Raw genomic sequence first — 121,896 nt, 5'->3', positions numbered from 1 at the left:
CACGTAAATGAGCTCAATGAAAAACAGAATTCAAATAGAGAGCTGTCCTGTGTTAGGTAGGTCAGATGGACACCACCTTATTGATCCTGAAGAATCATAGAATTGCAAAGTTGGAACGGACCCTGAGGATAATCTGGTCCCAACTCCCTGCATTGCAGGAATATAAAGCTGTCCCATATGGGGATCAAATCTGTAACCTTTGTGATATCAGCAGCATGCTCTAACAAACTGAACTTTCCAGGCAGAGCCGCTTATGTGTTCCTATGAATTCCCAGGTTGCCACCAGAAGCTCTTCGAAATGTCCAAGCCCAAGACTCAGTTGCAACAACTTGCTGAACAATACATAGATCTCTACCACACGTACTCTGGGAATTCTGACAGCCTTGACAAGCAGGCATTTAAGAAGATGCTGGACGAGCAGTTTCCTGACACTGATGAGGTGAGGGGGAGATAAAAAGAGGCAGGGGCAAATTCTGGCCACTCAAGACCCTGGGACACCCATTGGCACCAATGTGCAAGATTCCTTTGGCCACGTTAAGATGGGGAGGGGCTGAAATCTCACCAGGTCTCTGCTTTGAAGGATGCTCAGCTACTCTGAAAACAAAGCATATCTAGGGATGGACAGCTATGTCTGTTTCAGTCTCTTCAGTCTTAAATTCCGTTCTCCCCATTTGCGCTGCGTTTTTTTTAAAAAATGTTTATTGTAATTCTTTCCTATTAAAGATATTTTTGTATGCATTTTTGCCCAATATACCCATTTTTGCAAAGCACCTTTCCCTAATATGCTGCATGTTTGTATGTTATTATAGTGTAGCTATATGGTGTGTGTGTGTGTGTAGCACACTTTACTGTAGCCTATGAATTTTTATACGTATTACTTGGCTGGGGAAATGCAACAAACAGATCTGAAGTCTTCTCTCCTCCATTTTCCCACCCCTAACACTGCAGTCTCCCTTGAAGCAACAAAAGAGAGAGCAGCTCTTCCAGGAGGCAGACATAAACAAGGACGGCAAACTGAGTTTTGCTGAAGTGGGACGCCTGGTTGCAAAATTCATTGCTGAAACTCATGAGAAACTCCGCAAGTAAGAAGGGCGTCCCCTTGGCCACTGGAAAAAATAGTTCCAGCAAATCGTTCAGGAGACGTCAGGGGAGTGTTGGATACTAACCTTCCAAATATTCACAAACTCCTATCTGCATACACCAGCTTGGAATGCAATGCTTTGGCAACAGAATAAGAAATAAACATTTAACTTGGAAATCATTTGGTGTCTTATTTCAACCTCAGTCTGCCAAATTGCAGTCTTACTGGCTTTTCTATATTCATTCTCTTTCCTGGGAGACGATGGAAGATTAGCTTCTACACACACCTCCTTCCATCTTAGAAGTTCATTCCCATCTAGGTCAAGTATTTGAATTTCCCAGACATAGCCGAAATTCTGATGTCAGAATCAGTGTCCGGGAGGAAACCACTGACATGTCAGAGTGTATGGCAACCAATGTCAATTTGGGCGAATTTAATTTAAAATAGCTCAAAAACTTCCTTTCCTTTTTGAGATCTTGCAAAACTAAATAAAGCTTAACAACCCCCCCAACCCCCCCAAACTTTTTTTGGAATATGTCAACCCTACTCTACCTAGAAGCAACCCTTGGTGTGATTGTTGCAGTGTTGGAACCAAGAGCAGTGGTGCAGTATTTGGGGGTGGGGAGCACAAGGCCAGTCGCTCCAGGAGCAAAATTGTTAAGGGGCATAAAATTTCAACACCCAGTGCTGCCTCAATACAGCTGTGTGCTCCCATTTCTGGGCTCCATTGAAAACAGCTTCTCCATGGAAACCAGGAAAAGAGCTTTCCAGACGATGGAATGACTCTTCTTTCCTTATTTCTATGGCTGCAATCTCTTGGTTGACGCAGATGCTGTTAGGCAGCTGAATGCATATGCGTATTCTGTCTGTCTCACTCCCTCCCTCCCTCCCTGCACCGCCCTGTGTGCTGGCAACCCACGTTATGCCACTGGCTGAGAGTCTGGGGTTCAAATCTCCACTCATCTATGATTCTTTGTGGGTGTGACCTTGGGGCACTCACTGTCTCTCACAACAACCCTGTGAGGTAGCTTAGGCTGGGAGTGGGAGACTGGCCCCAGCTCACCCAGTGAGGTCCATGGCTGCATGGGGACTTGAACCCTGGTCTTCCAGAGCCTAGTCTAACCCTCTAACCACTACTCCACACTGGCTCTGTCAGCTCAACTCACACGGGTTCAAATCTCCACTGCCTCCTGAGCTGACAGCTGCAAAGAGGGAATCAGCAAGAGCCTTGGGCCACCCTGGCCAAATCTTAATAATCTCCATTCTGAAATATGGCAGGCTGATGCACAGGTGTGAATGTGGTCAGAGGGTCTTCCCTTTCTGCTCTCTTCCCGGACTTCGCAGGAGCAGGAGCAGGAAGAGAAGGGAGTGGGTGGCCAGGGGTACCCTTATTTTTTGGAGAAGGAGGAGCGTGTGTGCATGTGTGTGCTAAAAATGGTCGCAGGAGCTGCTGTACTAATGGCTGTACCTTGGGCTTTTTTTGAGCTGGAACTTAATGGAAGACGCAGAGAAGAAGAGTTTGGATTTGATATCCTGCTTTATCACTACCCTAAAAGGTAAAGGGACCCCTGACCATTAGGTCCAATCGTGACCGACTCTGGGGTTGCGGCACTCATTTCACTTTACTGGCCGAGGGAGCCGGCATACAGCTTCCGGGTCATGTGGCCAGCATGACTAAGCCGCTTCTGGTGAACCAGAGCAGTGCACGGAAATGCCGTTTACCTTTCCGCCGAAGTGTACCTATTTATCTGCACTTTGACGTGCTTTCGAACTGCTAGGTTGGCAGGAGCTGGGACTGAGCAATGGGAGCTCACCCCGTCGCGGGGATTCGAACCACCGACCTTCTGATCGGCAAGTCCTAGGCTCTGTGGTTTAACCCACAGTGCCACCCACGTCCCTTTATCACTACCCTAAGGAGTCTCAAAGCGGCTAACATTCTCCTTTCCCTTCCTCCCCCACAACAAACACTCTGTGAGGCGAGTGGGGCTGAGACACTTCAAAGAAGTGTGACTGGCCCAAGGTCACCCAGTAGCTGCATGTGGAGGAGAGGAGATGCGAACCCGGTTCACCAGATTACGAGTCCACCGCTCTTAACCACTACACCACACTGGCTCTCTCAGTTCTGGAACTCAGTTCTGGCACCCCTCTGGTGCTTGCCATCGCCAATATAAGAGAACAAGGCAGGTGTCCATGGTGAGTTCCGGCACCTCTTTTTCTAACCACTTTGGGAATCGAGACATTCAGGACAAAGTCTCAAAGCCATGGTGGCTTAACATTTTTTTGTGACTGTTCCGTCAAAATCGGGTCACTTATCGGGTGTCTCTGAAGAGGTGTGTGAAGAAGGAATGAGGAACTGAAATTGATAGATCCATCAATCTCTACTTGTAGCCAGTGGGAGTCCTACTCAGAGTAAACCCATTGTAATAGACATGGCTAACTCTAGTTCAATGTGTTTTAGCGGGGGCTGCTCTGGGTATAAGCTGGCTTCATAGGACCCATCGAAATCATTCAAACCATTGCAGCAAAAAATGCACCCAGCACGCATATTGCACAAGAATGCATGCTGATTTGAGAAACTTCAGGCCCCACCTATATCCACAAAACAGTTCAACCGCAATATGATCCATGCATTCTAAGAAAGCAATGTTGCACAGATGGTATGAACTTGATGCTACTAAATGATGGACGGTGATTCGACACAAGTTGCAGGGAGGGAACCCCAGCCCCCAGAGGAAGATCTTAATCAGATATCTTGAACACATGGTGGTCAGGGTTAATGGGAGTAACTGGGGAGTGACAGTTGAGAAGGAGCAAAGATTTCATAAGTGGGGGGTGGGAGCAGAAATCTAGATGGGGTATAAGAGGTGGGAGCGATTTAGGGCTCTTCACCCAACTTTGGCACATTCAAACTCTCTTGTTCACCACCACCAAGGTAAGCTGAAGCTATGGGAAGCTTTCTTGGGTTCTTGTTGGGTAATACATTGGACATAGGGTGCTAAATCTTCTTGAGATTATCAGCTAGGGCAGGGATGAAAAACTTGTAGTTTTTCCAGATGCTTTGGATTCCAATTGCCACCAGCCCCAGCCAGCATGGTCAATGAACAAGGATGACAAAGTCCGGCAACCTTTGGAGGATTGTAAGTTATCCATTTTGCAGCTGCTCCAGCCCAATTCAAGGTGCTCATTATTGGTGTTTAAAGCCCTGGATGTCTCACTCCCTAACTATCTCAAGGGTTGTCTCCTTCCATACAGACCATCGTTCTGAAAGTTTCCCCAACCCTCTGGAGCAGATATTTTTTTGGGGGGAGGGGTGGAGAGCCTAGGGAAACAAGAAAGGTAAAGTTCAGTTATGCAAGTGGAGATTCTTCTGCTAACAGAACAACATGGCTGCGTCCAGTCCAAGATATTTAAGAGTATCCTTGGCAGCACTTCTGGATTTACATTTAATAGCTACCATTTCCTTGCACTCCGTTGCACCAACACATTATGAAAACTCTCCATTTCTGAAGAAAACAGTTCCAAGGCTGTCCACTCTCTTTGCCCCTGGCTATATTAGTCGATTTCGCCATGTTTACTAGGTCTCCAGGTTTTGCATATCTACTTGAGATATTTATCTTTATATTTTTGAGTTTTTTTGAGTTTTGACAGATAGTTAGGCAGAAAGCATGTATCACCCTTGCTATTTTTTCTAGGAAAAGTAGTGCCGGAACTCACCATGAATGCCTCACTTGTTCTCTTATACAGTCATACCTCGGGTTGAATACACTTCGAGTTGTGCGAGTTCGAGTTGCGCTCCTTGGCAACCTGGAAGTAACGGAGCTCGTTACTTCCGGGTTTCGCCGCTTAAAAGCTGCTTAAAAGATGTTTAAAAGCTTGGCCTAATTTTGCAGCTGCCCCTTACTTAACTAACATCACTAACGAAGCTTATAGATGGGCTTTTTCCAGAGCCCGCTTTGAGACAATGCCCTCAGCAGTGCTGTACGGCAAATTTACGCGGGCACCAATGCATGTGCGTCTCTGCCCCTGTATGTCTAATAAGGTAGAATCTGTCACTCACATCCTTCTATTTTGCAAATTTTATAGTGAAGAACGAGTTCAACTTATTTTGCCGCTTTTATCAAAATTTATACCCCTACAACATTATTTGGAATCCTCCCCCGAAATCCTACGAAAATACCTTCTGGAAGATTCCTCAAGCTCAATATCATATGAGGTGGCCAAATTTTGCACTCTAGCAATCAGGAAGCATAAATCTCTTTTGTTGAATGGCACACTGCGAAGTTCCCTTGTGTATTTTTTTTTTGATGTTGTTGTTGATTTCCTTTTGTTTGACCTTGTGGTGTTCTGTGTCGCTGGCTTTTGCCGTAATAAAACTAACTTTAACTCTTTAATGCCTCACTTGTTCTCTTATACAGTCATACCTTGGGTTGAATACACTTCGAGTTGTGCGAGTTCGAGTTGCGCTCCTCGGCAACCTGGAAGTAACGGAGCTCGTTACTTCCGGGTTTCGCCGCTTGCGCATGCGCAGACGCTCAAAATGACATCATGCACATGAGCAGAAGCAGCGAAAAGCGACTCGTGCGTGCGCAGATGCGCCGTCGCTAGTTCCATTTAATTCTAGATGCGAACAGGGCTCTGGAACAGATCCCGTTCATATCTAGAGGTACCACTGTACTGGCAATGGCGCCCACCTAACCTTTGCTGAGTTCCGGCTCAAAACCCCCCTGTGTATTGCAATTTATGGCCAGATCTTTAACCAACTAAAAAACAAAAATAACAGAGAGGTCTGTTGGGAGTGCCCATCCTGGGATTATTTCCAGTGCTTTTTTTCTGGGTGTACACAGGGGTACACATACCCCTAAACATTTTTGAATCTAGGTTTGGCCTCATTAAGGAGCAGTATTTAAATATGAGTAGGAAAATGAGAATACCCCTAAACAATTTTTTTAAAGAAAAAAAAAGCACTGGTTATTTCCATTTCCCTTATTGCATCATGGCAAAAATACATTCTTTTAAGATAGTTCGCAATACATGTTGCATGTTTGCAGTAGAAACTTGGGTAAGTAGATAATGCAATTGATCAATATGTAAGTAGGTGAACATGTAAGCCATCTGAACAACACTTAAACGAGCTAAATAAAAAATAGAATCCAAAAGGAGAGCTGTCCTGTGTTAGGTAGGTCACATGACACCTTATTTTTGATCCAGAAGAATCATAGAATTGCAGAGTTGGAAGGGAGCCTGAAGATCATCTGGTCCAAAGATGGGGATCAAACCTGCAACCTTGGTGTTTTCAGCAATACACTCTAACCAACTGAACTTCCCAGGCAGAGCCGCTCATGTGTTCCTATGAATTCCCAGGTTGCCACCAAGCCCTTCGGAATGTCCGAGCCCAAGACTCAGTTGCAACAACTTATTGAACAATACATAGAACTCTACTACAGGTATTCTGGGAATTCTGACAGCCTTGACAAGCAGGCATTTAAGAAGATGCTGGAGGAGCAGTTTCCTGACACTGATGAGGTGAGGGGGAGATAAAAAGAGGCAGGGGCAAATTCTGGCCACTCAAGACCCTGGGACACTTACTGGCACCAATGTTCAGGGTTCCTTCGGCCAAGTTAAGATGGGGAGGGGCTGAAATCTCACCAGGTCTCTGCTTTGAAGGATGCTCAACTACTCTGAAATCTAGGGACAGGCAGATATGTCTGTTTCAGTCACTTTTCAGTTTCAAATTCCGTTTTCCTCATTTGCGCTGCATTTTTTAAAAAAATGTTTATTGTAATTCTTTCCTATTAAACATATTTTTGTAAGTGTTTTCCCCCAATATACACAGTTTTGCAAAGTTCCTTTCCCTAATATTCTGCATTTTTGTATGTTATTATTGCATATATATATATATATGCACACTTTGCCGCAACATATGAAATTTTATACATGTTATTTGGCTGGGGAAATGCAACAAACAGATCTGAAGTCTTCTCTCTTCCATTTTCCCACCCCTAACACTGCAGTCTCCCTTGAAGCAACAAAAGAGAGAGCAGCTCTTCCAGGAGGCAGACATAAACAAGGACGGCAAACTGAGTTTTGCTGAAGTGGGACGCCTGGTTGCAAAATTCATTGCTGAAACTCATGAGAAACTCCGCAAGTAAGAAGGGCGTCCCCTTGGCCACTGGAAAAAATAGTTCCAGCAAATTGTTCAGGAGACGTCAGGGGAGTGTTGGATACTAACCTTCCAAATATTCACAAACTCCTATCTGCATACACCAGCTTGGAATGCAATGCTTTGGCAAAAGAATAAGAAATACACATTTTACTTGAAAATCATTGGGTGTCTTATTTCAACCTCAATCTGCCAAATTGCAGTCTTACTGGCTTTTCTATATTCAATCTCTTTCCTGGGAGACGATGGAAGATTAGCTTCTTCACACACCTCTTTCCATCTTAGAAGTTCATTCCCATCTAGGTCAAGTATTTGAATTTCCCCAGACATAGCTGGGATTTCGACATCAGAAACAGTGTCCGAGAGGAAACCACTGATGTCAGAGTGTATGGCAACCCATGTCGATTTGGGCGAATTTAATTTAAAATAGCTCAAAGACTTCAGGTTTTTTTTTTTTGAGATCTTGCACAACCAAATAAAGCTTAAAAACTCCCCCACCCCCCCTTTTGAAATATGGCAATCCTAATATACATATAAGCAACCCTTGGTGTGATTGTTCGAGTGTTGGAACCAAGAGCAGCAGTGCAGCATGGGGCAGTCGCCCCAGGAGCAAAATTGTTAGGGGGCACAAAATTTCAACACCCAGTGCTGCCTCAATACAGCTGTGCGCTTCCATTCCTGGGCTTCGTTGAAAACGGCTTCTCCATGGAAACCAGGAAGAGAGCTTTCCAGACAATGGAACGACTCTTCTTTCCTTATCTCTACGGCTGCAATCTCTTGGTTGACGCAGACGCTGTTAGGCAGCGGAATGCATATGCGTATTCCATCAGTCTCCCTTCCTCCCTCCCTCTCTCCCACTCTGCATGGCCCTGTGTTCTGGCAACCCATGTTATGCCACTGCCTGAGAGTCCGGGGTTCAAATCTCCACTCATCTATGAATCTTTGTGGGTGTGACCTTTGGGGCACTACGGTCTCTCAGCTTAACCTAGCATGCAGGGAGGGTTATGAGGATTTAACAGGGAGCAGGAGAAGCCACTATAGTCACCTTGAGCTACTTAGGAGGTAAAATCTGGGAGACCAGCAGCAGGTGGAACCAGATTCTCTTAAAATAAATTTTATTTGCAATCTTCACTTTTACAAGTTTTCACCTTTACATTCACCAACAGAAACCAATACACCATCAACTTCCTTTCCCCCCTTCCATAGTCCATTCTGGTTATCCTCTGCTGCTGCATATTATAATCCATGGGTACGCAAACTAAGGCCTAGGGGCCGGATTTGGCCCAATTGCCTTCTAAATCCGGCCTGCGGACAGTCCAGAAATCAGCATGTTTTTACATGAGTAGAATGTGCGCTTTTATTTAAAATGCATCTCTGGGTTATTTGTGGGGCATAGGAATTTGTTCATTCCCCACCCCCAAAAAATAGTCTGGCCCCCCACAAGGTCTGAGGGACAGTGGACTGGCCCCCTGCTGAAAAAGTTTGCTGACCTATGTTCTAGTCGTTCCGTATTAATTCTTTCTCATTATCTCACAACTTAATTATATACTGCTAGTCCTTCTAATGTTTTAACTTGTTTACAGTTATCCTTCAAATATTCTACAAATTTTCCCCACTCTTCCTTAAATGCTTTCCCCCCTTCCTGATCTCTCGTTCTGTTGGTTAAACTTCCCATTTCTGCATAATCCATCAATTTCCACCCCCATCGTTCAGCCCGGACACAGAGATCCAGTGCCGAGGGCCTTCTGGTGATTCCCTCATTGCGAGAAGTGAGGTTACAGGGAACCAGACAGAGGGCCTTCTTGGTAGTGGCACCCGCCCTGTGGAATGCCCTCCTATCAGATGTGAAAGAAATAAGCAGCTATCTTATCTTTAAAAGACATCTGAAGGCAGCCCTGTTTAGGGAAATTTTTAATATTTAATGCTGTACGGTTTTTAACACTCAATTGGGAGCCACCCAGAGTGGCTGGGGAAACACAGCCAGATGGGCGAGGTATAAATAATAAATTATTATTATATAATTTTGTCTGCCATTCTTCCTTTGTTGGTTAACTGCTCCCTCCCTCCATTTCTGAGCAGCTGGAACCAGATCCAAGAACTGGCAGAACCAACGAATTCTAGTTTTGTCTCCATCCTCGTTCTCCTTACTGACATCCCCAAGGGCAACACTGATACCTAGAGAAGAGGCAGTTGACAGGCAGGAGAAAGCCCAGGGCTGGTTGATAGGAAGAACACAAGTAGACGCCTGCTGAGAGCAGAATGGGACCTGGCAGACCAGGTTTCAAGCTCCCGGTCTGCTGTGAAGCTCTCTGCATGTGACCTTCAATATCTTGAGTCCCCCTTCCTAGCAGCGCACAGAAAACACATTGTTCAATGGTTCTTCAGGCACACAGCAAATACATTTCCTTTGCTCATAATAACCGAGTTAGACATAACAATATGCTTAAAATCAACGCCGCACACAGGAAGAAGAACTTGCGAATCACAAATTATTAAATGCGTCATCATGAATTGAAGTTAAAAATATTGTAGCTGTTGCATAAGGGATTACTATTAAGATTGGACTGTAATTGGATTGAATAATAATTTGAAAGCAGAATTAAAGGGAATTATTCAACCTTGAAATCTAGCACATGGGGGCCCATCTAAATTATGTAATTGGCTATTTGATTGATTGGTATTTGAATTCATATTGATAAGGCTAATATTGGATTTTTAAAATGGAAAACTAATAAAAATTACCCCCCCCCAAGAAAATAAGAACCATGAAGTTAATAGTGTACGATCCTATAAAATATTGACATTATAATAGCAAAATATTAGATTAGCTAAGAAACCCTAATTAAATCATAATTACCCAAATCAGCAAGGCTAGAACTGAGCAACAAGCAAAAGGTGCTGTGCTCAAAGGAAGCAATATTAACACTAATTTTTTCCCCTTTGAAGGATATAATTTTTTCTAACCTTTCTCAATTATCAAAGAAAAACAAGATCACATGCCACAAAAGATCCAGCTTAATGTGAGGATTTGATAAAACATATGCCCCAAATACGTACCTTGTAACTTCTGCAACAACTTTGATTAAACAAAGCCTACTATCATCAAAGTAAAATAATGTTAGAAACATCTTTAGAAAACTACATCAGATGCAAACATTTGCTACTTTTAATAAAGCGTATCAGTTGCTACTTTTAATAAAGCGTTTGTGCAGACATATTATCGAAACCGAAGTTGTACAAGAATGTGTTTGGCTCACATTTGAGTATGCTAAACGTATCCAGGTGAAAAATAACATTCGTTTCATCTATGAGCAGGGGATAGAGTAAGTCGGGCCAAGTCAAAACATTCTTTTTGTAACAAGAGATATAAGGGTATTGGTTCAAGACAGGGAACAGGGAGTAGTGATGTTCCAGTGTGACTTCCCTCCGAAGGCCAGGACAAAAATAGAAATACACCTTTTATTCCCATTTTAATAAATGTAATGCTGCCTAGGGGTAAGGAACCAGCCGAAATGGATGTAGAATTGGGGATATTTGCCACAGTTCTAGACAGTGCTTTTTTCCTGGGGGTACGCATACATCTAAACATTTTGTGAATCTAAGTTTGGCCTCATTGAGGGGCAGTATTTCGATATGGGTAGGAAAATTAGAGTACCCTTAAACTTTTTTTAAGGAAAAAAGTAGTAGTTCTGGACCTCACAGAAAGCAGACCTATAAGGAGTGCCTCACAGTGCCAACTTGAATTTGAAAAATGTTGGGCCCAGGTAAGCCCAGCCCTGCAAAATCAATCACATGACACAGCGCATGCAGACCATTTGAATGGAAATGCCCGTCGACTTGGGGTGCATGCTGGCCCCCTCACATATTGTATTGGGGAGGCAAAGGGACCTCAGCCCCTAGGAGTTGGCTCCTTCTTCCCAGGGCCTGATTTAGGTTTGATGAAGTCCTAGGCTACTGATGGTAATGGGGCCCTTTATATGTCCAGCTGCCCTTTGCCAACAACAAATTGTCACTCTTTTTTGTGTTGAATATATGCTATATGGTAATTTATGGATCCAATAGGTATCTAAAGCCATTTGCACATGTTGTCCATGCAGAATGTAGGCACCCTATATATAGAAATGAGCAAATCAGTGATATTTTAGGGGGCAGGCTAGCAGACGGGGCCCATCACTTACATTATAGGTGTCATGGTCCGGTTCACGGGTGATCGAAATCCCGGCTGGGGGACGTCAGGACCGGGGGCAAGATGGCAAGGTGGGAGCAGGAATGGGAGTCCAAAAGCCAGGAGTCAGGAAGCCAAGAGTCCGAGGGTCAGAGAGTCGGGAAGCCAATGGTCTGAGGGTCAGGAAGCCAGGAGTCAAGAAGTCAAGGGTCTGAGGGTCAAGAAGCAAGGAGTCACGAAGTCAGGGGTCCGAGGGTCAAGGAGCCAAACACAGCAGGGCTGGGAATACTGACCCTGGCTCTTGCCACCAGGTGCAGTGAGTTACCAATCGACCACCTCACCTGTGCAGCCGCGCCTTGCCTCTCCAGAACAAACTTAGGAAGGCCCCAGTCCTCCGAAGTCCTCCTGGTCCCAGGGTCTGGCTCCTGCACACACTCCTGACAATAGGAGCCTATACAACACAAAACACGGTTGCTGTATGCTGTTTTTATTTTAGTTGTTTTTTAGCTTATATTTTGGAAATGTACATTCAGTTTTTTCCCCTTTGATTTTTTTGGGGTCCCCCAAGAGAGTAGGCCCCAATGCTATAGCTTGTTTAGCTTATACGTAAACCTGACACTGCTCGCATTCCTCACAGGGCATGTTGATGTGGTGCTGGTAAATGCCACGCCATGTCTGGCCAGGACTTGCAGGCAGGAATGTCTACCCAACCCTGAGTCGTGCTGGTGCCTGAATCTCTCAAGTGAAAGCAACACCCCAAAATGCATCATCGTTGACGAGCTAAACTGTGTGCAGAGGAGGGTGACGAAGATTACAAAGAGCCTGGAAACCAAGTTTTATGAGGAACGGTTGAGGGAGCTTGGTATGTTTTAGCCTGGAGAAGAGAAGACTGAGAGGGGATATGATAGCCATCTTCACATATTTGATGTCCTATCTCATGGAAGATGGAGCAAGCAGAGGTTGGATGGTCACCTGTCAGGGATACTTCAGTTGTGATTCCTGCATTGCATGGCGTTGACCTCTGTGACCCTTGACATCCCTTCCAGCTTTACAATTCCTATTGGGAAAGATAAAAAGGTAAAAGGTAAAGGTACCCCTGCCCTTCGGGCCAGTCTTGCCAGACTCTAGGGTTGTGTGCTCATCTCACTCTATAGGCCGGGAGCCAGCGCTGTCCGCAGACACTTCCGGGTCACGTGGCCAGCGTGACAAGCTGCATCTGGCGAGCCAGCGCAGCACACGGAACGCCGTTTACCTTCCCGCTATAAAGCGGTCCCTATTTATCTACTTGCACCTGGGGGTGCTTTCGAACTGCTAGGTTGGCAGGCACTGGGACCGAACGACGGGAGCACACCCCGCCGCGGGGATTCGAACCGCCGACCATGCGATCGGCAAGTCCTAGGCGCTGAGGTTTTACCCACAGCACCACCCGCGTCCCAGAATTGGGAAAGATGCTCGGCCATAATATGTGCGTTAGGTCAAACTGCACTCAGCAATGGGTGTATTAGGAGAAATGGAGATGGGTTTTCATGGGGGCTTCAGCAAACCAATAAATCACCCGCTGATGTGGAAATACGGTATACAGGATAGAAGACTGGAGAAATGAGGAACTGGAATTGGTAGATAAGCCCATCCCTCGTTGGAGCCAATAGTTGTTCTTGCTTCAGAGAAAGCCTATTGGCATGAATAGACATGAATGACTCAGGTCTATTCACTTCAGTAGGTTTCCACAGAGTGTAAGTTGGTTGCACATAACCCACTGAACTCATTTCATCACAGCTGCAAAAATTTTTAGCCAGCATGAAAGGTTGCACAACGGTTAGTGTTGCTTCCAAGAAGCCCCAGGGCCACCCATGCTCTCAGCTGCAAACCGTTTTAATTAATTTAGCTTCATTACATTCTAGGAAGCATAGAAAGAAAAAATATTGCGGCTGTCGAAAGTATGTTATACACTTGAAAGAAACGGACTGACACAACATAAGATCGGCAGCTGATAAAAAACTGAAGAAAAGTACCATAGGAGATATATATATCAAAAGGACGCGGGTGGTGCTGTGGGTTAAACCACAGAGCCTAGAACTTGCCGATCAGAAGGTCGGCGGTTTGAATCCCCGTGACAGGGTGAGCTCCCGTTACTCAGTCCCTGCTCCTGCCAACCTAGCAGTTTAAAAGCACGTCAAAGTGCAAGTAGATAAATAGGTACTGCTCCGGCGGGAAGGTAAATGGTGTTTCTGTGCGCTGCTCTGGTTCGCCAGAAGCGGCTTAGTCATGCTGGCCACATGACCCGGAAGCTGTACATCGGCTCCCTCGACCAATAAAGCGAGATGAGCGCCGCAACCCCAGAGTCGGCCATGACTGGCCCTAATGGTCAGGGATCCCTTTACCTTTATATATATCAAGCACACACACACACACACACACACACACCCCTAACACTGTAGTGTATTGCATATCCAAAACATATCCACCAGGCAGGTAAGCATGTTATTCATTCTCTCAGGATGGATGAGTTAAAAACAAATTACAAAAATTATACATAAAAATTCAAATGTATTTTACTGTTTTAGATATATATCACATGAAAAGGAAAGGTGTGCCTACATCAAACAAAACTTATTGTATAGCTGTAACAGAGGATCATAGAATTGTAGAGTTGGAAGGGACCCTGAGAATCATCTAGCCCAGTGGTTCTCAATTTGTGGGTCCCCAGATGTTGTTGGACTACAACTCCCATCGTCCCTGACCACTGGTCATGCTGGCTAGGCATGACGGGAGTTGTAGTCTAACAACATCTGGGGATCCATTCTACCCCAACTCCCTGCAATGCAGGAATACAATGCAGCTGTCCCATACGGGGATTGAACCTGCAACCTTGGTGTTACCATCACCACGCTCTAACCAGCTGAGCTACGCTGATATTGCTCTTCAATATTAGTAAATGCTATAAACTCAGACCACACCACAGTAAACATATCTTTCTCAATCTGACTCTGTACCGTAGGAGCAGGGCTGTCTTTACCATATGCGCTGCTGGGGTGCAACGATCCGCCCAGCGCCCCCAAATTGACTTTTATTGAGATTTTTTTGGGAGGGGGAGGTTGTTGACCTTTTTGCAGGGGGGAAATTGCTCACCTGTAACGACGACGCAGTGGAAGACTCATCAGGAAATATTTGACGCTACGTAGTAACGGAGTGAGGGACGCGGGTGGCGCTGTGGGTTAAACCACAGAGCCTAGGGCTTGCCAATCAGAAGGTCAGCGGTTCGAATCCCCGCGACGGGGTGAGCTCCCGTTGCTCGGTCCCTGCTTCTGCCAACCTAGCAGTTCGAAAGCACGTCAAAGTGCAAGTAGATAAATAGGTACCGCTCCAGGTAAATGGCGTTTCCGTGCACTGCTCTGGTTCGCCAGAAGCGGCTTAGTCATGCTGGCCACATGACCCGGAAGCTGTACGCCGGCTCCCTCGGCCAATAAAGTGAGATGAGCGCTGCAACCCCAGAGTCTGTCACGACTGGACCTAATGGTCAGGGGTCATTTTCCCTTTACCTAGTAATGGAGTGATGGAGGTGGGGCGGGGACTTTCGCTCCATTTCTCTTCACTGCCGCCAATCGAGAGGGACCAGTATATAGTACGTATACATTTGGCACCCACCAGAATTCAGCGCCTGAGGGCCCTGCACCCCTTGCACCCCCGGGTGAAGACGGCCCTGTGTAAGAGCCAACTCCTAGGTTGAAGGGCATTACCATTCAAATGGTGTGCATGCGCCACATCATGCGATTGATAATGTGGGGCGGGGTTTACCTGGGGCCCACCCCAATATTTTATTTTGTTCAGTATTTTTATTCAACCCTGCTCTGTATACCCTCATCTTGTTTGTTAATTTTCCTAAAAGCACATTGCGCAGTCCCAGACAGCTTGGTACCAATTTGACAGTGTAGCGCCTGAGAAATATTTTCAATGCCTAACTATGGGCTTATCCACACTGTCCATTTGCCCAGATCTGTGCTTAGAAGCTCCACATCAGAGCGTTTTGTTTTTGCCCCTCAGCTTCTGCCGAAAAACTGCTCTTTAGTGTTCCATTGGAACAAACTTCAATTTGGGTTTTCTGTTTGCTCTGATTGAGCTTTAAAGAGTGTGTTTTCGTGGGGAAAGCCCTCATAGCAAAAAAATAAAGGGTGCTTGGACACAGAGCTTTTAAGTGTGGACCATGTCCAGGAAGAGTGGAGGCAAACTAAGTGTGGGTAATAATAATAATAATAATAATTTATTATTTGTACCCCGCCCATCTGGCTGGGTTTCCCCAGCCACTTTGGGCGGCTTCCAACAAAGATTAAAAATACATTAAGTCCTATAACACTTATTGCAGCTTGTAACAGGTGTCCAGCATGCTCCTTACTGCATAAGTCTATGTTGCCTTCTGAAGAAAAACACAGTGAAAACAACTGTGGTTCAATCTGTCGCTTTGTTGTTTTATTCATTTCGGTGAAAACGGATAACCCAAATGCTTTCACCTTTAGGCAATCCCACCATGCATGGAAATACCGTAAGTAACAGGAGTGGCATCCTCTCTAACAGTTTGGTGAGGATCCTGGGCGAATCACTGTGAACTTTCTAGGGGGCCAAACTCCACAGATTTATTAATTTCAAAACCCATTCCTGGTTCCTTACTAAAACCGAATTGAAAGGAGGCTTCACCCAGAGTTTGCTCCATTGATCTGACTCATTTCTTGTTCCCCTTTGATATTTTTAAAAGAATCTTAAGAACCTACAAAGGACCTTCACAAGATTCCACCCTCCTCTACTTCATTATCAGATACTGTTATTTCTTTTTCCAGAAAGGAAGAGTTGCCTATTGACTGCTTTTTGTGCGGAAAAAACCAGCCGGATTTGTCGGAGTTTTACAAAGCTTTCAAAAGGATTGCCTCACAGGCTGTGCAAACAGGGTACTGGAAAATGACAGAGCCTGACTGGCTGTAGCAGGGGGGAAAAACCCTACAGCGGTGTGCAGCTGAAGGAAGAACACAGATATCTTAAGCAAGAGGTGAGTGGTGCAAGAGGGAGATGGCTTGAGAAGGATCAAAGGTTTTAACTAGGGTGGGTGGGAGCAGGGATCTGGACAGGGACTATAAGAAGAGGGGCTGTCACAGGGCTCACTACCACACCTTGGCTCATCCTAGCTCTCTCGTTGATCACCGACCGAGGTAAGCTGGTTTCAGGTTTTAGCTTTTGCATTGGACGTTGGGTGCTAAATCTTTTTGAGGGTAGCAGCTTGGGCAGGGATGGAAAACACGTGTCTGTCTGTCTGTGGATACCAGATGCTGTTGGACACCAACACCCAGGCCTTCCCCTCTCTAGATAGTCCTCCCTGCAGGAATAGCAGAGAGCATGTTAGGAATATTTCTCCTAGATGGACTTGGTAACATTGATGGGCTCTATCTTCCACCATTCCTGACCATTGGCTATGCTGGCTGGCACTGATGGGAGATGAGCCCATCTGGAGGGCACCATACTAGCTACCCTGGCTTAAAGGTAAGTCTTCCCAACCTATTTCTCACCAGCTGTTTGGCATGACAACTCCCATCAGACCTAACACTGTGGCCAATGGCCAGGGATGATGGGAGCTGAAGTCCAAAATGACGGGAGGACACCTGGTTGGGTTAGGCTGTCTTAGAGCAGAGGCAGTCATTTTGGTGCTCTCCAGATGTTGCTGAACTCTGACACTCATCAACATTGACCATGGATCATTGGAATTGGGAGTCTTAACATCATCTGGAGGTTCACCAAATTGACTCTGCTTGCTCTATGACAGCCTTTCTTTAACCTGGTGCCTTCTAACTGTTTTGGACCACAACTCCCATCTGCCCTGACATCACGACCCTTGGCCAGAGCTGATGGGAGGGAGCTGGATTCCAAAACATCTGGAGGGCAGAAAGGCTGTGCTAAAAGGATTCAGATGGATACCTAGCAGCTGGTGTGAAGAGGTTATGCTCTCCTGATTACGTTTCCTTACTAAACTAGCATTCTCTGTATTCTCTTGTCTTGAGCAGATTCTTTGCAAGTCTAGGAGATAATAGAAGCTAATGCTGGTGGCAGCAAAGGGGGAAGAGAGGAGTGTGAGATGATTTGCCTCATGACCCCAAATATCTTAGCTCAGGTGTGGGCAACCTGCTGCTCTCCAAAGGTTGCTGAACTAGAACTCCCATTATCCCTGTTCATCAGCCATGCTTGATTTTGGATCTGGGACTCCAAAAACATCTGGAGGGAGAAGGATTCCTTACACCTGATTAGCTGATATTGGAAACTTGACACTTTCAATTTGAGAGGGTGTGTGTGGCAACAAAATGGCTGGACTTAGCTTTGGTGTGAATTCAGAAATAAGGGTGCGTCCACCAGGGGTGGCAAAACCAGGGTGTTCTCCAGATGTTGAGAGAGACAGCCCAACACCCGTGTTTTTATTTCCATTTCACTTACTACGACACCCCAAAATTTCATTATTTTAAGACAAGCCCAAAATATAAACTGCATGTCTGCATTAGAGAATTAAGCAGCTTTTAAGTAACTTAAACGAACAAGTTAAGTAATAAGAATCAAATTATGTAGCACTCTATTCCTGACCCAGCAGGGCTCCTCTTGCATTTTAAGAGTGAAGGAGGTCTCTCATCCTCATGGCCTGACTGTGGACATTCTGGTGGAATCTGATAAGGCTCTTCTTACGTTCATATGTCTATCTAGGTTGCCAACCGAAAACCTTCAAAATGTCCAAGTCCAAGACTCAGATGCAAGTCCTGGCTGATCAGATGATCGACGTCTTCCACAAGTATGCTGGGCAATCTGACACTCTCGACAAGCAGGAGTTCAAGAAGATGATCCTTGAGCAGTTCCCCGACTGCGTTGAGGTGAGGTGGAGAGAAGAAGGGCATGGGCAACTGCTGGGCACTTAAAGCCCTAGCTGGCACATTGGCATGAAGGTGCTGGGTATGTTAAGATGGCGAGGGACCAGCGTCTCCCTAAGACAGTGTTTTGAAGCATGTTCAGATGAAAGGAAAGTTTACTTAGGGATGAGTGGATATGTCCATTTCAGTCCCTCTCATGTCCTCCTTTCCCAATCTGAAATTCAGTTCTTCATCCAGCTTTTAAAAAGTATTCTCCTGCTATCTACCAATAAACACATTTTAAAATGCATTTTTGCAGAATACACACCTTTTTTTTTTTTGCAAAACAATCTTCCCTGTTAGAATGCATTTTTTTCTTCACGTTACTGTAGTTTAATGCATATACTTTTATATACTTGTACCTATTACTTGGCTGGAGAAACGCACTGCCAAATCCAGAGAACTGAGGATTTCAAGTGATGCCTGGGTTCTGAGTTGTGGACTGCTTGGGAAAGTGCTGGTTTAGTAGATTTGCCTTAAAATGTGAATTGGATCAAATTTCTCCCCCTCCCCTAAGTGTGTGTGTGTGTGTGTGTGTGTGTGTATACACACACACACACTTGTATACACACGGCTCCATCTCTGCTCACTCATCTTGCCAAACCCTCACAGCTCCTTCCACCCCCAACAGGGAAGGTGCAAAAAATAGGGGAGTTCAGGCTTACTAAACCTGCAAGGTAAGCCCCTCCCCACTCCATTAAGCAGCTCACCTGGGCTGGCTTGCCATTCCTCACCCTGCAGTTCGTGTGGCCCCCTATCAGTGGCTGCTCTAAAGGCGGAGCATGTCGACATTCTACATTTTGCTTTATATAGGAAGATACATATGGGGAAGTTGCAGGAGGTAGCGGGGTTCAGGACCTCTCATCCACCTCAAAACAATGCCTCTGAGAAGAGTCTGGTTTCCGGATCATGCCAAAAGCCTGTCTAGTCTAGAATCCTTTTCTCAAATATGCCTATGGGAAGGAAGCCTGAAAGCCGGATGTGAGTCTGGTTCTGAGTTAAACGCCCACCAGTGTTAAAGGTAAAGGTAAAGGTACCCCTGCCCGTACGGGCCAGTCTTGACAGACTCTGGGGTTGTGCGCCCATCTCACTTAAGAGGCCAGGGGCCAGCGCTGTCCGGAGACACTTCTGGGTCACGTGGCCAGCGTGACATCGCTGCTCTGGCGAGCCAGAGCCGCACGCGGAAACGCCGTTTACCTTCCCGCTGGTAAGCGGTCCCTATTTATCTACTTGCACCCGGAGGTGCTTTCGAACTGCTAGGTTGGCAGGCGCTGGGACCGAGCAGCGGGAGCGCACCCCGCCGCAGGGATTCGAACCGCCGACCTTTCGATCGGCAAGTCCTAGGCGCTGAGGCTTTAACCCACAACGCCACCTGCGTCCCTCCACCGGTGTTACTCTGTGTTAATTTCGTTCTGCTAATCCGAACATTCAACTTCCATCCATCTCAGTAAGGTTGGTTAAAGGCCAGGGAGGGTAGGATGTAGTTGGTTTTCTCCTGCCCTAGAGAGCAGGACGTGAACCAATGGCTTCAAGTTATAAGAAAGGAGATTCCGACTAAACAGAAGGAAGAACTTTTTGAGAGTGAGAGCTGTTTGACAGTGGAACGGTCGTCCTTAGGAGGTTGTGGACTCTCCTTCTTTGAAGGTTTGGAAGCAGATGTTGGAGGGCCACCTGGATGCTTTAGCTGAGATTCCTGCATTGCGGGGGGGTGGGGGTGGGGTTGGACTAGATGATCCTTAGGGTCCCTTGCAACTCTACAATTCTATGATTCTAGTCTAATAGTGCCAGGAGGGCCACAGTTTTGTTTTATGATGGTCTGATAGCAATAAACTTCTACTCTCAATCCTTGCAGTGTCCACGTAAGAAACAAGCGAAGGAGCAACTCTTTAATGAGCTGGATACAAACAAGGATAACGTAGTGAATTTTGAGGAATGGACCCGCCTGGTTGGAAGATTCCTCCATTGCTCCCATGAAAAGTTCCACCAACAACATGGCGGACAGCAGCAGCAGCAGCAGCAGCCACAACAACAGTGAGAAGGAAACCCAGGAAATCCTTCGGGAGATGGTGCTCAGGGGCGTGTGGGATGACAACCCTCCTAACACCCACCCCCTCCTTCCTACATTCTCTAGCTAGGAATGGAAACTTTTGACAATAAAATAAGAAATAAATATTTCACTTCGAAATCCTCAGACGTGTCATTTCTTCCCAGCTTCGGCAAGCTGTTGCCAAATGGGCTTTTCTGCACGGTATTCAAGCTCTTCTGTGGGAGAGGACAAGAGAGTCGCATTTTCACCTACCTTATAAGTTCATTCATAGAACCATAGAGTTTTCTGGGGAAGGGATTCTATGACTCATAGAATCATAGAGTTTGCTGGGGAAGGGTCCCTATACCCAGAAGCATCCCCTGCTGTGGTGGTTGCATCTTAGGACCTGGGAGACTAGAGTTCAAATGTCCACCTAGCCATATATCTTTCTGGGTGTGACACTGGACTGTTTCACTGTCTCTCAGCTGAACCCACCATGCATGGGTGGTTGTCAGGATGGTAGATAGATGGTAGATAATTTTATTACGGTTGGAGACCAGCTTATTGTCAGGATATAACTAGGAGGGGAAGAACCATGCATGGTCATCCTGAGCTTAAGAGCCAAAGGCAGGTGGGACCAACTAATTCTAAGACTTCCCCATACTTCTCCTCTCTGCTGAGTTCCGTGGGGCTGGTGCCCATTGCAACCAATAGGGCTAGCAGCAAGTGCAGGCTAAACCAAATAATTCTAGCTTAAATCCCCAAAGTTTAAAGCCCCCAGTCTTCCTGATGCCTTCTGGATGTGAACTCACATTCTCTCAGCCTAACCTGCAGTGTGTGTGTTTCTCAGGATATAACAGGGAGGGGGAGAACCACGTGTGGCCGCTTTGAGCTGCTTGGAAGGAAAAATGGGACACACATGTATTAATAGGGAGACCAACTAAGGGCTCATCCAAACATCTAGGCTCTGTGTCAGAGCATTTCTGTTTGCCTTTTGCTCCAGTGAATCCGAGCAAACAACAATACAAGGAAAACCTGAATTTCTGTTTGTTCCAATTGAGCGTTAAAGAGCGGGTTTTCCTGGCGAAAGCTTTGGGGTGGGGGTGAGAAGTGCCCAAACACAGAGATTTAAAGTGCAGGCCCAGAAAGAGAGTGGTAAAAGATAAGTTTGGATGAGCCCTGTCTAGTTTTGTCCCCACCCTCCTCTTCCCTACTTATTCAAGAGTTAACAGTAGTGGGGTAGGAAAGCTGGGGGGGGGGCAGTCACACCTGACAACCAATGTGTTTCAGATAGCACATGGGTAAAGGGACCCCTGACCATTAGGTCCAGTCATGACCGACTCTAGGGTTGTGGCACTCATGTCACTTTATTGGCCGAGGGAGCCGGCGTACAGCTTCCGGGTCATGTGGCCAGCATGACTAAGCCGCTTCTGGCGAACCAGAGCAGCGCACGGAAACACCATTTACCTTCCCACCAGAGTGGTACCTATTTATCTACTTGCACTTTGACGTGCTTTCAAACTGCTAGGTGGGCAGGAGCAGGGACCGAGCAACAGGAGCTCACCCCGTCGTGGGGATTCGAACCGCTGACCTTCTGATTGGCAAGTCCTAGGCTCTGTGGTTTAACCCACAGCACCACCCGCTACCCAAGCGCATGGGTGGATGAGTCTAAAAAGCAGAGGACACAAATTTTCACAGCCCCTTAGCGGCCACAGTGGCTCAGTTAACTCCAGAAGTGTATACTCGATTCAGACCAAACCAAGCCTCCTAGATATATCAGACGTATATACATTGTAAACTGTAATCTGGTACCCAGAGTGTCCAAAAGGCAACTCGACTGTTACAGCATACACCTGAGAGACTACCAGGGAAACGACATTCCCGTGGTAGGCGTTGGCCGGTTTCGGATAGCCTTCAAGGATTTTTCGGGTCTGCTCCGACTGGTGGCGGTCAAAGGTCAGCGGCCAAGCCTCCTAGGGCTAGACTGGTTTGATGCCCTCGGCTTGGAAGTCACCAGCATCAACTGCATCTCTAACGCAGAGACTGAGGGTCTGATCTTGGAAGGGTAATCTTACAGGGCAGGAACATGACTGGGGGGGGGGTCTGTGGTTGTTATTTTCCCAGAATGCCTCTGGGTCAGGGCCCAGAGGCATTATGGGGTAGTGAAAATGGCGGTAGCTGTGGCCATCTTCCCAAGCACTTCTCCATTCCCCCTGAGCTCTGAATAAAGGAGGGTCTGCTTTGGAGCCTGCTCAGTTTGGCTATGCTATGAAGTCCCCGCTTTGGGGCTTCCAAGCACCAAATCACCTAAGGTCATTTGCAACATCTGCTGATTGGCAAGTGTGGGGGGCCACCCGCCTGTCAAATTTGGCCCGTGAGGCAGGAACTGATAATTATTATTATTATTATTAAGCAACTACTCTATTCCAAACTTAAAAATGGAAAGCGTAATGCTGGTGGTCAACAAAAGAGGTTTAAAGACTGTCTCAAGGCAAATCTAGAAAAATGCAGTATAAACACTGACAAGTGGGGAACACTGGCCTGCGAGTGCTCCAGTTGGAGAACAGCCTTTACCAAAGGTGTCATGGGCTTTGAAGACACTCAAACTCAGGACGCAAGGGAGAAATGTGATAAGAGGAAGGCACGCTGGGCAAATCCACACCATGATCAGCTCCCTCCCGGAAACTAATGTCCCCACTGTGGAAGGACGTGTGGATCCAGAATTGGCCTCCACAGTCACTTACGGACTCATTGTTAAAACTGTGTTTATGGAAGACAATCTTACTTGGCTATGAGTGATCGCCAAATAACGATAACGATAACGGTAACGATATCGATAACGATGACGGTTACGATATCGATAACGATAACGATATAGGTAACGGTAACAATAACGATATCAAATACCGATATCGATGCCGACCATGGTAACGATCACGATCACAGTAACGGTAACAGTAACAGTAACGATATCGGTAACGATAACGATAACAGTAGATAACGATAACGATATCGGTAACGATAACGATAACGGTACGATATCAATATCGATATCGATATCGATAACGGTAACGGTAACGGTAACGGTAACGGTAATGATAATGAAACCCAATGTGACAACTGCACTTTGACACCAGGTGGCGCTGCTGTTTTTTCAGAGCATTTTCAGAGCGTATTTTATAGCTGTGTAAATGCAGCCTTCGAAGGAGGAGGTGGAAAGGCAAGCTCAGGTACTTGTTCTTTTGTTATATACTCCTTTTAGTGAGGAGGGACATGGGTGGCACGTTAAACCACAGAGCCTGGGACTCTTTACCTTTCCCCTTTAGTGGCCAGCTTGAACGGAAATAGCTAGAGGACAGGAGGGGTCAGAAATTGCTGGTCTCTTAGCTGAGCTGACAGTCACTGAAGTCTCTCATCTTAGTCTGATGGAATGTGTGTTTTCAGAAGGCACTTGAGGAAAAAGCCTGTTTTACTGCTGTCTCTCCCTTTGCATTTGCTTCCAGTTTGGGCTGATATTTGGGCCAAGGAAAGGGCTTCCAGCTGCCGACTGCTTAGTCTAAAAATTGCCACCTTGTGCAATAATGAAAATCAGTTCGACAAACAAACCTGCCCAGCTTCTCTTGCCGAACCCAAGAGGAGAAAGAAAAACAACCTGGGCAAAAACAAGAGGGGCAAAATCAGTTTGGGGGAATGGATGACTGCTTGCCTGGAAAACTCCTTGCTTTCACCTTCAAAGAAAGGTGAGAAAGAGGGTGGACACCATAAAGAACCGAGGGAACCGTAGTTTGCCAAGCATGCAGAAGGTTGTTGGGAGAACCTCTTTCCCCTTACAGAGCCACAATTCCCAGACTGGTTTAACAGTCAGTCCATCTTCCCATGGAACTCTGGGAGGGGCCCTCCTAACAACTCTCAGCACCCTTGACAAACTACAGTTCCCAGGATTCTTTTTTGGGGGGAGGCCATGAGTCCATAAAGGGGTATGATACTGCTTTTAATGTACAGTGCAAATGGAGACCCATTTAGCATTTGTCTAAGTGTCTTTCACTTTTAATTAATGTCATCCTTATTTTGTCTTACTGAACCATTTCTTGTCTTTTGCATAGAGAGGCCAACAAATGTTAATAATGATGGCTGGCCTCCGTCATCTCAGGAGGCAACGGAGGAGGGTGCCTTTGGGGGTGAGGTCAAGCTGTTGGAAGGTTGCAGTTCCTGCTGTGGCTGTAGAGACCTATGCGGGAGAGACATGTTTCACTGAAGCTGGGGCAAATGAAGGCATCTGGTTGTGCTATTGCAGATGAACGATGGCATTGTCACTCTGAGCTTCTCCCAGCAGGCATGTCTCCTCTGGTCACTGCTATCGATACATGACTTGACTGCCTGTCTCCAGGCACTGCGGTTATATGCAAGGGATTCCCAACCAGCCGGGTTGATTTTGCAAGCCTTCATGTCATGTTTGCAGACAGCATTGGCCTGCTAATAATAATAATAATAATAATAATAATAATAATAATAACAACACTTGGTTTTGAATGAATGAATCTTTATTTGCATCAGCCACCAGCCTTAGCAATAAAACAACAATACAATGTACAAATAAAAAGTCAGTTATGTAAAATACAGTTCAGGGTTTTGGATCAATAGTCAAATAGTGGGGAAAAACGACTCTTGGTTCTAGCTGTTGGTTTCTGCTCTCTTCACTGTGCAGCGAAGTGCTTGTCACGAGGCAATGTTTACATTCCAGTCAGAGTTGCTGTTGGAGTTTCTCACGGGAAAGGAGACTGGATGTGACGTACACTGGTTTCCTGTTTTTCACTGTTCTCAGTCAGTGTTTCTCTCCGTGCTTTAGAGGAGAGAGAATGCTTTTTCTGCTCTGGCAGAGGCAAGATGTTTTTCTGTAATCTACCAGCTTTGAAACGTAAATAAAGCAATATAGAGTATGTGCACGTATTCCTCATCATTCCGCTGTGCACGGGACACTGCAAACACAACATTTTTGGTTCCGGGCCCAGAAGAACGCAATCAATCTTGGGAATGGGCTCCGGTAATCGGAACAGCGGCAGAGAGACGGACCGGACGCTATCTCTGCGCGTCAAGATGATTGATGAGGTATGTGCTACTGCTCCGGGCAGCCTGCCAGCATCTAATTAATGGCTTTATGGCTGGACTTTGCAATTTTATGTCCGTTTGCCGGGCACAGGCAAAGGATCAAAGGCTGAAGTTCCTATGCTGGGGAAATCGAAAGTAACTTTTAAAAGTGCTTTTGGAATAAAGCAGCTGCAGCAGTGACGCAGCATGATTTAAGGCAGCAGAGAGAAAGCACTTTTGAACTTGCCTTTGGAATGAGGTTTGAGGCAGCCGCAGTTAAGCAGAGTGGCACAGGCTCACAGGCAGAGGCTGTTTTGAACTTACTTTTGGAATGAAGCAGCACAGAAGCAGCTTGTATAAAGCAGCATGATTTAAAGCAGCAGAGATGACGCAGAAGGCTAATGCCAGAGTCATGATGGCTAGCTGCAGAAGGCTGGCTGATGCTTGTGGCACTCAGATTGCTGTTCATGATACTGCTCAGCTCACAGTAGCCCATGATACTGCCATGATTCAGAATGAAGCAGACCGCCAGGGTGATAGCTGCATGGGAAATGGGGAGTCTTCACAGACGTCATCCCAGAGTGCAGTGGAACCACCAGATGGCGCCAAAGCTTTGAAGGCAGTGAAATGCTACTCGTGTGGACGTCTAGGCCATATGAAGAGGGAATGCAAATATCCCAGGGCCAAGACAGAGCAGCACAGCGAAAGCTCATCGCGTGGAAAAGGCCAGAGCAAAGGTAAAGGTCCAGTGTCCAGGACAACGCATCCAAAGCAATGGTCTCATGCTTCACTCCAAAAGTTGCAGAGGTCCAGAAGACGTCTAGATCTTTCTTCGTTGTTGATTCGGCTGCAACCCATCACATGTGCAACGTTAAGCGTTGGACAGCTGAATGAGCGGAAAATTGACGTTTCCTTTAAGAACAAAAGGTGCATCATCACAAAGAAAAATGATTATGTATTGCATGCTGAATATGTTGATCGTTTGTATGTTTTATATTATGATGATGTTGTGCAGGATGACACTTGTTGCATTGCAGGTTCTAACAAAAGTTTGCATGCAGGATGTATTCATGATTTTCATCGAAAATTTGGTCATTTGAATTTTGAGGCAGTATCTAAAATGCCTGCCTTGGTTGAAGGAATGACTATTAAACCCTGCAGGTACCACATGAAGTGCAAGGCATGTGCAGCAAACAAGGTGAAAATGGCTGCGAAAGGTAAGGTGTCTAGTAGGCAAGCTACAGAACCATACCAGGTTGTTCATGCTGATTTGGGTGGAAACAGGTACTTCATGGTTCTCATTGATGCATTTTCCAGGTATATTTATGTGTACAATCTCAAGCAGAAATCAGAGGCTTTTCCTAGGTTCAAGGAATTCTGTGCTTGGTTGGAAAATGTGCATGGTAAGAAGATAAAAATTCTTTTCACTGATCGCGGGGGGGGGGGGAATTCACTTCTCAGCAGTTTGAAGCTTTTCTGTCTGAGAAAGGAATTCAACACGATTTGTCTAGTCCTCGCTCGCCATGGCAGAATGGACTTTACGAGAGGGCAAATCAAACATTGCTTCAAGGGTTAAAAACCTTGCTGCATGATGCCAATCTTCCAGAGAGTTATTGGGCCGAATCTCTCTCGTGTTTTGTTTACAGTTATAATCGCAGGTTATCTTCAGTGATTGGTTGTACCCCCTATGAGAAGATGTTTGGCAAAAAGCCATACATCAAACACATGAAAATTTTTGGTTCTGACATGTGGGTTCACTCACCACAAAGCTCCAAGTTAGACAAGCGTGGTTTGCATGGTATCTTTCTAGGTTATCAGAAAGGGTCTTACAGAATAATGATGACTGACTCTAAGACCATTAAGCTCACAAGAAGTGTTGAGTACAATGCCAAGTGGGGGGAGAATGTGGGAATTTTCCAATGTTACCCTGATGACAGTGATGAGACTGAGGATAGTCAAAAGCAACCACAGCAACCCACACCCACTGATGAAAGTTCTGATTCTGAGTCTGAAACTGAATCAGGTGATTCAGAGGATTTCAAGAGTGCGAAAGCCTCTATGCGACCCTCTGAAAGCTCTGATCAAGAATTGGAGGAACCATTGTTCACAATAGGTCACTTTTCTCCTAAGAAGGAAGAGGAGAGTGTTGAAGACTTAAGGGTAATTCGCAGGTCACAGAGAGCCACAAAAGGCAGACCTCCAAAGAGATTTGCTGATGAGTTTGCCAAGATAGCAGTAACAGCTGTTAAAAGCTCCAAGAAGGTATTTGAACCTTCAAGTTTCCAAGAAATCCAGGATTTGGATTCAAAGGAAGCTGAGCCATGGTTAAATGCCATGAAGGCTGAGCTTGATTCCTTGGAAAGGAACAAAACATGGGAACTTGTTCCAATAGTTCCAGGAATGAAACTGCTTGGAAGCAAATGGGTCTTCAAAGCGAAGACTGATCAAAATGGCAAGATAGTCAGACACAAAGCCAGGTTGGTAGCCAGAGGTTTTGCACAGGTACCAGGTGAAGACTATCACGAGACCTACTCACCCACAGTGAGGTATGAGAGCATTAGGCTTATGCTCAAGCTAGCTGCAGAGGAGAATCTACACATTAGTCACCACGATGTAAATACAGCTTTTCTGTACGGATCTCTAGGTGAATCACTTTATATGCTTCCACCTGATGGCGTACAGGTAAAACAGGGATTTGTTTGTGCTCTGAAAAAGTCCCTTTATGGTCTCAAACAAAGTGCACGGTGTTGGCACACAAAACTCACTGAAGTATTGTTTTCTCTAGGTTTTCAGCAAGGGAAAGCTGATCCATGTGTATTTGTCAAAGAGGAGGGGCAAAAGAAAAGAATGTTGATGATTTATTATTCTTTTGGAAAGATGTCACAATGTGCAATAACACCCTAGCTCAACTAAAAGAACACTTTGACATGAAAGATCTTGGTGAGGTAAACAACTACCTATCTCTGGAAATAGAGAGAGATCAAGATGGTAACATTCTAGTACACCAGTCACGGAAAATTGCTGATGTGTTAAGCAAACTAAACCTGATGGATGCTAACCCTGTAGACACACCGATGACAACAGGTTATCAGGTAGACGACACTGAAGAAGCATTTTCTGACACTACACTGTACAGAAGTGTGCTAGGCAAGCTAAACTTCATTGCCAGATGTTCAAGACCAGACATTGCTGTTAGCTGTAATTTGCTAAGCAGACAAGTCAACAATCCTACTGTTAAGGATTGGAAAGCTCTGAAACGCATAGCGCGCTATTTGAAAGGCACTATGCATTACAGACTGAGATTTAACAATCAGAAGTCTGGTGGTCTTGAGATATTTGCAGATGCAAGTTTTGGAAGTGACACTACAGACAGGAAAAGCATGTCTGGAGTTTGCTACATGTACAATCAGGGTTTATTTGATTGGTCATGCAAGAAGCAAACAACAGTTAGCTTAAGTACTTGTGAAGCTGAACTGAATGCACTGTCTTATTCACTCAAAGATTGTGAATGGTTGTTACAATTGTGCAAAGACATGAAAATTCCTGTCAAATGTCCAATCCAGGTTTACCAGGACAACAAAGCATGTTTGGCTTTGCTGAATTCTGAAGGTTATAAGCAAAGCATGAAGCACTTGCAATTGAAATTGCAACATGCTAGGGAACGTATTCAGAAGGGACTCGTAACGGTGTCCTATATGCCAGGCAATGAAATTCCTGCTGATGTATTGTCCAAGATTGTATCAAGGGTTCAACACTGTACCTATGTGCAGAAGTTGGGTTTGTACTGATATTGTACGAACACGCTGCCCAGTGATGTTCATAGAAAGGGGGAGGATGTTGGTTTCTGCTCGCTTCACTGTGCAGCGAAGTGCTTGTCACGAGGCAATGTTTACATTCCAGTCAGAGTTGCTGTTGGAGTTTCTCACGGGAAAGGAGACTGGATGTGACGTACACTGGTTTCCTGTTTTTCACTGTTCTCAGTCAGTGTTTCTCTCCGTGCTTTAGAGGAGAGAGAATGCTTTTTCTGCTCTGGCAGAGGCAAGATGTTTTTCTGTAATCTACCAGCTTTGAAACGTAAATAAAGCAATATAGAGTATGTGCACGTATTCCTCATCATTCCGCTGTGCACGGGACACTGCAAACACAACACTAGCCTGGCCTTTTTCTCTCGACTCTGTGCTGGGCTGCTCTTTCTAAACTTTCCTGTTAAGAAACTGGTCGAAACTTGAGACACTTCCAGCAGCAAAATCCCTCCTGTCCCCGACTAATTGCCTCCTTGCCTCTTGCAAAACGGGTTACTCGAGATATCTTGCCTTTGGGTTTTGACACACAAGGGCTGGCACAGAACAGCCCGTCTCCCTGGGAAGAAAGAGGTGAGGCCAAACTTTGTCCGAATGGGACCGTGCAGAGTTTTGAGAAAAGCACCACTTTGTGCTTATCGTCCCAAGAAATGCTGTTAGGGGTTGGCTCCAGGAATAGGGGAAAGAGTCTAGGAAGCTGACTCATGCTGAGTCATGCCATTGATCGTTCCAGCTTGGTATTGTCTCAGCATTCACTGGCGCCTGCTCTCTAGGGATTCAGGTGGGGTGTGAGTGTTTTCCAGCCCTGCCTGCAGAGGCCAGGGATTGAAGCTGGGCTTTTTGCAGGTGCTCTACCGGTGAGCCACAGCCCTCCCTCCAAAAATACAGACCCCAGCCTTCGTAATTCTGAACGAAGAACTGATTTACATAGGCATCTGCTGCCATACCTTAAATCAGGGGTTAGCACTTTTTTGTTTTGCCCCCTGCAGGAGACAGGGACCCTTCTGCAGAAATAGCAACAGGTCTTCATCCTGCCGTGACCCCAGACCACTAACTGTCACGGTCCAGTTCACGGGCGATCCAAGTCCCAGCTGGGGACGTCAGGACTGGGGGCAAGATGGCAGGGTGGGAGCAGGAACGGGAGTCCAGAAGCCAGGAGTCAGGAAGCCAAGAGTCCGAGAGTCCAAGAGTTGGGAGTCAAGAAGCCAAGGGTCTGAGGGTCAGAGAGCCGGGAGTCAAGAAGCCAAGGGTCCGAGGGTCAGGAAGCAAGGAGTCAGGGGTCCGAGGATCAAGAAGCGAGGAGTCAAGGAGCCAAACGCAGCAAGGCAGGGAACGTGTTGCTGTGGCAAAGAGCCAAAGGGAAAGGCTGACTTTATATCCCTTCCCGGCTCTTGCCACCAGGTGCTGTGAGTTACCCATCGGCCTCACCTGTGCGGCCGCGCCTTGCCTCTCCAGAACAAACTTAGGAAGGCCCCAGTCCTGCAAAGTCCTATTGGTCCCAGGGCCTGGCTCCTGCACGCACACCTGACACTAACCTTCTGCTCCTGCCTTAAATGAAGTGGCCTCAGTGTGAGGGGGTGACTTCTTGGTTCTCCCCTCCCTTCTGTTGGTTTTCCAGATTCTTCCTTTACAGCACAATCCCGTCTGAATTTAATACAAATCAGGGTCTGTCATTGTGCATCTGCTCTTGATTCACAGTCGCGCTGCATGGTGGGCTTTGTAATACTACAGCTGTTGGTGTTGTTCTTTGGAAGCCATGGTCCACGTCTTCAACAAAGGGCTTTTTGTGGGTTCTGTCTGGTGGTGGTGGTACGAATATAAGTGAACACAATAGAACTCCCATGTTCAATTATTATATCGCTGAAAACTCAATTCTGGGAGGCAGACAATAGGGGGAAGGGAGCTCTTGCCTTCAGGCCCTGCATGAGAGTTCCTTGGGGGCATCTGGTCAACCATGACTGGATCCTCAGCCTTTGTAGAGTTGTGTGTGTGTTTGAGGTTGAATCCTGACGAGACAGAAGTACTGGGGGGACAGTACTTTGGGGGGACAGGAGGCGGGTGGGTGTGGAGGACTCCCTGGTCCTGAATGGGGTAACTGTGCCCCTGAAGGACCAGGTGCGCAGCATGGGAGTCATTTTGGACTCACAGCTGTCCATGGAGGCGCAGGTCAATTCTGTATCCAGGGCAGCTGTTTACTAGCTCCATCTGGTACGCACGATGAGACCCTCCCTGCCCGTGGACTGTCTCACCAGAGTGGTGCATGCTCTGGTTATCTCCTGCTTGGACTACTGCAATGCGCTCTACGTGGGGCTGCCTTTGAAGGCGACCCGGAAACTATAGCTAATTCAGAATGTGGCAGCTAGACTGGTGACTGGGAGCGGCTGCCGAGACCACATAACACCGGTCTTGAAAGACCTACATTGGCTCACAGTACGTTTCCGAGCACAATTCAAAGTGTTGGTGCTGACCTTGAAAGCCCTAAATGGCCTCGGTCCTGTATACCTGAAGGAGCGTCTCCACCCCCATCGTTCTGCCTGGACACTGAGGTCCAGCTCCAAGGGCCTTCTGGCGGTTCCCTCACTGTGAGAAGCTAAGTTACAGGGAACCAGGCAGAGGGCCTTCTCGGTAGTGGCACCCACCCTATGGAACACCCTCCCATCAGATGTCAAAGAGAAAAACAACTACCAGACTTTTAGAAGACATCTGAAGGCAGCCCTGTTTAGGGAAGCTTTTAATGTCTGATGCATTACTGTATTTTAATATTTTGTTGGAAGCTGCCCAGAGTGGCTCGGGAAGCCCAGTCAGATGGGCGGGGTATAAAAATTATTATTATTATTGTGATCCAGCAGAGATCTTCTTATGCCCACTGTCACGATTGTCCTCAGCGCTAGCTGATAATGTATGGAAGTTCTCCAGACTTGAACATCTAAATTAGCTGGAGAAAAGCTTGCTAGAGCCCACATCATGTTACTGTGTGACCTTTACAGAAGCTTACAATGACAATGTGGACCCAACGGCAACAAAACATTGCATCATCAACATGCTACATAACCAGTTGAATCCCATCCCCACCCCCACCAGAACAAACCAATCCAAACATGGGTAGACAATCAGTGCAGGTGACTTACAACAGCCAGTTATGTAGGGGGGAAATCAGACACACTCAGATACAAGCAAACATGGAGAATTTAAAAATGCCACGCTTTTTGACCCTTGCTCATTAGCACCGCACGATTCTATTTGGTGACCTTCAACAGGACTAGTGCATCGCACACCCATAATCATCCTTGAATCCCTTGCTTGATTTGATTCTGATTTAGATTCAGCCACCTGACTGATGGACCACCTTTTGGAGCAAGCTACCTCCTCGGTGAGTATTTTTCTTTCCTACAGCCAGGGGGCTGATTCTCTTGGGATCTCTGTTTGGTGGATATTGCAAATTTTATGACATTGCAGGTGCAAATGCGTGCTCTGTGTGATCTCTCACCCTTGGCTCTTCTTGATAAACATTAGAGCATAGCAAGTATTTCTGACATAGTTTGAAAAGGCCAAAATTGGTTTTCTCTCTCTCCAAATAATCTTTATTAGTTTTTCAATTAGGTACTCCACATACACATATTGTATTACATTTTACATTTATACTTGCTCTTCAGAGCTGATTTTCCTCCTTCCTTCTTCTGGTTTTTTATATCACATATAATTTTATCACATTATTTTCTTCCATTTTATATCTTGTTATTCATTTTCCATATGTGTCCATAGTGTATCCAAAAACAAATAAGTCCTCATGTTTATACCATTCTTGCTGTTTGTCTGTATTCATTTATTTGAATTCATTTTTGAAGAGGAGCTCAATGATCTTAAACACAAAACAATGTGGTCCCTTACAACTCTGCAATTATATGATTCTATGGTTGAGGATGATGGGATTTGGAGACCAGCGACATTATGGCCCTTCCCAAAACACAATAATAACCAAAACACAGACACCCTTTTGCATTTGCTGTTCTCTGGATTTTGCAAGGAAGTTCTCCATCCAAACCACGTTTAAACAAACACAATCTATTAAGGGAAAGTGTCCATAAGGATGAATATATTAGCAAAAACGACATGCAAAATACATTCCATCTGGGGGAATTGCTTGCAAAAAGATGCACCATATTAAGAACTGCACACAAAAATGTCCTTATTGGGATAAATTCACACTAAAATGCTGGTGAATTTTTACGAGGATTACAAAACCCCATAGAAGCACCTTTCTGCAGAACTGTAAAGAACTGATTTTAAAGTGGGGGAAAGATGAGAGACGTGAAACTGACAGATCCGTCCCTACTGAGTGAATGAAGCCCAATTCACACTATACGTTTTAAGCAATCTTATGCCACTTTAAAGAGGCATGGCTTCCTCTAAAGAATTCTGGGAACTGCAGTTTGTTAAGGGTGCTGAGAATTGCCAGGAGACCCCATATCTCCCTCACAGAGCTACAGTTCCCAGAGTTCTCTGGGAGGAGGGATAGATAGATAATTTATTACAGTCAAAGAGGTATTGCTTGCTAATCCACTCTGAGAATTGTAACTCTGCTGAGGGGAAAATGTGTCTCCTAACTCTCAACACCCTTAATAAGTTTGCAAGAGTCTTTGGGGGAAGCCAAGCAGTATGATATCAGACCCTCCTAGTGTCCCTATTTTCAGGGACAGTCCTGGATTTGCAGATGCGGTCCTGGTTTCTGGTTTGATCCCGGAATCTCCCGCTTTTCCTTAGGACGTCCCTCTTTTCATCGGAAATATGTCGGAGGCTATGGAGTTATGTGACCCCTTGTATAGATAAGTAACAATACAACCTTTAGAAGACATCTGAAGGCAGCCTTGTACAGTATAGGAAAGTTTTAAAATGTGTGATGATGATCATGGAAGCTGCCCAGGTTAGCTGGAGCAACCCAGTGAGATGAGTGGGGTATAAATAATAGTTGTTGTTGTTGTTGTTGTTGTTATGGAATAAGGCACCCCTTATTCCATTGGGGAAAATGTTGAAGGGTCTGTGATATTGCTTCACATGTATATTGCGGATGGAACCTGAGTTTGGCCTTTGCTTCTCATGCTTCCCTTGCATTTAGACTGCTGCTGCAAGATGGCGATTTTGGGGGGTGCTCCCGTTATCTCTCAGCTCCTCTGGCTGCTTACCAGCAGAAGCAGGGTGGCAAGATATAGTTGCATGTTCTGTCTGGCCTTATTCCTCTTTAATTAGCTGGATTCCCTGAGGTGCCCCATTCTACAGTAGCGCTGATCAGTAGAGACTTGATTTTATTGGAGGCTCTTCAAGTTTCCTCCCAAACCAGTAGTGCCTGTGGAGTCTGATTCTAGCATAAGAAAAGGAGAAATGGGCATATCTGATGCAACGAGAGGTCTTTGGCAATAAAAGCTGGGATGTTGTGATCCTGGGGTTGACACAGAATGCTCTGTTCTCATCTTGGTGGGACCGTTAGATCAACCTAGTCGGGAGTGAAAGAACTGAGGGATGTATCCGAGTGGGTTGGGATGGGGGAGAAGTTTGATTGACAGGTGAGCCCACCTCATCCGCAGTTTCCAAAACCTCGTGGAGACATAGAGGGAGCCATCCTTTGAAATTTACATTTCTCTGAACTTTGCAATGCGGTTCGCCTGTCAACTCGTGCATACAAAAATCATAGACCCAGCCAATTGCAGAGTTGGAAAGGGCCACAAAGGTCATCTAGTCCAAACCCCTGCAAAGCGTGAATCTTTTTTGCCCAGTGTGGGGCTCGAACCCATGACGATGAAATTAAGAGTCTCATTCTCTACTGTCAGAGCTATCTCGAACATACTAGAGCAAAGTGTTCGCTACAAAAAATATATATATTCATGAAAATAACATCCAATTTTTTTATTTTGTGCTAAAAAAAGAGAGGGAATGTTTATCGAACCCCCAGTGGGCTCTACCATAACCTTCTCCCCCGCTCCCAAATTGGTTGTTGCTATTTAATAATAATAATAATAATAATAATAATAATAATAATTTATTATTTGTACCCCGCCCATCTGGCTGGGTCTCCCCAGCCACTCTGGGCGGCTTCCATAAAAACCAAAAATACACTAAAATATCACAGATTAAAAACTTCCCTGAACAGGGCTGCCTTAAGATGTCTTCTGAATGTCAGGTAGTTATTTATTGCTTTGACATCTGATGGGAGGGCGTTCCACAGGGCAGGCGCCACGACCGAGAAGGCCCTCTGCCTGGTTCCCTGTAGCTTTGCTTCTCGCAATGAGGGAACCGCCAGAAGGCCCTCGGCACTGGACCTCAGCGTCCGGGCAGAACGATGGAGGTGGAGACGCTCCTTCAGGTATACTGGGCCGAGGCCGTTTAGGGCTTTAAAGGTCAACACCAGCACTTTGAATTGTGCTCGGAAACATACTGGGAGCCAATGTAGGTCTTTCAAGACCGGTGTTATGTGGTCTCGGCGGCCGCCCCCAGTCACCAGTCTAGCTGCCGCATTCTGGATTAGTTGTAGTTTCCGAGTCACCTTCAAAGGTAGCCCCACGTAGAGCGCATTGCAGTAGTCCAAGCGGGAGATAACTAGAGCATGCACCACTCTGGCGAGACAGTCCGCAGGCAGGTAGGGTCTCAGCCTGCGTACCAGGTGGAGTTGGTAGACAGCTGCCCTGGATACAGAATTGACCTGCGCCTCCATGGACAGCTGTGAGTCCAAAATGACTCCCAGGCTGCGCACCTGGTCCTTCAGGGGCACAGTTACCCCATTCAGGACCAGGGAGTCCTCCACACCAGCCCGCCCCCTGTCCCCCAAAAACAGTACTTCTGTCTTGTCAGGATTCAACCTCAATCCATTAGCCGCCATCCATCCTCCAACCGCCTCCAGGCACTCACACAGGACCTTCACCGCCTTCACTGGTTCTGATTTGAAAGAGAGGTAGAGCTGGGTATCATCTGCATATTGATGAACACCCAGTCCAAACCCCCTGATGATCTCTCCCAGCGGCTTCATATAGATGTTAAAAAGCATGGGGGAGAGGACGGAACCTTGAGGCACCCCACAAGTGAGGGCCCAGGGGTCTGAACACTCATCCCCCACCACCACTTTCTGAACACGGCCCAGGAGGAAGGAGCGAAACCACTGTATAACAGTGCCCCCAGCTCCCAGCCCCTCTAGACGGTCCAGAAGGATGTTATGGTCGATTGTATCAAAGGCCGCTGAGAGATCCAGCAGAACTAGGAAACAACTCTCACCTTTGTCCCTAGCTCGCCGGAGGTCATCAACCAGCGCGACCAAGGCAGTTTCAGTCCCATGATGAGGCCTGAATCCCGATTGGAAGGGATCCAAATGGTCCGCATCCTCCAGGCGTGCCTGGAGTTGTTCAGCAACCACGCGCTCAATCACCTTGCCCAAGAAAGGAAGATTTGAGACTGGGCGATAGTTGGCCATACTGGCCGGGTCTAAAGACGGTTTTTTAAGAAGCGGTTTAATGACCGCCTCTTTCAGCGGATCTGGGAATGTTCCCTCACAGAGGGAAGCATTCACCACCCCGCAGAGCCCATCGCCCAGCCCTTCCCGGCTTGCTTTTATTAGCCAGGATGGGCAAGGATCCAGGAGACAGGTGGTTGGTTTCACGCGTCCAAGCAGCCTGTCCACATCCTCGGGGGTAACGGATTGAAATTGATTCCATGCAACTTGACCAGACAGAGCTCTAGCACTCTCCCGCCCCGGCACTGCTCCCACGGTGGTGTCTAGCTCCCTCCGAATATGAGTGATTTTATCTGCAAAAAACTTTGCAAAATCGTTGCAGGAGATCTTGGGGTCTTTACAAGGCCCCGGTGGTAAAGGTGGTTCCGTTAAATTACGAACCACCTGAAAGAGTCTCCTGCTACTATTTTCTGCAGATGCAATAGAGGCGGCGAAGAAAGTCTTCTTCGCCGTCGCTATCGCCACTTGGTAGGCTCGACGTTGAGCTCTAACCTGTGTCCGGTCAGATTCAGAGTGAGTTTTTTGCCACCGACGCTCTAGCCGTCTCAGCGATTGTTTCATCGCCCTCAGCTCCGAAGAAAACCACGGAGCTGTCCGGGCTCCATGCAATCGGAGAGGGCGCTTCGGAGCCAGACAGTCGATAGCCCTGGTTAACTCCGCATTCCAGCGGGCCACCAGGGAATCAGCTGAAAGGCCATCAACATGGGATAAAGCATCCCCTACCACTCTCTGGAAACCATTTGGATCCATTAAGTGGCGGGGGCGGACCATCCGAATTGGTCCCACCTCCCTGCAGAGGGGATGGGTCGCAGAGAAGTCCAGTTGCACCAGGAAGTGATCTGACCATGGCACTTCTTTTGTGTATGTCACTTGTAAGGGACGCAGGTGGAGCTGTGGGTTAAACCACAGAGCCTAGGACTTGCTGATCAGAAGGTCGGCAGTTCGAATCCCCGCGATGGGGTGAGCTCCCGTTGCTCGGTCCCAGCTGCTGCCAACCTAGCAGTTCGAAAGCATGCCAGTGCAAGTAGATAAATAGGTACCGCTCAGGTGGGAAAGTAAACGGCCTTTCCATGCGCTGATCTGGTTTGCCAGAAGCGGCTTAATCATGCTGGCCACATGACCTGGAAGCTGTACGCCGGCTCCCTTGGCCAATAAAGCGAGATGAGCGCTACAACCCTAGAGTCGTCTGTGACTGGACTTAACGGTCAGGGGTCCCTTTACCTTTATGTCACTTGTAAAAGGGAGTCCTTGGAGCACCTCACAATTGCCTGACCTTGACTCCCATAGCAAGAGACTTCAGCCAGGAGATAGAAGCAAAACAGCGGCCTGTAGGCCTGATCTTTATTGTCGCAACAAGACTTCTCACTACCACAAAGATGAAGCAGCCAGAAGCCCCCGACAATGGTTACATCTGTTTTTTTAAAGTTTCCCAAAGTTTCCCATAATGCATTTCCAGAAGCATCAACACGACATCATAGAGAAGTCACAGAAAAGGTGTGCTGTCAGGTAGAACCAGAGATCCAGACATGCCCTGTCACGCAAATATACAGTCAAACCCCCGTTGTTGAACGTAATCCGTTCCGGAAGCGTGTTCAACTTCCAAAACGTTCGGAAGCTCCTGCAGCCAATCGGAACGTTCGGGTTCCAAAGAACGTTCGCAAACTGGAACACTCACTTCCGGGTTTGCGGCGTTTGGGAGCCAAAACGTCCGACTCACGAGGCTTTCAGAATCCAAGGTACGACTGTACCGGGTTGTGGACATGATCCGTGCAGGAGGTACGTTCTCAACCCGCAGTGTTTGCCACCCGCCGTGTCTGTGCATGTGTGGGTCACGAGTCAGCACTTCTGCGCATGTGCAAAGCTTGATTTATCACTTCTGTGCATGCGCGAGCGCCGAAACCCGGAAGTAACCCGTTCCAGTACTTCCAGGTTCAGTGCGGTGCGTAACCCGAAAACGCACAACCTGAAGTTTCTGTAACCCGAGGTATGGACTGTACTCTGAAAGAGTGCATGTCTTCCGGCTGGTATGCTAAACAGCAACATGTCCAATGGCAACATTTTTGCTGCCGATCCCTGTTATGGGCGGTGAGTGAGGCTCATTCCACCTCAGAGCGAAAACTGGGGGAGGTTACAACACCAATGCCTTTCTTTGATCTTTGAAATGTTGGTGTACCTGGTATAGCCACCACCCCATGGCTTCAGTTCAGATGAGCCCTGATTCGTCCTGGAGTGGGGAAATGTCTGTACACCCTGGTGAGTTCGGAGAAGCGGGTGTGCCTCTCTCTCTGTGAAAACTTGACAGCCGTGGCCTGATTTTTCTTCGTCAGCCACCCTTCTTAATATGCACCCAGTGGAATTGTATGGGGAGTTGATGTTCACTCTGGAACCCCTCTGAAATTGTGGGGGCTCTGTAGGAATACTTCTGTTGAACCTGCAAAGCAAGTGAGAGCGGACATGGTGCCATAGCAGAACGAAATGATGGTGGTGGGGATGATGATGATAGTAAGAATAGCAATAATATTTATTTATTTATTATTATTATTATTTTGAAATAATTTTTTATTTGGTTTCCAAAAATATAAACATACCACAAAAACAATTCCGAATCCTAATGTCGAGATCACTTTGAATCTCCTGACTTCCTCCCCATCCCTTCCATGCGCCCTATTAATGCTATTTTCAACTGCATATCACTACTTCTTCAATAATAATATTTATATGCTGTCCGTCTGATAGGGTTGCCCCAGCCATGTCAGGAGTGCAGCCTACACTCGAGTAGGACCCTGGCAGAGACACATGCCCGACTGGCATGTTCTCTCCCTCCTGGTCAATCATTAAGGAGCTTCAAAAGCTTTCTTCTGCCCAAACATCACAGCGATCGATGCCAACAGACATCGGCACACACAGGGATCCGCAGAGTCTGCACAGTTCATGTGACAGAACCCCAGCAACTCAGCATTTTGTCTAATCTACTTTATTTACATATAAACACACATTGAGCACTGCAACATGGCTCCCTTTCTCTCTAGCATCAGACAGCAAAGAGAAAAAGAACAATAATCCCACTTCACGGAACACAGTAACACAAACATCCTGTCTCCGTCACTTCCCACTCTGTGGAGTCAAAACGTATACTGTCATGTGATAGACAACAATCCCATGACTGCAATCTTAGAGCAGGAATTCTAACAAGCCACTCGCGGCGGCTCATGATAAAGAAAATAGTAAAAACACAATACAGCACCATACACAGTAAACTTCCCTGAACAAGGGCTTCATGCGGAGCTCTGGAGCTGGCTGCCTGGCCTGTTGCCATCTTAACCTGAAGCCCAGGTGTGCATGAAGTAGGCGAGGACATAACAATAGGCTGCTGGATCAGGCCCATCTAGTCCAGCATCTTATTTTCAAAGTGGCCAACCAGATGCATATGGGAGCTCTGAAACAGGACCTGGACAAAATGGCCCTTTCTCCTCCTGCATTTTCCAGCCAATGGTACTCAGAAGTAGTGATGCCTCCAACTGGGGAGGTAGAACCCAGGCGTCATGGCTAGCAGCCATGAAATCGTCTAATCCTCTTTGAAAACTGTGTAAGTTGGTGACATTGCTGCCTCCTGTGGAGGTGAGTTCCATAGTTTAACAATGGGCAGCATGATAATAATAATAATAATAATTTATTATTTATACCCCGCCCATCTGGCTGGGTTTCCCCAGCCACTCTGGGCAGCTTCCAACAAAGTATTAAAATATAGAGGTCTGTTAAACATTAAAACCTTCCCTAAACAGGGCTGCCTTCAGATGTCTTCTAAAAGCCTGGTAGTTGTCTTTCTCATTGACATCTGGTGGGAGGGCGTTCCACAGGGCGGGTGCCACTACCAAGAAGGCCCTCTGCCTGGTTCCCTGTAACTTGGCTTCTCGCAGTGAGGGCACCGCCAGAAGGCCCTTGGAGCTGGACCTCAGTGTCCGGGCAGAACGATGGGGGTGGAGACGCTCCTTCAAGTATACTGGACCGAGGCCGTTTAGGGCTTTAAAGGTCAGCACCAACACTTTGAATTGTGCTCGGAAACGTACTGGGAGTCAATGTAGATCTTTCAAGACTGGTATTATGTGATCTCGGCGGCCGCTCCCAGTCACCTCAGTTTCCTGTATCTTTCACTACCCCCTCGCATTTTGCTTGCCTTCTCTCCCCCGCTATTTGTAAGGCCTCGTTGGACAGCCACTTTGCTTTCTTGCATTTCCTTTTCATTGGGATGGTTTTAGTTGCTGCCTCCTGTATAATGTTACGAGCCTCCATCCATAGTTCTTCAGGCACTCTGTCCACCAAATCTAAATCCTTAAACCTGTTCCTCACTTCCACTGTGTATTTATAAGGGATTTGATTTAGATTGTATCTTACCGGCCCAGTGGTTTTTCCTACTTTCTTCAGTTTAAGCTTGAATTTTGCTATAAGAAGCTGATGATTTGAGCCACAGTCAGCTCCAGGTCTTGTTTTTGCTGACTGTATAGAGCTTCTCCATCTTTGGCTGCAGAGAATATAATCAATCTGATTTCGATGCTGCCCATCTGGTGTTGTCCATGTGTAGAGTCGTCTCTTGTGTTGTTGGAAAAGAGTGTTTGTGATGACCAGCTTGTTCTCTTGACAGAACTCTATTAGCTTTTGCCCTGCTTCGTTTTGAACTCCAAGGCCAAACTTGACAGTTGTTCCTTTTATCTCTTGACTCCCTACTTTAGCATTCCAATCCCCTATAATGAGAAGAACACCCTTCTTTGGTGTAATTTCTAGAAGGTATTGTAAGTCTTCATAGAATTGGTGTATTTCAGTTTCTTCAGCACCAGTGGTTGGTGCATAAACTTGGATTACTGTGATGTTAAAAGGTCTGCCTTGGATTCGTATCGAGATAATTCTATCACTTTTGAGATTGCATCCCAGTACAGCTTTCGCCACTCTTTTGTTGACTATGATGTCAATATTTATTCTTGACCCAGGATGTCAATATTTATTCTTGCCATCTCATTTTTGACCACATCCAACTTACCAAGGTTCATGGTTCTTACATTCCAGGTTCCTATGCAATATTTTTCTTTACAGCATTGGACTTTCCTTTCGCTTCCAGGCATATCCGCAACTGAGCGTCCTTTCGGCTTTGGCCCAGCCGCTTCATCAGCTCTGAATCTACTTGTACTTGTCCTCCGCTCTTCCTCAGTAGCGTGTTGGACGCCTTCCGACCTGAGGGGCTCATCTTCCAGCGTCATAACTTTTATATGCCTGTTGTCTTTGCCCATGGAGTTTTCTTGGCAGGGATACTGGAGTGGCTTGCCGGTTCGTCCTCCAGGTGGATCACGTTTGGTCAAAACTCTCCACTATGACCTGTCCATCTTGGGTGGCCCTGCACGGCATAGCTCACCCAATTTTAAGCTCCTGTAATTCATTTGTAGCCTTTTCAATACTTGTCTCACACCTGATGTCAAAGGTATTGGTGGTTTATGGGTGTCGTTTGTGAGGAACAGCCTCATGGGTCAAATCTGGGCTGAACAAGGCCTGTGGGCTGGTAGTTCCCCATCAGTTCAATGGTAACAAGGTTACTCTGGGAGTTTTGCTGGGGTAATGAAAAGGGGCCAGAATTTGGCCTCTTAGCCTCCCCTGAGAAGTGGACACAGAGCAATGGTTCCAAACTACAAGAAAGAAGATTCCACCTAAACATTAGGAAGAACTTCCGGACAGTAAGAGCTGTTCGACAGTGGAATTTGCTGCCAAGGAGTGTGGTGGAGTCTCCTTCTTTGGAGGTCTTTAAGCAGAGGCTTGACAACCATATGTCAGGAGTGCTCTGATGGTGTTTCCTGCTTGGCAGGGGGTTGGACTCGATGGCCCTTGTGGTCTCTTCCAACTCTATGATTCTATGATTCTATGATGTGCACACACAGCAATCTGGTTTAAGAGGAAACAGACTGCAGATTGCTCAGGATAGTGTTGCATTCTTGCACAATTTCCTCAAGCTGGGTTTTCCCTTGATAGTGCAAGCTGGTTTTAAAACAAAAGGCCACCAGTTTTAACCGGTTTTTCTCATAATAATAAAAAAAATCAGTTGGATGGGGCAACATTCCTCAGTGAGGCAGATTTGAGAGCAAAGGGAAAGAGCAGTCCTTGGAAGGTGAATCAGCTCAGCAAAAGACGCCCTTATGCAATGTAAATGTATGTTTGAAATGTAGGCACAGTCTGAGAAGCAGGGCGTTGAATAGCATAAAAAATACACAATAATATAAATAAGGTAAAGGTAAAGGGAGCCCTGACCATTAGGTCCAGTCATGGCCGACTCTGCGGTTGCGGCGCTCATCTCGCTTTACTGGCCGAGGGAGCCGGCGTACAGCTTCCGGGTCATGTGGCCAGCAGGACTAAGCCACTTCTGGTGAACCAGAGTAGCGCATGGAAACGTTGTTTACCTTCTTGCCGGAGCGGTACCTATTTATCTACTTGCACTTTGATGTGCTTTCAAACTGCTAGGTTGGCAGGAGCAGGGGCCAAGCAACGGGACTCACCCCGTCACGGGGATTCGAACCGCCGACCTTCTGATCGGCAAGTCCTAGGCTCTGTGGTTTAACCCAAAGCGCCACCCACATCCCTTAATATAAATAAACTGGTGTTATAAGAAAAACTGCTCCCTTTCCCTTATGGCGTATTCCGGAGCCCATATTGAGTCTTTAAGTGGGCTCTATATCAGTAGGAGAAAATAACAGAGGCCAACCAGAGTGCTGCTGCTGCTGCTGTTGTTGTTGTTTAGTCATTTAGTTGTGTCCGACTCTTCATGACCCCACGGACCAGAGCACGCCAGGCACTCCTGTCTTCCACTGCCTCCCGCAGTTTAGTCAAACTCATGCTGGTAGCTTCAAGAACACCGTCCCAGGGTCTTATCCTCTGTCGTCCTGTTCTCCTTGTGCCCTCCATCTTTCCCAACATCAGGGTCTTCTCCAGGGAGTCTTCTTTTCGCATGAGGTGGCCAAAGTATTGGAGCCTCAGCTTCAGGATCTGTCCTTCCAGTGAGCACTCAGGGCTGATTTCCTTCAGAATGGATCTGTTTGATCTTCTTGCAGTCCATGGGACTCTCAAGAGTCTCCTCCAACACCATAATTCAAAAGCATCAATTCTTCGGCGAACAGCCTTCCTTATGGTCCAGCTCTCACTTCCATACATCACTGCTGGGAAAACCATAGCTTTAACTATACAGACCTTGTTGGCAAGGTGATGTCTCTGCTTTTTAAGATGCTGTCTAGTATACACCAGAGTATACTGAGAAGCAAAGCGGCTAGTAAGCCTGATCTTTATTCAAAGAACAGTTGCAATGGGGTCCCTACTCACCATACACAGGAGGGAGAAGAACCCCAAACAGTGGTGTGCAAGCTCTTATATAGACTTTTGAAATTGTCCACCCTGTAGCCCAAGACCATTCCCCCCAAAAATCATATTCATCCATCAAAGAAGGAGACGGTCTACAGCAGAAATCCTGTCTGCCAGGATACCTGATAATGGTTACTGATTGCATTACCTGGGCAGCCTGGCCATTTTTTGTGTGATGGCTAATTCTTTAGTTCCTGAATCCAGGTCACAGGCTCACCCTAATCATATACAAATACATCCTTAAGACAGGATTTGCAAGCAAAAAGACAGTGGGAAGGCTTTCCCCATTTGCCTCCCTTTCTGCAGAGGAATATTTGAGGTCAATGGGAGAGTAAAAATGGCTTCAGGATTGCTCTCTTGTACTATTTCAGACACATGGTTCATGTATTTTGATATGTGTGCATTTATGAATATTTATTCTATATCTGAGACCTTAAAGTTCTTATAACACTGGGTTGCCCCAGCCACTCTGGGTGGCACCCAATGTATATAAAAACATAATAAAACATTAAATGTTTAAAACCTTCCTATACAGGGCTACCTTCAGATGTCTTTTAGAGGTTGCATAGTTATTTATCTCCTTGGCTCAGGGGTCACATAACTATATACCCTCCAACATTTCTCTGATTGAAAATAGGGACGTCCTAAGGAAAACTGGGACCAAATTAGAAACTAGGATGGCTTCTGAAAATCTGGGACTGTCCCTGGAAAATACGGACATTTGGAGGGGCTGATATTGTGGCTGGAGGTGGGTGGGTGAGGAGAAACTGTAGGCTCTTTCTTTTTATTTCCTGTAGGAAAAGAGAATTTGATGAGCATTTGGGGAATATTTGTTGCCACCTGGTGGCACAATCGAAGAATGCAAGGTTTTTCTGCAAGTGGAGATACTATTTTTTGCAGATCAGAGAGCACTCAGGTTTTGCCCACAATCAGTGCCGGATTTAAATATAAGCTAAACAAACTATAGCTTAGGGCCCCACTCTCTTGGGGGACCCTAAAAAATTTAAAGGAAAAGCAGCAACCTGGATGTACATTTCCAAAATATAAGATAAAAAACAAATAAAATAAAACCTACATAGAGCAACCGTGTTTTGCGTTGTGTAGGCTCCTAATGGATAATAGCAGGCGGGGTAATTAATGGACCCCGCCTGCTAGCCTGCTCCCTCAAATATCACTGGTTTGCTCATTTCCATATATAGAGTGCCTACATTCTGCATGGACCAGTTGCATGGCAAGATGTGCAAATGGCTTGAGATACCTATTGGATCCATAAATTTCCATATAGCATATATTCAACACAAAAAACAGCGACAGTTTGTTGTTGACAAAGGACAGCTGGACATATAAAGGGCCCCATTACCTTCCGTAGCCCAGGGCCTCATCAAACCTAAATCTGGCCTTGCCCACAATGTCAGCTTTATTAAAATAAACCAATTTTAAATTAATATAATACAAATGTACAAAAAAATCATAGAAGGTTCCAAAGTTCTACTTAGCGGCTTGCGGTCTCTATTGGCTCATGAGCAGGAGTGAAGGCGGACATGCACTCTGGACTTTAAGAAGGTCAATTTCCGAAAGCTTAAAGAACTAACGGGTGAGATAGCGTGGTCAGAAATACTCAAAGAGAAGAAATCCAAGATAGATGGGAGTTGCTTGAAGGTGAATAACTCCTAAGTTAGGTTGCTGCCTTCAGGTGTGGTGGAGATTGGGTGGCGAGTTCCCGACCCCCCCCCTCGTGGAAATAATGACACAAGACACAATTATTAAGGTTAATGGGCTAAAAAAGGCTGCAACTTTATTGGTTACAGGTGATGAGCAGTATTGGCTTAGGCATTGGTCCTAACTGACTATATCCGACTTCAGCCCGTCTGCTTGAAGTCCAGGAAGGGTTAACCAACAGTAGGGGGAGTCCTGCTGATGCACATCAACTAGGAACTCCCCCGGGGTCACCGATAGGGGGCGTGCTTTAGGCCCTCACCTCACCAGTCTTCTGACAGGGCCATGCCCCCCGGAATCCTTTAACGGACTACCCTTCAATATGTGGGGCCGGCGATGGCACTACCTCCCCTCTTCCATCTCCAGAACAATACCAATGCCTAACCGCCAATACCCAGAAAGTTGTGACGATTTGCTACGAGGCCCGCGAAAACCAAGTGGCTGGTGCCAATTTGGCAAGTGGAAAAATTCCTACCAGGGTCCTCAACGGCGACCAACCAAGGTCCATAGCAAGGTCAAGGAACGAAAACCTTATAGGGCGGGAGGGTGGGAAAAGCAGGAACAGCTGGCAGGTGGCAAAGAGGGAGATCCCCGGCCACGTCCTGCCTTAAATAGGGCAGGCCACGCCCCCAGAGCCAGCCGATTGGCTGGCCAGGGGGTGACACAGCCGGGAATCCCCCCAATCGCGCGGGGCTGGGCTCGTGAAGCCCGCAACCCCACCTCCTCCTCAAGGTGGAAGTGGCTTTGCTTTCTCCCCATCAGATCAGATTACTTTATGTGTATATAGACCATACCATTGATAGAAGTTAACTTGGACCCAAACAAAGCTATATATAACAGATGTGCAGGAACCAAAACTGAGGGTGGCAGTCCCTTTTGGCAAAGTTCCTGGAGCTGCATGCTGCCACCTTGTGGCACAATAGGACTCAGCAGGCTGCCTTGCAAATGAAGAGGCAAGACAAGGTTGGAGTCTGCACACATATAAAAAATCGTTCTACGGCTGGTGTTTTGTTAGCCCCCAAAGTGGAAAGCGAAGAATGGCAACTTAAACTGGTGGAATATGCGCAGCTTGTGGAGCTATCATGTAAAATAAGAAAACAAGAAGAACATATGTTTAGAGAAGATTGGAACATGTTTATTGGAATAATAATAATAATAATAATAATAATAATAATAATAATTTATTTATACCCCACCCTCCCCGGCCAGAGCTGGGCTCAGGGAGGCTAACACCAATAAAATCACAGTAAAAACATAATGGGGGGGGGGGAAGAAAGGGGGGGGGAAGCCAATTTAAAATACAGGTTAAAATACAATTTAAAATGCAGCTCATTTTAAAATAGTCGATAAATCAAGGCCATAAGGGGAGGGAAACACAGGGGTCAGACCGAGACCAAACCAAAGGCCAGGCGGAACAGCTCTGTCTTGCAGGCCCTGCGGAAAGATGTCAAGTCCCACAGGGCCCTGGTCTGTTGTGACAGAGCGTTCCACCAAGTTGAGGCCAGTACTGAAAAGGCCCTGGCCCTAGTTGAAACCAATCTAACCTCCTTGAGGCTCGGGACCTCCAAAGTGTTGTTATTTGTGGACCTTAAGGTCCTCCGCGGGGCATACCAGGAGAGGCAGTCCCGTAGGTATAAGGGGAGAAATTGTGTACACTTGAAAACGTTGGCAGAATTAAGATAAATTCAACAGTGTAAACAAGTTTTGATGGATGTAATAATGGAAATACTGAATGCTTTAGTTTATGTAAAATACGCAGGGATTTATAGTATGCAAAATGAACCACGGAAAGAGAAGAAGGGAAGTCACTGATATGTTAAGATTGTTTAAAATGAATATTTGAAATTGTAAAACAGACAATTTAATAAAAATTATACACACACACACACACAACTGTTCTGAAAATGCTTTTGTGTTTTTAAAAATACATTGAATTTTCCATAAGGCTCACCATTGCCATCTAGTGTGACATTGTATGTTGCACTTATAACACACTTAAAACATTTTATTTGCAGCTGAGTAGCCGAGTCCAAGGTTAAAGGAACCCACGTGACAATGAGATGATATTAAAAACGATTATTTACCATACTTTTTCGTGTATAAGACGAGGTTTTTTTAACTCTAAAATAATGTTTAAAAAAGGGGCTCGTCTTATACACGGATAGTGTATGTGGGGACGGGTGATTGGTTGCAGTCGCAAGCTTCGGGGGTGGTTGGTGGCTGCGGCAAGGGCTGCTGTGGATTGGCTGCTGCTGCGGTAATTTGGTGGGTGATTGGTTGGTGCGGCAAAGGCTGCTGTGGATTGGCTGCCGTTGCGGCAATTGGGCGTGCGATTGCCGGCTGCTGTTGGCGACCGGGCAGACGCTTTTTGGCGTCAGTGATGCGAGTGATGGGCAGCGTTTGTAAGTCGGGTTAGTGATTTTCTGCACCCCCCCTTAAAAAAAAGCTCAACAACCTTGGGCAATGCCCGCCCCCCAAGTTAAACAACTTTGGGCCATCTCCCCCCATTTTCTTGAATTTGAGTCACCCAAAATAGGGATCGTCTTATACACAGAAAAATACTGTATGTTTGACAACCCAGGTTCCACTGTATTGTGATTTTATCTTGTGAACCACCCCCGAGACTTGCAGGTATACAGTGGTACCTCGGGTTAAGAACTTAATTTGTTCTGGAGGTCCGTTCTTAACCTGAAACTGTTCTTAACCTGAGGTACCACTTTAGGTAATGGGGCCTCCCGCTGCGGTGGTGCGATTTCTGTTCTCATCCTGAAGCAAAGTTCTTAACCCGAGGTATTATTTCTGGGTTAGCGGAGTCTGTAACCTGAAGCATCTGTATCCTGAAGCGTCTGTAACCCGAGGTACCACTGTAAAGTGATATACAAATGTATTTGTTTATTTAATAATAATAATAATAATAATAATAATAATAATACATGGAGATGCCAGGATGAAATCTATGACTGGCTTGCAAGCAATGCTTGTGCTTTCCTGCTTAATTTCACCTTGGTGTTGTTGTTTTTTTACAGTTTGTCTGAACAGAAATCTCCTTGAGTCATTGGGATATTAAACATCTCTAAGGCAGGTGGCGTGACACATCATAACTCATATTATAATTAACACAACATAACAGCTGGGTTTCCCTTGTCCCAGCATAGATGCCTTCTGCAAAAGCGTTTCACTTACATAACCCTCTAAGAGATAAAGCCTCTGCTTCCTCTGGTTTTGTCTCTGTGACTTGATGGATCCGCACCAATACTAGGGGGTTTCATAACCCTTGCTTATTATTCCTCTGTTCACGCCCTTGCCGCTGCCAAGATCCACAGCCCGGCGACACCTTGCCCAAGGCTCCTGGCTGGTTTCGACATTCTGACTTTCCCCACAATCCTCCGCCTCCCTTTAAAAAGGGAGAGAGGTAAAACCTGCAGCTTTTAGAAGGAAGGCTAAGCTTAAACCGGGCACAGGTAGGTCCTCAATTGTTTCTGTGCTTTCAAGAAATGGGCTAGGCAAGGGACGGGGAGCTCATTTCTTCCCCACCCTGATGTTGATGGACTCCAGCTCCCATTATCTCTGACTGTTGGCTGATGGGAGGCAGCAGTGTGGATAGATAATTTTGTTCTTTGGATTATCCGTTCTTATTGCTGGGCTTTAGATTCATAGACTCATAGGTAATGGTAAAGGGACCCCTGGCCATTAGGTCCAGTCGTGGCCGACTCTGGGGTTGCGGTGCTCATCTCTCTTTATTGGCCGAGGGAGCTGGCGTACAGCTTCTGGGTCATGTGGCCAGCATGACTAAGCCGCTTCTGGCGAACCAGAGCAGCGCACGGAAACGCCGTTTACCTTCCCGCTGGAGTGGTACCTATTTATCTACTTGCACTTTGACGTGCTTTTGAACTGCTAGGTTGGCAGGAGCAGGGACCGAGCAACAGGAGCTCACCCCGTCGCGGGGATTCGAACCGCCGACCTTCTGATCGGCAAGTCCTAGGCTCTGTGGTTTAACCCACAGCCCCACCCGCGTCCCTTCATAGAACTCCAGAATTGGAAGGGATCACGAGGGTCATCTGTTCCAATCTCCTGCAATGCAGCAATCCTTTGCTTAACATGGGGCTCAAACCCACAACCCTGAGATTAAACATCTCAAGTTCTACTGACTGAGCTATCCCAGGTCTAATGATGCTACAGCTGGGCTGGGGAATCTGTGGCCCTCTTTTGGACTACAAGACCTGCCAACTCTGGCCATTGGCTATGCTCACAGGAGATGGTAGGTCCAGCAACATTTGCGGGACCATTACAGCTTCCATCAACCCTGACTGTTGACCATGCTGGCTGGAGCAGTTGGCAGGTAGAACCCAACAGCATCTGCCCATCTTCTTTTTTTTGAAGGTGAGGATGATTATACCTCCATGGCAAAGTGCACACATGGATGTAGGAGGTCTCTCTGGGTAGGACTGGGGAAGACCCCTGTTTGAATCCTGGAGAGCTGCTTCCTGTCAATGCAGACAATAATGAACCAGATGGCAGGGATGGGGAACATGTAGCCTTCAGAAGTTGCTGGACTCCATCTCCCATCATTGCTGAGCCTTGGCCGTGCTGGCTGGTGCTGATGGGAGTTGGAAGCCAATCACACCTGGAGGACCACACGACTGAAAGTATGACCCCTTCCCATTTCTCTGGCACTGTATATTCCTGCAAATGGTCTTATGGGGATGCTCTCTTCAGATGGTACATGTGTCTTCCAAACGTGGAAATCCAGCCCTGCTGTGCTTGTCTCCCCTGCCCTCTCTGTCTGAGGCAAAGGACAATCTGTGAGGAAATAATAGATTCATCCAAATCTGTATGCAGGCCTACCGCTTCATCAAAATGTAATTTATTCTGGTAACGCTGCAAGTAAAGCCCTGTTAGGATCTCTCAGCATACACACCGCATCATCAGCATAAAGACTCAACATAAAGACTCATAAAAACTGAGATATATAAATTCAGCCAGCAGCTGCAAAAAGAGGGAAGAGCAATGTGGACGAGGGACATCTCTGTTTAGTACCCCTTCAAATAAAAATCAGTGAGGAATCTTGATCATGGGTACACACTGTGCCATAATTCACTTTATACAACTAAGCAGTTGCTGCTGTAGATTTAGCCTCCAACTGGTATTTGTTTAAAACACCCAACAAGCAACACCATTCCAGGGAATCGAATGCTTTATAGGTATCTGTAGCCAATGGAGTTTGCTTCCTTCTACAATCAAATGTAACATTTAATAAACAGCATACTGTCTGATCTAAATTCATAATTGTTGCAGTCACCCTGCACACATGAGATGCCAAAACTGATATAATCATTTTCTTTAATCCTGATTAAGCAGGGTGAAAGGTCTGTATGATCCCACTTCCTGCCTATCTTGTCCAGGTTTGAGTGCGACAATAATCTGAGAAGCATTCAATGTCTTTTGGGTGCCTCTTCCTTGCCAAACTTCATTAAACAAAATTAGTCACATCAGGTATGCTGTGTACTGCCCAGAGATCTATGGATAAAGGGTGGGATACAAATAATAATAATAATAATAATAATAATAATAATAATAATAATAATAATAGAAATAAGTGCAAAACTCATTTGGACGGGGTGGATCTATTTTGTTTCAGCTTTGAAATGGCAGTCTTACATTTCCCAAATATAACCCAGTCTTCTTCTCCAAAGGTTCAGTTATTTGATATAAATCAGAATAATATTCTGCAAATATATTATGAATAGTCTTGTGATTAATTGTAAGCCTTCCATCTCTTTATTTCATAGAACATTGTCTACTGTAATATCTCTCCTCACAAGCTTGGGTTATATATAATGTTGTCTAGACCAGCTTTAACCCTTCAATATTTTATTTCCCACAGGTCTTTAATAGCAAGATGATGGCCAGCCAAAAGATTATTCTGTTTTTTCTGTGTGCTCTGTCACAAGGTAAGCTTGAAAGTCAGTCGAAATAACAGGAGGATGTGGTATGATCATCAACATGATTGTACCACCTGATAATGCATGGAGATAGAGTTACCATAATTCAGGGCCGGATTTAGGTTTCATGAGGCCTTAAGCTACTGAAGGTAATGAGGACCTTTACTGTCCACCTGTCCTTTGTCAACGACAAATTGTCACTGTTTTTTGTGTTGAATATATGCTATACAGTAATTTATGGACCTAATAGGTATCTAAAGCCATTTGCACATCACAAATAGGAGCCTAAAGGTAAAAGTAAAGGGACCCCTGACCGTTTGGTCCAGTTGCGGCACTCATCTCGCTTTATTGGCCGAGGGAGCTGGCGTACAGCTTCCGGGTCATGTGGCCAGCATGACTAAGCTGCTTCTGGTGAACCAGAGCAGCGCACGGAAACGCCGTTTACCTTCCCGCCGGAGCGGTACCTATTTATCTACTTGCACTTTGACGTGCTTTTGAACTGCTAGGTTGGCAGGAGCAGGGACTGAGCAATGGGAGCTCACCCCGTCGCGGGGATTCGAACCACCGACCTTCTGATCAGCAAGCTCTAGGCTCTGAGGTTTAACCCACAGCGCCACCCGTGTCCCATATATGGTAATTTATGGACGTAATTGGTATCTAAAGCCATTTGCACATCACAAATAGGAGCCTACACAAAACACTGTTGCTATATGTAGGTTTTATTTTATTTGTTTTTTATCTTATATTTTCGAAATGTGTTGTTGTTGTTTAGTCGTTTAGTTGTGTCCAACTCTTCGTGACCCCATGGACCAGAGCACGCCAGGCCCTCCTGTCTTCCACTGCCTCCCGCAGTTTGGTCAGACTCATGTTTGTAGCTTCGAGAACACTGTCCAACCATCTCTTCCTCTGTCGCTCCCTTCTCCTTGTGCCCTCCATCTTTCCCAACATCAGGGTCTTTTCCAGGGAGTCTTCTCTTCTCATGTAGATCCAGGTTTTTTCCCTTTAATTTTTTTGGGGGGGCTCCAAGGGAGTGGGGCCCTAAGCTATAGTTTGTTTAGCTTACACATAAATCCGGCACTGCCATAATTCATTGAGCAGACCTCAGTTAGGATTTTAGTCATCGGATGGCTTGCATTGGAATCAAGAGGAGTGGTAGAGCTTGGAAGGAACTCTGTGAGCCCTGGTTTCGCACACCTGTGCCAATTCACAGTTTTTCTTTTGTGTGTTCCCAGCTTCGGGGTGCTTCAAACTCATCACCCCCTCCAAGTGGGGTGCAAAGCCGGCCAACTGCTCTGAACCTTTGAAGGTCCTCCCGCCTGAGTACGTTATCATCATCCACACGGCTCAGAATCCGTGCAAAACGCGAGCCGAATGCTCCAGAGAAGTCAGGAACGCTCAGGATTATCACCTGGGCCTCAAAGGGTGGTGCGATGTGGCCTATAAGTAAGAGCGTTGTTCTTTATTCTTGTACTAAAATATCTTAATTATCTCTTTTTCTTGCTGCATTTCTGTTAGCCGAGATCGCTGTTTGACTTTGCGTTAGCCGCTTCGAATATCAACTTAACAATAAAGTAGCTGTAATGGTTCTAGGGGTTGCTCGTGCGTAAGCTGGTGCAAACACCTGGCTGGGCTGCCTGAGTGAACCTTTTCTGTCCGGACAGCCACTCACCCATGGCTGTCTCAATCGCTGGCAGAATCAGTCAGTGGGCGTTTCTTAAACTTCTTCCAGCAAAGAAGCTCTTTGACGCCTAGTCTCCTCCTACTCTCTCTGCGCGAAAGCCTTCTGCGCAAGGAGGGCGTAGGCAGCGGAGGACCTCTACTCTCCCCGCTGGTCCCCGGCAAGGAGTCATGGGACCGCCTCGCCGCTTCCCCCATCTCCCCCCCTTCTCCACTGGTGCTACGCTGATTCTCTTCCCCAGAAGATGGGCTGCCTCTCCCAATCCCGGGACGCTCTCTGGAATCCCTCTGGATCTTGCTCTCTCCCTCCGGCACTGATGGCAGTTCCCTGACATCCACCTCCTCCTCAGGACCCCCCACCCCCGGCGTGATTTTCCGGTACAATCTCCTCTCTCTCCTCGGTCAATGATGTGGGGAATCCCCTGAAGGAACTGTCATCATCTCCTGAGGATTCAAAACCAGCCTGCCATCCGCTTGGACTTCTCCCTGCTGGTTGAACCTCCCAGTCTGATCCTTCTCCCTCGGACACCTCCCCTTCCTCCGCTTCGGAGGCAGGGAAACCCACAAAGTCCCCTTCGTCGTCTGTGGGTCCAAATTCTTCCTCCCAGAATCTAGCTAATGGTTTGGGCTTCTCCGGGAACAAACCGTGGAATTCTTCCACCAGATACCCTTCAATGTAAGAAGCCATATCTGTTCAATTTCTCTCTGTGTCTCTTCCATATCGTAAGTTCAGTTTGCTACTTCTTCAGTTTGCCTTGCTGCTGCTGCTATTTTTAAAAAGCCACCACGAACATTTGTTACAATTTGTATTTTAATTAAAACATTATTTTAATTAAATGTAAATTTAATTAAAATATTAGCATTAAATTTCAATATTTTGCCTGGCTCTTTGTTTCTTTGCAGACAGTTTAATATAATGCATTCTTGTATGTTGTTTTCATATATATATATATATATGGATTGGAGAACTGGATTGTTGGAGAACTGGATTGTAAAATTCAGGGGAGAAAGTAGATTTTGTAGGATTCGATTATGGTGTATTCTTTGAGGAGATACAGATTTCTCCCTATCCTTAGTCTTTGGAGTCTTGCAGTACAGGAGTCACAGCAGCTCACAAGAATATATTTATTTCCTTCCTTCCTTCCTTCCTTCCTTCCTTCCTTCCTTCCTTCCTTCCTTCCAGCTTCCTGATTGGTGAGGATGGGCTTGTGTATGAAGGGCGCGGCTGGCGCAATGTTGGATCTCACACCTATGGCTACAACGATTTGTCCCTTGGCATCGCTTTCATTGGCACCTTCGTAGGTGAGTAGATCCTTGCTTAAAGAAAGAGACCTTTAAACGAGTCAGATCATTGGCCCATCTAACTCAGTATTTCCCGCACCGACTGGTGGGGGATCTCCAAGGTTTCAGAGAACGGTCTTTCCCCAGCCCTACCTGGAGATGCTGGGGATTGAACCTGGAACCTTCTGCATGCAAAGCAAGTGCTCTACCACTGAGCTATGCCCTCATGCCTAGAAACGAAGTAACATTCCAGTCCCCATGGTGATGGATCAAGGGTTAACTTTAATAGGAACAGAGGAATATCTATCTATATCTATCTATCACCCATATCTATCTATCATCTATCTATCTGTCTATCTAATCTCTATCATCTATCTTCTATCTATCTATCATCTATATCTATCTATCTATCTATCTATCTATCTATCTATCTATATCTATCTATCATCTATCTATCATCTATCTATCTATCATCTATCTATCTATCTATCTATCTATCTATCTATCTATCTATCATCTATCTATCTATATCTATCTATCTATCTATCTATCTATCTATCTATCTATCTATCTATCATCTATCTATCTCTATCTATCTATATCTATCTATCTATCTATCTATCTATCTATCTATCTATCTATCATCTATCTATCTATCTATCTATCTATCTATCTATCTATCATCTATCATTATCTATATCATCTATCTATCTATCTATCATCTATCTATCTATCTATCTATCATCTATCTATCTATATCTATCTATCATCTATCTATCTATCTATCTATCTATCTATCTATCTATCATCTATCTATCTATCTATCTATCTATCTATCTATCTATCTATCATCTATCTATCTATCTATCTATCTAATCATCTATCTATCATCTATATCTATATCTATCTATATCTATCTATCTATCTATCTATCTATCTATCTATCATCTATCTATCTCTATCTATCTATCTATCTATCTATCTATCTATATCTATCTATCTATCTATCTATCAATCATCTATCTATCTATCTATCTATCTATCTATCTATCTATCTATCTATCTATCTATCTATCATCTATCTATCTCTATCTATCATCTATCTATCTATCTATCTATCTATCTATCTATCTATCTATCTATCATCTATCTATCATCTATCTATCATCTATCTATCTATCTATCTATCATCTATCTATCTATCTATCTATCTATCTATCTATCTATCTATCTATCATCTATCTATCTATCTATCTATCTATCTATCTATCTATCTATCTATCATCTATATCTATCTATCTATCTATCTATCTATCTATCTATCTATCTATCTATCTATCATCTATCTATCTATCATATATCTATCATCTATATCATCTATCTATCTATCTCCAGTATACCTGAAGGAACATCTCCACCCCCATCATTTTGCCCGGACACTGAGGTCCAGTGCCAACGGCCTTCTGGTGGTTCCCTCGCTGCGAGAAGCGAAGTTGCAGGGAACCAGGCAGAGGGTCTTCTCGATAGTGGCACCCGCCCTGTGGAACGCCCTCCCACCAGATGTCAAAGAGAAAAACAATTACCAGACGTTTAGAAGACATCTGAAGGCAGCCCTGCTTAGGGAAGCTTTTAATGTTTAATAGATTATTGTATTTTAATATTCTGTTGAAAGCTGCCCAGAGTGGCCAGCCAGATGGGCGGGGTATAAATAAATAAATTATTATTATTATTATTATTATTATTATTATTATTATTATTATTATTATTATTTAACCAGTGATTTTTTTCTGGGGGGACGCAGGCCACGCATACCCCTAAACGTTTTGTGAATCTAATTTGGCCTCAGTGAGGGGCAGTATTTCAATATGAGTAGGAAAGTGAGAGTACCCCTAAACATTTTTTAAGAGAAAAAATCTCTCTCTCTCTCTCCTCTCTCTCTCATTTCACCCTCCCTCCCATCAGCACCTTGATGATACAGGGGACTAGAGCCAAAACTATAGGGTCCCTATTTATTTATTTGATCTCTATACTACCTGTCATCTGAGGATCACACGGTGGTTTAGAATATATAAAAAACAGGAAAACATAACATGGTAACAAACAAAAACAATGCCCCTCCCCATAGTTTAAAAGGCTGTAGATTGTTGAATTAGCCAAAGGCCTGGGAGAAGGAAAATGTTTTCATTTGGCATCCAAAGATATGTAATGAAGGCTCCAGGTGAGCCTCCCTGGGAAGATCATTCCACAAATGGGGAGCCACCACAGAAAAGGCCCCGTTCTCATGTTGCCACCCTCCGGATCTCTCATGGAGGAGGCACACAAAAAAAGGGCTTCTCATTGTTTCTGGCATTGTCTCCTTGTTTACTTTTCCATTACATGGGAGCTCAATGAGTGGCAGAGGCGCCAGTTTATGATGGTCACGTCTCACGTGTGACGTCAGGACGTCGGGAGGAGCTGGGGGTGGAGAAGGAGATGACCGCTGGAGCCATGCTGTGCTCAGTTCTGTGCTTTGGCCCTGCACTTTTGGGGTATCGGGGGGAGGGGCCCAGCCCCTACCCCCCCAAATATAGGGGGCCCAAAAGGGCTCAGAGGCCCCTAGGAGCCAGCATCCCTGGTGAGTGGATTGTCTCATTTGTGGAAGGGTGTTCCATCACAGCCTAGGAAAACATGTCACCATCAGTGGGTTGGTAACATCAAATGATGCACACAGGATGAACTAGGGTTGCCATTTTCCCCAAAGTGAAGATCTGGACAAAATCACTGAGCTTTTTTTAGGAACACCTGCCCCCTCTGCAAAACAACAACAAAGTTTTGGGCCTTTCTTGGATTTTTTAAGCATTTCTTTTAAAACAATGCCCTACTTGCCATGCGTCTGGGTTTTCCCCGATGCCATTTCCACCCAGTTGCCTGATTTCACTGCCTGATTCCCGGATGTGGCCGGGAAAACCCAGGCGTATGGCAGCCCTAGGATAAGCTGAAGTCAGTGTGCTGAACCCCACTGGGTTGCTGGCCGGCCTTCATCTCCTTCCCCCATAAGTGGTTCCTCCCTAAATGCACTGGCTATCTACCATCATAGAAAGGGCCCATAGATTCCCAGTGACTCTCCCAATAATATTGTTCTCATCAGCTACACATGGCACTGCCCAGTGGCCAGGGAGTTGTAGATCAGCAAAATCTGGAGGTTCCCTGGTCTCCTCCTCAACCTGAGGCTCCCACAAATGACCCAAGAGTCACCACCGTTGAGCCTCAGAATGACAAACATCTCCAGCAGGATCATGGAGGAAAAGGCTCTCCATGGCTACAAGCCACAATGACTATGTTTTACCCCTGTTTTATCCCTGTTGGGTTGGCACCCTTAACTGGATTCCTACCAACCTAAATGGAAAGCTACATTGCATGAAAAAGCTAGAGCAATAATTATGAGAAATTATGAGAAAGCTAGAGCAATAATCCGCCAAAAAATTTGGGATGTGGAACTGCAATGCCACGTGAGCGAGATGAATAAACACCCAGCAATAAAAGATAATGGGAGAGGATTCACCCCAGCAAATTATTTGTCAAAATTACAAATACCCAAATAGAGACAGTCATTTACCCTCGCTAGATTCAACGTGCTGCCACCTGCCTTATTGCAGGGCAGATTTGAGGGTAAACCATACGCGGAATGAGTCTGCCCCTGCGGCTTAATGGAGGTAGAAACTGTCTCTCATGTCTTGTTACGCTGCCGTTTCCACGGGGATATACGCTCGGTATTTATCATTTTTTGTTACACAAAAATCTCCGAATGGGTCCGAATTTCAATGTCTAAAACTCCTGGTAGAGGACAAGGATCTAGAGATCACGCTAAGGGTGGCCAAATTCGGTGCGGCTGCCATAAAACGTAGGGAACAAGCTGTACTAGCAAAATGATTAAGGTTTTAAATGATAATTTTAGGTTATATTTTAGTGATCAAGATTTAATAATTTTATTTTAACTGCCACTATATCTGAATTGTCTCTGTTATACCCAATTGCAATTTAACGTATTCCTCTTGTGTTTTATGAGTTTCATGATATTGTAAGTGACCCGGAAATGGTCTGTGTAATGGGAATTGGGATTGCTTGTGCGTAAACCGCAAACTGCTCCAGGCTGGGTTGTCCGGCTCAAACCTTTCCCTGGCTGGACAGCCCTTACTCCGTGGCTGTCTCAATCACTGGCAGAATCCATCAGTGGGCATTTCCTGAACTTCTTCCAACATAAAAGTTCTTTAACACCAAGTCTCCGCCTAGCCTCCCTGCGCGGAAGCTTTCTGCGCAGAGTGGGCGTGCCAAGCGGAGGTCCTGTGCTCTCCCCGCTGGTCTCGCTGGAAGAGTCTCGGAGCCCTCCCTCCGAAGCCCTCTCAGCCTCCCCTTTCTTCCTGGCGTCACGGTTATTTCCTTCCCCAGCGGAAGCTCTCCCTCTCTCCTTGCTGGTTCCCTCTCCGGCGTCATTGGGGAGCCTTACCTCCACCCTTGGCTCCGATGGCAGTTCCCTGACAGTCTGTGACCATAATAATAAAATTCTATTCTATGTTTTACCCCTGTTGGAGGCTGTAAGCTTCTCAAAACCAGTTGCTGGGAATCTAGAATCGGGGGAGTTGCTGTTGTCTCACTTGCAGGCTTCCCATGGAAACATCTGGTTGGCCACTGTGGGAACAGGATGCTGGACTAGATGGGGCCATTGGGTCGATCCAGCAGCCAGGCTTATCTTCGCTTATGACCTCACCCTTTGGACTGCATGCTTTGTATGGGATGGTGCAGAGGCTTCTTTGGATGAATGCCACTCTTGGGAGGTTCTCAAGGGAAGACAGTTTGCTTTGTACTGAAGGGGAGGGTGTTGGTCCTCTGAAGTCAAAGGTTGCTCTGTGACACATACCTAAATTGGGCCTGGATGTGTGTGAAAGAGTAATCTTGCTACAGGGCAATCTTTTAGAAGTGAATGCTCTCCAGTTTTTGTTTCACAGAAGAAACTGAAGTATAGTGGTACCTCGGGTTAAGAACTTAATTTGTTCCAGAGGTCCGTTCTTAACCTGAAACTGTTCTTAACCTGAAGCACCACTTTAGCTAATGGGGCCTCCTGCTGCTGCCGTGCCACCGGAGCACGATTTCTGTTCTCATCCTGAAGCAAAGTTCTTAACCTGAGGTAATATTTCTGGGTTAGCAGAGTCTGTAACCTGAAGCATATGTAGCCTGAATCGCATGTAACCTGAGGTACCACTGTATGCTTTGATGCAACATCCCTGCTTTCCCCCACCTGCCCTCCAGGTGTGTGCTCTGAAAACATGGCGCATGGGCAGAGACATGCTAGAATGTTCTAGAGCGTTGAGTCCATTCACATAGATCTATTGAGTCCCTTTGTCAAAAAGGAGATTAAGCAGATTCATGGAGAATAAAGCTATCAACAGCTATGTCTGTGGTCCACCTCCGGCCAATGGGAAACAAGAGTTGGAGAGCGCTATAGCACTCATTTTCAGCCTGTGGACTAACCAGAGACATCTGGCTAGCTATGGTGAAATAGGATGCTGGAAAATGGACTTAGAACCCTGCTGGATCAGACCAGTGGTTTCTCAGGGAAATCTGGTTGGCCACTGTGAGAACAGAATGCTGGTCCAGGTGGGCATGTGGCCTGATCCAGCGGACTCTTCTTATGCTCCTAAATATATATATATATATGCATAGCTAATGGGTGTGTTTGTAAAAACTCTGGAGTCTCATGCCACCATCCTTTTCTCTTCCAGAGAGGTCTCCCAACCCAGCGGCATGGAAAGCTTTGAAGTGCCTGCTTGACTTCTCTGTCAAGGTCGGGTACCTGTCTCCAGATTACCTCGTAGTAGCCCACAGCGACGTCAGCAATCTTGTTTCTCCCGGAGAGCCGATCCGTTCGGAAATTTCCAAGTGGCCCAATTACAGGCACAACTGAAGACATCTTCACTCATCTGCTGCAGTGCTGGAAGTGTTAGAGAGGAATGAGGGTGGCTCCAAGTGAGACCTTACAACAAAATGCCACAGCCTGGACTGCAACTGTTGAGGTTTCCATCCATTAAGACATGTCTTTCCCCAGGATATTTCATTTCACCATTCCCCTGTTTTCCATTTCCTCCCTCCAAAAGACACTCATTGTTCAGTGGCCGCTAAGCATGCTCAGCAGGTACGTACTGTGCTGTTTTAAAATAAAATTCTTTTTAGCGGTTCTCTCATTAATGATCTTTTGCACTTCTGCTAATTTTGGCATCCCCCTTAACCTGCTGGTGTCTCCCTCTTGCATGTGTGCAGTGCGGTTTTGGCAACAAAATGTGAGTTCGCTTTGAGCATATATGATTTGGGTGTTCCAGATATCAGACATGTCCAACAGGTCGATTGCGACTTACTGGTTGATTGCGGGGTGTTGCTGGTTTATCTTTTGTCCCCTGGAGTTTTGTAACCCCCCCAAAAAAAACCTTTGGCTCCTAAAAAAAGCTCAGCAACTTTGGTCCATCCTCCAATGGCAATGGGTAGATCACTGCAAGTTTTTTTATACTGTGAGTAGATCACAGTCTCGTGGGAGTTGGACGTGCCTGCTCTAGATGGTTGGGTTGCATCATGGCGGTTGGTTAACATGTTAATATATTTACACACAAATTCCACAAGGGGGAGCTTAGAATCAGCATTGCTGTGGTGTAAATAAAGAGATGTACAGTCTTTTGTGTTTTGGAATCTGTGGCTCTGCTTAATTCTCAGAGAGGAAACAGCCTGGGTTGGGTGTGGGACATGCAGGGCTCTATTTCAGCCAGAACTCACTGGAACTCAGTTCCTGCACCTTTCAGGCAGGCGGCATTGCCATTATAAGAGAACATGAGAGGCATTCATGGTGAGTTCTGGCATCCTCCCTCCCCCCGCCCCCCAGAAAATAGCACTTGGCAGAAGTAATGGACATCTTGCAGCTAAGTATCAGGAGTCCAGGTTCCCAGCTTGATAATACAGTGAGAGTAGATAATTAAAAAGGAGGGTTTATTGCAAAAACAAACAGAAAGCTCCGGACAGCTCTAACAAAGCCTCTTGCATCATTACTCATGATGAACCTTCTGAAGATTCCTTCCGGGATTTGCAGAATATATTGAAACGACAACCCTTGCACCGTTTGTTTTGCTTCCTATCTAGAAGCCCTCCCATTCTCTGACTCCTTGGAGAGATTAGATTAGTGCCCAACTCTTCCTTTTCCAACAAACTGTCTCCTTGTCTATTCACGCCCATTTGAGCTTCCAGCATGCTTTGGCAGTGTTCTATCCTGCTCTCAGCTACTGCCTTATCAGCTCGCCCGTCAAGGTCAGGAAGAGCCGATTTCTGCAGCTGCCGGCTCTCCCCTTCCTGACTAACATCAAAGCCTCCCTGTTCCTGGCTGCTTTCTGCAGTTGGCTGTAACCCTTCACTTTGAGCTGGCTCATTCCTGACACTCAGGAAAAGTTGTAGCTCAGTGGAACAGTGCCTGCTCTGCATGTATAAGGTCCCAGGTCCAATCCCCAACAACTCCAGGTAGTAGTGGGGGGCGGGAATTGCCTGAAACCTGGGAGAGATGACCCAATGACTTGACACAGCATAAAGCAGGTTCCTATGTTCCTATGATGATCCTTTCTCTAGGGGTTAAGGGTAGCAAACAAAGCCATTCCCTCTGCTTTATCGTCACAACAGCCCTGTGAAGTCAGGACAATCCAGCCCAGTATGATTCATGATTTCATGCTGTCGTCAACAATAGCCCTCTCCCAGTCATGTCCTGCTGGTATTCAGGAGCAGTGAAGAGTTGTCACATAGAAGAATACAAAGCAACGGGCCAGCTCCAGGGGGCTGGGTCCATTTGGCACCCCCCCCCCATATTTTGGGGTTGAAGCCAGGACCTGCCCCCCAGTGTTCCAAAAGTGCAGAGGCCAAGTGAGGAGCTGACTGCAGTGCGGGCTCCAGTGGCTGAGTCCTCATCCTGCCACGGAAGGGAAGGAGAGTCAAGCAGCCTCCAGCCAGTGGCAGTACCAGGAGGAGGCAGAGGAGAAGCCACTGGCCACTGAAGCTGCAGGGCCACCACATCTGTCTCCACTCTTGGTTCCTCCCAATGGACTGACGTCACACGTGTGACATCAGGACGTCACACAAGCAACATTGGCCCCCTAATCACCCTTGCAAGCTGGCACCTCCGGTACAGAGACTTAATGAGCTTATGTTGGAGAAGGGTTAATTCCACATGGATGCCAGGAGATGATGAGAGCAGTTGGATAATGGAAGCAATTACAGTGGTACCTCGGGTTGAGAACTTAATTCGTTCTGGAGGTCCATTCTTAACCTGAAGTACCACTTTAGCTAATGGGGCCTCCTGCTGCTGCCGCACCGCCGGAGCACGATTTCTGTTCCCATCCTGAAGCAAAGCTCTTAACCCGAGGTACTATTTCTGGGTTAGCGGAGTCTGTAACCTGAAGCATCTGTAACCTGAAGCATCTGTAACCTGAGGTACCACTGTACCTAAAGCAGGGGTGCCCAAACTTTTTTCAAAGAGTGCCAGCTTTGATGAAGTGGACATGTGTGAGGACCAGCCAAAGTTGAGCTTTTTTGAAGGATTGAAGTTGCTGAGCTTTTTAAAAGGATTTTACCCCAGGACATATACTGCCACGGGGGCCGGATTAGGCCCCTGAAGCAAACTTTGGACATGCCTGACCTAAAGGGTTGATAGCCTTTCCCTAACATAAGAACATCAGAAGGGCCATCCTGAATCGGGTCAAAGGCCCATCTAGACCAGCATCATGTTCTCAGAGTGTCAACCAGATGCCCAGGGAAAACGGGCAAACAGGACCTGGGTGCAGCAGCAGTTCTCTCCATTTGCAGGTCCGAGCAACTGGCATTCAGAAGCATACACCACCTGAGATTGGAGGTAACCTGAAGCCACTGGCAGCTGTGAATCTGTCCAAGCTGATGGCCATTATCACTCAATCTTGTGGGAGTGAATTGCACACTTTAAGTATGTGTTGCGTGAAGAAGTTCTTCCTTTTGCCTCTCCTGGATTTTCCCGGTTGACAGCTCAGAGATTGCAATCTGATACGCAATTAAAAGGGAGTAAGCTCCCCGCTGAACTCAGTGGCATCCGAGTACACAGGATCTGCCCTGGATGCAACCCCCAGCAAGTGGTGCTATTCAGAGGCTGACTCGGACATAGCCTTCATACCAGTAGTAGCCACTGGTAGCTTCATCCTCCGTGAATTTGTCTAGATCAGTGTTTCTCAACCTGTGGGTCCCCAGATGTTGTTGGACTACAACTCCCATCATCCCTGAGCTCTGGCCTTGCTAGCTAGGGGTGATGGGAGTTGTAGTTCAACAACATCTGGGGACCCACAGATTGAGAAAGGCTGGTCTAGATAGAACCCTGCTGGATTAAGCCAAAGCTGTCATCTAGTCCAGAATCCTGTTCTCACAGTGGCCGACTGTCAGGCACTGGACAGGGGAGGAATGGTGGAGATCACTTCCCCAGCCTGAACCTCCCAGAGAAGAGGAAGACAGAATAATAATAATAATAATAATAATAATAATAATAATAATTTTTTATTTATACCCTGCCCTTCCTGGTTCAGAAAACCGGGCTCGGGGTGGCTAACAATGCTGTAGAAGCAGCATAAAATACAGTATAAAAACATGAATAACAATAAAATTCAAAGTTCAGAAATCAATTTGGGGGAAATCCATCTAATAAGCATTACATAGTCACCAGGGCTAGCTGGCTGAATTAGTCCTACTTGGGCCAGCGAGGAGGCCAGGGGAGAATTAGCTGTGGGGTCTCTGAGCGGGTAATCTTCATAAAAGGGGAGGGAAGAGAAGGGGAATAAAAGATCAGGCTGAATTCAAATTAAAGGCCAGGCGGAAGGAGGCCCGACGGAAGGAGGTTAAATCCTGAAGGGCCCTAGTCTCATGAGACAGAGCATTTCACCAGGTCGGAGCCATCACTGAAAAGGCCCTGGCCCTGGTGGAGGATAGTCTGACTTCCTTAGGGCCCGGGACCTCTAAACGATGGTTATTCATGGACCTTAAGGTCTTCTGTGGGGAATACCAGGAGAGGTGGTCCCGTAAATACGAGGGCCCTAAGCCACAAAGAGCTTAGTTTAGATTTACAACAGTGGTTTGCGGGAGGTCACAGCTCAGAGCCAGATGAGGGGTTAAAGTTGGGAAATAATGGGAGAGGAGGAGGAGGAGGCAGAGCTGGAGCAGCTGGCTGACACGTTATCACTAGAAAGCATTCCAGACCACCCCTTCTCCAAGAACCTGGTGAGCATTAAAATTAAGAGAGCAAAGATCTCAGAGACAAATGCCCCTAAGCGGTCACTTTAAGGTGAGGTGCTGTTGACGATTGAGGAGAGAAGCGGAGTGGAGATTACCCAGAACAACGCCATTACTCCAGGAGACTGCATTTCTAAACCACTCTGTGTGAATATTGAATAAAATACATTGGTAAGAACAGGCAACCCCAAACTCTGCCCTCCAGATGTTTTGGGACTACAATTCCCATCATCCTTGACCACTGGTCCTGCTAGCTAGGGGTGATGGGAGTTGTAGTTCCAAAACATCTGAAGGCCCGAGTTTGGGGTAAGAACTTTGATTGTCTATCTATTCCTGGTAGCCAACCGTGGGGGGGTCAGATCTCCTGATGCCTGACACTGACCAGGTGCCCCAATGGGAAGTTCACAAGAGGACCTGACCCGGGGCAAACTTTGCTCTTTCAAATTTCAGCAGCATCCTGGGGGAGGCCAACATTCAGTGCCCCACTGCCTCTCGCCTTCCATTCTGACACTATGCTCAGCACCCAGTGTGGCAGAATTGGGTGCGCTGCCCTAAATCCGTCTCTGCTTGAGCACAACAGCAACACCCTCCCAGCCTGTGATGCCCTGCAAGTGGTAGGGAGAGACCTACTGCCTATGGTGGTGGAGGTAGAACATAACCACCACATCTAGCAGAGAATGGTCTTCAGTCTTCAAGGACATCCAGCTCTGCTGGGAATGCTCATTGTTGGCAAGCAACCAAGGAAATGGGGGCAATTGGCAGGCCTCTAGCTGACTCCAGCCCACTGGCCAGTGCGCTGGGTGATCTCCAGTCCTTGGTGCAGCATCAGTGACCCAAGCTTCAGAAGCTTCAGAAGCATAGCTGTCAACTTACAGATTTGAAAATAAGGGATCAGCAGCCAAAATAAGGGATTTTCTAAGCACAGGTATGTTCAACTTCTGAGCCCCTCCAAGCCAAAGGCAGAAAGCCCAGCCAGCAGCCAAATGAAGCCTCAAGTGGTGGTTCCTACAGCGCAGCAACCCAGCAAAGGGGATGCAGCAAGGAAAACCACCGTCACCTCTCCGCTGGGAAGCGCTGAGCAAAGGTGAGTCCCCAGGCAACGCGGCCGATTTGATCGGCACAAGGCATGCAAGCTCCACCCCCCAGTCATTCTTAGACTCTTTATTGGTTGAGCAACGCAGCCAAACAACCCAATTGGAGCCTCCCTACTCCCTGGCCGGCAGGGAGGGAGGGAGAGGAGCTGCTTCCTTTGAAACCCGGGAAATTTAAGGGACATCATCAATAAGGGACAGCAGCAGGACACAGCGCTGGGATAAGGGACTTTCCCGCCAAATAAGGGACGGTTGACAGCTATGCTCAGAAGCTGGGGCACGCTTCTCAGCAGAGTAAACACTACGCAACAGAAGTGGCAGGAGAAATTGTGTGAGCATATTTACAAGCAGTTTATTCAGCACACAGCAGGACAAAAGGAAACATGTCTGATCTCCTTCGTGTCCAAAGCAAGACAGCAAAAGCAAAAGCTATACACAAAGAGAAGTTCCCATCAAGCTGTGCTGGAGTGTAAACAGGCATGTGACACATAACCATCATGCCAGTTCCTTAAGGTGGAACAGAATATCCCAACATCCTCCCCCTTTCCGTGTAACCTGTGTTGCAGTATTTCAACCTAACTGCAACCGCTGTACATAAATCTTAAGTTGTTCTCTGTTAACAACCTTAGACAACAGATCTGCAGGAATTTTGTTTCCTGGCGTGTAGGACACCTGAATGAGCCCTTTCTGGATACACTTTCTTGCATGATGTAACTTTATCTGCAAATATTTGGTTCTTTGCTTGGAGCTCTCTGAGTCTATACACAAACAGAAGTTCCCAGCAAGCTGTGTAGACAGGCATGCGACACACAACAATCATGCCTGACCCTTAAGGTGGAACGGAATCTTCCAACACGCATATGCTGGATTTGCTCCTTCAAGAAGGGTAGCAGTGTCCTGCTAGATTGGGCTTCTCCAATGTGGCATCCTCCAGATATTGTTGGACCCTCAACACCCTTCAGTCCCTGCCAGCATGACCAACGTTAAAGGATGATGGGAGTCACGGTTCAACTTCATTTGCAGAACATCTGGTTGGGGAAGGTTGAATCACACGGCACACAGGATCTCCTCCAACACTGTGATTATATTATTCTTTCGGATGAATGAAGAAGTGTGTCAGTTCTCTCATAGTTCCAGCCAGCCAAGCCATCCTACACAACATGCCATTCCCATTTTCCCTTCTCATCCCAACAGCCAATCAACATTCCATGGCTGAAGAGCACAGGTGACCCACATTAGGCTGTTTTGGCAGGTACAGTGGTACCTCAGGTTACAAACGCTTCGGGTTACAAATGCTTCAGGTTACAGACTCCGCTAACCCGCAAGTAGTATCTCAGGTTAAGAACTTTATTTCAGGATAAGAACAGAAATTGTGCTCCGGCGGCGCAGAGGCAGCAGGAGGCCCCATTAGCTAAAGTGGTGCTTCAGGTTAAGAACAGTTTCAGGTTAAGAACGGACCTCTGGAACAAATTAAGTACTTAACTTGAGGTGCCACTGTACTATTTATTTATTTATTTATTTATTTTGAATTTTATTTATTTATTAACTTCATTTATTACAGTCCAGAGACCCTACAAATCGTTACAAAGCAGTGCACAATTCAGACAGCCTACCTCCAGGTTAAACTAGCATTTTGTTCAGACTTAAAGATAGGGATCATTGGTTCTTGCAACCACCGATAAAAACTTCGCCACTGCTAATGTTCTAGCGTTTGTCCAGTCTTCCAATAGGAACCTGACATAGTGAGCCTCTGATTTTCCTGGGAAAGGTACCAGCAAGGGTAATATCAGTTCAGCCCTGGCTTGCTCATATTTCTCACAGTGCAGCAAAATATGTTTTATAGAATCAATGTCTTGAGCACACGAGTGAAGTCTGTCCTGGTAGGGAACTCCTCTCAACCTGCCATCCAACACTGCAGAAAGAAAGACGTTTAATCTGGATTTATTTATTAAAGTTCTTATGTTACATCGGTAAACATTATCATATTACATCACAAGGCTTATTGTACTATAATTTTCAACATGTATACAAAGTTTATACACTAAAAGAAATAAAGGGGGGGGGGGACAAGGACTTCCTGTCTATCCCGTTGTATATTCCTTTTTTTACAAATGAATGTACTCTTATTATAGTATATTTCTTTACATTTTATCTAATACATTCCTATATCAATATGTACCCTTATCTTATTTCTCATCTCAGTCTCTCTCCAACGTCAATTGAATACTAGCATAGATAGCGAACCTTGACTGTATTTTTGAACATATATCTTATATCTATCCCACTTTTCCATAATTTTTTGTTTTCAATGTACCGGTATTTGTGGGAGCGGAGTTTATGGGGTTATTTTGTTTTAGTTTCCATTATGTATTTTTGTTTTCTATACTCATCTTGCAAAATGCCCCGAGATCTTCGGGTGAAGGACTGTATACAAATTTAAAAATGAATGAATGAATGATTTAGTTCTGCATCTGTTCCCCAGTGGGAAATACATAAGCTGAACCAAACCGGACAACGCTTTCCCGTTATGTGGTTTCCAGCAACTGGTACAGTGGTACCTCAGGTTAAGTACTTAATTCGTTCCGGAGGTCCGTACTTAATCTGAAACTGTTCTTAACCTGAAGCACCACTTTAGCTAATGGGGCCTCCTGCTGCTGCTGCGCCACCGCTGCATGATTTCTGTTCTCATCCTGAAGCAAAGTTCTTAACCTGAGGTACTATTTCTGGGTTAGCGGAGTCTGTAACCTGAAGCATATGTAACCTGAAGCGTATGTAACCCGAGGTACCACTGTATTCAGAATCATTGCTGCCTCTGACTGTGGAGGCAGAGGACAGCTATAATTTCTTCTAGCGAATAGGAAACGTTCTTTTTCACAGATATTCTAAATAAAAAATAAAATGGTAGAATATCTGCAGCTAGCGAAAGCGACAGGAAGAGTAAGAGTAAGAGTAAGAGGCCAACCAAAACAAAAAGTCTATAAGGATTGGGGAATCTTTAAAGAATATTTAGAAAACCATGGAATAAAAGGAAACATCTTGGCAGAATTAGACTGATCCCTGTATTGTATAAATATAAGTTCCTAGGGAGGCAAAAAGAAATTATATAAGAAATATGTAACTGTGCGGTATAAAGTAATGGATAGATAAAGTACAGTGAGATTAATTGGAAGTCAGTTTTAAATTTCTTCTCTATAAGTTTCATAATAGTGTTTAGTATCAGGAGTATATATAATGATAATTATATTAATCATATTATAATTATATTAATTAATTATCTTATAGTCTGGTGGTTTGTTTGATTTTTCTGTTATTTGTCTGTTTGATTGTATGTTTGTTTACTTGTATGTATGACTGCTTTCTCATAAATGTCTTTATCTTAAATTAATAAAGATATATTTTTTAAAAAGGAAACATTCTTTTTCGGTCTTCTTATTCCCTTGACCCCAAGCTCCTGCAGAGAGCTAACCTGCTCCCCATCTCTCTCAACCTGTCCCTCACCCACGTGGATAAACACCTTCCTGACATATGATCATCTGGGAGGGTTCCAGCAGGAACGCAGGGGAAATGGAGCAACAACAACAGCAGAGCAGGTTTGGCCAGAAGGAAACTCACCCTCCGCCTCCCACTTTCTCTCACCGCTCAGCATAAGAGAATGCGGCATTTGCCCGGGCCAATTTCTCAGCGCTGACCTGGGTAAGTCTTGGGATTTTATTCTGTCTTAGGTTTAGGCTGCATACATATTTAAAGCAAACTCACCTGAAGAATCCAGGGGGAGGCACACGTTCTTCAGAGTGCTGGGAATTTGTAGCTCTGTGAGGAGTTAGCTGCAGTGCCCAGCATTCTTTGGAGAAAGTAATGTGCTTAAAAATAAATTAAAAATGGTTTAGATACATTGTGTGGATGCAGTCCTAGGACCGCAGAGTTGGGAATGAGGCATGTATTGAAAGCTCATTTAGCCCAATTCACTTCCATTGCTGTAAGGATTCACCATGCATGAAGGGTAAGGGAAAGGGAAAGGACCCTCGGACGGTTAAGTCCAGTCAAAGGCGACTGTTGAGGAGCTCATTTCACTTCAGGCCGAGGGAGCCGGCGTTTGTCCACAGACAGCTTTCCAGGTCATGTGGCCAGCATGACTAAACTACTTCTGGCGCACGGAGGACTGTGACAAGTGCCAGAGTGCATGGAAACGTCGTTTACCTTCCCACCACAATGGCACCTATTTATCTACTTGCACTGGTGTGCTTTTGAACTGCTAGGTTGGCAGGAGCTGGGACAGAGCAACAGGAGCTCACCCCGTCACGGAGATGCGAACTGCTGACCTTCCGATCAGCAAGCCCAAGGGGCTCAGTGGTTTAGCAGTGCCCCCAGCCCCTGAAACCAACCTGGGGGAAATTCAGACTATAGAACATCATCAGTGGAAGTACTGGTGCTTTATAGAAAAATGGTATGTTATGAAATGCATTGATGATGAGAGGCTGATGGTGGTTCCAGTTGGTATCTGAATATGTTTGTGTGTGTGTTTGACTACTCTTATATATGCAATTGTTCTGTACATGGTTTTTACTGTATGGCGAAATCCAGGAGTGCCAAATTGGCTCCATGACTGTGGGTGCCCAGCGCCATGGGTGCCATGCAGCATGCATGTCCCTGGCACTGAAATTTGTGGGTGCTCAGGCACCCAGGGCCCCAGGGAGTTGGCACCTATGTCTACTGCTGAGCTACAGCCCTATCCCATTGTAGACAGCCAAATGATCTCGGAAGCTCAAAATCAGGGCAGGAAGCAAACAGCCTTGCCCCACTATTGCATTCTAGTAACTTACTGTTCAGATGCATATTATTTTGTTGTGTTAGATGATGAGTACAATGATTTCGCTCTACAATAAGGCATGCGTATTGATTCGTTGTTGTTTAGTCGTTTAGTCGTGTCCAACTCTTCGTGACCCCCTGGACCAGAGCCCGCCAGGCACTCCTGTCTTCCACTGCCTCCCGCAGTTTGGTCAAACTCATGCTGGTAGCCTCGAGAACACTGTCCAACCATTTCATCCTCCGTCATCTCCTTCTCCTTGTGCCCTCCATCTTTCCCAACATCAGGGTCTTTTCCAGGGAGTCTTCTCTTCTCATGAGGTGGCCAAAGTATTGGATCCTCAGCTTCAGGATCTGTCCTTTCAGTGAGCACTCAGGGCTGATTTCCTTCAGAATGGATAGGTTTGATCTTCTTGCAGTCCATGGGATTCTCAAGAGTCTCCTCCAGCACCATAATTCAAAAGCATCCATTCTTCGAACTTGTTATTATTACCAGTATATGATTATTATTTTGCAGACATCTTCAAGTCACCCCCTTTGAAATTAATTGATCTAAGTTTGTCATGCCTATCAATTTCAATGGTCTACCTCAACATTAAATGCAACCTATTGTTTTTCCCCATATGAATCAGTTTTTATGAAGCATTTTGAAGTGATTTTCCTATAGGGGCCCCCGGGGGCCTGAGCTCGGCACCCACAATGCAGGGCCCCCTGATGCAATTTCTGATGCTCTCTGAGCCTTGCAGGATCTTGGAACCTGACTTCTGGTGGCACCAGAAGCCAGGTTCTGAGGCTGCAGGGCGCGTGATGTCATGACATCACGCTGCAATGTGACATCATGACATCACGGTGCATGCGCTGGGCACCTATGACCTATAGCCCTTCGTTTTGTCTGCTCTAAATCTGGGAAGCCTCAGAGCAGAACCTGAGGCCCAGTGACTGGTATTCAGAGGCATCCAGCCTTGGACTGTGGAGATGGAACAAAACTCCCATGACAACCTTCTGCTCCATGAAGTTGTCTAATCCCCTTTGAAAATCAAAGTGTTGGTGCTGACCTTTAAAGTCCTAAATGGCCTCAGTCTTGTATACCTGAAGGAGCATCTCCACCCGCATCGTTCAGCCCGGACACTGAGGTCCAGCGCCGAGGGCCTTCTGGTGGTTCCCTTCCTGCGAGAAGTGAGGTTACAGGGAACCAGACAGAAGGCCTTCTCAGTAGTGGCACCTACCCTGGGGAACACCCTTCCACCAGATGTCAAAGAGAACAACAACTACCAGACTTTTAGAAGACATCTGAAAGTTTTTAATATTTAATGCTGTATTGTTTTTAACACTCGATTGGGAGCTGTCCAGAGTGGCTGGGGAAACTAAGCCAGATGGGTGGCGTATAAATAATAAATTATTATAATATTATTATTATCCAAGCTGGTGCCCATCGCTGCCTCCTGTGAAGAGCAAATTCCATAGTTCAACTGCGCATTGTGTGAGGAAGTCCTTCCTTTGGACTGTCCTTAATCTTCCCGGTTGATGCCGAAATTCCTAGGGAGCAGAAAAGACTATTTATGTATGCGACCACAGCAGCGCGGATGTTATTGGCCCAGAGATGGAAAGAAGATAAAGTCCCGACCAGAGAAGAATGGCAGATCAAGTTGATGGACTATGCTGAAATGGCTAAAATGACTGGAAGAATCAGAAATAAGGAAGGCCGAAATTTTAATAAGGAATGGGCATTTTTAAAATAACCCATCTTAAAGACCATTGTAAATAGTTAAAATCGTTAGGTGGATTGGAGATTGTGGTTAATTGGTGAATTTTGGACACAATAGCTCTCTAAATATTAGGACTTTCATAAAAGATGCAGGATGCAGGCTTCCTCAACCTTGGCCCTCCAGATGTTTTGAGACTACAATTCCCAGCATCCCTGACCACTGGTCCTGCAAGCTAGGGATCATGGGAGTTGTAGTCGCAAAAACATCTGGAGGGCTGAGTTTGAGGAAACCTGTGCAGGAGGAAATGATTGACAATAGGACCCACAAGGGGGAGGAGGGAAGTCCAAGATATTCCTTGGAATCTTGTTTTTATGTTGTATATGTGACTGTAAAATTTTAACCTCAAAAACCAAATAATTAATTAATAATATAATTAATAATTGTTGGTACCTTTCCCCGGGAAAATCAGAGGCTCACTGTGTCAGGTTCCTATTGGAAGACCAGACGCTAGAACATTAGCAGTGGCGAAGTTTTTATTGGTGGTTGCAAGAACCAACGATCCCTATCTTTAAGTCTGAACAAAATGCTTGTTTAACTGGAGGTAGCCTGTCTGAATTGTGCATTGCTTTGTAACGATTTGTTGGGTCTCTGGACCGTAATAAAGATTGACTGAAAAAACAAAAAAGTATCTTCTGGGTTGACAGCTGAGAGGCTGCAAATTGACACCTACTTAATTGGTAGCAAGACTCATTAGACTTGATGGGTCTTACATCAGAGTAGACATTCTTAGGATTGCACCTGTTGTGTCAACAGGTGTCATTTCTCCAGGTTAATCCCAAGTGTCCCAGCAGACACCCATGATTTGTGTGGGAGAACATATGGGCAGTTTTGGGTGTGAGTCATGGGTCAAATCCTGCTCTCACTCCTCCGCCTCCTATTTTGTTCATTTGCAGCCGTGGGGTGTAGCTCCCTGGGTGATACTTGCTTGCTTGCCAGGAGAAAAATGGGTCATGAAAATCAAATGGCTATAACAGTGCACAGGAGCCAACTCCAGGGGGCCATGGGTGCTTGGGCACCCACAATAATATAATTTTGGAAAGGAAAATCCGTATATAATATCTAACGTTGGAATTATATCATAATATAACATTGGAAAGGAAATTCTATCCCAACAAAAGGGGAATGGTTAAGTAAACTATGTGAGTACCTGACGGATTTAATAAGGCATAAATCCAAAACTATAATTCAGAAACAATGGGAATGCTTAAATGACTATTTATACAAGCAGGGCTCAAATACAAAAGTTTGGTTGTGCTTAGACTAGCCTTGTGAAGAATATAGGGAACATAAAGATTTGACTGATTATGAAAGAACCCAAGGAAGGGAAATGATTGAAGAAGAGATGTAAAGGCGAGCAAGATAACTAAAACGTGTGGTGAATGCGGCGGAAGTCTTTTATAATATTTTGACTAGGATTTATATATTGTAATGTTTGAAGCATGAATTTGGTAACATTATTGGTTATGAAAAGTATTTTCTTTTCTTTTGTCTTTTTTTTTAGTTTGCATTTTGGAAAACGTGTATATAAATGTGTTTACAGTGTTATGTATTGTTCTTTGTTTCTCTTTCTTTTCTTGTAAAATTCAATAAAATAGAAAAAAAATAATAATTTTGGGGGCTGGGTGCCCACAAAGTCAATGAAAAACGTTGGGAGGCGGCAGCAACACTGCCTCCGAGAGGGAAGCAGCTCAGCTCTGCCCTTCTTTGCCAGCCAGCGATGCACCCTTTTCTGGCTGGTGGGTCTCTCTGTCTCCAAGTCCAAGCCCCTCCCCATGGAAAAGGGTGTCTCGCTGTCTGTGGATAGGAGGAGGAAGAGGAGTCAACGCTGCCGCCGCAACGCAGATGTGTGACGTCACACACAAACGCCTGCACATAGTGCGTGTGATGTTGCGTGCCCAAGTTGCAGCAGTGGGTACCCACAGTGGCACCCCTGCAACAGTGGTACCCAAACTGCAATCTGTGGAGCACCAGTGATCCATGAGCTTCATTCAGGTGGTCCAGGGCATGTCTGCATTGAAATTTCATGTTGAATTTTCATTGCATTTCGATTGCATCTTTTCTTTCTTTTATTGCATTTTATTACAATCTGAAATCTATGAGTGCAGATTCCAACACAGGAAGATACAACATAAGAAATAAAAGAAGCAACGAGAGGACAGCTACAAATAATTCAGCATCTAGCAAAGCACATTGCAGTTGCTTCCAAAATGGAATGAAAATCATGAATGGGTCCTCCAAGGCCATCAGGTATTTTAAGGTGGCCTGTAAAAAGAAGACCTACAGTGACCTATTCAGTCTCCTGCACTAGGAAGGGACTCGTAGCCCTTCCACAATATGTCTTTGACTACCAGTTAAATTGTTACGGCTTTTGGTTCATACAATAAACCCTCTTTGCTGAATACCAGTTGAGCCAGGATGCTGAAGCAGATAGGCCTTTGGCCTGATCCAGCAGGCTTTTATTATGTTCTTGTGATCAGCCTTCATTCCTACTTGCAGGAAAACATCTGAGCATCGCAAGATGTCAAGCCTGTACAAAGCCTTCACAAACATGATTGAGCGCAACTCCAAGGCAAACCACAAGAAGGTGGCCGAGACGGAGAAATTCCAGAAGAGTGAGTTTAAGAAACTAATTCACCAGGAACTCTCACCGGTCAAGGTAATCCTTGTTTGAGGGGAAAGGGGTCTAGCAACACAGATGGATCCAGAGCAGCAGGCAGATGGAGAAATATCATCTAGACAAGTAGCTTATCAATCAATCCCTCTTCCCAGGGAACTCTGGGGATTGTAGCTTTGGGTGGGGGGATAGGGGGTATTCTAAAAGTGCTGAGCACTCTTAACAAGCTACACTTCCCAGAATTCGTGGGGAGAAGCTATGACTCTTAGAGTGGTATAATACTGCTTTAAATGTAGGGTACAAACAAGGCCTGTATCTATGGAGGCATCGTTGGTGGCTTTCTGACCTTTCTCCAATCACCACACTCCTCTCAGGCCAATTTGCATTTCAAGCAACCAACACCTCTCACTCTAAGGAAAGGGGCAAAAGGCTGGCATATCCTTATCTGGCCTTGTAACCAATTACCAAGAATTCAGGTGGGTCTACAGAGGGGATGGGCAGCTCCCATGGCTAATCCAATTTGGTTCGCATAATCTGTTGGGACTTCTGCTATATGAAAAGGAATTCCATCAAAACCTGTAGAAGTAAACATGGGTGGGTGTAAGATATGATTCATTCTCCGAAGCTGTGATCCCTCACATCTTTTATCTCCTTCTCCATCCTCTTCTCTTCTTTGTGGCTCCAGAGGACATCCAGTAATAAGTACAAGCATATGAAGAATCTCCCCGACTCCGACGTTGAATTGATGAATGACAAGGAGGTTGTGCCCTGTGTTTACTGAAGTGTGCCCCAGGTGATTGTGTCCCTGGCGTGGACTTCAAAGAAGGTACTGTTCCATATGGAGTATTCTGTTGCAGCTCCATTATCTATTAATAATAATATAATAATAATAATTTTTTTATTTATACCCCGCCCTCCCTAGCCAAGGCCGGGCTCAGAGCGGCTTACAAGCAATAATAAAAACAAGATGAATGATTACAACTTAAAAACAAAAATAAAATACAACATTAAAATAATGGAACATTAAAATATTAAAATGTAGCCTCATCGCAGGAGGAGAAGGAAAAGAAAAAAAAAAAAGAGAGAGGGAGGGAGGCAATCAAATTGGCTCCAAGCCAAAGGCCAGGCGGAACAACTCTGTGTTACAGGCCCTGCGGAAAGAAATCAGATCCTGCAGGGCCCTGGTCTCATGAGGCAGAGCATTCCACCAAGCCAGAGCCAGAGTTGAAAAGGCCCTGGCTCTGGTTGAAGCCAATCTAACTTCCTTAGGGCCAGAGACCACTAAGGTGTTGTTATTTATGGACCTTGAGGCTCTCCGTGGGGCATACCGGGAGAGGCGGTCCCTTAGGTACGAGTGTCCTAGGCCGTGAAGGGCTTTAAAGGTCAAAAGCAGCACCTTAAATCTGACCCTGTACTCCACCGGGAGCCAGTGCAGCTTGAAAAGCACTGGGTGAATATGCTCCCATGGCAGAGACCCCGTGAGGAGCCTCGCTGCAGCATTCTGTACCCGCTGGAGTTTCTGGGACAGCTTCAAGGGCAGCCCCGCGTAGAGCGAATTACAGTAGTCAAGCCTGGAGATGACCGTCGCATGGATCGCTGTGGCCAAGTCAGGGCGGGAAAGATGAGGGACCAACTGCTTGATGCGGCGAAGGTGGAAAAATGTTGCCTTAGCTGTTGCTGTAACCTGCGCCTCCATGGAAAGGGAGGCGTCAAGGATTACACCCAAACTCTTAACGGAAGGCAATGGCACTAATTGGGCCCCCGCAAGAGAAGGCAGTTGGTCCCTCATCCCCATACCATCCCGACCTAGCCATAGGACCTCTGTCTTCGAAGGATTTAGTTTCAATCGGCTCCCACGAAACCATCCAGCCACAGCTTCCAAGCATCTGGTCAATGTGTTCGGGGTCGAGTTGGTGTGGCCATCCATCAGCAGATAGAGCTGAGTGTCATCAGCATATTGGTGACAGCCCAGCCCAAAGCTCCGTATAATCTGGGCAAGGGGGCGCATAAAGATGTTAAAAAGCATCGGGGAGAGAATTGCGGGGTAGGAAAGTCATTCATGAACCTTTGGCATCCCTTTCCCCTTGGAAGCCATTGCAAAACCAGCCTCCGTAATAGAGAGATTACTGGAGCATTGGTGTGGCTCTAATATTTCCAAATGAGCAATAATGGTGGCTGGCACCTGTTGGGATTGGTAGGGTGAAAGGCTGGGAGCCCAACAGTAGGGGGAGCCAGAGCCGACAACGGGTAGAACTTGAGTCAATGACAATATGGGTTCAGTCCTGTCCACAGGACTGAGTTGGCTTTGGTTGCCCTGATGGATGACCTATGCAGAGAGAGGAACAGGGGGAGTGCAACCTTGCTCCTGTTTTAGTTGAAGATGCCAGGGATTGAATCTGGATCCTTTTAAATGAAAAGCAGATGCTATACCACTGAACTGTGGTCCTTCCTCAAAGCGTCACATCAAAGGGTCACCTCAAAGGATATATTTAGATGGTGGATATTCCCCTCCCAAATGGTTAAGGGGCAACGGAGAGGTTAGGCTGGCCTTGACCAGAGCCAGGGCTTTTTCTGCTGTGGCCCCAATTGGTGGAATGCTCTGTCACAAGAGGCTAGGGCCCTGCGGGACTTGACATCTTTCCGCAGGGCCTGCAAGACAGAGCTGTTCCACCAGGCCTTTGGCCAAGGCACAGTCTGACCCCCTCCTTCTGTAATCCTCATAGAACTCTAGCCCAATGGTTGCCATTGATTTGATTTTGATTTGATTTTAGAATGAATTGATTTTAGAATGCTGTGTTACTTTTATTGTTGTTAGCTACTCTGAGCCGGTTTCGGCTGGGGAGGGCGGGATATTATTATTATTATTATTATTATTATTATTATTATTATTATTGAAATTACTGCAAGAAAGAGACACTAAGGCTGAGGCTGTTTTCTGAGGGTGTTTCCAATTATAGTGAGGTAGGAAAGTGGAAAATAGTGCCAGTATTCACATTGGGAAACCCTTTGGTTTCAGATAGTACATGGGTAAAGGTAAAGGGACCTCTGACTTTTAAGTCCAGTTGTGGACGACTCTGGGGTTGCGGCGCTAAATCTCACTTTACTGGCCAAGGGAGCCGACGTTTGTCCGCAGACAGTTTTTCTGGGTCATGTGGCTAGCTTGACTAAATCGCTTCTGGTGAAACCAGAGCAGCGCATGGAAACACCGTTTACCTTCCCGCCGGAGCTGTACCTATTTATCTACTTGCACTTTGATGTGCTTTCAGACTGCTAGCTTGGCAGGAGCAGGGACCGAGCAATGGGAGCTCACCCCGTCACGGGGATTCGAACTGCCGACCTTCTGATCAGCAAGCCCTAGGCTCTTTGGTTTAGACCACGGCGCCACCCGCGTCCCTTTTAGTACATGGGTAGATGAGTCTAAAAAGCCCGGGACACAAATTTTCATGGCCCTCTAGAGGCTATAGTGGCTCATTTAACAGAAACAATGTATTTAGTGTTAATTCTGGAACCAGACAATATTGCTCTTGGGAAAAGCAAGTCTCTGTCTTCGTACAATTTTAAATCCATGGGAGTGATCTTGCAGAAAGGGGCTCATTGGTTGCCAGGTGTGACCCCCCCCATCTTTCCTAACCAACTAATTACTGTTGAACATAGGAACTTCGGAATCTACCTTATTTTGAGTCAGACTGTTTGTCTATCTCAGTGTTTCCTATTCAGACTGGCAGCCGTTCTTCAGGGTTTCAGACAGGGAGCATTTCCCAGGCCTACCTGGAGATTCCAGTGATTGGACCTGGGATGTTCTGCATGGAAATCTGATGCTCACCACTGAACTACAGTTCTTCCTCATCACCTTCAGACCAATCAGCTGGAAAAAAAACCAAAACAAACCAGCCTAACAACTCAGAGATTCCCATTTTCCCTACTGTCAGCTTCAAACATGTTTCTTTCCCAGCCTCAAACCTTCACAGAGGGTGTGGTTTTGTAAGATTTGTTACTGAACTCTTTTGACAAAACACACTTTTAAGTGCTAAATTGCTGACCTACTTCTTGCATTGTGTTTCATTTGTTCTCTTGGTATAAGCTGCCCTGAGAACAAAAGGCTATGTTGACAACAGCAGATCCAGCTAGGCAAGGTGTCAAACCAGTTATTTCCATTGGGTTGAGTCCGTTGTTAGTCCTACCCAGAGTAGATCCACTGAAATTAATGGGCCTAAATTGACCAGTAATTTAAGTGGGTCTACTCTGAGTAGGAGGGACATGGGTGGCGCTGTGGGTTAAACCAAAGAGCCTAGGAATTGCCGATCAGAAGGTCGGCGGTTCGAATCCCCGTGACGGGGTGAGCTCCCGTTGCTCGGTCCCTGCTCCTGCCAACCTAGCAGTTCGAAAGCACCTCAAAGTGCAAGTAGATAAATAGGTACCGCTCCGTCGGGAAGGTAAACGCTGCACTGCTGCACCAGAAGCGGCTTAGTCATGCTGGCCACATGACCTGGAAGCTGTACGCCGGCTCCCTCGGCCAATAAAGCGAGATGAGTGCCGCAACCCCATAGTCGGTCACGAGGTCAGGGGTCAGGGGTCAGGGGTCCCTTTACCTTTACCTTACTCTCAGTAGGACTAGCATTAGCTACAGTTGGGTCATGGTTAGAGTGCTGGGCTAGGACCCAGGAGATCAGGGTTGAAATACTTGCTGGGTCATGGAGTCCACTGGATGTGGCCTCAGGCCAGTCACTGTGTCTCAGCCTAGCCTACCTCACAGGGTTGTTTTGAAGAGAAAAACAGGGAGAGGATAGAACTATGTATACCCTCTTGAATCCCCCCTTGAAGTGGGATGCAACAGCAAATAAATCAATGATTCCAATATGTTGAGAAGTGGGTGGTTTTCTCATGGAAGGTTGTTGTTGTTGTTTTCACTGATTGAAAATGCCAGTTTTGTAAAGGGCCGTTGAAGCAGCACCGATTTTGAGCCACGCTGTCCACGCTCATTTGCAATGATTCCTCACTTTTCTCTCTTGCAGGACCCAGAGCTCCTTGGAGGAAATTCTGGATGAAGTCACCCAAACAATCAACCAACGAGATGTGGTCAAGAATCTGTTTCTTTTGTGGAAGTGGGGGACATTTGTATAGGAAAGAACAGTTGTGCCTCCTCGTGTGTGTGTGTGTGTGTGTGTGAGAGAGAGAGAGAGAGAGAGACAGCAGTCCTGTGTAGACACGTCTTGTACCAAATAATCAGTGATCCTGTTTGCTTTGGGTGCCAAAGCTTACGATGCACAAAAAAAATTGAGCAGTGGGAGGGCGAGATGCAATAATCCATTTATAACAGGGGTGGGGTGCAACCATTACCTTCAGTGGTGGGTTCATGGAATACCACTGGGGCACAAGTCCAGGGGTAAGATTCAGAGGGTGAGGAGGGAGCAGACTTGAAGGAAGAAAAACAAAAACCTCAAAAAGCAGCTAACCTTTTTGAGCCAAAGGCCACATGAGCCAACCCCCCAAGCGATGGGGAACTGCCAAATAATAATGATGATAATAATAATAATAATAATTTATTATTTATACCCCACCCATCTGGCTGGGTTTCCCCAACCACTCTGGGCGGCTCCCAATCAAATGTTAAAAACAGTACAGCATTAAATATTAAAAACTTCCCTGAACAGGGCTGCCTTCAGATGTCTTTTAAAGATAGGATAGCTGCTTATTTCCTTCACATCTGAAGGGAGTGTGTTCCACACGGTGGGCACCACTACCGAGAAGGCCCTCTGTCTGGTTCCCTGTAACCTCACTTCTTGCAATGAGGGAACTGCCAGCAGGCCCTCGGTGCTGGATCTCAGTGTCCAGGCTGAATGACGGGGTGGAGATGTTCCTTCAGGTATACTGGGCCTCAGTGTCCGGGCTGAACGATGGGGGTAGAGACGCTCCTTCAGGTATACTGGGCTGAGGCCATTTAGGGCTTTCAAGGTCAGCACCAACACTTTGAATTGTGATCGGAAACGTACTGGGAGCCAATGCAGATCTTTCAGGACCGGTGTTATGTGGTCCCGGCGGCCATTCCCTGTCACCAGTCTAGCTGCCGCATTCTGGATTAATTGCAGTTTCCGGGTCACCTTCAAAGGTAGCCCCACATAGAGCACATTGCAGTAGTCCAAGTGGGAGATAACTAGAGCATGCACCACTCTGGCAAGACAGTCCGCGGGCAGGTAGGGTCTTAGCCTGCGTACCAGGTGGAGCTGGTAGACAGCCGCCCTGGACACAGAATTGACCTGAGCCTCCATGGACAGCTGTGAGTCCAAAATGACTCCCAGGCTGTGCACCTGGTCCTTCAGCCAATGTGACAAACTGGCTTTGGTGAGAACTGTAGTTCTCAAGCTTCTTTTCTAAGGGGACCCAAAGGAGCGGCCAGCAAAAGAATTTTTTTAATAAAATAAAATTGACGTATGCTTTTTGAGTTGGGGTGTGTGTGCTTGGGAGCCACACAAATACCTTTGGCATCACACTGTAATAGTAGGGTACACACAGGAAAAGCCAGTGTGCGCATGCAAAAACATATGTGCGCACATTTATAAATATGTACTTGCATTTGTGTGTGTGTTTGCCAACCCCACCAAACTCCCACTCTTTTGCTGCCCTTCTTCCCCAATACCTGGCCGTCATCCCTCCCTCCACACCTGACCAGTCAAGACTCTTACATTACCAAGCCACACCATACGTGATGGAAACACGCCTTTGCGCAAGATGCTAGTCCATATTGAGGAGAGGGAGATTGAAATTGTTTCTACATTTGTCTCTTCCACTGGTCCTTTTGGAATTTTCTATCTGTCGAACTGGAAGGTTGATGAATCAGAGAAATAGGGGAATGGAAAGCTTAAATTACCACCAAGAACTGAGTACAATAGATAGGGTGTAAACTTTCTGGTTTGTAAATTTGGCCATTTCCATTCCATTTGTTTCATTTGCAAAAAGTATTTTATTTACATTTTTTGGAATTCTTTTAAAAAACCAACCAAAGTATTTTCTTTCTACCACAGCTTTTCTCTTATCATTTATTTATTTTACATGTCATTTTTCCTTTAAAAAAAATATGTCTGAAATCTATTTAATGGATATGTAATTTACTGGTTAACATCTGGATGCTTCCTGGGGACAGAAGTGAGATCGACACATCGAAATCAATGTGTTCGCATAACAACCCCATAAAAACACAATGGCGTGGTATGCTGAGTTGCTGAAAAGGGGGAATGGCAACCAAATTGGAGGGAGGAATAGAATCACACACACACACATACATACACACACACACACTGGAAAAAACCATTATCTGGCTCCCCAAACACATAGAGGAAATAGAAGAATCCACTGTATTCCCCCCCCCCCCGAACACCCAGGTGATAACTGAGCAATGTTGACTGACTGTTGGGGCTGATGAGATTTAGAGTCCAACATCTGGAGAGCCATGGGTTCTTCAACCACAGTTTGGATCTCCAAGATATCCCACCACCTCTCTCGCTCTCTCGCTGAAACCATAGGCTTGTAGGGACTTGCACTTTTGATGGATAAACCAAGGCTGGGCACATTCCTGATTCTGAAGGAACTGCATCTAGCAGAAAAACAGGACAAGGTATAACAAAACACCTTGCTTCTGCCCTTATGAGGACTACTATATACTAATAATAGAAGCAGGAAACAGCCATGGTAGCTAATAGCCACTGCTGATCTCATCTTCTACCAATTGGAGCAATCTACCCTTTTAAAGTAGGGATGCGGGTGGCGCTGTGGGTTAAACCACAGAGCCTAGGACTTGCTGATCAGAAGGTCAGAGGTTTGAATCCCCACGATGGGGTGAGCTCCCGTTGCTCGGTCCCTGCTCCTGCCAACCTAGCAGTTTGAAAGCATGTCAAAGTGCAAGTAGATAAATAGGTACCACTCCAGTGGGAAGGTAAACGGCGTTTCCGTGCACTGCTCTGGTTCGCCAGAAGCGGCTTAGTCATGCTGGCCACATGACCCGGAAGCTGTACGCCGGCTCCCTCGGCCAATAAAGCGAGATGAGCGCCGCAACCCCAGAGTCGGCCACGACTGGACCTAATGGTCAGGGATCCCTTTACCTTTACCTTTAAGAGCACTTACTTCTGAGTAGGCATATACACCATTGTACTGTCAGTTAACTGAACTGTGAAAATTCTTAATGAGGCCCTGTTGTTCAGCTGGAATCATGCCTGAGCCTTCATGCCTGGTCTTGTCACTCTTCTATCTTGTCTGTTGGCGCATTGTCTTGGAAACATTCCTGAACAGCGTCACATGGACCTATGCTATCAGTTTCACAGCCAGATCTCAACTAAGAAGTTGTATTCCAAGCTGGCACTGCACTACGGTAACACTCCATCATGCACAACAAGGTTAAACATATTGTGCGTGCATTTAATAATAATAATAATAATAATAATAATAATAATAATAAAATTTATACCCCGCCCATCTGGCTGGGCTTTCCCAGCCACTCTGGGCGGCTTCCAACAAAATACAATGGTACCTCAGGTTACATACGCTTCAGGTTACAGACTCCGCTAACCCAGAAATAGTGCTTCAGGTTAAGAACTTTGCTTCAGGATGAGAACAGAAATTGTGGTCCAGTGGCGCGGCGGCAGCGGGAGGCCCCATAAGCTAAAGTGGTGCTTCAGGTTAAGAACAGTTTCAGGTTTAGAATGGACCTCTAGAACGAATTAAGGACTTAACCTGAGGTACCACTGTACAGTAATGCATCAAATACAGTGGTGCCTCGCAAGACGAAATTAATTCGTTCCACGAGTTTTTTCATCTTGCGATTTTTTCGTCTTGCGAAGCACGGACTTTGGAAAAGATTCAAAAATCACCAAAGTCTTCAAAAACCTCAAAAAAGGCTACCACACCGCGTGCTATGAGTTGCTCCTCGAAGTGAATGCACGGTTTTAAGAAAAAGGAAACAAACTTGCAAGACGTTTTCATCTTGCGAAGCAAGCCCATAGGGAAATCCGTCTTGCGAAGCAACTCAAAAAACGAAAAACTATTTCGTTTTGCGAGTTTTTCGTCTTTCGAGGCATTCGTCTTGCGAGGTACCACTGTACTAAAAGCTTCCCTAAACAGGGCTGCCTTCAGATGTCTTCTAAAAGTCTGGTAGTTGTTCTTCTCTTTGACATCTGGTGGGAGGGCGTTCCACAGGGAGGGCTCCACTACCGATAAGGCCCTCTGCCTGGTTCCCTGTACCTTTGCTTCTCGCAGTGAGGGAACTGCTAGAAGGCCCTTGGCACTGGACCTCAGTGTTCGGGCAGAACGATGGGGGTGGAGACGCTCCTTCAGGTATACTGGACCGAGGCTGTTTAGGGCTTTAAAGGTCAGCACCAACACTTTGAATTGTGCTCAGAAACGTACTGGGAGCCAATGTAGGCCTTTCAAGACTGGTGTTATGTGGTCTCGGCGGCCACTCCCAGTCACCAGTCTAGCTGCCACATTTTGGATTAGTTGTAGTTTCTGGGTCACCTTCAAAGGTAGCCTCACATAGAGCGCATTGCAGTAGTCCAAGTGAGAGATAACCAGAGCATGCACCACTCTGGTGAGGCAGTCCTCAGGCAGGAAGGGTCTCAGAAGAAGAAGAAGAAGAAGAAGAGTTTGGATTTGATATCCTGCCTTTCACTTCCCTTCAGGAGTCTCAACGCGGCTAACATTCTCCTTTCCCTTCCTCCCCCACAACAAACACTCTGTGAGGTGAGTGGGGCTGAGAGACTTCAAAGAAGTGTGACTAGCCCAAGGTCACCCAGCAGCTGCATGTGGAGGAGCGGAGACTCAAACCCAGTTCCCCAGATTACAAGACTACCGCTCTTAACCACTACACCACACTGGCTCTCAGCCTGCGTACCAGATGGAGCTGTTAGACAGCTGCCCTGGACACAGAATTGACCTGCACCTCCATGGACAGCTGTGAGTCCAAAATGACTCCCAGGCTACGCACCTGGTCCTTCAGGGGCACACTTACCCCATTCAGGACCTCTAAGATCACTCACTGGAATTGGGGATGAGCTGGTACTACAAAATGTGACAGGCCATCTACCATCGGCTAGGCCAGCAGAGCTGTACAAACTTTTCATGTTGGTGGCAAACCTTTTAAACATGTATCATTTCGTGACACAGTCGTTCAGTTTTACTAGTGAACTAACTACTAGTTAAACTAACCCCTTTCCAGCCCCGGGAGGAGCTATTGTGCCAACACACCTATGCACTGCAGACGACACACTAACGTGTCATGACACATGGTTTGGAAAGCTCTGGGCTGTAAGGCTGCCATATTTTGAAGAGCAAAATAGAGGACACATTTGCCGACTTCTACTTTTAACTATGGATCGCTGACAACTTTCCACTTTACATACCCTTGAAAAAGAGGACATGTCCTGGAAAAAGAGTGAAAATCCAGACACAGAAGTTATTGAGCTTTTTTTTTGGCTAAGTTTGAGATATTTTAAAGAAAATTCTCCAAGATCAATTCAGTGGTGCCTCGGTTTAAGAACAGTCCGGTTTAAGAAGGATTTGGTTTACAAACTCTGCAAAACCGGAAATAGTGTCTTGGTTTGAGAACTTTACCTCGGTCGAAGAACGGAATCCGAATGGTGGAAGGGCACCAGCGCTGGGAGGCCTCCTTAGGGAAAGCGCGCCTCGGTTTAAGAACAGTTTTGGTTTAAGAACAGACTTCCAGAACGGATTAAGTTCGTAAACCAAGGTACCACTGTATTCCGGCTTTGTCTGGGAAATTCTGGATGTACGGAAGCCCTATGGCTGGACACTAGGGGGCACCCTAACCCTTTCCTAATACCATATCCAACTGCTACCATATTTAGATGTTCTGCAGACGTTTTCTAAGGCATTTTCAGGCATTTGCCTGAACTTATGAGTGCTCAGCTGTTTGAAGAGGTATGGATAGGATAATCGGCCAGTTTTGGTTCCATGGAAATTTGCATGGTTGTGCAAATTGCACTTGCTATAAACATTTCTGCCAAATGCACACATTTTAATGCAGCTGTTCCCCCCCCCCCCAAATAAAGCAGTTTTTCAACGTTCTTTTCACAGTAAATGCATTTTTATGCCAGCAGAGGCATTTTTTAATGTACACATTACTTGGCTGGAAGACTGCATCATCTGGGGCATTCTAGTTTTAGAGAAAAAGTAAGAGGTGACAAGACAGAAGTTTATAACATTATACATGGCATGGAGAAAGGGGATAGAGAAATGTTTCTCTCTTTCTCCCCCATGACACTAGAACTCATAGACATCCAAAGAAGCTGAATGTTGGAAGATTCAGAAGAAGAAGAAGAAGAGTTTGGATTTGATATCCTGCCTTTCACTTCCCTTCAGGAGTCTCAACGCGGCTAACATTCTCCTTTCCCTTCCTTCCCCACAACAAACACTCTGTGAGGTGAGTGGGGCTGAGAGACTTCAGAGAAGTGTGACTGGCCCAAGGTCACCCAGCAGCTGCATGTGGAGATGCGAACCCGGTTCCCCAGATTACGTGACTACCGCTCTTAACCACTACACCACACTAGCTCTCAGTGTGAGAGGACAGATAAAAGGACAGATAAAAGAAGGACTTATTCACACAGTGCAGTGTTAAACTGTGGAACTCACTCCCACAGGAGGCAGTGATAACAAGCAACTTGGGCGGCATTTAAAAATAAATTCATGGAGGATGAGGCTAAGGGGGAAATTTTCAAACAGCTGACACCTTCAAAATAGAGGACTGTACCCTGTGAAGAGGCCACCAGGCCACCTGACCACCCTCCACACGCATGACGTGTTGCCTTCTGGGTGATCTGCAGGGCAGAACAGCAATACTTGGAACAAGTGATTGTGTGGACAGGAGTTGTCCCCCAAACCCTGGGCAGCCCCCATGTGGAATAACGACTCAAGACAACGTGCAAGACAACGGGATTAAAATTGGCCACAACTTCAGATGTGGGTAGACCTAGGCTCAGGCATTGGGCGTTTATCCCTCCCAGTCCTTCGCCAGGGATCTGGGGAACATCAGGGTTATCCAGTGTGTGGGGGCTGGCTCTGGAGAACATGTGTTCAAGCAGAGCAGTGGCGAAGCGTGGGGGGTGCAGGGGGGGGCAGCCGCACCGGGCGCAACATTTTTTTTTGGGGGGGGGCGCTCGCACTTGCAGCTCTCTGCCCCTACCTGGCTCACTCACTCTCTCTCACTGCAGTGCTGGCTGTGCGAATCCGATCCGAGCTGCCGGGTCACCGCCCACTGTGGAGGGGGAGGGTGCCAGGAGTGCATTGCGGTGCGGAGCGGAGAGAGAGCGAGGGAGGGACTATCTGGGGGAGGGACAGTGCAGAGCGCGGGAGAGAACCACACCCGACCAGCCCAGGCAGCAGCAAGAAGAAGCTGGCAGCGGCAGCAGGTTATGGGTTAGGGGGCGCAAATTACTTGCCTTGCCCCGGGTTAGGGGGCGCAAATTACTTGCCTTGCCCTGGGTGCTGACAACCCACGCTACGCCGCTGAAGCAGAGAGAGCCCGCCCCCATTACACCCCCATTGCAGGGGAGAGCAATGACAACCTTTAGTCATACGGCCAAAGCCTCCCTTCAAAAACCCCTTTAACGGGGAACCCTGGTATCGCCGCCACAAAGAGGAGGGGGGCGTAGGTCACTGCTGTACGCCCCCACCCCAATTCAGAGAAGATAGACTAAAGAATTCCACCCAAGGCCCTATACCGCCAAAGTTGTGATGTTTTTCTACGGTAAAGGGAAACCTGCCAACGCAGGAGAATTCCTTTCCGGCCCTTCAACAACGATCTTGACGTAGCAGCGCCTGCGTACATGTGGAGCAAAGGTTAACCTGCAAAAGAAGTCTTAACTTGAGGGTGGGTAGGGTGGGAGAATCTCTGGAGCCAACTGAGGATTCTCAGGTAAGATTCTCCCCCTACCTGGCCTGATCACCTTGGCAACGCCTCCCCAGGCGGGATTGGGCAACTGGCTGAGGTAGGCGGAGACCTCCAGGTATCCCACCTGGGGAAGGCAAAGCCAAGCCTGTGTTAATGGTGCCACATGGGGTCCAGGGGGCTGCGCGTGACCACGCAAAGGGTGCCAGCATTTAATGTGAGGAGCGGTTGTTATGAACTGTTCTTTCACAAGCCACTGAAATTGGCAGACTCCTTTTTTTCCTGTTGGATGTTGACCAAAGAGTGGAGAGCTGAGCCTCATCTCTGCATTTCTCTACATGCAGGGATTTGTCTGGAAATGCATGAGTTACTGGTCCTCATGATTGTGAAATGGATCTGGCAATAAGCACATTGAGCCTGGGAATCACTGCGAGTTTTGCTATTCTGGCTAAGCAGTCGTTCCCACCGGATCGTGATTTTAGCTCCTGGGTTGCCCATGAGAAATCATTGGTGGCTGATGCCCTCAGGCACGAGTGGGACGGAAGGCAAAGAGCCCAACATTTTGTGGAGACAGAGCCAACGAGAAGCAGAGGCAACTGGTTCTAGCTTTGTCGCCGTCTTCCTCCCGGCTGAGTTCTACAATGAACAACCCTGAGACTAAGGAGCAGAAGTTGACAGGCGGTGTTAACGCTCTGGACTGTTTGTGAGATAAGAAGGCATACACCACAGGCTGAATTTGGAGGGGCAGTGCCATCTTCACCTATCCTCCAGCGGGCACCAGATTCTTCAGCCCTTCTCTAAATATATTGATGTCTGCAATATGGTATAGTAATGTGATTCTACAGTGGTACCTCGGGTTACATGCGCTTCAGGTTACAGACTCCGCTAACCCAGAAATAGTGCTTCAGGTTAAGAACTTTGCTTCAGGATGAGAACAGAAATTGTGTTCTGGCGGCGCGGCAGCAGCTAAAGTGATGCTTCAGGTTAAGAACAGTTTCAGGTTAAGTACGAACCTCAGGAACGAATTAAGTACTTAACCCGAGGTACCACTGTACTGGGAGGGTTCTTAAACAGCAGAGATGGAAAATCAGTGACCCTCCATACATTACTGGACCACAACTCCTGCCATTCTTGGCTCTTGGATATGCTGGTTGCAGACCTTCCAACTGTCCCCATTTTCCAGGGACAGTCCCAGATTTACAGAAGCCGGCCTGGTTTCTGATTTGATCCTGGAATGTCCCCCTTTTCCTTTAAGGTAAAGGGACCCCTGACCATTAGGTCCAGTCGCAGGCGACTCTGGGATTGCGGTGCTCATCTTGCTTTACTGGTTGAGGGAGCCGGCGTTTGTCTGCAGACAGTTTTTCCAGGTCATGTGGCCAGCATGACTTAGCTGCTTCTGGCGAAACCAGAGCAGTGTACAGAAACACCATTTACCTTCCCACTGGAGCGGTATCTATTTATCTACTTGCACTTTGACATGCTTTTGAACTGCTAGGTTGGCAGGAGTTGGGACCGAACAACGGGAGCTCACCCAATCGTGGGGATTCAAACCGCCAACCTTCTGATCAGCAAGCCCAAGAGGCTCAGTGGTTTAGACCACAGTGCCACCCGCGTCCCTCCCCTTTTCCTTAGGATGTCCATATTTTCATTGGAAGAATGTTGGAGGGTATGGAGCTATGCGACCCCAGAGCCAAGGAGATAAGTAACTATATAACTTTTAGAAGACGTCTGAAGGCAGCCCTGTATACTCCAGTCAGATGGGTGGAATAATAATAATAATAGCTGCTGTTGTTATTGTTGTTATTGTTACTATTGGAATAGAACATCCCTATTTTCACCAGAGAAATGTAGGAGGCTATGTGGTTATTCCTATAGTTCCATGGGCTTTACAAGAAGCCCATATGACTCCCTTGTTACAACAGCTCCACTGGCTATTGGTCTGTTTCTAGGGACAATTCAAAGTGCTGCTTATGGTCAATAAAGCCCTATACCACGGGATATGGGTGGTGCTATGGTCTAAACCAGGCATGGCCAAACTTGGCCCTCCAGCTATTTTGGGATGACAATTCCCATCATCCCTGAGCACTGGTCCTGTTAGCTAGGGATGATGGGAGTTTTAGTCCCAAAACAGCTGGAGGGCCAAGTTTGGCCATGCCTGGCTAAACCACTGAGCCTCTTGGGCTTGCTATTCAGAAGGTTGGCAGTTTGAATTCCCGCGAGGGGATGAGTTCCCATCCCATTGCTCTGTCCCAGCTCCTGCCAACCTAGCAGTTTGAAAGCACGCCCATGCAAGTAGATAAATAGATACTTCTTTGGCGGAAAGGTAAATGGTACTTCTGTGCGCTCTGGTTTCCGTCACTGTGTTCCGTTGTGCCAGAAGCGGTTTAGTCATACTGGCCACATGACTTGGAAAGCTGTCTGCGGACAAATGCCAGCTCCCTCGGCCTGAAAGCGAGACGAGCACTGCAACCCCATAGTCGCCTTTGACTGGACTTAACCGTCCAGGGGTCCTTTACCTTTTACTTTTATACCAGAGCTTTCCCAATTTTTCATGTTGGTGACAAACTTTTTAGACGTGCATCATATTGTGACATGGTAATTCAGTTTTACTAGCTAACTGGAGGTTAAACTAACCCCTTTCCAGTCCCGGGAGGAGCGTAGGGACCATTCGCATGACACACCTACACACTGCAGCTGACACACTAACTTGTCAAGCCACACAGTTTGGAAAGCTCTGCCAGTGTGGTGTAGTGGTTAAGAGCGGTAGACTCGTAATGTGGTGAACTGGGTTTGAGTCCCTGCTCCTCCACATGCAGCTGCTGGGAGACGTTGGGCTAGTCACACTTCTTTGAAGTCTCTCAGCCCCACGCACCTCACAGAGTGTTTGTTGTGGGGGAGGAAGGGAAAGGAGAATGTTAGCCGCTTTGAGACTCCTTAAAGGTAAAGGTAAAGGGACCCCTGACCATTAGGTCCAGTCGTGGCTGACTCTGGGGTTGCGGCGCTCCTCTCGCTTTATTGGCTGAGGGAGCCGGCGTACAGCTTCCAGGTCATGTGGCCAGCATGACTAAGTCGCTTCTGGCGAACCAGAGCAGCGCATGGAAACGCCGTTCACCTTCCTGCCAGAGCGGTACCTATTTATCTACTTGCACTTTGACGTGCTTTCGAACTGCTAGGTTGGCAGGAGCTGAGACTGAGCAACAGGAGCTCACCCTGTCGCAGGGATTCGAACCACCGACCTTCTGATTGGCAAGTCCTAGGCTCTGTGGTTTAACCCACAGTGCCAGCCGCGTTCCTTGAGACTCCTTAGGGTAGTGATAAAGCGGGATATCAACTCCAAACTCTTCTTCTTCTTCCCTGTACAGTTAGGCCCACGCGATCTGAAGGACCATAGTCTCCTAGATACATTGTTCTCCCCATCCTCATTTAATGCCCACATAAACCCTGTGAGGTAGGTTAGTCTGAGAGGTAGCAGCTGGCCCAAAGTCACCCAGGGAGCTTCATGGCTGAGTGGGGACTAGAACCCTGGTCTTGCAGCTCCCAGCCTGATGCTCCAACCACTACACTGCACTAGACCCACACTTCTCAGGATTCCCTGTCAGGGACCACCTCCCATTGGTCAGACCAGAGCAACCATTGCAGTACAAATCCTGCAATAAAACACACAGGGAAGAATGACTTTGAGAAGGCAGACTGATGCTTGTGCATAAATTTTAATAATATCTTGCCATCAGCCCAGAGCAATACATTGGAAGAAAATATATATTGTAAGGGGGAAAGGGTGAATTGGATGATTCAATGTGCTATTTTGGATACATCATAAATATAGGGGAAATTAGGTTGCAAAGAAGGTTTTTTTTCCAGACAGGACTCTTCAGCTGAGCGCTCACAAGGTCTGTCAGGGTGAGACACACAGACATCCATTGGCTAGCGATGTTCTGAGCTGATGACTAGATGAGTGTCCATTGATGTTGACAGGACTAGATGGGCTGGGGTCCTGTGTGCCCTGGAAACATCGATTCCCAGATTTTCTGTTCTTCTCAGCTTGCCTTTTTGAAAGAGGTAGGAAAGTATTTGCTAGAATGGAGCCGACAGCAAAGATGGATGGAAAATGAATGGGGTCATAAATATCAGACCATGCTTCCATATTCCATTCCTTCCCTCCTACCCTTCTCCTTGCGGGGACTTCTCTGGGTAGGCTGTGGCAGACGTCGCTTAACAGCATGGGGGGTCCTGCTTAGGGGGGCAGCATTGCTGAGGAGGGGGGCAGTACTGCTGAGGAGGGGGGCTGGACTTCTGGGGAGGGGGGCAGCACTTCTGCTGAGGAGGGCAGCACTTCTGCTGAGGGGGGCAGCACTGCTGAGGTGGTGGGCAGCATTTCTGAGGCGTCTTCTTGCATTGAGGAGGAGGTGGGCAAGTTTGCTTGCATTGCTGACTTTGGTAAGACATCTTCTGCTGATTTAGAGAAGCCTGGAAGACAAAGAGAGAGATCTTTAATATAGAACAACAACAACAACAACAACAACGATTTATTATTTATACCCGGCCCATCTGGCTGCACCTTCCCAGACACTGGGCGGCCTCCAACAAAACATCAAAATACCATAATGCATCAAACATTAAAAGCTTCCCTAAAGAGGGCTGCCTTCAGATGTCTTCTAAAAGTCTGGTAGTTGTTCTTCTCTTTGAACATCTGATGGGAGGGCGTTCCACAGGGCGGGCGCCACTACCGAGAAGGCCCTCTGCCCAGTTCCCTGTAAGTTGACTTCTTGCAGGTAGGGAACTGCCAGAAGGGCCTTGGTGCTGGACCTTAGTGTCCGGGTAGAATGATGGGGGTGGAGACGCTCCTTCAGATATACTGGACCGAGGCCGTTTAGGGCTTTAAAGGTCAGCACCAACACTTTGAATTGTGCTTGGAAACGCACTGGGAGCCAATGTAGGTCTTTCAAGACCGGTGTTATGTGGTCTCGGCAGCTGCTCCCAGTCACCAGTCTAGCTGCCGCATTCTGGATTAGTTGTAGTTTCTGGGTCACCTTCAAAGGTAGCCCCACGTAGAGCGCATTGCAGTAGTCCAAGCGGGAGATAACCAGAGCATGCACCACTCTGGCGAGACAGTCTGCGGGCAGGTAGGGTCTCAGCCTGTGTACCAGATGGAGCTGTTAGACAGCTGTCCTGGACACAGAATTGACCTGCACCTCCATGGACAGCTGTGAGTCCAAAATGACTCACAGGCTGCGTACTTGGTCCCTTCAGGGGCACAGTTACCCCATATACTATACTATATATATATATATTTAAAATACAGCATTGATCTTGGAAGTGTTTGCAAATAACAAAAATACTACCCAATGCATGAACTTTCAGTGGTGTGAAATTCAAAGAACCAGGGACCAGAACCACCTTATATATTTAGGCCTCGTTTGCACTGTACATTTGAAGAAGTATCACATCATTTGAGGAAAGTCATGGCTTCAACTAAAGAATGGTAGGAACTATAGTTTGTCAAGTGCTCTCACAATTTCCAGAGATCTCTGGAAAGAGGGAGGGGTTGATAAACCACTCTGGGAATTGTAGCTCTCTGAGGGGAATAGGGAGTCTCCTCTCAGCATCATAACAACCTACGTTTCCCAGCATTCTTTGGGAGGGAATCCATTACTTTCCACTCCTACCCTAGGTCACATTCACTATGAATGAAAACCACTATTGCTACCACTTTGAACAGTCATGGCGTAGAACTGCCTTTGACCAATCATGTCCCAAACAATCAGGGATCACATATTAAATGCACCTACAGAGGTGTAAGGGATGTGGGTGGCGCTGCGGGTTAAACCACAGAGCCTACGACTTGCTGATCAGAAGGTCGGTGGTTTGAATCCCTGCAACAGGGTGAGCTCCCATTGCTTGGTCCCAGCTCCTGCCAACCTAGCAGTTCGAAAGCACCTCAAAGTGCAAGTAGATAAATAGGTACCGCTCTGGCGGGAAGGTAAATGCCGTTTCCGTGTGCTGCTCTGGTTAACCAGAAACAGCTTTGTCATGTTGGCCACACGACCCGGAAGTGGTACGCCGGATCCCTTGGCCAATAAAGCAAGATGAGTGCCGCAACCCCAGAGTCGGTCAAGACTGGACCTAATGGTCAGGGGTCCCTTTACCTTTACCTTTAAAGAGGTGTAAAGCAGGAATGGGGAGCCCAGGACCCTCCGTATGTTGTTGGAACCCAACTCTCAACAACCCACGCCAGCACTGGCCAATGGTTAGGGATGATGGAAGTTGTAGTTGCAACAATGTCCTTGGACTCAAGCTCCCATCAGGGATGATGGGAGATGAACTCCAGTGACATCTGAAGTTCCTCAGGTTCCCCACCCCTGCTTCAGGGAAAACCACAGCTTTGCAAGTCACCATTTGGATCACCTCTGGGAAATATGAGACCACAGTGGTAGATCACCTGACTTACAGCAGAAAGTACCGGGCTCTGTCCCTAGCATTTCCAAGTAGGGCAAGGAAAATCTCCCCATCTGAAACCCTAGAGAGTCACTGTGAATCAGTGTTAACAATACCAGGCTAGATGGACCAATGCTCCAAGCCAGTATATAAGGCAACTTCCCATGTTCCATCCAACAGGAGTGTCAACTTGGCCCTGCGACCGTGAGTGCCTGGGGCCATGATTGCCATTTATTTATTTAATTTTATTTATACCCCACCCTCCCCGGCCAAGACCGGGCTCAGGGGCGGCTAACAGCAAGTATAAAAACAATGGATTAAAATACTACTTAAAAACAGGATTAAAATACAACTTAAAATGCAGCCTCATTTCAGTGGAAGCCCGGATCAAAAACTGTTTGGGAGGAGAAAACGTCAAATCTTCACCAAGGCCAACTATCCAGACTGGTCCTACATGGGCCAGAAAAAAGCCAAGGAAGTCCCCAAATAGGGGTTCCATCACAGAAGGAAAAGGAAAGAGGGGAAGGGGATCAGGTTTATTCCAAGCCAAAGGCCAGGCGGAACAACTCTCTCTTACAGGCCCTGCGGAAAGAAATCAGATCCTGCAGGGCCCTGGTCTCATGAGACAGAGCGTTCCACCAGGCTGGAGCCAGTGTTGAGCCATGAAGCTTGCATGGCCCTGGCACTGAAATTTGTGGTTGCCCAGCCCCTTCATGGGGAATTTTGTGGGTGCTCGGGCACCCAGGGCCCCAAGGAGTTGGCACCTACGCCACCCACAGTTTCCCCTGCTGAAACCACCATCTTAAAACCAGTCTTCACAACAAAAGCAGCCATTGCGAAAAAAACCACCCCCAAAACATAACTATCAGTACTGCTTACCCAAGCTGAGACACGGTCAACACTCAAGTGGTCAGGTAGCAAAGTGGAATGAGGAGCCTGCAGAGGTGATGTCTTATATATATGCCAACATTAAGTTCCTGTTTGCATCGGAAGAATTTCACTCACCTGTCCAAAATAAATAAATAAATCAAAAATCAAAAGGGGAACACCCTCTCCAGTCGTTGAGTAGATCTTAATTTGTGATCTTAATTTGTTTGTGTGCATCAGCAGGGTAGTCATGGAGGAAGATTGCATGATCACTTGGGAAGGAGAGTCCGTTTATTTATTTATTTTCTTCCCCAACAGAAGCTCCACCTAATTGTTAACTGGATGATGATAATACCTTTGGCCACTGTCGGCCGCATCATCCTCTGAGCACTGCTTTCTGAGAAAGAGAAAAGCATTTCCTCAATCCATTATGCATCATAAATGATGGGTGAGCATTCATGTTAGAAACATCAATTGTCTCGCTGTTTACGGGAACTCAGTGCATAATTTCCACTGAACTTCAGTCCTCTTCCTCTAGCCCCAACGCCCAGAGATCCCATAACTTTATTTGATTGGGGGGTCCTGTAGATTTTAAAAAAAGTGTGGATTGTACTAAACCTTTCCTGTCCTCAGCCCTCATCTGCACTGTGCATTTGTTGTTGTTGTTTAGTCGTTTAGTCGTGTCCGACTCTTCGTGACCCCATGGACCAGAGCACACCAGGCACTCCTGTCTTCCACTGCCTCCTGCAGTTTGGTCAAACTCATGCTGGTAGCTTTGATAACACTATCCAACCATCTCGTCCTCTGTTGTCCCCTTCTCCTTGTGCCCTCCATCTTTCCCAGCATCAGGGTCTTTTCCAGGGAGTCTTCTCTTCTCATGAGGTGGCCAAAGTACTGGAGCCTCAGCTTTAGGATCTGTCCTTCCAGTGAGCACTCAGGGCTGATTTCCTTCAGAATGGAGAGGTTTGATCTTCTTGCAGTCCATGGGACTCTCAAGAGTCTCCTCCAGCACCAGAATTCAAAAGCATCAATTCTTCGGCCATCAGCCTTCTTTATGGTCCAGCTCTCACTTCCATACATCACTACTGGGAGAACCATAGCTTTAACTATGCGGACCTTTGTTGGCAAGATGATGTCTCTGCTTTTTAAGATGCTGTCTAGGTTTGTCATCACTTTTCTCCCAAGAAGCAGGCGTTTTTTAATTTCATGGCTACTGTCACCATGCAGTGATCATGGAACCCAAGAAAGTAAAGTCTTTCACTGCCTCCATTTCTTTCCCTTCTATTTGCCAGGAGGTGATGGGCCCAGTGGCCATGATCTTAGTCTTTTTGATGTTGAGCTTCAGCCCATATTTTGCTCTCTCCTCTTTCACCCTCATTAAAAGGTTTTCCCTAGGATGTCCCTATTTTCATCGGAGAATTGTTGGAGGGTATGGAGTTATCCAACCCTCGAGCAATCCAAAGGCAGCTCTGTATAGGGAAGGGTTTTTTAAAAAATGTTTAATGTTTTATTATGTTTTTATATATGTTGGAATCCACTCAGAATGGCTGGGGCAAAACAATGATAATACTAATAATGGAATAGGACATCCGTCCCTATTTTCACCGAAGAAATGTTTGAGGGTATGAGATTTCCGCCCCCCATCGATTTCCAGCCACCTCTCCAAACATATTTGGCTTGGTTAGCTTGTTAATCTTGGCTTACTGAGGCCGCTTTTGAAGCACTTCAATTTGTTCTATTTTAATAGTTATAACCTGATTACCCATGTGCCTGTTGTTTTGAGTTGTCTTCCTGGTATGTTGGCGAAGTTCCTTTCGGCATTCCAGTATCACATTGGGAACAGTCAGTAACTTATTACTTTTTTTTACAGAAATATATAATAGGAATTAATTAAGGTTATTTGGCTCTGACAGGATATTAATTACTTAATTAAGGACATAAAGCTCTGACTGTGGGAGATTGCAGGAAATGGGGTGAAGCACATGAAAGTTTCATCACCTTTGGCAAGGCTCCCTTCCTTGTGATTCTCACAGTTTCTTTCACGTCCTCACCAGCCTTGATCATCCTTCGAAAATTGCTTCTGGGTGGGATTTTCAAGAAGCGGCTAAAATGTCCGGGAAAACACAGGAATATGGCAGCACACATTGGAAGTGTTGATTTTGAAAAAGAAGAAGAAAAAAGCTTAATTTTTGTGTCCGGATTTTCAGTTTTTGAAATATGGCAACCCAGACATGGCATATGCTGGAGGGGGAGAGATGGAATGGAGTGGGATGTCTGTGGGCATGGCCGGCTGGCATCCTTAAGAGGAAGGTGAAATACTGCAATAATACTGCAACACTTGTGACAAGTGCTGCTGGTTCATAGTAATCACCATCCCTCTTGGCACAATGATGTCACTGTTTGTAACCCAAGTCCCACACAGTTCTTGAACACGTCTTCCTTCATGACCACTCCAAAGCCCATGATGCAGTGTGGCCTGACAGGCAAAATATGCATGCACAGGAAATACACTTCGCTAAATGTGGTGTTTGTTTATAAAGTCTGCACAAAAACTCATTGTTAGTTTAGGGAATGCTTATTTTTGTAGTAATGCGTATTTTTGTAGGCAATTATGTTTCTCATAGGGATTGTGATGACTCAGGTTTTTTTGTTGCCATTGACAAATCTGTCAATTTCTGTTTCTCTCAGTTTCTTGTTTTACCAATATTAAGTTCAGTTCTCCCCATTTTTCACATTATCTTGTGGTGATTCCCCCCCTCTAAATCAGGCTTCCCCAACCTCGGCCCTCCAGATGTTCTTGGTCTACAACTCCCATGATCCCTAGCTAGCAGGACCAGTGGTCAGGGATGCTGGGAATTGTAGTCTCAAAGCATCTGGAGGGCTGAGGCTGAGGAAGCCTGCTCTAAATCCTCATGAAAATTAATCCTGCACAATTTCTAAAAGCCATTTACCCCAATTTACTGTATTTTTGCTTGTTGTTTTCACTAATATATGCTCTTTTATGTACAATGGCTGGTATCTAAGTCTGACTCAAAGTAAACCCATTTATATTAATGGATCCGAATCAGTCATGGTTAGTTACATTCAGTGGGTCTACTCTGAGTTAGGGGTACCATTGGATCCAATGCAATAATAATAGTACTAAGTGCATTGCATCATCCAGGAATCGTGATCAGGATATTCCCAACCCCTATGGGTCATAGCCAACTAATTTCTACTCAGAGTAAACCCACTGAAATGAATGAACCTAAGTTAAGCCACATTCACTTCATGTTCATTATGATACCACTTTAGATAACCATGGCTTCCCCACAAAGAATCATGGGAACTATAGTTTCTCAAGAGTGCTGATAGTTGTTAGGAGACCCCACTCCCTTTCCCCTCAAGGAGCTACAATTCCCAAAGCGGTTTAACAGTCAATCCCTCTTCACAGGGAACTCTGGGAATTGTAGCTCTTGTAAGGGGACTATGAACTTCATAGCAATTTTCATCACCCTTAACAAACTACAGCTCTCAGAATTCTTTATCTGCTTAAAGTGGTATCATAGTGCTTTAAATGTATAGCATGACAGTTGCCTGAGGCAAAAATATTCAGGGAAAGTTTTAGCAGTGGTTGCTATCCATGGCAATATGGGTAAGATTAAATATCTGTTGTTCAGTTCGGACAGGTCTGTAGAGCATCATACAGATAAATTTGAAGTTGCTCAGCTTTGACCAGATCATGAAGCCTCCCTTGATATTTGAGATTCTGTTTTTTATGCATGTTCTATTTACCGTAGCCAAGTGCTTATATATTTTTTATGTATAATTCTTAAGTAAATTTGACGTTCTTACCATTCTGTCTGGCTGCAGCCTACCTTTGGTTGCCTTATTAATAAATTTGAAATAAACATTTGATTAAAATGCAAACATTCCCAGTTATGCAGCTATTTTTAATTTTTTTTTTTGGGGGGGGCATTTTGTCAACTGGTTAGGTGATTTCCTGCGTTGAGCAAGCAACATGAGGCAGAAGACAGATGATGACAACGCTTCTTCCTTTCCAATGAATATCTAGGTGGGGTTCTCATTGACACAATGCATGGGCCCAGAAATGAACTCTTCTTCCCCAAAAGATAATGATACCTTGGAACATGACTGTTCTGATGCTGATGCTGCATGGACATGTCGAGATTGCAAAAGCATCCTTTACTCAGCCAGGTGAAACATCTCCCCCCCCCCCACTTTTCCTTACTCAATCAAACCAACGTATGAAGTGAGTGTATAAAAGGTCCCTCACTCCCTAGGACTCTTCACTAAACTTTGCTTCTCGTGGTTGATTAAGCCTTGACTGAACGTCATATCAGGTAAGTAGAATTAGTTAGCCTTTTTTTGGCTGGGAAGTTGCATGTTCCTGACGAAGCTAGATTTCAGGACATAGCAGTCTTCTCCAGTTTGGTGACTTCAAGATGTTGTTTGACTCCAGCTCCCAGCAGCCCCAGCAGCCAGCATAGTCAAGGGAGATGGGAGTTGGAGTCCTGCCTTTGCATTAGAAGAATGAAGTGTTGCGATGGAGGTAACCTAGGTGCAGGAAAGGCATTAGCTTATTTAAGGGAGAGGGAAGCTGTGATCCTCCTGATGTGGCTGGACCCCAATTCCCATCATTCCCAATGGCCAATGGCCAGGGTTGATGAGAGATGGGACCCAGCAACATCTTGAGGGACAGGTTCCCCAGCCCTGTCTTAGACAATTGGCCCAACCAATCAGGGATCCCATGTAAAATGCACTTGTGGAGGTGTAAAGGAGGTGTTGTTGTGCTACAGCTCCCATTAGTCACAACCAGCATGGGCAATGGTCAGGGATGATGGGGTTTGTCTAGGGGGCAGCAAGTTGGGGAGGTCTAGGATGTATCTTCAGGAGAAAGCAGAGGTGACTGGAAAGTTTACTCAGAATTAAGCCCCACCAAACTCAGTGGGATATTACCTAGTTAATGTACCTAGGTTAGCAGCCTCAGACATGCCTAATGTCATCGTTCAGAATTATAATTATTATTTACTAATGTTCTCCACCAAGGAGGCAGATCATGGGAAAACCATTCACATAGTGTATCTTAATTCATTGAAGGATTTGTCAATGATATGCTTGTTGATAAGTAGGGAATACATGGGCAGGGTGATGCTACTGTAAGGTGGATGGAAAGTTGGTTGAGCAACCCAACACAGTCATTGTGGAATGCCCTTGTCTCTGATGAAGCTTCACCCAACCATTGCTTCAGATGCTTATAAGGCCTCTCTTTTTGCTCTGCACCAAAGGATTGGACCCTGCTATTACTGAATTCTTGTTTTCAATCTGTATTTTCTTTTTTAATAATACTGGCCCCATCTGTGCTAGACATCTAAAATTGTTAGGGGACCCCAGTTCCCTGCACAGAGCTACAATCCCCAGAGCTCCCTGGGATTGTTGGTTAAATTGGTCTGGGATTTGTAGCTCTGAAAGGGGAATAGTGTTCTCCTTACAACTCTCAGCACCCTTCACAAGCTACAGTTCCCAGGATTCTTTGGGAGAAGACATGACTCTCCAGCAGGTTCCCCACCCCTGATTTAAAGTTGACACCTATCAAGACATGCCCACTTATTCCATTAATTGTTTATTTTTCCCTTCCATTTTGCTAATCTTCTGAAGCATCAGTGCAATCAGTAGTGGTGAATCACATTCTTTTTCTTTCTCCTCCAAATTTCTCCAGCAATCCAAGATGTCACAGCAGCAGCAACAGTGCAAGCAGCCTTGCCAGGTTCCTCCTCAGTGTTGTCCTCCTCAGCAGGACTGTCTCCCTCCACAGCAAAAGTGTCCTCCTCAGCAGGACTGTCTCCCTCCACAGCAAAAGTGTCCTCCTCAACAGGATTGCCTCCCTCCACAGCAAAAGTGTCCTCCTCAACAGACCCAGGATCCAAAGTGCTGCTAAGAAACCCCTGAAATAAACAGCCAAAGCAAAAACCCACGAGAGAAGGAGGGCTGGAGATGGACGCTGGAAGTAACACCCAGGTGTCAGCTTCATTGACTTCCATCTTGCTGTGAACTTGGTTGTAACATCATGTTATTTCTGCCCTAACCTAAGCCCATTAATTTCACTGGCTTGTAGCCAATGGTTACCCCACTCTGAAAAGGCCTGCTGGACACGGCTAACTTGCAATGGGTCTCCTCTGAGTAGTTGGCTACAATCCAGTGGGTTTGCTCTGAGTGCGACTTAGCTGCATACGACCCTTCATATCTGCTCTTAAAACAGATATACACAACCTGGAGGGGAAATGGGGGACAGGATCTACTTTGTTGTCAGCCAATCCAGTTCTGTGGACACCATCCGATGGTTCGCCCATCCTTCTCAATCCATCACTGGATGGCTTAACTTTTCACCAGTATAGTTGTTGAACATCTGTATGTACATTGTCTTTGATAGTCTGGCTGGTAGACAGCCACACAGCTGAAATATAGGATGTGTCCTGTATTCCATGCTATTTGCAATTGCTGTTCCTCCAATAGCCTTCTTGCTCCCCTGGTGTACTGCTCTGGCTCCCAGTTCTGTGCCTGAATGTATTATTAAAAGGTGCACGTTGTAATGAATCAGCTTTTCAGTGCTTTATTTATCACTTGGTCATTTGTATGCATAGCAGGAACACAGGAAGCTGCCTTTAACCATTGCTCCATCCAGCTCAATATTTTCCATGATAAATGGCAGCAGCTTCCCAGAACCTGGGACCTTTTGCATGCAAAGCAGATGCTCTGCCAGTGACCTGTGGCCCTTCCCTTAAACATAGAATAAGAATCTACTGTTGTCCTCGTGGTTCTGAACAAAGGGTTCATTTGAATAGGGGCAGAGTACATTGCCTCATCGGTCCATCAAGCTCAGTACAGTGGTACCTCGGGTTACATACGCTTCAGGTTACATATGGTTCAGGTTACAGACTCCGCTAACCCAGAAATAGGTCTTCAGGTTAAGAACTTTGCTTCAGGATGAGAATAGAAATTGTGCTCCGGCGGCACGGCAGCAGCAGGAGGCCCCATTAGCTAAAGTGGTGCTTCAGGTTAAGAACAGTTTCAGGTTAAGAACGGACCTCCAGAACAAATTAAGTACTTAACACGAGGTACCACTGTATTGTCTATAATCACTGGTATGGCTCTCAAGGATTTTAGTGGGGTCCATTCCCATTCCAACCTGGACATTCCAAGGACTGAACTTGGGTCCTTCTTCATGCGTGACTGGTGCTTTCTCTCTTGAGTTATGGTGGTTCACCTAATATATATATATATACAGTGGTACCTCGGGTTACATACACTTCAGGTTACATACGCTTCAGGTTACAGACTCCGCTAACCCAGAAATAGTACCTCGTGTTAAGAACTTTGCTTCAGGATGAGAAGAGAAATTGTGCAGCAGCGGTGCAGCGACAGCAGGAGGCCCCATTAGCTAAAGTGGTACCTCAGGTTAAGAACAGTTTCAGGTTAAGAATGGACCTCCAGAATGAATTAAGTTCTTAACCTGAGGTACCACTGTATTTTATATCCCACCTTTACCCTAAGCATCATTACAAAATGCAAAAAAAAAAGCAAACTACCGTTGTTAAAAACAATAGCCAAAACACATTCAGAACCAGCAATTGGCCTGATGATAGCCCAGTGATCATTCGAACCATGGTTCCCCAAAGCCTGTCTGAAAAGGAAAGTCTTAGCCTACTGGTGGAAAGATAATGTTAGGGAGCTGACAAGAAGAAAAGGTTGTTTGCAGATCAGAGGAAGACAGTGAAACGCCGGCTAACTTACAGTTAGTTTCTTTATTAAGGAAGCAGAACAGAGAACACACGGAGACTTAGGGGTTGCTCCTGTCTAGATGAAACATCATCATTATTATTATTATTATTATTATTATTATTATTATTAGAAAGACCCTCTCAGGCAGGGGTCAGGAAACTTTTGCAGCAGGGGGCCAGTCCACTGTCCCTCAGACCTTGTGGGGGCCGGCCTATATTTTTAAAATAAAAATAAAAATGAATGAATTCCTATGCCCCACAAATACCCCAGAGATGCATGTTAAATAAAAGGACACATTTTACTCATGTAAAAACACGCAGATTCCTGGACTGTCCGTGGGCCGGATTTAGAAGGCGATTGGGCTGGATCTGGCCCCCGGGGCCTTAAGGTTGCCTACCCATGCTTTCAGGCATGAAGATCAGCAAGATTTTGGTAGTTCTGTTGCCCTCAGAAATTCAGGTGCTGGCAGCAATGACTCAGGGAAAGGCATCATTTGTGGCAATGATGCAATGCATCTGGCAATTTATCTTGGCAGTTTTCACCCTGTGCCAAAGGTGAACTTCTCCACCTTGACCCTTGAATGCCCGAGATCCATGTTTTTAAGACCCGCCCTATCCCTGCAGCTGTAATTTGTTTTAAACCATTTTTAATAAAGCAGTTTAAATTGTCAGAAGCCGCCCTTGGACCTTAAGCAGAGGGATGCGTAATTAACCGAATACAGTGGTGCCCCGCAAGATGAATGCCTCGCAAGACGGAAAACTCGCTAGACGAAAGAGTTTTCCGTTTTGGAGGTGCTTCGCAAAACGAATTTCCTATGGGCTTGCTTCGCAAGACGAAAATGTATTGCGAGTTCCTGCGGGTTTTTTCCCCTTCCCCTCCCTTTTTCTAAGCCGCTAAGCTGCTTATCCGCTTATCCGCTAAGCCGCTAAGCCGCTAAAAGCCGCTAAGCCGCTAATAGCGCTAATCCGCTAAGCCGTCAATGGGCTTGCTTCGCAAGACGAAAAAACCGCTAGACGAAGAGAATCGCGGAACGGATTCTTTTCGTCTTGCGAGGCACCACTGTAATAAATACCACTTCTTCCTTCTTTTGGTTTTTTCATTGTTTTGTAAGGACTGGTGTGTGTGTGTGGGGGGGAGAGAAACGCTTAAAGGGTAAAGGGAAAATTAACTGAATAATAAATACCACTCAGAGAATTAAACTGGAAGCAGAACGCACAGCTGGGACCCCCCCGGCAACAAAATGTTGCAGCGTAGAGTGCAGTTGTTAAGATGTATGTATTTTATTTACGGCATTTATATCCCACCTTTTTCTGCAAGGAGATCAAAGTGGTGTGCATGATTCTAATCCCCCCCACACTCTTCATTTACTCCTCACAACAATCCCGTGAGGTAACTGAGGCTGAGAGTGAGCGACTGGCCCAAGTTCAGCCAATGAGTTTCATGGCTATGTGGGGATTTGAACCCCAGTCTCCCAGGTCCTAGTAGGGATGCCGGTGGCACTGTGGGTTAAACCACAGAGCCTAGGGCTTGCCGATCAGAAGATCGGTGGTTTGAATCGCCGCGACGGGGTGAGCCCCCGGTCCCAGCTCCTGCCAACCTAGCAGTTCGAAAGCACGTCAAAGTGCGAGTAGATAAATAGGTACCGCTCCGGCGGGAAGGTAAATGGTGTTTCCATGTACTGTTCTGGTTCGCCAGAAGCGGCTTAGGCATGCTGGACACATGACCTGGAAGCTGTACACTGGTTCCCTCAGCCAATAAAGCGAGATCAGTGCTGCAACCCCAGAGTCGGTCACGACTGGACCTAATGGTCAGGGGTCCCTTTACCCTTTACTTTTACCCCCAGGTCCTAGTCTGACACTCAGACTCAGAGTTTTCCAAACTGTGTGTCACAACATGTTAGTGTGTCGGCTGCGGTGTGTAGGTGTGTCGTGTGAATGCTCCTCCCGGGGCTGGAAAGGAGCGAATTTAACTTCTGGTTTGCTAGTAAAACTGAATTGCTGTGTTGCAAAATGATGCATGTCTAAAAAGCATGTCACCATCATGAAAAGCTGGGAAAGCTCTGCTCCAACTGTCACACCACACTGGACTTCCCACCCTGCTCTAAATTTTCTGGTTTCCTCCCCTGAACATGAGCTTTTTGGGGGGACTCTCCAGTTTGAGGGATTTTCTGTTTGATGCATGCCTTCCAAGTCTCCTGATTTTCTGGGGACATCAACTATGCTACCAGGCTGGCTCCGGGCTGCTGAGACTGCCGTTGCCACTGCCAAGGGGGAACTGGGGACGCCCGGCGTGTCAACCTCGGAAAACCCCAGAGCCGATGCAGACAGAAGGAGGAGAGAGAAAGAGGAAGGAGAAAAAAGAGGGGAGCCCCGACCTTGCCACACTGTTGCCGCTGCTGCCGCTAAGGAGGAGAGGTAGGAGAACACTGGGAGGGCAAGGACACATGGCCGAGCCCAGGCCCGATCCAAGCCTACTCCACAGCGGCTAGCGCTCCAAGAGAGCAGGCCGGGGCCCAGAGGAAGACCGCATGACAGAGGAGATATTACTTCTTTTTTAAATAACTTTTTTTAAACAACTTTTTTCTCTTTTAAAAAAAGTGCCCCCAGATTCTTTGAAAAAAATATCTGGCAACCTTATTTTAAGTGAGAGAGCAGAACCTGGGAGGCCTGGGTTAAAATCTTCCGCAGGGCTGCGAAACTCTTGGGCAAGTCATCTCCACCTACATCACCTCGAGCGCTTCAGGATGAAAGTGAAATAAATACTTATCATTCTCTCTTCCCTGCTTCCAGTGATGAGCTCACCAGGAAAACACCTGCGGTGTTGTCCACCTTCCGTGGAAACGCTCAGACACGTAGGAGGAATTCTTTGGCATGTGGGAAATTATTACCTGTGTGCTAAATATCAGGTGCAGGAACACTCAGAGTTTACTGGCAGCTTAATCATAACCCATCCAACTAGGACATTGTGACATTGAATGTCTTCTCCTCCACACATAAATTTGCCGCAATGTTTTCATTCACGCTCAGTTGCCAGCTCTGCCTCCCAGTTTAGTGGCATCCTTTATGAGCTCATCTAATGTCTTTTAGGAGTCTCACCCATTCTTTGGTTTCATAACTAAGACCCAAAATACGTTGTGCAGTTGTGGGCTTCCAGCCAGCAACCTGCAGCTTTGCATCTCATACAGATAAAACCTTCTGAGTCCGCAAAATGGAAGATAAGGCAAACATGCTCCTTGCCTTTATGTAGCAGTTAGTACAGCTAAGCAAACTGCAACATTAAAAGAAGGAAGCCAGAGTGTTGGACTAGGTCAGGCATAGGCAAGCTCAGCCATCCAGATGTTTTGGGACTACAACTCCCATCATCCCTGACCACTGGTCCTGTTAGCTAGGGATGATGGGAGTTGTAGTCCCAGAACTTATGGAGGGCTGAGTTTGCCTATGCCTGGACTAGGTGGACCTGGGAAAGACTAGGGTTTAAATCCCCACTCAGCTATTAACCTCCTGAGTGATCTTGGCATACCATCCAACATTCCTCAGATGAAAATAGGGACATTTCTCACTCCCACCCAAATGACCCTTCTCTACTCCCCGTGTTTTCTTCTCCACCCCCCCCCCAGAGCATTTCCAACACCACAACACCAATGAGACCATCCTGGGAAAACCCTTAACCCCAATTTTATTTTATTCTTTGTTATAGGAATTCTAAGGTCTCGTATATATAAATCATATGTTCATAAATTTACAAGGCAAACACATACATAAGTATATAAACCACGTTTCTGAAATAGTACAGGAGAGCAATCCTGAAACCATTCTGACTCCACGTCCCTAAGCCTTTGAAGTATTAATTCTTTACCTCTCTCGAAACCTTGTGTCAAAAGAGGTAGAGAATCCCAAACTCATGGTAGCTGACTGCATTTCAAGCTTCTATGAGTTTGGGTCCAAAATTGTCCGGAGAAAATCTGATACCTGCTTAAAAATAGTTTTTAACCAGAAAAGCAGGGCTAGTCTAAGAGCTTCAGTTTTAATGGGCATCACCCCCAATTCTGCACTCAGTATTGCTATTTTTTGTGGAAATAGAGTCTGTGCAAAAAAGTATTTTGTGCTCTTTCCAATGAATCTAAATTGGCCATAGCCCACAGAAGTGCTCCATATAGTTGCTTTGGCAACACCCTGGCCTTATAGAGTTCTAAAGCGGGATGCACCCGGTTGCTCCCTTTTGTACGATGATCAAACCAGAAGCTCAAATCTCAGGTCAAAAAATAAGATCCACTTTCTACATGGTGCTATAATATTTCTGTCGAGTTTCATGGTTAGAGCAATTGGGAAATAAATTCCCTCGCATCGTGTATAAGGAAATGGGGTCCTCGTTAGTTGCCTGATGACAAAGTTGCCCGTAGGATGTTATTGCACCTGACACTTGGCAGGTAGGCAGCTATTACTATTATATTTTTAAAAAACAACGCCTCATATATGTCTGAGCCTTCCCAGGGAAGCCTGCCAGTATTGCCCTTGTTTCCTGGTGAGCTAATTGGCACTGGGTATTAGAGGAAGAAATCAAGGCTCGTAGACTGCTTTAGGCAGTTTAAATATATGAATCAGCTTCTTGCAATCCTCAAGACTCCTCCAAATCCATCTCCTCCTGTCTTTTTCTCCTGGGGGGTGTGGTGGGTGGGTGGCAGGAATCATTCTGTGAACTGCACATTTTGCAGCCACCTTGGTGTATTCTGAGGCCGGCAACTGCTGTCCTAGCTCCTCTGGCCCAGAACCAGTGTCCGGGGTGAGAGCATGGAAGCGATTTTGCAACTCCAATGACAAAGCATGGTTCAAATCCCCACTCGGCCATGAATCTCCCTGGGCATGACCTGGGCATGGTCCGTCTCTCAGCCTAATCTACCTCACAGGGTTGTTTTGAGGATGAAATTGAGAGGGAAAGAACTATCTACACCACCTTGAGCTCCGTGGAGGAAAGGTGGGGTGTAAATGTAACAATAAAACAAACATCTTAATAAGTCTGCACCCCCTCCAAATGTATGCAGTGGATCTGCTCCTATGTCTCCACATCTCCAGCATTTTTCATGTGCTCCATAAACTTTTTTTTGGGGGGTGACTTGATCGTTTTGGGGGGGGGGGTAAGGTCCCAACAAAGGTTTGTAGAAACTTCATTAAGATTAAGATGTACAAATCCCAATAGAAATTTCAGCCATCTCCATCTCCACATCTTTTCAGAAGTTCTTCATCCAAAACCACCCCACCATCTGTCTAGATAAGCACTCTGGCAGCTGTTGTTTGTTATGGGTGCTGAAAGTTGATAAAAGTAAAGGTAAAGGGACCCCTGACAGTTAAGTCCACTTGCGAACGACTCTGGGGTTGTGGCGCTCATCTCGCTTTCCAGGCCGAGGAAGCCGGCTTTTGTCCACAGACAGTTTTTCCAGGTCATGTGGCCAGCATGACGAAGCCACTTATGGTGCAAAGGAACACCAACACCAGAGCAGCGCACTGAAACGCCATTTACCTTCCCACCAGAGTGGTACCTATTAATCTACTTGCACTTTGATGTGCTTTTGAACTGCTAGGTTGGCAGGAGCAGGGACCGAGCAACGGGAGCCCACCCCATCGCGGGGATTCGAACTGCCGACCTTCTGATTGGCAAGTCCTAGGCTCTGTAATTAGGCCTGGAAATTGACAGGACCACACTAAACCATGGCTAAGGAGGAATGCTTTGCTGATGACCACAAAGCCACCTGCTGTCTTGGAAAAAGAAAATGTCCCCAGGAATTGCTCACCAGTGAGTGAGAAGGTTTCAGGAAAGAATGAGATTGCTTCAGTCTAGGCAAGGGGATATGGGTAACGTTTCACTGGATGAAGCAACCTCTGGCTGTCTACCCCAGACATGAAAGGCTTGAGCAGACTGCTGGAAGTGTGTGTGTGTGCCAATTTCAAGGTAATTACAATTTTTTTTTAAAAAAAACAATATTTATTACTTTTAAACACTACAAAGAAAAAGAAAGAAAAGAGAAGAAAAAAGAAAAAAGAAAACAATACAATACAATATATAAACAATACACAACACAACACTAACACAATAAACTAAACAAAACCAAACAAAAACAATTTAAAACACACATCTTACCATACCAATATCTTAACTTTCATTCCCTTGTTTCAATGACCTCCTCACACCTCCCTTTTTGTATTCCACTTCTATTAATTGTTTCAGCAAATCCTTTCCATCTTCCTCTATTTCTGTCATATAATTGTCTTAACATATTTTAACCTTATTTTCCCTTTAATACTCTAGTAATCTATTTATACTTAATTCCTTATAACATTTCTACTAAAGCCGTATAACTTCATTCCAACATTTTTCTAACACTCATTAATTTTACATTATTTCTATAAATAGTCTTTAAACTTTTTCCGATCTTCTTCCGCCGTCTCTTCTCCCTGGTCTTGGATTCTGCCAGTCCTTTCCGCCAATTCCATATAATCCATCAACCTGGTGCTCTTCTGTCCGATGCTCTTAACTCTTTTCCAAGTCCCTTCTGCGAGTCTTCTTCATACTTATACAAGAACTTTGCTTTGTCTTCTACTGATCTTATTTTTATTTTCCTTCCTTTGAGGCTGAAGAGTAGATCTCGGGGAAACTCCCACCTAAAGATGATTTTATTCCTTCTCGACAGGGCAACCAAATCTCCGTAGTTAAACCTAAGATCCAGAAGGTATTTCAGGATGTCTTTAAAAATTTCCTCTCTTGACTGTTGTTCTTTTAAGATCTTCTGGTAGAGTCTGAAGGCCCTCACAATTTTAGTCTCTTCTTGGCCCAAGTCCAGGTCCCAAAAATCAGCAAATTCCTGTGTGAGAAAGTCCATCAAACCTTCCCTCTCCAGTTCAGGCAGGGTTCTGATCCTCAAAGTCTGTTTTCCTTTAGATTCAATCATAACAGGCATCAGCTTATGATCATCAAGTTGCATGTGTGAAACTGGGACGCTATCTCTCTCCAATTGTGTTACTTTAGGTTCAACGGCAACAGCTTTCTCCCTAGCCTTCTCTGCAGTTTGCCATATCAAAGTAGATTCCTGTGTCAATTTCTGGATAGTTTCTGTATTGGTGTTCACCTTTTGTCCCAAGTTATTTATACTTTCTATAGTTAAATCCACCTTCTTGTGAAGCTGTTCCAGTGAATCATTTATCTTACATAATGCAGCCACTAAGGCCTCTTCTGTCGACATTCTTAACCGATTCAAGGTCATTCCCAAAGTCTCACAGCTTTATCTTGCAGCTGGAAATTCCCCCAGCTCAGCTCTTGTAACAGTTTCAAAGGCTTCCTCTAGAGGGAAACAGTTTCTATTTGTATTAGTCCTTTTAAGCACAGTTCAAACAATAAAGTTAGTTTCAATTTTCAGTTACTTTTACTCCTTTTTAAGAGCAGACGGAGAGAATAGAAACAATGTATCTCTCTTATTTAGCTAGCTGTCAGCGAACGTTCTATTCACTGTCAACGAACAATCCAAAAACGTCAGTCTTACTAGTAGCCCGTTTCCAGGTTCGGAGCGGTGGTATTTTGACTTTCTTCACTCTCTCCTGCAGGCACACACAATCCAAAACTTCCCCCCTCTTCTCCTGCTTCCAAGGGGGGTTTAGTGTTTTCTACCGATGGAAATTTGGGACGCAGGTGGCGCTGTGGGTTAAAGCCTCAGCGCCTAGGGCTTGCCGATCGAAAGGTCGGCGGTTCGAATCCCTGCGGCGGGGTGCGCTCCCGCTGCTCGGTCCCAGCGCCTGCCAACCTAGCAGTTCGAAAGCACCTCCGGGTGCAAGTAGATAAATAGGGACCGCTTACCAGCGGGAAGGTAAACGGCGTTTCCGTGTGCGGCTCTGGCTCTGGCCAGAGCAGCGATGTCACGCTGGCCACGTGACCCAGAAGTGTCTCCGGACAGCGCTGGCCCCTGGCCTCTTAAGTGAGATGGGCGCACAACCCCAGAGTCTGTCAAGACTGGCCCGTACGGGCAGGGGTACCTTTACCTTTACCTTTACCTACCGATGGAAATTTAGTCCTTTACAGTAGGCTTTCCAAGACTTTAGCTTACAGCCTCTTTGCTGCGATCTATTTACAAAAGGGGGAGGCGGACTTCCTGTTTTGAACCTCCCCGTTTCGGTGCCAAATTAAGACGTTTGAAAATCCAATTCTCCGCTCTACTCACGGGTAGTTGCTTTAAAATCAAATTGTCCACAGGAAAAAGTCAGCGCTCTCCGGCAACAGCTATGCGGCTTCGCTCCGTGGAAAAAGCAGTCAATTCGAAGCACCGCGCCGCTCACCCCACGTCGCTCCGGATCCCCGAAACCGGGTTTCCCCGTGAGTAGGGGAGGCGCAAAAGGTGCCAGCCGAATCCCACGTTCACAGGCTTCACCTGCCTGTGATTTTTAGTGGGTCTCTGCCTTTGCCGTGGCGGCCAGACCCAGATTTCCACGAGGCAAATTCCTCCCGATCAGAGGAATTCAGCCATTGCCAGAGGCGCCAACCCGGAAGTCTTCAAGGTAATTACAAATTAATGTTTCCCCTCCAGCTAAACTGCTTGAGAAACTGATGCATATCCTCCATGCCAATGAACTGCTTCCAAATGCAGAACTAAATGAACTCAGGTTGAGCAGATTCAAATGCACCCTTCCCTAGCTTGTCAGGTGCCAGGTGTAGAAAGAATAACAAAGGCTCCATCTGCATTATAAAATCAAAACACTATCATGGCACTTTAGCAGTCGTGGCATCCAGGAATTCCTTGTGATGAGAGTTGTTAGGCAGCCCCCCCCTCCGAACTACAATTCCCAAAATTCCTGGAGAAGAGGAATTGATAGATAAAACACTCTGAGAATTGTAGATTAGCGAGGGGAAGAAGGGGTCTCCTAACAGCTCTTGACACCATTAACAATATACAGTTCCCATGATTCTTTGGGAGAAGCAAAGTTACAGGGAACCAGGCAGAGGGCCTTCTCGGTAGTGGCACCTGCCCTGTGGAACACTCTCCCACCAGATGTCAAAGAGAAAAAACAACTACCAGACTTTTAGAAGACATCTGAAGGCAGCCCTGTTTAGGGAAGCTTTGAATGTTTAATAGGTTATTGTATTTTAGTGTTCTGCTGGAAGCCGCCCAGAGTGGCTGGGGAAACCCAGCCAGATGGGTGGGGTATACATAACAAATTATTATTATTATTATTATTATTATTATTATTATTATTATTACTGTTGAAAATGGTATTATAGCGGTACCTGCAACATGCAGAGGTTGCAGGTTCAATCCCTAGCAACTCCAGGTAGCACTGGAAAAAGCTTCTGCCTGAAACCCTGGACAGTTCCTGCCAGTCTGTGTGGTCAAGACAGGTGTAGCTAGCTCCTCTGGTACCTGGTGTGGCGGGGGTGGAGTGACCTGCCCAGGGGGCCACCACCGTGATCCTTTTATGGGGGCAGCCGCCGATGCCAACGTGAGCCTTGCACAGGGGCAGCTGTCAACGCGAGCCTCACACGCCCCCCCTGAAAGGATCGGCGCATCAGCGATCTGTAGGGGGGTGACAAGATCGCTCCCCGAGCGGATCCTCTGTGCCGATTGGCGCTTCGGCAATCCGCCCTGGTGGGTGATCTTGTCACCCTCCTTAGGCATGTTACCTGGGACGGGGTGCCCCTCCGCCCCCCATATCCCTACGCCAGTGGGTCAAGATGGAGTTAGATGGACCCAAATGTTAGATAGACTCAGTGTGTGTTCAAGGGGTTGTATCTAACTAGATCCTAGACCTATTGGAATGAACAGGTCTCAGCCATGTCTGTTGATTTCCATGGGTCTACACTCAGAGGAAGCTCTGCAAAGTCTCAGCAACTGTTTGCCCAACTCTGCAGGGAGTTTGCCCTTACCATCAGCCTGACAAAGACCACGTATCAGCCCTGGTGGCCGCATGTTTGAGGTGGTAGGCTATACAGTCGTACCTTGGTTGTCGAACGCCTTGGTACTCAGACGTTTTGGCTCCCAAACACTGTAAATCTGGAAACGAGTGTTCGAGTTTGCTAATGTTTTTTGGAAGCCGAACATCCAACACGGCTTCCGTGGCTTCCGATTAATGCAGGAAGTTCCTGCAGCCAATCTGAAGCAATGCCTTGGTTTTCGAACTGTTCCGGACTCCCGGAACCATTCCAATTGGACTCCCGGAATGGATTAACTTCGACAACCAAGGTAATTCGTTCTGGAGGTCCGTTCTTAACCTGAAACTCTTCTTAACCTGAGGTACCACTTTAGTTAATGGGGCCTCCCATTGCTGCCACACGATTTCTGTTCTCATCCTGAAGCAAAGTTCTTAACCTGAGGTACTATTTCTGGGTCATCGGAGTCTGTAACCTGAAGCATCTGTAATCCGAGGTACCACTGTATATCTATATCTATCTGTGTGTGTGTATGTAAAATTTAACAAATATTCCATATATTTAAATATACTTCATATATAGTATAATATATTAATATTAAATTGTTAAATTATTAATTTATATAGAAAGTTAAATAAATAGATAATATAATCATATCAATTATAATTAATATAGCATAATTAATATGGTATGGCATGATGATAAACAAGCATGAGGAAATGCCATCTCTCCTGCCCCCGTCTGTCATGGGAGTTTTGCTTAGTAAGCCAGGCTTCTTGGGCCCCATCTACACTGTGCATTTAAAGCATGGTTACACCACTTTAATTGGACAGAGTTTCCCCAAAGGAATCCTGGGAAGTGTAGTTTGCTAAAGGTGCGGGGAATTGTTAGGAGACACTCCCGCCCTCCTGCTTTTCAGCTCAATCTCTTTAGAAATTTTGATGCTCTTTTGTAAGATTCCGCAATGGTTTCAGAAAACTGTGATGTGTGTTTTGCAACATGAATTCCAACAACACGTTATGGTTTATGCAATTTAATCTAATTTGCCCACAGACGTACAATATATATATGTGTATGTGGGAAGGGTAGATAAATAGGGACCGCTTACCAGCGGGAAGGTAAACGGCGTTTCCGTGTGCGGCTCTGGCTCGCCAGAGCAGCGATGTCACGCTGGCCACATGACCCGGAAGTGTCTCCGGACAGCGCTGGCCCCTGGCCTCTTAAGTGAGATGGGCGCACAACCCCAGAGTCTGTCAAGACTGGCCCGTACGGGCAGGGGTACCTTTACCTTTACCTTTATGTGGGAAGGATGGTACTTGCATAAAGTGAAGCTAACAGAGCAGGGTGTTTTATTATGAAAAATAAGTTTCATAAAAGCAACTTTCAAAAAATAAAATAAAACGCAGTCCAGGGCATCACAACCTTGCAAATGCTCATGGAATCTTGCTTCATGTGCACTCACTTCGATGAGAGCATGAAATGGTGAATTGCATCGTATTCCATAAGCAATTTTGAAAAATGCAAACTTGGTTCACATCCCTAGTTTCTGGATTGGCCTGAGTCAGATCAGCATGATCTGGACTCCTGGATTGGGGCCCCCACAGTGAGTCAAGGAAGGTCTCTGTTTGAGCTCATGTAGAGCTGTTGTCAATCAAAGTGGACAATCCTGACCTAGGCAGACCAGTACTATATCTTACCATATGTTTCTATGTTCTCAAGATGCAAGTTTGATGGCCAAGCTTGGTGTCTTCGGTGCATATCAGAGCCATTCAAATCCACAATCTAAATTGAGAAACACTTCAAAGACCAAGTCTAAATACGTTTACGTTAACGATCCATCATGTTTGGCAGGTGGCTCCACACCTCTGAGCTGAGGAAAGTGGGCCCCTGCCAACCTGGTGCTCAATCTGTTTTAGCATATCTTGTGTCTTTGCCCAAGACTGCATTTCAATGGCTCGGCGTGTTGTTCCAAATCATGCATGTTTCATTCATTTGCTCCATCGCCTCTCATTTCATATTCCCCAATTAAATCTGGATTACACAAGCGTCAGACTTGGGAACACGGTGGAAGCAGGCTTGGCCCCGTATTAACACTTCAAAAAAAGAGAGTGAATCCACATTTGGGACATGACTCACCATAAGGTTGGCTGATGATCTGCTCTGAGACATTTGGACGCCTGAAGTGGATGGTCTTTTAGACTAATTCCAGGAGAAGGAAGGGAAAGGGTCTACCACTAGCTCTATTGGATATGACAGCAAAACAGGAAATCCGTAAAAAATGTTGGAAGAAACTGGCACTGAGCAGACCTTGCCTCCCAAGCAAGGAAGAGAGCTGAAAAGCTCTTTATGTGCCATGTAACCTCAAGCAGACTAGGCACAAATTGAGCTTTTAAGTCCTCCACCTTGCTTGGATTTAACTTCTGCAATTTTAACCAGCCTGCCTTCAGCTGTGTATGGCTGAAATTGCACAAGTTAAATGTGTGTAAGCTGTGATTGTACAGTGGACGCTTGGGTTGCGAACGTGATCCGTGCGGGAGGCGTTCACAACCCACGCCTGCGTGTCTGCACACATGTGGGTTGCGATTTGGCACTTCTGTGCATGCGCAAAGCACAATTTAGCACTTCTGCGCATGCGCGACCGCCGAAACCCGGAAGTAACCCATTCCGGTACTTCCGGGTTTCGGCGGTCCATAACCTGAAAAAACACAACCAGAAGCGTCTGTAACCCGAGGTATGACTATGAGAGCCAGTGTGGTGGTTAAGAGCGGTAGCCTCGTAATCTGGGGAACCGGGTTCGATTCCCCGCTCCTCCACATGCAGCTGCTGGGTGACCTTGGGCCAGTCACACTTCTCTGAAGTCTCTCAGCCCCACTCACCTCACAGAGTGTTTGTTGTGGGGGAGGAAGGGAAAGGAGAATGTTAGCCGCTTTGAAACTCCTGAAGGGGAGTGAAAGGCGGGATATCAAATCCAAACTCTTCTTCTTCTTCTTATACTGTATAGGGCTTTATAGTACACCCTCAGAAGAAAATAGGGACATTTCTCACTCCTCCTCAACTGACTTTCCTTGACCTGACCCCCCAATTTTTGTCCCACCACCACAGAACATTTCCTATCAGAAGAAGGGTCCCTCCACCGTCCCGAGAAAAACCGCTTAATCCTGATTTTATTTTATTCTTTTGTAGATTGACAAAAACACACACCAGTAAATAAATTTTAGAAAGGGGGAAAATTAGATGCTGATGCACAAAGCAATTTTTTAATTAAAAATAAATAAATCAAGACTCCTTGTGCTCTACTCCACTCCCCCTTTCCCCCCACCCGGGGCAGCCCTGACCTCTGCCTGCCCCACAGAGCTGGTGCATCACAAACGGCTGGATCTCAATTGCTGCAGCCTCTTTTCCTCCTCACCCGATCTCAAGCAGCCACTATGAGCTGCCCAAGGGAGGAAGTCAGCAGTGGCAACCATGGAGAGGCTATGAAGAGGAAGCTGGATGCTGTTTTGCAGCCACCACGAAACACCATCGTACGGGACAAGCACCTATTCATCCTCCTCCGTGAGCTCAGCAACGGCAGTGCTGGAGGGGAAAATAGGGACATTCCGGGATCAAATCAGAAGCCGGGATGGCTTTCATAATTCCAGGACTGTCCCTGGAAAATAGGGACATTTGGAGAGTATGTTATTGTTATTCATCTGATTGTCCATTGTAGGAAGCAAGATGCTAAACCAAGCAGGGCTCTTCTTATGTTCCTCATAAACATATGTGAATGGGCCAGCCCTTGTGGAAAGATAACTGCCCAGGTAAAATGTGATTGACAAGGGAGGGAGTCGGCTGGGTAGGGGTCGGGTCCTGCCGTGCCGGCGACGCGGGGACCCTCAAAAACCATGGGCGGAGATGCCCATGGACTTGGTGACTCGGCGGGCACTGTTTGCGCCCCCCCGACCCGCGAAGGAGCCTTTTTAAAGGCTGCGGAGCGGGTGACGGGGTGTGTGTGTGTGGTGCTGTGAGTCCAATGCTTCCCCTGCCCAGCGAAGCTGCATGCCATTCGGCGGAGAGCAACGACTTCTTCTTTGAAAATTTCGGATTTGGACTAAAAGGAACAACCCGTGAGTAAATTGATTGGACTTAAAAGGGAAATTTGATCTTTGAATTTGGAGCGAGCGGGGGGAGTGCAAAAAGGAAGTCCGCCCCCCCTGTTGTAGATGGCTCAACGCAAGGATTTGACAACTAAGATCGAGAGATGAACTTGTTTACCTGAAAAAAATTTTTAACTTCACGAAGGGAAATTACAATAATTGTGCTGGAGGAGAAGACTGATTTGTGGGAACTAAAATGCAACCCCCCCCGGGATTGCATTTGTCATTTGTCCCCCGGGATTGACAGCTGTCAAAGTAGCTGTCAAAGCAGGAAAATAAAAGAGAACTTTGTTACGATGGCTTTGCTGGTTAGATTTGTTACAATTTGGACATAAATTATTGGAAATAAAGGCAACAAGTTATTTGACTTTTGGGTCTGATTTTGAAAGAAATTAAGTTACCATATTCCCTCTAGAGGGAGGCTGGGACATTGCAACAGTAGCAGCAAGTGGAAAAATACTATGAATTTGAGCAGGATCTGTTATCTCTTGGGAAAGCTGCAAAAACGAAGCATTATTTTGTCTACAGAGGTTTCTATACTAAAGGAGACAATGGATTTATCTATTGAAGAAAGGAAGGGACTTGACGCAAGTTATGTTCCTGAATAACAAAAGCCTCTGTGGAGAACAAGAAGTTTCTGAATTAGAAGGTTTCTGCAGCAGAACAGGAAAAAGCAACCTGAGGAATAAGAGCTGGACCAAATTTGAAGCCGGAGTATTTGGAACATCCTGATTTTAAAAGGACCAAGAAATAGAATTTAAGTTAGACTCTTAAACATAGAAGTCTGGATGGAAGAACAATGACTTTTTCTGAGAGTTTTTTCGAGATTGGACTTTCTGAAATTAAAAGCTATCAAAAGACGGCAAAGTGGAGTTGAGATATAGACGTGGATACACCAGGCTGGCAGTAGACATTGGATGAACTTTGGGGATTGGAACCGGGGAATGGGGGGGGGGGGAAGATTTGGAATCCAAAGGCTGTAAAATTATATATTATTTCTTTCTTTTCTTTTTTCATGTTTGTTGTTTGAAAATAGGGGAATTCGTGGAAGGGAAATGGGGTCGATCTTAGGGAATTATATAAAATATAAGGAGAAATGGTTCATTAAGATAAATAAGATAAATTAATTTGGAATAAATGGGTTATTTAAAATTACAAATAAGGTTTTAAAATTTGGGGTAAGAATCTGTGGAATCAATTTAAGGGAAATGGAATACAAGAGGGGGAGGGGGGGGGGAGTCCGGGAAAGATGCCACTGAAACCAAGTGTAAATCATATTTGTTTTTTCTTTCTTTCTTGCTATCTTTCCTTTTTATTCTGGAAAATTTTTAATAAATATTATTAAAAAAAAAAAGACAAGTGATCCACACAGTGGCGTAGCGTGGGGGGTGCAGGGGGGGCCGGCCGCACCGGGCGCAACATCTGGGGGTTAGGGTTAGGGGGCGCAAATCCATGGGTTAGGGGGTGCAAATCCATGGGTTAGGGGGCGCAAATCCATGGGTTAGGGGGCGCAAATTACTTGCCTTGCCCCGGGTACTGACAACCCACGCTACGCCACTGGATCCACACCTTCCAACGTTACACCTTTGAGTTGGATTTGTGGCACTGCAGAGGGGTTGTTTTGTGCTTTTTGGTGCAGTGCTTTGGTTTTCTGGATGTTGAGCAATAGGCCAAGTTGTTTGTAAGCTTAGGCAAAGATATTTAGGATGGTTTGGAGGCCATCCTCTGAGTGTGCACATACTACATTGTCATCAGCATACTGAAGCTCTATGACAGAAGGACCTTACTCTTTGCTTTTAGCCTATTCAGATCAAAGAGCTTTCCATCCGTTCGATATACGATTTCTACTCCGGTGGGGAGTTTCCCCTCGACAAAGTGTAGGATCATGGCAATGAAAATAGTGAATAGAGTTGGGGCGGTAACACAAACCTGTTTAACACATTCACAGAGGATGGTCCTACCAGGAGCTATTAGGTTTATGAGGCACAATAGCTAAGAGCAGAGCCTCCATGTTTAGAAACAGTCTACCTCTGAATAATCATTTCCATGTGTTTACAGTATGTGCAGCGCCAGGAGGTGGCCACCGCTTTCCTCCCTGGTCTGCTAATATCCTTCCTGAAGACATCCAGCAAGTCTCCATTTGGATGTGCGAGCAACAATAAGATCCCTGGCGAGTTAGATGATTATACTTGTAATTTAAGTTAATAAACAAATGTGTAAAAACAGGGCAGTAATAATAAATATGGAACAACTAGTTATGCCGTATGGGAAGCCTTAATGTATATTGTACAGTCACTGTAGGAAACTGGATCCTGATTTAGATTCAGTAGAGCTGTTGGCTTTGCCCTGCAGCTCCATCAGGTGGAGATTGACTTACTGTAACTGAAGATGGACTGACGGAACATTAATAACTGTAGAGACTCTCCCCCCCCCCCACCTTGAATTATGAAGGTGCGGCTTATATTCGGGTGCGGCTTATATTTAGGCCAATATGGTAGGACACTGCCTTAAACTGGTCCATCTAACTCAGTTTTGTCTAAAGATTTGCCTTGCTTTGACTGGCTCCTGCCTCCATCCATCCTTCTCTGACAGATAATGGACTTAGGAGACCCTGAATTCCTTGATGGGGAGTTAGGCTGTAAAAGCCAACTGCAATTATTTTGCATAAAACGGTCAAAACTGGAGGTCCCGGGGGCTCAAGAAGGAGCTGCTGGATGCAGAGCAGATGCAGAAGTGATAAACATGCTGCTAAGATGAAACCCATTTTAGCAATTCCCTTCATTCAGTGGGAGTCTGTGGGAACAGAAATCAAGCCAGGGCAAGCCAGAGAAAGGATAAAGGAACAAAGTTCAGTCTCTTCATCTTTGTTTTCTAATTTCTGTAAACATAGTCACTATTGACTGGAGCTTTCGTCTATTCACGCTCTATTCCTGTTTTAGAAAAGACAGGGGAGAGGACTTTACAGGGTTTCCCCCCTTCCTCCAGGAGCCTGAACTCCCCTCAAAGTTTCAAGGGGCTTCATGAACTTCCGTCATGCCTCTTGCTTGTCTGGATGAAATATTAGAGAAGAAGAAGAAGAGTTTGGATTTGATATCCCGCTTTATCACTACCTGAAGGAGTCTCAAAGCGGCTAACATTCTCCTTTCCCTTCCTCCCCCACAACAAACACTCTGTGTGCTGAGTGAGGCTGAGAGACTTCAAAGAAGTGTGACTGGCCCAAGGTCACCCAGCAGCTGCATGTGGAGGAGCGGGGAAGCGAACCCGGTTCACCAGATTACGAGTCCACCGCTCTGAACCACTACGCCACACTGGCTCTCACCAATGAGAGGGGTTTTGGAGTGCATGTAGAAACGAGCCTGTTTTATACAGTGGTACCTCGGGTTACAGACGCTTCAGGTTACTGACGCTTCAGGTTACAGACTCCGCTAACCCAGAAATAGTACCTCGGGTTAAGAACTTTGCTTCAGGATGAGAACAGAAATTGTGCAGCAGCAGTGGGAGGCCCCATTGGTTAAGTGGTACCTCAGGTTAAGAACAATTTCAGGTTAAGAATGGACCTCTGGAATGAATTAAGTTCTTAACCCGAGGTACCACTGTAAAGATAAAAATTTGCATTTGCTGCTCCACACACCTTCCCCTCTGTCCTGGCCCTCAGGAGGTTGCCAAGAAGAAAACGCTGCCCCTGTACTGAAAAGGCTTCCCTGCCCAAGTCATAGAGGATGAAAAGAAGAGTGAATAAAAAGGGAAACACAATGATATGCTGAGCAACTTTAATGAAGGAAAATGGAAGGAGACAATGGAAAAAGATGGTTACAGATACAGATGCAGATAAATGCAGGACGGAACACAGAAACCTTTAAACCTCTCTTCTCCTGACAAAGCTGATACAGTATTGTGGACTGAAGCAAAGACAGCAGGTTTGATCTCCATTCTCCCCTTTGACCTTGTGGGCTTCGTACCCTTCAACCAAGTACAGCTGAAGTGTCTCTGGTGGAGGGTCCTGGTGCATCTTTAATAGGGGCAAGTGTCACTGGGAAACAGGAACCTGTTGTGAGAGGGAACCATATAGGAATAGGCAAGCCATAATAATTAAGTTAAAACACCATGCAAAGGATCGACAGAAATGCTGAGACCTCTTAAAACCCACTAATTACGCTGTTGGGTCTGTGGGGTGCTCAGCCTTTCCAAACACTGGGTCCATCTATTCAACTGAGGGTCAGGAGATTGCTTCTTCCTTCCTGGATATTCCGTCAAGGTGGGCATCTGGGCTTAACATGGTGGGCAGGAGGCTCCTTGGGGATAGCAGTATCCTCCTGGGGGATAGCAGTAGCCTCCTGAGGGATTGCAGCAACCTCCATAGGGATTGCAGCCTTTGACTTTGACTTTTTTGGGATAGCAGTAGCCTCCATAGGGATTGCAGCCTTTGACTTTGACTTTTTTGGGATAGCAGTGCCATGCATGAGGATAGCCGTAACCTCCATAAGGATAGCAGGGCTCGCACCCTGGGCCATATCCACAATCAGGACCCCAGCCTGACCCACATCCGTAGCCCCAGCCTGGACCGCAAGGATAATAATAAG

General features: G+C 46.1%; 4 protein-coding genes and 2 long non-coding RNA genes across 12 annotated transcripts; all 6 read left to right on the top strand.

Annotated features, from left to right (window-relative positions):
* The first annotated feature begins 275 nt into the window (after window positions 1-275).
* Window positions 276-1,258, top strand: LOC307205785 (protein S100-A12-like). Its single transcript, XM_079958584.1, has 2 exons — window positions 276-439; window positions 949-1,258. The coding sequence occupies exons 1-2, from the start codon at window positions 299-301 to the stop codon at window positions 1,084-1,086; spliced, it is 279 nt and encodes a 92-aa protein (XP_079814710.1). The 5' UTR covers window positions 276-298; the 3' UTR covers window positions 1,087-1,258.
* Window positions 1,259-6,433: 5,175 nt separating this feature from the next.
* LOC307205774 (protein S100-A12-like) lies at window positions 6,434-7,402 on the top strand. The gene is made up of 2 exons (XM_079958560.1): window positions 6,434-6,604; window positions 7,093-7,402. Exons 1-2 carry the CDS (start codon window positions 6,464-6,466, stop codon window positions 7,228-7,230), a joined length of 279 nt encoding a protein of 92 aa, XP_079814686.1. The 5' UTR covers window positions 6,434-6,463; the 3' UTR covers window positions 7,231-7,402.
* Window positions 7,403-16,210: 8,808 nt separating this feature from the next.
* Window positions 16,211-20,523, top strand: LOC307205182 (protein S100-A12-like). Of its 2 annotated transcripts, none has more exons than XM_079957374.1 (3): window positions 16,211-16,441; window positions 18,133-18,296; window positions 20,185-20,523. In XM_079957374.1, the coding sequence occupies exons 2-3, from the start codon at window positions 18,156-18,158 to the stop codon at window positions 20,365-20,367; spliced, it is 324 nt and encodes a 107-aa protein (XP_079813500.1). In that variant the 5' UTR covers window positions 16,211-16,441; window positions 18,133-18,155; the 3' UTR covers window positions 20,368-20,523. The 2 variants fall into 2 exon arrangements, with proteins under 2 accessions (XP_079813500.1, XP_079813499.1); XM_079957373.1 differs by lacking the exon at window positions 16,211-16,441 and adding an exon at window positions 16,470-16,601.
* Window positions 20,524-29,747: 9,224 nt separating this feature from the next.
* On the top strand, window positions 29,748-61,431 carry LOC307205730 (peptidoglycan recognition protein 3-like). 6 transcript variants are annotated; one of them, XM_079958487.1, is made up of 6 exons: window positions 29,748-29,816; window positions 32,564-32,613; window positions 51,722-51,788; window positions 53,012-53,222; window positions 54,640-54,758; window positions 60,494-61,431. In XM_079958487.1, exons 2-6 carry the CDS (start codon window positions 32,581-32,583, stop codon window positions 60,673-60,675), a joined length of 612 nt encoding a protein of 203 aa, XP_079814613.1. In that variant the 5' UTR covers window positions 29,748-29,816; window positions 32,564-32,580; the 3' UTR covers window positions 60,676-61,431. The 6 variants fall into 6 exon arrangements, with proteins under 6 accessions (XP_079814613.1, XP_079814612.1, XP_079814614.1 ...); XM_079958486.1 differs by having other exon boundaries at window positions 29,793-29,816; window positions 32,468-32,613; XM_079958488.1 differs by lacking the exon at window positions 29,748-29,816 and adding an exon at window positions 29,850-30,024.
* LOC307205266 lies at window positions 30,261-31,247 on the top strand. Its single transcript, XR_013833966.1, has 3 exons — window positions 30,261-30,386; window positions 30,462-30,585; window positions 30,655-31,247. It is a non-coding gene; the product is annotated as an uncharacterized lncRNA (long non-coding RNA).
* Window positions 61,432-69,768: 8,337 nt separating the features above from the next.
* Window positions 69,769-82,326, top strand: LOC307205793. Its single transcript, XR_013834060.1, has 4 exons — window positions 69,769-69,820; window positions 75,193-75,352; window positions 75,996-76,136; window positions 80,323-82,326. It is a non-coding gene; the product is annotated as an uncharacterized lncRNA (long non-coding RNA).
* The last annotated feature ends 39,570 nt before the right edge of the window (window positions 82,327-121,896 follow it).

Source organism: Podarcis cretensis (assembly GCF_951804945.1).
Source record: "Podarcis cretensis genome assembly, chromosome: 16".
Classification (NCBI taxonomy): domain Eukaryota; kingdom Metazoa; phylum Chordata; class Lepidosauria; order Squamata; family Lacertidae; genus Podarcis; species Podarcis cretensis.
This window is presented reverse-complemented; position numbering and strand designations above follow the sequence as displayed.

Coding starts and splice junctions, on each gene's coding strand:
- LOC307205785 (XM_079958584.1), top strand. CDS start 299: ATGTCCAAGCCCAAGACTCAGTTGCAACAACTTGCTGAACAATACATA. Junction 440..948: donor AGTTTCCTGACACTGATGAG/GTGAGGGGGAGA, acceptor CTAACACTGCAG/TCTCCCTTGAAGCAACAAAA.
- LOC307205774 (XM_079958560.1), top strand. CDS start 6,464: ATGTCCGAGCCCAAGACTCAGTTGCAACAACTTATTGAACAATACATA. Junction 6,605..7,092: donor AGTTTCCTGACACTGATGAG/GTGAGGGGGAGA, acceptor CTAACACTGCAG/TCTCCCTTGAAGCAACAAAA.
- LOC307205182 (XM_079957374.1), top strand. CDS start 18,156: ATGTCCAAGTCCAAGACTCAGATGCAAGTCCTGGCTGATCAGATGATC. Junction 18,297..20,184: donor AGTTCCCCGACTGCGTTGAG/GTGAGGTGGAGA, acceptor CAATCCTTGCAG/TGTCCACGTAAGAAACAAGC.
- LOC307205730 (XM_079958487.1), top strand. CDS start 32,581: ATGGACCACCTTTTGGAGCAAGCTACCTCCTCG. Junction 51,789..53,011: donor TCTGTGTGCTCTGTCACAAG/GTAAGCTTGAAA, acceptor GTGTGTTCCCAG/CTTCGGGGTGCTTCAAACTC. Junction 54,759..60,493: donor TTTCATTGGCACCTTCGTAG/GTGAGTAGATCC, acceptor TTTCTCTTCCAG/AGAGGTCTCCCAACCCAGCG.